The 121,896-nt window shown below is 40.5% G+C and overlaps 2 protein-coding genes across 5 annotated transcripts; one reads left to right on the top strand and one right to left on the bottom strand.

Annotated features, from left to right (window-relative positions):
- Nucleotides 1-1,560: 1,560 nt before the first annotated feature.
- On the top strand, nt 1,561-74,324 carry PRKAR2A (protein kinase cAMP-dependent type II regulatory subunit alpha). 4 transcript variants are annotated; one of them, XR_014025175.1, is made up of 12 exons: nt 1,561-1,986; nt 14,823-14,858; nt 51,617-51,669; nt 52,059-52,142; nt 59,641-59,747; nt 62,470-62,623; nt 66,007-66,108; nt 66,886-66,960; nt 68,238-68,303; nt 69,375-69,513; nt 71,032-71,895; nt 71,953-74,324. XR_014025175.1 is itself a non-coding variant. In XM_081318105.1 (11 exons), the coding sequence occupies exons 1-11, from the start codon at nt 1,704-1,706 to the stop codon at nt 71,163-71,165; spliced, it is 1,233 nt and encodes a 410-aa protein (XP_081174231.1). In that variant the 5' UTR covers nt 1,561-1,703; the 3' UTR covers nt 71,166-74,324. The 4 variants fall into 4 exon arrangements, 2 of the variants coding, with proteins under 2 accessions (XP_081174231.1, XP_081174232.1); XR_014025176.1 differs by having other exon boundaries at nt 71,032-72,523; nt 72,562-74,324; XM_081318105.1 differs by having other exon boundaries at nt 71,032-74,324.
- A 2,499-nt stretch (nt 74,325-76,823) lies between these two features.
- On the bottom strand, nt 76,824-95,093 carry LOC308662936 (monoacylglycerol lipase ABHD6-like; the record flags this gene model as incomplete). Its single annotated transcript, XM_081319082.1, has 7 exons — nt 76,824-77,000; nt 77,995-78,099; nt 86,857-87,014; nt 88,199-88,331; nt 89,703-89,816; nt 90,509-90,665; nt 94,981-95,093. 7 exons carry the CDS (start codon nt 95,091-95,093, stop codon nt 76,824-76,826), a joined length of 957 nt encoding a protein of 318 aa, XP_081175208.1.
- Between the last annotated feature and the right edge of the window lie 26,803 nt (nt 95,094-121,896).

Here is a 121,896-nt window from a genome sequence, read left to right as displayed (position 1 = left end):
GTTATGAACAGTTCATTGTTTAATATATCACAAATGAATAAGGTATGCACAATCAAGTGATTAAATATAAATGCTTGTGGGCCCATAAGACTCATGACCTTACAGTCCAAATCCTAGTGACTACTATATTTAAGTCACTGAGGCCAATTCCAAACTCAGTACAGGAATTCAGATTAAAGCAGCCTGCCTGATAGTGAATAGAACAGAACAGAGTTGGAAGGGACCTTGGAGGTCTTCTAGTCCAACCCCCTGCTCAGGCAGGAAACCATATACCATTTCAGATAAATGGTTGTCCAATTTCTTCTTAAAAATTTCCAGTTGTGAAGCCTTGACTTGTATACACTCAATGGAGCCCCCCACTTCTCTGGATATTTGGTGCTTGCTTCCTGTCTGTTTAAGAAAAAAGCTGAAGGCATCTAGTCCACATTCAGAGCAGCATCTATTCTATACCTTTTGTAAGAAACATGGTGGTAGGCACTTGGTTTAAATCTTTTCTCCACCAGTAAAGAAGTGATAATGAAGAACTAACACAAAACCGCCAATTATTTCACTATAACACTGATGAAATAGCAAGATAAATCATCTTTCCTCCTTTTACTAAATATAATACGCGCTTCTCTCGCCCATAAATAAAAAAAACGGCTAATAATGTAATGCCGGCACAACCAAAACATGATTTTGAAAAAAAAAATCCAGACGTTTTCTCCAGGTTTGAAAATCAGGAAAGAAAACCATAAAAAAAAGGGAAAAAAGAGATCCTCTCTGGAAAAATGTTGACATTTGCACGCTGACAAGCTTAATAATTCACATTTTCAAATTTCTGAGCAATTCTTTGGGAGTAATTTACGGATTGAGAAAGTTACTAAAGAAGAGTTGTCGCGTATTTTCCAACAGTCGCCAGGAAGACAACGAACCGATGGCAACACGAAGCACCACGTCCCTTTTTAACCACCGCAGCCAACCCTTCCCTTCCCACAGCCCAGGGGTAGGCAACCTCGGCTCTTTTATGACTCATGGACTTCAACTCCCAGAATTCCTGAGCCAGCATAGCTGGCTCAGGAATTCTGGGAGTTGAAGTCCATGAGTCATAAAAGAGCCGAGGTTGCCTACCCCGGGCCACAGCCGGTTAGAACCCGCGAAGGAATTACAGCACCAACTCCCGGCTCCCACCTGAAAACCCCGCCTTCCTCTGCGCACGCGCGGCATCCCATCGCCCACCCTTCCAATATTACTCGTACTCCCTTTTAACCCGTTCCCTTCGCGCGCCCCTTCTTCGGTATTGTGACGCAAATGATTCCACCCATTTTTCTAATTCACGCCTCCTCGGGCGGCAGACGCCGCCGCCGCCGCCCCCCTCTTTTCTCCCACCCCCGCCTTCGCTCGCTCGCTCGCGCTCTTGGCCGTTTCCTGCTTTGGAGCGCGTAGAGCCTTGTGCGCTTCCGTCCCAGTCCCTCCCCCCCCTCCTCCTCCTCCTCCTCCTGCTGCTCCTCCTCCCCTCAGTCCCTTTCTTTCTCGCGTGTCAGGCGGCGGCGGCGGCGCGAGCGCGGCTCCCTTGGCGGCGCGAGCGCGGCTCGGAGGGGGAGTGAGCCGCAGGTGGGAGGCCCCGTTTCGGAAGCCGTTTCGGGGGCGGCGGCGGCGGCGGTGGTTTGTCAGTTAGGCGAGTTCGGCGTTCCGTCCCCCTCGAATTCGTGAGCGGCGGCAAGATGAGTATCGAGATCCCGCCGGGTTTGTCGGAGCTGCTGCAGGGCTACACCGTGGAGGTGTTGCGGCGTCGGCCGCCGAATCTCCTGGACTTCGCCGCCGAATACTTCAGTCGCCTGCGGGAATCCCGCGACCAGCAGCTGCGCGAGGCTGAGGCGGCGGCGGCGGCGGCGGCGGCCAGGGGCAAAGGAGTCAACTTCGACGGGGAGCCTATGCAGACGGAGTCCAACGGCGAAGAGGCGCGGAGGGAAGCGGCCGAGGAGGACTCCGATTCCGACTTCGAGCGTGAGTTGCGGCCAGGAGGGGGCTGGGTGGACCCGGCCGAGGGCGGCCGGAGAGGAGGAGGAGGGGGGGGGTCTCTCCACGCGCTCCCCGCTCGGCTGCGCAACCTTTTCTCCCTTTCTTCCTGGCCGAGAGGATCTGAAGATCCTCACGTGCGGAGGACTTTCTGTCTTTCTCTTTCTTCTTCTTTTTTTTTTGCACGCGGGTTTCTCGCGCTCTCCACCGGCCCCGGCGGGCTCTAGGTTAGTTAGGATGGAGAAGCCCCGGCGGGTCGTCGAGGCCGCCGGTTTTCCTTCCAAGACGTCGTGCGAACGTGGCAGAGCGGAGAAAAGAGAGAGCCGAGAAGCTCTCTCCGCTCTGCAAAATCCTCCCTGCCGTCCTCAAGGAACGGTGGGAGGCAAGGTAGAAATTGACCAGGTTAAGGTAGCAATGGTGGTTAATGCCAAAACATTGTTTGCGGGTATGGGTTATTTTTGTGTGTGTGTGTGTGATTTGAATGCGGGGAAAGTAGGTGTGACCTTGCGAATGGGGATCCTTAGCGGGTTTGCTTCTTGGCCTCCCCTCTTTCGTTTTGACATGCAGATGGCTTTGGGAGGGGAAAAAAGAATAGCTGGATAATTTCGCATTTTACTTACTCTCCCGTCTCACTTCAGGAATGTCCGAGCGACTGTTGCTTTGGGTGTGTAGATGACTTTTGAATGAAAATCTTTTTTCTCGTTTTTTTTCTCCTCCATTTTTTTAAAAAAGAGGCCCAGCTGAAAAAAAAAGGTTTTAAGGAATTTCTTGTTTCGTGATTAAACATGAAGGTAGGGGAGGCCTGAAGGGGCATTAAATTTACTGTTCTTTGTGATTTGAAGAGTAGGGCAGCCTTTTCAGTGTCCAGGTTTTTTTGGGTTGGGTGGGTGGGTGTAATGAGCTTCATAGAGAAGAGAATAGAGAGAGCCTGTAAGGTTAGAACACAACAATTTATGCCTAGTAGTTTGTTTTAAAATAGTATATAGGAAGGAGGGAGGAAAAATTGGAAAATATCTTAACTTGGATGATAACCCCCCCCTTTTCGTAAAGGAATCTCTTGAAGATTCTTCTCTCTAGTTTTTGTTCTAAATCTGTCCATATTCTAAGATTTTTTTTCTTTCACATAGCAGCTTTTTACATGTTAGCCAATCTTTTTAGTCCTCTATTTAAAAGAATATTTAGAGAAGGTTTCCTGTATTCTCATTATTTTATTTACCACATATTTTATGCTTAATGGTAAGCAATGAAAAATATTTTTAAAACTCAATAGCTATTTGCACATTCTAGGTTTAGAGGAAAAATTGGATTAGTTCATGTTCAAAATTGTCCAAAGGATCTTGCCAAAATGTGGATTAATTATCTCATCATTGGAACATGGTATAAGTAGCTACCGTAATCCACAAAGCAAGTGTTTAAAAATATTCTGAGTACAGGGACCAGAGAATATACCATAATGTAAAAGCATTCCATTACCCAGTTCAGCTCCTGCTGGGGAATATTTAGGAAAGCTTAGAATTAAGTGATAACAATGTTGACAGACAACATTCTATTTTTGTAAGTGTCAAAATAGAATAGTTATCATCTAACCTTGTACATGTTAATTGAGAGGTAAGGCCGGCTAAGTTCAGTCAGTGCTTTACAGCTTTCTGATCCCTTTTCCCTGGTTGTTAAATTATGGGCTATGTACTTTATATAAATGAGTTAACAAGTTCCTAAGTTTAGCATATGATAACAATTAGGGAAGAGGAAGTTTTCAGAGAAATGGATATTCTGAATTGTATTTTTGTAACTGAAATGGTGATGATGCTTAATGAGAAACTTGCTGAGATGGGAAGCAGGAAAGAGCCAGTTAAAAAGCTGTTTTTATATAGTGTGTGAGAGGCTATTGCAAGGGAGAGCAAAAGTGAATAGAAATGGAATGCTGTGCATTATGGGAAAATTCTTCACTTTCTAACATAAAATATTGGTAGGACTTTTTGTAGAAAAGTTTCATTTCTGAAGACCAGAAATTAATGGAACATGTAATATGTAATATGATTTGCACAAATTTTAAAAATGCAAATTAGTGTCAAGGTCTTATTAGGCATGGCAAATATTAAACAAAACTAAAATATTTCTGTTAAATATGGAAAAGCCATGATACACTTTTTCAAATCTGTATCTATTTAGTGGATCTGGATTGTGCTTTTACCTCCAAAGCAGACTTATAATAAAGTTAATGAATTAATGTATTCTCTGAATTCAGAAATAGTTACATTTATCACTATGAATGAGAGTGACTAATTGAAATAATTAAGATATAGAGAAAAAATTAGATCAGTTATTAACAATGATAACTTAGAACCTTAGTAGTTAAATAGCTTTAAATGCTATTTAGATGATTGAGGATATAATCGGAATGTTTTCCTAGATAATTTGTAAAATATTTATGGTAAAATAAAACTTTGCTATGAGCCTTTAAAGAGTTTTATCCATTAAATTAAACATTGCCTAGAAAAGCAAATGCATTTATAGAGCATGCCTCAGTTTTAATTTGTTTAGGAAAGACCAATTTGGAAAAGGAAAGAAAAATACAGAGCTTCCTAGTAACTGTTAAAATAACAACATAGAGTGATTGGAGTAGAATGGTAAATCTCTTTGATGCCTCAGTGTACTGACTGATAGTGTAAACAGCAGCAGTTGGTGTACAGTAATTAAAATTCTGTCTGTTAACCATGTTAAGGCAGTGATTCAGAACATACTTGTTGGGAAGGAAGATTCATTGAAATAGAACAATTTTGACAAAAAAATTGTTGGAGTAAGCTGCTGAAACACTTAATGGTGATTATACAGAGTCTCTTGAGTGTTAAGACATTTAACATAATTCAGTGTTCTCTTTTAATTTGACATAGCTTTTTGTGAAAACTCATTGAAATAGCCAGAAAAACCACGATGTTGCTATATAAAGAGTAAAGAGTACAAGAGTAAAATGGTTAATATATCTTATTATGTTTGGTATATTGTTATAAAGGTAAGTCTCTATTGAATTGAGCACAAGTCTTAGAGATTACATGGATTATTGAAAAAAAGGATTAAAATATGGGGAAAGAGTGGTAACTGGCCAGACTGGATTATAACTCCTTTATGATATAAAGTTGAGTCAGGTGGGATACAGATATTGATGAAGTACAGTAATCAACCATTTTTATGCTGGACATTGGAGATAAGCAACATTTAAAGGGGCACAAATGTGCATTAGGGGTAAAAGATGTAATTCTGAAGGATATTTGATTAGAAAGAAGTAGTACAGTCCTTGGGCTCAAAAGATATGATAGTCCTATTACTGACAAAATAATATAATCTTGGTTATCTTTGGCACATGATAAATTCTGAGCAGTGTTTAGTCTACTTTTACTTTTTTGGAATTTGATATATTTTGTCAAGCATGATTAGGAGGTAGTCCAAAAGCCAGAGAACATTACTTTTTTAAAGGGGTCCTTGGAAATCTTTCTAAAATCTCTTGGTAGATGCTATCCTTCAGAGTTTTTAAAGCAACCATTTCATCAAGGACAAAATAAGGCTGCCTGCATGAGATTTCACAGTTGAAAATAAAATTATTTGCCACATTCTACTGTTTTTGGGGGGTATATAGAATGTACGTAATTGAGTTATGAAATAGGATATTGTCACACTATGGCTCTATGGTATAAGAGTTTTTAATACCATAATTTTTAAATATAGTTTGAAATATATTTTAATCAAAAGCTCTATATTAATATAGATGTGTTGCTCTCTGGGTACCGTACTCTTCTTTTTCACTTGTGTTCCTTTGGTTGCAATATGCCCCTCTTTATCCTTCAAGTAATAGCATTCTAAGCAGATACATTTTAATTTTTTCATTGTAGTCACATATCATTTCTAGAGTGGCAGTTATATTTCTTCTCCCAGAACCCCAGAAGTAGGATGAAATGTTATTAACTTTGCTGGAGCTCCCTACGGTAATTATGTTATGATTTTATCCTTGTTATTGTGTGTTAAAAGTAAATGTTCATATCATGTAGTTTGTAACTGTTGAACATTGTAACTGGACTCGCAGCTGTATATTTTATAGCTGATTAGTTTATTTAGAAATAGTGTTTGCTTTAGGTATTCATTTTACAAAATGGATGCTTTGAGTATTTTCTGTTCCCTGATTTATTCATCTATTCCTATGCTAAATGTGATAAAGTCTTATATCAACAGATATAAGGTATATTTAATACCAGCAGACTTCAAGATTTCCTGATGAAGTAGAAAATCAGCATTGCTCATTTTTTGTCTAAAACTCAAGTGATATTATACAATACTGAAATGTAGCAGTATATGTAGGCATATAGTAAAGCTTTCAAATGTTACTATGTGCATAATGCAGTGTCAGCAAAAAAGAAAGAGAGAAGGAAAAGAATCTTTCCCTACTAAAATAAAGTTTTGCTTACAGTGATTGTGGGTTGCCAGTCAAATAAACCAAAGACTTCAGTGAATGTTATCAAATTTGATGTCACTAGTTTATCGGACACCAGTTAGAGAAATGGTCCTTAGTTAATGTGATAAATTACAAGGATATCCAGAGTATCATCTCTTAAATCAGGTTTAGAATATTTCCAATTAGCCGAAGTTCCTCAGTTTTTCTTGAGTACTGTAATTGTTTCCTTGCTTTTTCATATATTAAGAAATTTGAAGAAACATTAAAATTCTAGAATGCAGTGGAGTTTATACTCAAAACAGGATTTGCTTTCCTCTTCTAATGGGAACATTGACTACAATACTGAAGGAAGCAAATGGAGGAAATAATAGAAATGCATTCCTGCTTTTTAATATCTGAATGCAGTTGCTGGATATGCTTGGTGGTGGTTGTGGTTTGGAGGAGAGAGACAAACTTACAGAAAATCAACCTTAGCATGATTGAGTGGTTGTGATTATAGACGTTCTCTGACTCAAGATAAGTATAATATTAAGTACAATATACCGGTAAGTACAATAAGTACAACTGGCTTACAACTTGGGTGTCTCCTGGACTTGCAGCTTTTATTTGAGCTGCAGATGGAAGCTATGGCAAGGAGAAGCTTCTGTTTGAGCTGCAGATGGAAACTGTGGCAAGGAGTTACCTTTTTTTTTGCATCAGGAGGTTTTAGAAATCTAAAAAGGGTTCCATTTACAGGGACACCATAGCAAGAAATAAAAATATTAGCTATCACAATTCATCTGTTCCTCCTCTTGATGCTTTATCTTAGCTTATCCAGTTTGGACTGCAGATCTTATGACATGCAGAGTGGCAAAAAAATTCTTTCACTTGAGAGATTTTAGCTTAGGGGAAATTTAGCACAGTAATTGATCTGTTTGACAGATAGCAGCCTAGTATAGTGTGATCAGCTAGCTAGCTGCTAGCCTATATAATTGAACTTTTTAACTACAGTCTTTGACCGGCTTTTAAAAAGTATCCGTATGACTGTCCTGTTTGGAAATAATTGGGGAAAGCAATTATTATATTATATAAGAGACATCAGCCTTCAGAATTAGGGCAGAGTTAAATATTAGTTAAGGCAAAGTTTCTAAGGAAAAGGGAGTCCCACTGACACTTCAGAAGGAAGAGCACTAAAACATGGCATGGAAAAAGCCCATCTATATTTACCTTGAATAAATATAGATGATCTTTTTCCATAGTCCATTTTGATTTATCCTGATTGTATAAATATCCTGCAATAGAGGGTTTGCAATAGTTAATATTTGGTAATAAAACTCAGGAACACTGGTGTGATCACTTTAACAATGTCTCTGATTTGTTCCTTAGCCATTGATTTAGCTTCTACAAGTTTGGGGCTTTTTCCAGACTAAATAGAATTATGGGTATATTCATGCCCATGTCTTTGGGTCTTTTTTGTTGCTTCCATTCTATTAAAGTTTCACTTGCTAACATGTTTGCTTAACTAGACTTTACTTGTGGCAATAATATGTTAGGCCTAGTGTAGATACATTCAGTCTTCATATATTTGTTTTGTGATTTACTTTTAATTCTTGTTCACATCCTGGAAATGATCAAATTGCCTCAGTGTAGTCCTTCATGCTATTCCACATTCACTAAAAATTCACTCTTACCCCATTCTCTTTTACTACACACTTAAGTACTTCATCACTTTTACATTCAGCTTAGTTTTATGTTTTCCTGACATCCAACTTAATTGACAAATCCAACTTAATGAAGTGGATAGAAGCCTGCTTTTCTATATATCTGTTTTTGCTTCTTTAAGCCAGGAAATGTTTACTTTCGGGCAGGGTGGATTTGATTTAAATCAAGTCAATTTAAATCACGATTTAAATCATTTAAATCACTAGTAATAAGGCTTGATGTAAATCAACTTGATTTAAATTATAATTTTTAAAGAGCAACTGTCATCTCTGTCCTGCAGCAGCTCCTCCTCTGACCCGCTGTTGACTCACAGACAGTCCCACTCACTTTAATGGGATGGCTGGGGATGCGGCAGTGACACAATAAAGTGAGGGATGTGGTGGGCAGCAGGTGAGTGGATGCCCACTAACAGGCACTGCCATGATGGATCTGAAATGACATGTGCTCCTTAAATGTAAGGACTCATTCTTGCTGGTAGTTAGAATCTTTAATATTGTTATTTGCAAACAAAATGAAGGTTTCCTATTTAGAATAATAAGCTGTCAGGTTAGTAAAACAGCGATATCAGAACCAATTTTAGGTTAATAGGTTAATCACACATAGTTGGAGAACTCAAATTCTTTTATTTAATTAAAACACTTAGAGCCTGGTGCAGATGCATTTCTCTTCAAACAATCATACAGTTTGTAGTGTACATAGATTTGCAAAACAATGGGATAAAGGAATATTCCAGAACTTTGTTTTATGATTTATCTTGTGGTTACTGTGAAATTGTGTGAATGCATCAATGTAGTGCATGTTATCTCAGCTAGCAGAGCTTGGATTCATTGAGTTTACCAAAAATGTAAATATTGCAGAATATACAGCCTCATGCTACATAACTAAGCTCCATTTCATGCTGAATAAACTAAATTATTAAATAGAAACCTATATTTAGATAGATTTTTATTCCAAAACCATTTTATTAAAATAAATTTGATAAAAATAAAAAAATCCAATTTAATTTTTTTAAAAATCCATTTTTTTAAAAATCCACCCTGCTTTTGGGCAAGTTTGGCAGTTTCAGGGTCATATAATGGTTTATTGTTTATTGTTTCCAAGGTCTAGCTTCTTTGATTATACTGTAGAGGCCTCATAAAATAGGGTGAATTTTCCTTCAACAAATGTTTACTCCTCACACCAGATGTCATACTCTTCATCACATTTCTATCAGGTTTTACACATCTTAAAATTTCTTCATCTGTTTTTCCACCTTTGATAAACATTCTGTCAAGGTATTTAAATTCATTTACTTGTCTTCCATTTTTCCTGTCAAAGACAACTACAGTAAACCCTTAGATTAGCAGACCTTGGTTTAACAGATTCAGTGGATAAAATCCATTTGCCATTTTGAACATGCATTGTACAGTATGGATTTTATGCATTATGCAAATACATAAAATGTGTATGCATATCATACACATTATACACGTTTGTAAAATCTATAACATAGAATAGGCAAAAATCTTATCTCATCCATTGTTTTGTGAACGTATAAACCCCCCTTGGGTTTAATGGGCCTATTTCCATATATTACTTAAACTGGTGTTTCAACTTTGATCCATTGATTTTTATATCCGTACTTTTCATTATTATTTAATTATTTTTCTTTTTAACATTTGCTACAAAATGTTTGGGTTCCCAGCCAGCACAGTTTCATTTTCATACAGAAGACGTGCATTCATGTCCCCATAAATAACACAAATTTATCATCACTACAATCATTCCTTATATATTTATCCATAAATAGATTAAGCAACAAAGGCAACATCACATATATATTTTTATTTCCAACAGTTCAAGGACTTATAGCAGGGGTGTCAAACTCAATTTCATTGAGGGCCGCATCAGCATTGCAGTTACCCTCAGGGGGCCAGGTGGGTATGGCCAGGGTGGGCGTAGCCTACTGGATGGGCATGGCTAGAGTGCATATGGCCTACTGGGTGGGCGTGGCCAGCTCTACATGGTTCGCATCAAGGGTCCTATGGGGGCCTGGGCAGGACTGGGACAGATCTGAGGGTCTCTGGCAGAAGGAGGGTCTCTGGGCCAGGGCCAAGGCAGTGGGTGCCGTTCCCTCACTGTTTCCAGGATGGCTTCGCGGGCCACCCGGGCCTTGTGTTTGACATGTCTGACTTATAGCATCTTCCCTGCTATATCTCATTAGAATGACAGATTCTTCCCAGAGAGGGCAGTCCCAAAGTTACCCAGGTCATAAAGGGATTTTGACTTGAAATCAGCATCTTGAATTGCAACCAGGACCCCACTGGCAATCATTGCAGCTCCTGAAAGAATGATATTACATGGGAGAGACAAGTTGTACCCATTATTTCTCAGTCCATTGCATTCTGGATCAGCAGAAACTTCCAAATCATCTTTGAAGGCAGCCCCATAAAGAGGAAATTGCAATATAAGCAGATCTCAACTTGCAATCATTTAATGACCATTTGAAGTTACAACTCCACTGAAAAAAGTGTGACCGTTTTTCACATGACTGTTGCACCATCCTTATTGGTCATGTGATCAAAATTCAGATTCCAAGTTTCTGGGAAAGCTGGCAGGAACAATTGTAAATGGGGGTCATCTGATTATGGAGTGCTGCAACTGGTTGTAAGTGTGATTTGGTTGCCAACTGCCCAGATTCTAGACATATGATCATGAGTGTGCTGGGACAGTTGGAACTCTGAGGACCAGTCATAAACGCCATTCAGGGCCATTGTAACTTTGGATGGTCACTGAACAAATATTTGTAAGTCAAGGACTACCTGTAATATCTGGCTAATACATAAAACTTAATTATCTAATACCAGCAATATCTGGCTACAGATTTCTTTGATTTTTGTTGAGTCCAGAGTCAGGTGGCATATAAGTTTAATAAAATATGATTACACGTTCAAATTATCTGCCAAGATCTCCTTTTGCTCAACTGATCCCAAGTACCAAGAATGATATTGATAGGTGAAAGAAATAAGGGAAGTGTATAGAGAAGTTGGAAGGGAGACTTCAGATATTCTTATGTATACTGAGTATTCATGTTCATGTGATGACAAAAGCCATTTCTAAATGTTGCATCCATAGAAGAGATGGTCTTGGAACCAACTAGACAGGAATCAACTCTAAAGTTAATCCTAAGTGATATTCATCTTCCAATGCAATATGTTGTGTTACTGATAGGAAACAGCAACCACAATGCTCTGTCATTATACATGCAAGTGGAAATTGAGAACAGACTAAAATATAGTCACATTTGACTACAAAAGGGGAAAATTCTAAAAAATGGGCTAGTGAAAAGAGGCTTGACACTCAGATCTCTTGAAATGCCAGAGAACTATCAGGGAGACAGTATAACACAATTTTTAAAAAGGAACCCAAGGAGATTTGAAAAATTATAGCTTGGCCATTATTTGTTTCAGCAAAATCATCATTCATATTCAGTCATGCTGAAAGAAAATCAGCATGGATTGTACAAAGTTAAATCCTGCCTCACTAAGCTTCTGGAGTTTTTTTTTTTTTTTAAGAAATCAATTAGCACTCAAATGAAGGTGACCTTGTCATTGTTGGATCTTTGAATTTACACAAACATCCTCATCAAACACTCTTGAGTAAACCTTATTATCCTAGTATAAGAGGACCTCTGTCCTTTTAAGTACAGATTTAAAAAAAGAAAGGAAAAAGGCGGGAATTGAGATTTTTTTTCCTTTGTAGAGGGAAGTTTGTAAAGAATTTCTTAAGAATTTGTGCTGTTGCTTTTTTTTTGCAAACTTGATCATAAGCTGCTTGAGTTAATGGTTAGGTAATGAGGTAGCCAAGTTTGGAGGGTTTAAAAGTTTTTTTTAACAAAAAAAATGCTAGAGTTAGAATGGAACAGTGGCAGGAAAGGGTATGTCTTGCTCTTCTGTTGGAAGCACACCAGAGGCACTTAGGTAGCCACCACAGTATGAGAAACAATGTCCTGTGCTAAGTTGTTCTTTTTAGCTCCTTATGTTGCTGTGTCCTTTTGTGGTTCTCAAAGGCAGACTGTAACAGCTGGGTAGACCTAGTTCTTATGGAAATCTTTAGGCTTATTTTGTCTGAGCAGGCAGAAGAACCAGTTTCTTTTCCCTAATCTATAGGATAAGAATACATAGCTGACCATGCCACTGCTCTTGTGGGTCTTCAGGATCTTACCATACCGACAGGAACAGATTTGCCCACCTCTATCAAAGTGAGCAGTAAAACCCATAAAGATCATAAACCTTCTTTCTTCTCTTAATGTATAAAAATGGCAATGCCAGTGGAAGCAGAGTAGTACTGTTTTGTCTTCACCATTGGGAAAGTAACGATTCTAGGCAGAAAAATGTTTAGAATTAATTTGGAGGGAGTGAAAGATTTCAGCACACAAATATTTTGCCCCAAGTTATTTTGAAGGAAACTGGGTTGTTTTTTTTAAAAAAAATTGTTGCAGTTCTTCAGGGAAAAATAAAGTAAAGGATGCCGGGGGAAGGGATTACGCTAAGGAACAGTGAGTGCACTTTCCCCCTAGATTTTTCATGTTTCCCTAGCAATGAAATTTTGCTCGCTAGTAGCAGATTATGGGTGGAAATAAGGCACTTTTCATCTGTGAAAACCAACTTCAGAGGAAGGAAAGGTTCTTTGGAGTAATATGTAGGAGAAGAGATGCCATTAGAACTTCTTTTTGCCTTCCAGAAGTGGGAACTTCTGATTCTGTGTAGAAGGAAAACTGAAATCCAAATGATGGAGAGAAAGAAAATGCCCATGGGTTTCTTGGAAGGAAGTCACCTTACGTGGAGATTCTGTTAAGCAGAAAGATACAAGCAAAGGAATAACATTACTTTCATGTTCCATTTTTCCCCTTGATTCACAGGAACTGTTTTTCTTGCTTGTGTTTTATTCCTCTTAATTTCATTTTTAGTCGAATGAATTTTCTGTTGACATAGGTGCTATTTCTGTTGACATACTGTTGCTATGTCTTAGCCTGGTTGCTGTTGTGATACCAGCTTTGGATCATTTATTATTTTTTTTAAAACATATAACTGCTTGTACAAGGCAGTCACATGTCTGTTTAGATTAAGCCTTCAAACTTGGCAACTTTAAGACTTGTGGATTTCAGCTTCCAGAATTCCCCAGCTAGTGATATTAAAGTTGCCAAGGTTGCACACCCTTAATATATCTTTACCTGAGGCAAAGGGAAATGATTAGGTTTGATATTAACATAAATGTGCATAACATGGATTAGGCTTTAGGCTTTAAATGAGTAGAAATTGTTTCATGCAGATTTATAATCTTGTACAAATTCATATCAGAATATTTGATAGTGGCTAGTATCCGATAGCATGGGCAACTCAAAAACAAGTAAATTAGTAAGTCATTGCAGACTTTAAAAAATATATATCACCCTCTACCCTTCCTTAAGCGAAGCTAAAAGTTTTTCCTTGTTTTATTGGTAATACAAGATACCAGTGATGAAATAGATTAATCCACATATAAACTTGAACATTCATCTTCACGTCCCAGTTACTTATAGATAAATGTATTGCCTGTCCAATTGCTATTCCTTGACAAGATTTAGATTCTGGTAGTTTTCAAAAGAGAAGTGACTATACACAAAGGGTGATTCCTGGAAAACAAATTTACAGCAAGACTGATTATGGCAGATAGCATAAAAGTGAAAAGATTCTTTCAATAAGCAGTTTAATCTAGAACTACAAATACTCCTTGAGTTACAACCATAATGGAGTCTTCTCATCACAGCAGTAACTATTTGCAGCAGTCATTAAGCAAATGACTTCAATTGTTGAGCAAACCAATTGTTCATCATGGGTGCAGTTTTACTGAAAATAAAAATTACTAAAGTAAATGCCAGTTTTTGGCATAACTGCTGGGAGTGGGGGAGAGAACTGTCAGAAGTTTAAATCTGGGTCATAAGTACCGCACAGGTAGATCAGCTAAGTAACCATTTGTAAGTCAAGGACTACTTATATTTAATTTTTTACTGTGCACTATTAACAGTTAATTAAGTGTGAGTGTAAGGGCTGGTAAGGACTCTGACAGTGAGCATCTGTTTTATGAAAATTAAATCCTATGAAATACTGTAAAAGCAGAGCAAATTGCTTTGGGCAGTTCTTACCTACAAAGATCTTTGTCTAACAAATTACTGAGCTTTGCATTTTTTTGTATTTTAGATATATTGGCCAACCTGACATTTAAGCAGTAGTTTACTTACTATAGTCGATCAAGAATTGCACACTTGTTCATGGACTGCATATGTCTGTTATATTTCTGCTCTGTGCTTATGAGAGAATTAAAGAAAAAAAACTGTTATAAGAATGAAAGCTTTTCTTCTGTGCCCAGTTCATAAATGCAGTTTTCTATTCTTTCTCTTTCAGCAGCATAGAATTTGTTTTAAGCTTAATGTTCTTAGAGACATCTTTTTGTCAGGGCTTCAAGCTTATATTCAAGAAAATCTTAACATTAAATATGCAGTTAAAATAAAGGAAGGTTAATTAAAATCAATATTAATGAAAGAGCCAACCTGTTATAGAACAAGAAGTTGATAAATCTGTTGTTAGATAATTATAATTCTTTTTAATAATTTTATCCACCAGTTATTTCCTAACTTACTGGACATTTTTTGTTTCTGTTGTAGCTCCTGTTATTAACAAGTTTAACAGAAGAGTATCAGGTCAGTATTCTTTTATCATATAATTTAAACAGTTTTTCAGTGATGACCTTAATGTGTGTGTATTTTTTCAGTGTTGCCAAATAATAAAGAAAAGATTTTGCTACACTTTGTGTAGCTGCAATTGTTGAAAAAACCAAATATTAACTTCAGGAAAATAAAGAAAAAAGAAAAATTGCAGCCCTAGATTGTTTTAGTATGGCTGCTGCTTAACTACTGTAAAGGTTAAAACTTAAGTTTTTTGGATAAAAAGCCAAAAAGTCATAATATTGACTAAAATATTCAGGCCTTTCCTTGAGCAAACACGTGAGAGGATAGACTATTTTTAAATTTCCTTCACAGCAAACATGACAGACTGCCTTTGTTCCAAATTTCTGGTTTTATTTATTTCTATTGTATTTACCAAGGGTTATATACTGCTCCAATTAAAACAGTGATTGAGTAACTTATATTCCTCAGAACAATATAGGACTAAATTACATCAAACAGAGAACTACAAATAGCACAGCAATAAAATCATAATACTATTACATTGAACAATATAGTACATTTGTAGTAATACAATAAACTTCACAAAACATATGTTTGAACCGAAAAATATTTGCAATTCATAGGCTTGTGCCTTTCTGAAACTCTAATAATGTTATGCAAAGATTTGGTTCAAAGCTTTGTGTAAAAGTGAATCAGTTGAATCACCCCATCAAATTTTGTAACTTTTTAGTACGCTGTTTCATTAAGAACTAATTGAAATAACCCTAAATTATTACCTTTTTCTAAGGCAAAGTACAGTATAAATTTATATTGAAATTATAGTTAAGTTTTAATAGGGATTTATTCTTAATATGGCAGAAATAAAGTAATCTATTGTTAATGCTTTTACTATTTATATGCTGAATTTTAATCATTAACTTTCAATAATAATAAACTTGAAGAATGTTAAACTCTCCTTGGAGTTGAATTTGATGCCTGGTGATTACAGGAAATTGTCAACAATCTAGAAGTAGTTTGCCATTGCTGCCTTTTGGGATGTTTTTTTTTTGTTTGACATTCCAGTCTAGCCTTTACCCAATGACTTGGATCCAAGTCTCTTTATTGACTTTATTCAATGTTATCTATTGATATTAATTGTCAAGTTTCCGACTATGGGCTTTTCAAGTGACTCTGAGGCATTGTTTACCTTAAAAGTCCTTTATTAGCCTAATACACCGGCAAATGCTTGCTTGAAGGAAGCTGGAATCTGAAATCTCCGCCCCTTGCACAATATATTAAAACACAATTCTCCACCTTTCTAATTTTGTCATAATCATATTCTCCAATTAATTTAAAGAATCAGTTTCCCTTCCGTTAGAAAACCAGCCAAGGCCTTATCTTCTTTGGTTAGAGAGATGGCCTTGAAGGTGCAATCCTATTCATTCCCCCTCCCAACCTTAAACTAAATCTTTTAAAGCAATACACAAGTTTAACATATGAAATGGCTGCTACTTCATCTCTTGCCAAGCAATAACATTCGATGTTAGCAGCATTGACATTAATATTATGAAATTATTAATTTTTAACAGACTATATAATGCGAATTCCTCAAATCTAGGCACTTTGCATTGTGATTTCAGTGTTTTCTAATCCTAGAAAAGCAATATTTTGAAGAAAAGGATACTCATTTTTTAAAAAAACTACCTGAAAGTGATTTTTACTGTGCATCACTACAACTGGGTATCTTAAAACTATCTTAGTTAAATTCCCGCATGTATTAAAACTGAGAAGACATGCAAATAGAGGGCTTAGGGAATTGCTTTGAAGGTGTTCTGTACCAGCCTGCTACCGGCCCTGCAGAAAAGGCAGGGACAACCCATTTACAAGAAGGCAAGAGGCTGGAACTAAGCCTGCCAAATTTATTAACATAAAACAGCAAACAGAGCAAAGAGAGCAAACACGAACCATGAAACAGGAGCTATTCAAACGGTTGCCTTCAGCAAACCAGCCCTCCCACGCATTCCCCTTTTAAACAGTTCAGGGTGTGGCTTCTCTCTGCCTCCTTCCGAGGTGCCCCATTGCCTTCCTCTGTTTACTCCTGATTGACTGCCTCCTGCGTCGGGCGTCCTTGAACAGGGCCAGCTGTGGGTCATCTTCATCCACACTGTCAGGCTCACACAGCTGGGTCTGCGTTGTGACCAGATGGGAGGGGCCTGGCTGAGGGCTCTGTGGAGCCTCAATATTATTCTCAGCAAGCTCTCCAACACCCCCCTCCTCCTCCTCTGAATCGTCCGACCCAACTGCCGAACCCACAGGCTGACCCTGAATCACAACAGAAGGATAGAAGGAAGAGCCACCACAAGGCAGTGGTCAGATAAGAAAATCTTGAGCCTGGCCAAGTACATAACTCTCAGACAAGTTCCCCCCTCCCCCCAGTTCCCAAGTAGATGCAATGAGGGAGGGGGAAGCCCATTCAGATTTATAAGATACCGTTACTATAGTGCAGGGGTCAGCAACCTGAAACAGTGAAAGAGCCACTCGGAACCGGTTCCCTCGCAAAAGGAAAAACTGGGAGCCACAAAAAATGTGTGCACATGCGCATACATGTGCGCATGCGCAGAACAGGGTTTGACTGAAGAGTGGAGCCAAGGCGAGATATGCACCTACCCTGCATATTTGAATTGATTGGTTGAACTTTTTTAGTCCCACTTTTTTTTTTTTGGACTGCACATGGCAAAGGATTGGGAGCCGCAGGAGACGGCTGAAAGAGCCGCATGCGGCTCTGGAGCCACGGGTTGCAGACCTGTGCTATAGTGGTTACAATAAAAGTAGTTCTGGACTATATGGCATTGGTCTACCTTGTTGGGCTGGCATATAATTATTGAAAGGGTAGCTTAAGTAGAATTCCAGATGTTACTAGAACTGGTCGATTAGCCAGAGGCACACAAACTAGGGTAATAACACTATGGGGGAGTGTGTGCAAGCAAATCAGGGTTAAGGGTGGGCTTGTACAAGGAAAAGATAGATCATAATCATAATCATAATCATAATAGTAAAGTTGGAAGGGACCTTGGAGGTCATCTAGTCCAACCCCCTGCTCAGGCAGGAAACCCTATATCATTTCAGACAAATGGCTGTTCAGTCTCTTCTTAAAAACTTCCAGTGTTGGAGCATTCACTGCTTCTGGAGGCAGGTTGTTCCATTGGTTAATTGTTCTAACTGTCAGGAAGTTTCTCCTTAGTTCTAGATTGATTCTCTCCTTGACTAGTTTCCATCCGTTGCTTCTTGTCCTGCCTTTGGGTGCTTTGGAGAATAGCTTGACTCCCTCTTCTTTGTGGCAGCCCCTGAGATATTGGAATACTGCTATCATGTCACTCCCTAGTCCTTCTCTTCATTAAACTAGACATTCCCAATTCCTTCCTTCCGAATGGGTGTGTGTGTGCAAGCAAATCAGGGTTAAGGGTGGAGTTGTACAAGGAATGGATAGATGACAGAACTTGCTGAAGGGAGTGCGCTTGAGGAGCCTAAGCTAGGCAAGTCCCGAGCACAACATCATGTTGCAAGTTAAGAAGATCAAAGATCAAATCCAGCCATTTACTTGACAGGAAGAAGCACGGTTCAGCCAATTATATAAAAGAGATGACTTGTGCTAATTGGCTCTTTGTGGCAAACAGCCTTTAAATTTCCTATCTGTGACTCTGTCTATACACAGTTGTTGAGTTACCTGGAACCTTAAACTGGAAAGATTGTTCTTGGATCTTCTTGAACCTGATATTTGTCTCTCTGGACACTTTTGTGAAAGTTAGTTTTTGTACCTCTTTGCTGTGCAGAAAGCCTTGAATTTGTGGTATGTTCTGTGGTGGTGATCATGAATTAATATTTGAATTCACTGTCAAAGGCATGGCAAACTCGCAATGTCATGTGACATCGCCCAACGTATCGCGACTTTTCCCCCCATTGCCAGCAATGGGGTGGACGTGGTTTTGACGTGACGCTACCGGCCCGTGGGCTGGCAGCTTGACATGTCTGCACCATCAGAAGCTGGCTGTGGATATTTAACTGGTAGTGCAAAACAATGTGATTGGAGGAGTTCCAGGCATGCAAGTGCCCTGTAAAGAGCTGGTTTTTTCTGTAGTATTATGTGAAGAGCACGGCCTAATCCATCACCCATATCATGATCCGTCTCCACCGTAGTGGCAAGAAAGAGAGGCTAAGCACAAGAGAGGCTAAACACAGGTAGGCAAGGCTGGCCAGTGGTGGAGATTTGGAGCCTGGTGTGCTTCTCTTCAAGTATTGATTTGGGGACTTCAAAGTGAGGGTGTAGTTGGCAGCATTCTAGTCCTCACTTCTGTTTTATTTACAGGCTAAGATAAATGTCCAGTTACCCTTTTCCTTCTGCTCTGTCTGGACAAGCCAGCTATCCAAAAAAAAAAACAAAAAAACACCTGCTAAGAAGAAGAACGGGTTTTGACAAAGCCCTGAAGATCTGGATCCCTGTTAAATTGCATTCTGGGCTCCACTTTGCTTTAGGCAAGCCGACACTGGTTCTGTTTTATGCATGCAAGTCATCAGCTTATTCTAATCCATTCACAGTGTGAGGAATACATTCTTAAAGTGCTAGATCGCCCTATTTCATAGTCTCTGCTGCTTTTCACTAATTAACCTACAGAAAATTGGTAAAAGGAAACCGCTTTTACATTTTTTAAAGGATCTTTAAAAGAATCGCCTAGCAGCAGCATGTTTTTCACAGTGCACAACTAGGCACAGAACTGAACCTATTGGAAGAAAGTGCATTGTAGATTCATTTCAACACAAGTCATGATTAAGAACAAAAAAATACTTTTTGGCAATTGTTTCTAGGCTTTCTAATGTTTGTGCGGAGTACAGACTTTTTGCATTTGGCAATGCATCTGCAAAAGGAGTTCAGAAATATGAGAATAAAAATAGTCTATTAACACACACGTTGTTGCACTTGGCAACCTCAAGCTAAACAGCATAGCACCCCTATCACTAACAGCATAGCACCCCTATCACTAAAGTGTTGTATATTTTTTTACATATAATATACTGTATACAATTTTAAAAAATCTTGTTATGAACCTGTTCTCGGTAGTCTGTTGCCTTTCTGCATTGTTTCAGGCACTTATATTTCTTTGTGTTTGGAAAATCTGTTTGCGAATCTTTTAATTGGGAATTGATCAAACTACTGATTTATTGTTAATTTTAATGTGTTTTATATTTTAGGTCTTTTTTAATGTATGCTACATATATATATACAACAAGACCGAGTGGCTTTGCATACCTTCATCCCGGGTCTATTCGGATATTCCATCTCTTTCTATGGGGGGTGAATTATTACCCCCCGTAGATAGGGCTCGCAATTTGGGAGTACTCCTAGATTCGCGGCTCACCTTGGAAGATCACATGGTGGCTGTGACTAGGGGGGCTTTCGCCCAGGTTCGCCTGGTGCGCCAGTTGCGGCCCTATCTAAGCCGGGATGATTTATGCACGGTCACTCACGCGCTCGTGACCTCTCGTCTAGACTACTGCAACGCTCTCTACATGGGGCTTCCCTTGAGGACCACCCGGAGGCTCCAGCTGGTACAGAATGCAGCCGCGAGAGTTGTGTTGGGAGTCTCCCGATACTCCCATGTCACACCTCTGCTCCGTGAGCTGAATTGGTTACCAGTTGTCTTCCGGGTGAGATTCAAGGTGCTAGTAATGGTGTTTAAAGCCCTCCATGGCATGGGGCCGGAGTACCTCAGGGAACATCTGCTGCCGGTATCAAGCTCCCTGCGCCCTGTGCGTTCCCACAGAGAGGGCCTCCTCAGGGTGCCACCGGTCAGAGAATGCCGACTGGTGGCCCCCAGGGGGAGATCCTTCTCTGTGGGCGCCCCGGAGCTATGGAACCAGTTACCGGTTGAGCTCCGGACGGCGCCCGATCTGCGCTCCTTTCGCCGCGATCTGAAAACATACTTGTTCGAGCAAGCCGGCCTGGCCTGAGGGGGGATTGGTGGGGTTTTTTATTATTTTTATTGGGGCTTTTTACTATGTACCAATTGTATTTTAATCGGGCATGCATTTAATTATCTTTTAGTTTTTGTAAATTTCTGTGTTTTATTCTTGCCCTGTACACCGCCCTGAGTCCTCAGGGAGAAGGGCGGTATAGAAATATTATTAAATTAAATTAAATTAAATTAAATTATATATATATATATATATATATATATATATATATATGTATGTATGTATGTATGTATGTATGTATGTATGTATGTATGTATGTATGTTGATGAATGAAGAAGCATAAATGAGTTGTAATTCCCCAGGGTGACGTCATCACACTCCACTGCATGAATTACTGTCCCTAGATTAAGTGGTAAATTAAAAGTATATAGGATTACTGTTTGTGGGGAAAAGAATGAGAGAGCAGGAAGCTTTTACATGAATGAATCCCTCTCTTGGAGCTCCAGAGTGTCACAATTTATGATCTCCAGCTGTCACAAAGCACCAGTCCAATATGATGCTTAATCTCTCAATGTGAACAGCTTCTGTCACCCACACACTTCCTCATTCTTTAACTCCTAGTCAGTAGCAGCAGAGATTGAATGTGTGCTCACTGTTTTGTTGGCTGATGCCTTCTCAAACTACGGTTTGGAGAAATGACAAAAACAAATAAGCCAACCGAGAAACATAGAAACACTTGGAATGATATGTTCCAGACTACGGATAAAATTCTGGAGCATGTGATTTAAGCTATATACAATACCTGAAATCTCTTTTATCCTCTCTTTTATCCTATAACAGAAAAACTTCATATCTGTGGGACAGTTAATGCTGTATGAGTAGAAATTAAATTGTTCGCCAGAGTTTAATTAATTCTGTTTCTTTCTTGGTAACAATGGAAAGCTTTGTCTTACATTGTAGCAAAGGGTAGTAGAGTTCTGCGGAGGCAGGTGAAATGTCTTTCATGGCAGGTAGGGAAAAATAAGTTTTTAATATTTGCATATTCAGAATATATCAGTATAAAGATAATACCCTATGTATTATGGGTAAGCTAGAAATGTATTTGTCTAATATAGTGTTTTAAAAAACACAAACAGTGAATGTACTTTATATATGGTTGCATTTAATAGGGTCATTCCCCGGCTGCAAGATGATTATTTTGTGCAACTTCACACTGCTCTGTGGGTAAACCAGACCTTATTAGCATTTATATTGAGGAAAGCTCAGCTGGCTTTCTGCAAGAGGAGAGATTGACTTTCTAGATACAAAGCATTAAGCATGTGTACACAGGCCTGTTCTTGGAGTGCATAGGCACACATACATGTGACTGGTTACCGTATGTCTTTTGCAAGCATTTCCAGTTGGAGTTTGGATACTTGGAAAAAATAGCAGCTTGGTCAAACAGATCAGAACCGTCACAAGGCTTTCATGCTTCAAGCAGCCTTTCATCCTTTAAATGCCTGCCTGTGGATGATTTGTTGTGCAGAGAAGACAGATTTATTACTGTTTTCATATGTGTTCATCATGGCAGTGATTTAAGCAGAGTTGTTTTTGCTTTATAATGAATTTTGCCCCAGTGTGTGCTTGTATCTTGATCTGTTTGACAAACAAACTGTACATGTCTTGCTCGTAACACGATCAGATAAGTTTTTAGGATAAAGGTAGTGTCATGGCAGTAAGAACAATGCAGTATTATTTCTTCTTCTTTCTGCTATACTTTGAAATATCAGGATTTTTTCCTCTGTCTCTTTACTCCCTGGTATGTAGTAAGCTTTTGGCTCCCAAACAAATGATATTCAGTGATTTAAATATTGTTTGCCTTATTCTTGGTAGATTTCAGATTTTATGATTATTTCCTAGAGAGATAGATTCACATTAAAAAGATGTTGTCTTTTTCAACTGACCTTTTAAAAATGTAAATGTCTTTTTCACTGTTGGTTTAAAATGCAAAGCAGCTAAAATATTTTTTCTTGATTGTAATGTGGGCTTGCTTTTAAGAATATATTTCTACTTCAGCCATCTATTTCGAATACATATTGTGGCTTTGTTATCTCAGGTATATGCAATTTATAAAGCCAGTTACCATTTAATCCTGATTTTTGTTATAGGAATCTTGTAGGCAAGTTTGGGGAAGATTTCACCTTGTGCACAGCTCATGTGTACACCCCCCCCCCCCGCGCCCTTGTGTATGCATAAGGATAATGGCCATATTTTAGCACCCTGCCTGTAAAGTCAGGTTTATGTAAGTCAGGACTTATATAACACAGAAAATGCCTGTAAAAAGAGGTAGAAAACAACTGTAAAGTGACATTTTCTTGAAAAAAAACTTCAGATGTTACTAACTTAAGAAAACTTTCTAGCTTAGGTAAATTTTTGTTTTCAAGGGATGACTGGGAAAAGTAGTGAGGTAATGGCTGAATATCCAGAGTCAAACCTGGGTTAAGAAATTCTCTCCTTGTGTCAAGATTCTTTTTTTGGTAGAATGCTTGCTCCATTAAAAAATATATGTTCATCTTAAGTTCCAGGAAACATAAATAAGGAAAGAAATGGAACAATAAGAAAAAAATGAATAAGTGTAAGGCATTACAAATGTCGCAGAAGTAATTTTTCAGGATATCATTATTTCTGAATTATAGTTAATATATTTATTAAATTTATATAGCTACCCATCTCACCTAAAGCAACTCAGGGTGGCGCACAATAATAAAAAAGCCAATATAAAAATTCTGTTTCAGGCCTAGGAAGGAGGCAATAGCAAACACTTTAAAATTGAGAAAAACAATTGACAAAAATTGTCAACAATTAACGCAAAGACCACTTTCTAAGACATTCTGGTTAAATCTTTCATTCTTGTAATGAATAAGAATTAGGAACACGAAAAACTTCATCATGGAAAGAAGCCTTTATTCTCTTTTATAAAGAAGAAAAAGATTTGCCCCAAATCATAGAGATTATTTCTTTACTAAACATAGATGTAAGCTTTTCCCGGTAGTACTCGGAAGAAAAGAAACAGGTTTTTTTACTGTAATAGTATACCCGGATGAGGCTGAATTTGTTCTGAAAAGATATATGAAAGTTGGATATAGTTTGGAAGTTACTAACAAAGTGGCCATGATCTTTATTTGATGGAGATTTTTTTCCCAATTTAGCATGATCATTCATGCTTGTTATTGTAACTAAAAGATGAACTGTGGCTTTTAATTTTTTCATATGAATGTAGAATATTCATAAACAAGAAACCATGATAATAGTAAATGATTTTATATCATAACAATGAACTATATTGAAGGGCACAAAACAACTACTACTACTAACTACTACTACTCCCTGTTTTTGGCTTTTTATTGGCTTTTCATTTGGCAATGAAACTGTTTCAAGAAAATAAACTTGAAATTATACGAGCAACTCAAGGCATACAAAAGTGATGAGACCACATATGGTCCAATAAAGAACCAAGAATTAAATTCAAGATTTTACAAGATTTAAAAATTTATCACAGAGTGGGTTATATCTTTTTTGTAATCTTTGAACTCGTACAAATAGAAGCAGTTGATAAGAGATTATATATATAAAAAAACCAATGTATTGAATGCGTGGGATAAATATAGAAAAGAATAATTACAAATGTTTAATTTCTTGCTTTGTTTTAAAAGACCGGTGTTTATAAAGAGAAAAGCACAAAGAAATATACTCCGTACCTTGGGCCTTACTTATAAACTGCTGCTAAAGTATAAGTCAGAAACTGAACTAGTCAAACATTATATGATTAAATTTATTTATTATTTTATTTTAATTCCATTTATATCCCGCCCTTCTCCGAAGACTCAGGGCGGCTTACAAGCTTAGCAAATGGATGCAGAATTTAGATGCAGTTAAAAAAAAGGCATCTGCCCCCTCATTCCCAGGTCCAGCTGGGCGTGTCTCAATATGGTGGACAGAGTGGGGATGGGATGGAGTATTGCAGAACACTAGGAGTATACTGTATGTCAAGAGTATATATTCCCAGCAGGGTCACTCAAGGCCTGAAGGTCATCCCAACTGCCCAGATAACATAGACATGTACTTATATTGGGCAGCAGCAATATAGGAAGATGCTGGAGGCAGATGATCATTTGAGGGACAATGGCAAAGGCATCAATTCATACTGTGCGGGAGAAGGCCATGATAAGCCACTCCTGTATTGTTTCCAAGCAAACTCCACACTGATAGGAAACGATAGCTATCGGTATGCCACTGAGGATTGTTTTGGAGTTGTAATAGTATTAATGATATGGCTAGATTAAAGCCTTCAGAATATCCAGTTGACAGTGTTGACAGTTAGAGAGACAGAATTACAGTGGGAATGTGGAGCATAAGAAACATGAACACAGGAAAAGCTCAACCCAGTGAAAGATGAAATGAAATGACTATACATTGATATCTTAGGCATCACCAACTTGAGATAGACTGGATTTGAACACTTTTAGTTGGTAGATCACGCTGTTTGTTGCTTAGGACACGCTGTGGCTGGTAAAAGAACACAAACAGATGTTATATTGTAATTTCTGTTGCAACATTTCCAAAGAGCTCCTAATGCCTCTTCTAACTCCATTTCTTGGAGAGAGACAGATGAATTTTATGAGGCGTTTTTACTAGCAGATAAGGACCAAAGGTAACTCTTGCAGTTTCAAGGTTTGTTTTTGCTGCTTGTAAAACTTGTATATTGCTTTTACCAAAATAGCGCAAGCATGATTGCATATTTCATCTTGTATATCTTACTTTATTTTATTGTGTATGTTTTATTTTAACCTCTAAATTGTAGATATTATTTAGTAAGTTTTATTTAGTCTGGGTTATTGACTTAGTGAAGTATTTAAGCAAATATTTGAACTCAGGACATGAAAAACAAAGAATAGGATTGCTTTTGTGAAGGGTATAGCAAGAACAGTATTTGGCTACAGTGCAATCAATTGCCCAATAATATTAGTTAGACCTTGTAGATAACACTTTAATATGGCAGTCATCCAAGTTTCCACTTCAGACACTTGATTCAGAAGAAGTTGATGAGTTTTATGATCAAATTCGATTTGTAATTGACAGAACATGAAGCAAAACATGTTGCTTCTGATTGGAAACTGGAATATTCAAGTTGGAAATATTGAGGAAAATGTCGTTGTGTCATATGACTTAGGAAACAGAAATGAAGCAGGAGACCAACCTGTCAATTTCTGCCAATCAAATGATTCCATTGCGAACACTATATTTAAACAATCACAACAGTAGTATACCTAGACATTACTAGATAGAGTACACAGAAATGTAGTACATAATTTCTAAAAGAAGTGGAAGACCTTAATTACAGCATCAAACACATAGGTGCATCCTGTGAAACAGATAATGAACTCTTTATGTGCAAGAAGAATCACTAAAGGTTCTAACCAAGTTACGCTAACAAATCCACACTGGGCAACAGACTGGAAAAGGTCATTCTATATAACAGTACCAAATATAAGAAACTGAACAGAGTGTGCAAAGGAACACATAATATCTTAAATTCACACATTAGCAAAATAAGGGCTAGGATTATTCGAGACAGATTAAAGAGATCTACCGGTACATGGAAAAAGAGATGCCAGAACTTTAGATAAGGCCACAGAACATGAACTTTTATTGTTAATGCGCAGGAAGCCAGTGCATACCAAAAAGAAGTCAATATGTGCTTCATTAATGATAGAAAGATCTTTGATTGTGTCAGTCACCACAAGCTGCAGAAGGTGTTTAAAAATGGGAATCCCAGAAAATACCATTGTTCTCATGTGAAATCTATACACAAGTCAGGAAAGCACAATATGGTCAGAACATGGCAAAATAGATTGGCTTAAGTTTGGTAAAGAAGTGAGACAGCCTAGATATATAAAAGGAAACTGGCTTGGAAAAAGATGAGCATAATTTTAGAATTGGAGGAGAGAAGCATGAATAATTTGCACTAAGATGATGACTCTCCTCTGATAGCCAAAAATGCAAAGGGTTTGCAAGCTCTTGTAATAAGCTCCATTAGTTGAAGTCAAGGAGCACAGTGAAAAATTGTGACTAAAATTAAATAAGATCAGACTAATCACAGGTACAACAACCAGCTCTGAAAACAGTTTGGGTTTACTTTCTCTTTCCTGCTGTCATAAGGTAATGAGAATGGAGAATAGGGAAAAATTATCAGTTCCCTAAATTCTCCTAGTTTCTTTAATAAACCAGCACCCAAATCTTGCTTCTCAGCTTCATAATAGCTCCGAAGCTGTCTTCCTAATGTGGTTCTTTCCCTCAGTGCCATTCACTTCCTTTACTAGCCAGTTCACATAAATGACTCATTCTCAGACAATCCTTTTTAGCGGTCTGTTGTCTTTCTTTTCTTTTCTTTGATGTTATTAATCACCCTGCTTAATCCATGGATCTCCAATAGACCAGGAGAAAGCAAAAAGACCCTTTTTCTTGCCCAATCAATCTTCCATTAGAAGCAGATGTGTTTGCCTGCAGATATTCCCGGTAATTAGGAAGCTTCTGGCTGCCTATTGGCATCTGGCAAGGAGAATTAAAAATGCAACCCTGAGAGGTAAGGAAATAACACAACCCCAGCACTTATAGCTATGTCACATTGTGGTAAGGTCTTTTAGAAAATCATTTGAGCACAGCAACTTTGTTTGGAGTTCATATAATAGTTCACCAGCCCTGTCATGTTTTGAGTTCAAATAACTCCAAAGCTCCAGGTAATGTGGGGTTGTCCAGTGGGAAAAAACAGACCCAACACATTCCACTGAATGCGAAGGGCCAAAATGCCATGTGGAACATGGTTGCTGTGGAGATAATGAATTCAAATTACTGTGTGTACAGAAAGATCTTGGCATGGATGGTGAAGTCCCTAGAATACTTGTCAAATTATTTAAACCAGCCGAGACAACCCCTTCGTGTGTGCAGTTTATTCTCAACCACAGAGTCTCTTCCAATTGTAACTGCAATCATTTCAAACACTTTTGCTGGGCGTCGTGAGATTCATAAGCTTGCATTTACCTTTTATCAAAATAACTTTTTTTCTTCTTGCTGAAAGCTATGTTTCTGCGTCTTCCGCCTTTACTGCTTTGTTTCTCCTCCCCTCTTGCTGTATCCTCCTCCCTTCATCTCCCACTGCAGTTTTACTTCTATCACTTTCAGGTGAAGTTTACTTTTCTGTCTTAGCAATATTGAAATCAATCAGTTCCTGTCCTTGCTAGAGATTGCTTGTAGGGATGTAATTACTAGTAAAATTTAAAATGGTATATAAACACCTTTGATGCTCTGTAAACTGAGATTTTTGAAGGTGCACTAAAGGAATAATATAGATACAGCAACATTCACAGGTATTGTCAACCCCAGTATTATACTAATCACAGTATTGAAAAGGGAATATGGACAATATTCCTAAGGATATACTTGTTACTAGGGTTCTTTCTGTTCATAGTTAGCATTTCAGATAAACAGTTGAACTTACAATGTTTGCTTCTTTTTATCACAAATGTTTAATATCTCAATCAGTTTTAACTTAATAATAATAATAATAAAGTTGGAAGCGACCTTGGAGGTCATCTAGTCCAACCCCCTGCTCAGGCAGGAAACCTTATACCATTTCAGGCAACTGGCTGTCCAGTCTCTTCTTAAAAACCTCCAGTGTTGGAGCATTCACCACCTCTGGAGGCAGGTTGTTCCACTGGTTAATTGTTCTAGCTGTCAGGAAGTTTCTCCTTAGTTCTAGGTTGCTTCTCTCCTTGACTAGTTTCCATCTGTTGCTTTTTGTCCTGCCTTCAGGTGCTTTGGAGAACAGCCTGGCTCCCTCTTCTTTGTGGCAGCCCCTGAGATATTGGAACACTGCTATCATGTCACCCCTCACCCTTCTCTTCGTTAAACTACACATACCCAATTCCAGCAACCGTTCCTTGTATGTTTTAGCCTCCAGCCCCCTAATCATCTTTGTTGCTCTTCTCTGTACCCTTTCTAGAGTCTCGACTTATTTTGCTCACCTTAGGGACTGACCACATTTTCTCATTTATTCCTATCTGCCACCATTTTCTGTCTCATAATGACTTTATTTGGGTAATTCATATATTCAGGTTTAAAAATAGTCAAGAGGAACAGAGTATTCTTCAGGCAGCATACATCTGAAAATAGATTTAATTGTGGCAGTGCGTGTTTTAACTTCCTGGAGGTGAAAGAAACTAGTTTTGAATAGTGAATTAATAACGGTTTCTGACAGAAAATGGAAAAGGTAACTAGAGTATAGATTTAATAAGTAACTTTAAGTGTTTTATTCAATTCAACAGGATTCATTCAAATCTGTGGTGCAATTAACATTATGAAATACTGTTTACTGTTCGGGCTTCTTTCCCTGAAAATAATGCTTTAAAAAATCCTGAAAAGAATAAATAAGATGAGCAGGGAAATCATTTTATGAGGAAAGATTGAATTTACAAAAAGAAGCATGAATGATATGGCTTCGTTGAAGTTTAGACAACATGGAAAATGTGAATAGAGTTCTTTTCTCCATTTTTCATGCTGGAATTATCTTATTAAATGGCGACAGACTCATTTAGTGTGTGACTGAGATATGGAACAGCAGTATTGCAAAGAAGAGGTACCACTACACTAAGAACATGACCGTGAATTGCTGTCTTTATTTGGTTACCACTTTCTGCACTAGTTAACTCTCTTTCTTTTGGGAGCTTGTTTCAGTTCTAGGCGGTATCCTCCATTAATTTCAGGAAACTGAAATTAAAATAGGTTTAAAATAGTCCCTTAGCAATCATCACCCTTCAGGTGGCTTCTTAAGATTGTATTGATGGTCTCTTGTCCGTTGTTACAAAGATACAACCCAGTCTCTTTTTCATAGGTGGTGTTTGAAGCTAGAGTCATTAAATCTTCTTGTTGTTGTTGTTAGTTGCGAAGTCGTGTCCGACCCATCGCGACCCCATGGACAACATTCCTCCAGACCCCATGGACAACATTCCTCCAGGCCTTCCTGTCCTCCACCATCTTCTGGAGTCCATTTAAGCTCACGCCTACTGCTTCAGTGACTCCATCCAGCCACCTCATTCTCTGTCGTCCCCTTCTTCTCTTGCCCTCAATCTTTCCCAGCATTAGGCTCTTCTCCAGTGAGTCCTTCTTTCTCATTAGGTGGCCAAAGTATTTGAGTTTTAGCTTCAGGATCTGGCCTTCCAAAGAGCAGTCAGGGTTGATCTCCTCTAGGACTGACCGGTTTGATCGCCTTGCAGTCCAAGGGACTCGCAGGAGTCTTCTCCAGCACCATAGTTCAAAGGCCTCAATTCTTTGGCGCTCAGCCTTTCTTATGGTCCAGCTTTCACTGCCATACATCTTACTCCATCCCATACTGTGACAACTGCTGTTTTAAAACAATAGACCTGGCCTTTGCACTCTGGTTATATGTCCTAAACTGAATACGTAAGAATAGTTATTTAAAAGAGTCAAAGTGTTTTAAATTAGAATAATTTCAGTTTTGTACAATAGTGCTATAACCAAAATCATTTTTATTATGAAGGCCAAGAAGGTTACGTCTGTGAATATATTTACCACATTGTATGCAGTTCTGTAGCAATGATAAGATGACCTTGCATTTCAGAAAGGTAGGTGAGGAGTCAGCTGGCTTTCAAATACGTAGGACTGAATTGAGTTTATATTTTGACTAGCAATAGGTATTATTATATTAGCTTGCCAGGTTCTAAATGTCATGGTAACCTAAGGAAAGACTTTTTATTGTGGAGGAACAAACAACCACTTGTGTTGTTTTATGTAGTTCACAGGATTAGATCCATGGATTATTTATTTTTATACTGTGAGTTTTTATATCCTGCCTTTTTTTTTCCAGGAGCTCAAAGTGGTACACATAGTGCTCCTACCTTTCAAATATGGTGCTTAAACGAACTCTTAAGATATTTAGATTTTCAGTTTTGGGTTGTACAGGTAGTCCTCGCTTAATGACTGTCACTTAGCGGCCATTTGAAGATACCTGTGGTGTGTGTGTGGGGGGGGAGGCCTGCGGGGCCCTGGTGTGGGGGAAACAGGCCCAAGGCTATGGGGATCCCCAAGGAGTGGGAAGTGGAGCAGGGTGCTCAGTGGGTAGGAGAATCCTTGGAAGCCTGGGGCATGCAGGCCTGGGCCTAGGCTAGGCCTCCCAGAATCTCCGCTTCCCACACAGCACCCTGTGCTCTGCTTAATGACCTGCACATTTGTTTAATGACTGTTATCAGGGACAGCAGTAGCTTGGGGTTGTTATGTGAGGCTATCTTGTTTAATAGCCATCACCATTTGTGACCATAATGGGTAGGCTCCATTATGGTCGTAGGTCGAGGACTAGCTGAATGTTTCATAGTATTCACAGTTGAGTATCTTAATGAAACTTCAGAAACTCAACTGTAACATTTTTATGTTTATATTTCATTTTTAATAGCTGACAGAACTGCAAAATCAAAGTGGAAAATATTTGTCCAGCGTTGTTAACTCTAGATACTTTTTTTTAACAAGCCCGAGATTAGTTGTACGGTTAAAGCCAGTGTGGTTTTTCTGGTTAAGGCACCACCAGGCTAGAAATAAGGAGATTGACATCCTTGTTGTTGTTAGCTGCGAAGTCGTGTCCGACCCATCGCGACCCTATGGACAACGTTCCTCCAGGCCTTCCTGTCCTCTACCATCTTCTGGAGTCCATTTAAGCTCATGCCTACTGCTTCAGTGACTCCATCCAGCCACCTCATTCTCTGTCGTCCCTTTCTTCTATTGCCCTCAATCTTTCCCAGCATTAGGCTCTTCTCCAGTGAGTCCTTCCTTCTCATTAGGTGGCCAAAGTATTTGAGTTTTAGCTTCAGGATCTGGCCTTCTAAAGAGCAGTCAGGGTTGATCTCCTCCAGGACTGACCGGTTTGATCACCTTGCAGTCCAAGGGACTCGCAGGAGTCTTCTCCAGCACCATAGTTCAAAGGCCTCAATTCTTTGGCGCTCAGCCTTTCTTAGGTCCAAGTTTCACTGCCATACATTGCAACTGGGAAGACCATAGCCTTGACTATACGCACTTTTGTTGACAGGGTGATGTCTCTGCTTTTTAGTGTGCTGTCTAGATTTGCCATGGCTTTCCTCCCCAGGAGCAAGCGTCTTTTAATTTCTTGGCTACAGTCCCCATCTGCAGTGATCTTGGAGCCCAGGAAAATAAAATCTGTCACTACCTCCATTTCTTCCCCATCTATTTGCCAGGAATTGAGAGGGCTGGATGCCATGATCTTGGTTTTCTTAATGTTAAGTTTCAACCCAAGTTTTGCACTCTCCTTCTTCACCTGCAACACGAGGCTCTTTAATTCTTCTTCACATTGACATCCTAGTCCCACTTTAAGCATAAAAGCCATTGGATGACTTTGGGCCAGGCACTCACTTTCTCTTAGCCTACAATGTCAGGGTTGGGCAACAAACCAGTGGGTCAATTCTTGTCATAACCAATGTATCAACACTTGGTTGATCTGAAAAATAACCAGACCTGCATGTATGGGAAAACAGTAGGCAGGAGAAAAAAAACTATATAGCAATAGCACTTAGACTTACATACCGCTTCATAGTGCTTTACAGCCCTCTTGAAGTGCTTTACAGAGTTAGCATATTGCTCCCAACAATCTGGGTCTTCATTTTATTATCCTCGGAAGGATGGAACCTTGAGCTGCTGAGAATCGAACTCCTGGAGTGAGCAGTGAGTTACCCTGCAATACTACATTTTAACCATTGTGCCACCATCGCTTTTTGTATATAATGATACAAGCACTCTTCATAAGAACTCCACTGTAAACATCTCAGAGCGTTTTGACTTTGCATTACCCTTCATCTAGACCAGGGGTCAGCAACCTGAAACAGTGAAAGAGCCACTCAGAACCGGTTCCCTCCCAAAAGGAAAAACTGGGAGCCGCAAAAAATATGTGCGCATGCGCAGAACAGGGTTTGACTGAAGAGTGGAGCCAAGGCGAGATATGCACTTACCCTGCATATTTGAATTGATTGGTTGAACTTTTTTAGTCCCACCTTTTTTTTTGGACTGCACATGGCAGAGGACTGGGAGCCGCAGGAGACGGCTGAAAGAGCCGCATGCGGCTCCAGAGCCGCGGGTTGCAGACCTGTGATCTAGGTCTGCAACCCACGGCTCCGGAGCCGCATGCGGCTCTTTCAGCCGTCTCCTGCGGCTCCCAGTCCTCTGCCATGTGCAGTCCAAAAAAAAAAAAGTGGGACTAAAAAAGTTCAATCAATTCAAATATGCAGGGTAGGTGCATATCTCGCCTTGGCTCCACTCTTCAGTCACACCCTATTCTGCGCATGCGCGCATGTACGCACATGCGCACACATTTTTTGCGGCTCCCAGTTTTTCCTTTTGTGAGGGAACCGGTTCCGAGTGGCTCTTTCACTGTTTCAGGTTGCTGACCTCTGATCTAGACCAGGGGTTTTCAAACTCGACCCTTTTATGTCTTATGGACTTCAACTCCCAGAATTCCTCAGCCAGCGTGTCTGTTTCATCTTGGATAGCAGTCCCCAACCTTTCCTGCTCCGTGGAACGGGGACGGCGGGGGGAGGGGATGGTTTTGTGCTCCTGTTGCTTGCGCAGATGGAGCTTCACTTACTCACCCACTAATCTATGGCACTTTGTAGTTGGTCCCTCATCATTGCCATTATAATAGGATAGTGCATAAGGGGGAGTGTTTTTTGTCCCTCCAGGAGTAATTGCAGTTTCCAGCATTCATTTGTTTCTTCATATTGTTCTTAGGAAGTCATTTAACATGCTAATTTTAGCACAAATGCTTAAAGCATTTTTATTACATATGCATGCTTCTGAGGGATAGTCATCTGAAGAAAAAACTTTAAGGAAGTTAAAGCTAGTAAGGAATTACTAACTTATTATAATGGCCATCGCTTACTTGCACATAGATAAACTTTGGGAATTGATATTTCATGAAAGATTGAATTCAAAAATGGGGAGTTTGGCTATTAATATATGAGGACAACAAATGCTAAACCAGTATTCTCCATTTGTTTGGCAATCTTTTTAAGTCCCTTCTTAGACTCCTAGACCTCAGAGTGGCTTTCGATACACACTTCAGCAACAAAGAGCAAATCAAAGTAATTGTCTGAGATTTCAGTAAGACAGGTTCCTTTCAAATCCTTTCTAACATTTCTTAACAATTTTTAATAATTTGCACTTGATCTGGTATACTGATTTTACTTTTAGGTGTGGAAGTCATAAATGTACTTAATTTTTCCACATGTAAAATTTGCATTTATGTTTATTTAAATTACACAATGCATTACAAAATGGTGCATGATATTTATAATATTTGCTTTATTAATGTTATTGACGTGGATCTAATATCTGTATTGAAATATGTTGAAAAAACCAAACATTTCAGTGATGTATATTTATGTTTTCATATGTCTGTAGAATAATTGCTGTTAAAGTTACTAATACAAAAATCCCCCATGTGGAACACTTTCTACTGTATACATTCATAAATTATCATGCAGCTTGATTCATTCTTGAAAAACTGGCTGAGTTTTAGAGAAGCCAGCTGCATCCTGCTAATGAATCCATAACATTTATGTATAGTATTCTTAAATACTAAATTTATAGTATTTTAGTGTAGCAAAATCCTGTGTTTTGAAAGTGGAATTAAACAAGAGTACTAACATCTTAAATTGGTTAGTACCAAGGGATGCACTTATTTGTGGTAAAGGGCTATATTTAACATTTTAGAAATGGGCAATACTTTACACATTTGCAAATAGTGATGTCAGTAGCAGATTTTCAGATTCTAATAATAGACAAATCTTAACAGCAGATTATTGTGTGTGTTCTAATGCTGTATTTTTAATGCCAGCTTCTTCATTGAGAACAGTCCAGTTCTAAAGAAAGTCCAGTTGCCTTTTTTAAAAAAGCACCTTTGGGACATAGTATGACTAGTTACAACTTAGCTTTCCAAAAGTACACAATGGTCTATAACTCTGTTACCCTTAATTGGTCACTTTCTCAAGCAATTTAGCTCATGTGTATCTCTTTTTTTAGAAGTCCTTTGCCAATACCTAGGATGATTTAGTTTAGGCAAAAGTATAGACAACAAATATATGTAATTAGGATGAGTGATTGCAATAGAATTTAAGTTTTCAGAAGCCTGACAACTTCATATCAATAAAGATGATATTTATCTTAACACACATGCTTCCTTGTTCTGCATGGATTATATCTTTCTTAATTGTCCTTGGCAATTATTAAAATGTTTGGGTTATATCCAAGATAAAGTAAACCACCAAACCATATCCTGGTGGTGTTTTTTTTTACATTTGTGATATTTTACTAAAGATGGCAGACAAGTATTTTGAACCTTAGTATATAACCTACCCAGAAAAAGTGCTTTATCCAGTCAGTCCTTATTATTCATAGATTCTGTATTTGTGAATTTGCCTATTTGCTAAAAGTTATTTGTAACCCCCAACTCAATATTTATGACTTTTTCATGGACATGCACAGAACCATGAAAATTGTGAATCACTGAAACAACACATTTCCAGCTGAGGTTGACCAAGGTGATACTCTGCCTTTTCCCATACTGGTGACCTTGTTGGTTAAAGTGGCCCCTAAGCACAAGAAGGCTATGCTGTGTCTTATGGAGAATAAGAAAATAAATTCTTCCTCCTCTGCTGAACAAGTTCTACCAATCTCTCCCTTGGCTTTTGTGGGGCAAGCCAAGCCTGGATCCCACCAGCTGGAATTTCTTGACCAACTGGGTCCACAGCACACCCCTTCTGTGAACACAAATGGGGCAGGCCGGTCCCTTTGGTGTGAGATGATTCCTCAAGTAACCTGGACTCATGCCATGGAGGAAGTTGTGCAAAGGCTCTCCTTTTTATGCAGCACTCCACCCCACAGGCCAGTGTTAAAAGTCCTTTTCGGCCTTACTTCCTTTCAGATATGCCCATGCAAGTCCAGCTGGTTGTTTTTCCCTTTGGTACTTCTCCTTTTCTATGCTACAGCAGTACTTCCCTTTTGTGGTTACTTCTTCCCTCAGGCTGATTGCCTTGGATAACTTATTAGCATCTTTTCAGCACCCTGATCTATGTGCTATAATTAGCAGAGGTCAGCATAGATTTGTTGCAAACAATTTGTGCCGTACTAACTTTCCTTAATAGCATTACAACCTTAGGAGCTCAATACTTCTCGATTTAAAGTGTCTGAACCCTAGCAAAAGTTTGCGTCTCAGTATAAAAAAAATATAAGGCCAGTTGTAGAATGAAACATAGCCTGGTAGTGGTGAATGCAGAAAGAACTGAATATCTTTGCAAGCACTAATTTAACATCAGCCAACAGTATGATGCAGTTATTAAAAAGGCAGGTGTAATCTTTGGATATATTAATAAGTACATAGAGGTTACTCTGGTCAGTCTGTATTTGGAATCTTTAGGCCCGAGTGTTCGTCAAGAGTACTGACAATTTGGAGCAATTTGGAGCCTTCACAAAAAGGCTACCGAAATGGTGAAGAGTCTGAAAACCAGAACTATAAAGATCAATTAAGAGATTATGGATGTTGTTCCCGAAAGAGATGACTGACTGAGAGGCAATATAATAAGGTAAAGGTAAGGTAAAGGTTTCCCCGCACATGCGTGCTAGTCGTTTCCGACTCTAGGGGCCGGTGCTCATCTCCGTTTCAAAGCCAAAGAGCCAGCGCTTGTCCGAGGACGTCTCCGTGGTCATGTGGCCGGCATGACTAGACGCCATAGGCGCACGGAACGCTGTTACCTTCCCACCGTAGTGGTCCCTATTTTTCTACTTGCATTTTTACGTGCTTTCGAACTGCTAGGTTGGCAGAAGCTGGGACGACTAACAGGCACTCATTCTGCTACGTGGCACTCGGGATTCGACCCGCCAAACTGCCGACCATCTGATCGACAAGCTCAGCGTCCTAACCCACTGAGCCACCGCGTCCCGGCAATATAATAGCGGTCTTCAAAAATCTGAAGAGTTGTCATCTAGAAGAGGAAGTAGCCTTGTTCTCCATTGCCTTAGAAAGAAGGACTGAAGCCAGTGGATTAAAAGTATTAAAAAAGAAGTTTGGGGAACATATTCAAATGGAATTTCCTGTGTGAATGTGTAGAACAGCCAGCGGGACAAGGTGGTTGGTTTGTATGCTGCCTATCTTCTTTCTGAACCTTACATAATCTTTCAAACTAAAGTACAATTTTTTGTTTATACAACAATACTATCTCATTGTGTTTCTCAGATTATCAAAAATCTTTGCAAAGTTATAATTTGCCTATTGATTCCAGTGCAGCACATGATAAAATTAGAATATTAATGTGTTGTGTCAAAAAGCTTTTAACATTCACACATTTTTTTCTTCACTCTTGTTAAAGTGATGACACAAGCATAATTCTGATTATTTTTGAGACATGATGGCATTTGGCACACTGCTGTACTAAATTTGCTTTAGTTACATGGATCTGATATTTTTAACCATTCTTGAAATAAATAAAGAGGAATTGTAGATCATATTTTCTCATGGGAGAGAGAAATATCTATGTGAAAGCATGTTCAGAAATGATCCTTCTGTGAAAAGCTTTGGAATAATGTAAAAAAAAAAGGTTACTTTCTGCTGCTCTTTAATTGTACTGGAAACAGGGATGTTCAAAAGACCAGTTCTTACTTTCAGCTATGTTTTAACATTTTAAACTACAGTATACGTTAAATGTAAGCAGTTCAGCTATATAAGGAATGAATAAATAAATAAATAAGCAGTTTATGGATTTTATGTAAAGAATATTCTAAAGGAGCAAGGGAAGAAGATAGCATGTTTCTTGATAAAATGGCCATGTTTTAAAAATTATTTTCCTGAATATACAAACATGAAGAGTACCTAACATTACTTCCTTGCCTAAAAAGACATTGCAGCTTGGCAAAAGGTTTTCCTGTCCATCCTTACCAAAAAAGGAAAAGGCTATCCTAAATGGTGCTGCTAGATGACAACTTACTGAGGCAACATTTGAGGAGATGAACAAACATGAACTAGGCTTAAACATGAACGTTTACCTGTGCTCCATAATATTCACTTGCTCTGCTTGAGGTTTAGGACAACTCGCCGTGGCCAACTCACGTTAATCTCACCATGGCAATCTTGCTGTGGCCATCTTGTCATGGTCATCTCACCACGAGACAATTCACTGTGGGACAACTCACGCAAAATAACTGTCAGTGGAAATAATTTCAAAGAAACAGTGGCAGGTAATGTTTATCACGGTGAGTAATCCTGCATGGAATTGTCCTGCGGCAAGTTGGCTGCAGCATTTTGGCCATAGCGAGACAGCTGTGGCGAGTTGTCCCATTCCAACCTGGCTTGTGCTCCAAGCATTTCTTTTCCAGTATGTCTTCTGGAGCTTCCTTGCTAAACCATGGTGCTTGTTGGGATTGGGTGATAGAGGCTGTTCAATCATATTAAGCATCTGAGTCAACTTCTACTGCCAAAGGCCCACTAAGTGCTTGCCTAAATTGCCCAACAAATCATCTAGATCAGGGGTGTCAAACTGCCGGCCCAAGGGCCGGATGCATCACGCCAAAACCGCGCCTACCCCATTGCCGGCAATGGGAAAAAAGTCATGATATGTCACGACATGTCACGTGACATTACAAGTTTGACACCCATGATCTAGATTCTAGAAAATCCCTAAGTGTCCTGTAATTCATCTGAATCCCTAAAATGCTATGAATAGACCATTTTAACTGACATCCCCCCCTCCCCCACCACCACCATTCTCCAAAGGTCATAAAAGATGATGAATTTCACCTGGACCAAGAAATGATCTAACACTGGCAACAGGCTCAAGTCAGCATTTTTCAGTATGTTGTGATCAGCTGTTAATCGTATGCCACCCATTTGAAATAAAAACATTCTGTCTGTCTCTGTGCCTTGGGCCAAAGAGTACCTGAATAAATCAATAAACTCCTGAACCTTTCCAGACCAGAGCGTGTAATTTAAAATCCCTCAGCACTAAATAACCAGTAACAGTCCAGGGATCTCAGAAAGAAGTCCTGTCACTCAGCATGACAGATTGTATGTGAGGAAGCTCACCTGCTCTAGCCCTGGCCTGAAACACAAAAGCAGGCCATAGATATCAGAGTTTTTTTTTTAAAAAAAAACAGGCAAGTCAAATTTGAAGTTATGGCTGCCAAGTGATCCAAAACTCCAGAGAAGATTAAACTAAAAAAAATTAAACAGAACTTTTCATAGCTTAATCTCTCGTACTTTAAGAACCTATTGAGCAAATGCATTTTCAATTTATTTCAAAAGTAGCTGCAAACTATACTTAATCCTTTAAGCAATGGCTGACAATTCCAACTCTTTCTATTTCTGAAACTTGGTGACAATCATTAATGATTTTTCACTGAGAAACTAAAGAAACTTCATGTGCTATCCCTTGAATAAGCACAGGAAACTTAAAAAGAAAAAAAAAACACGTCACCTCAAAGAAGAAAGGACTAAAAATTCCAATCCTTTCCAGGTCAGTGACATTTTATCACTCTTTTGCTTGCTATAGCTATTGGTCATCTAATTTAAAGCGACTGTGGATGTATATCCTGCCTTTATTTTGTACAGTTGACATATATAACGCTCCTGCCTCTCTATTTTATCCACAATAACTCTTTGTGGTGGATTGGGCTGAAAGAAAATGATTGGCCCAAAGTCATCAGTTTTCATGCCTAAAGAAAGATCATGTGCTTCCACTTTCTAATCCAGGCACTTTAATCACTCCATCAAAGTGGCTCTCATTTATTTAAATACCATATTAAGGGTTTTTCTAGATGACAAAAATAAAAGCATCCTTTTCTTCTTAATGATAGGTTTATTTTAAGAATCCATTTTCAGTAGTGAAACTCCTTGACACTATATAATGTTTTTTCTTCTTTGCTTTTTAACTAAATCACGGGTGTCAAACTGCCGCCCCCCCCCCCCGTGCCGGATGTGTCACGCAGAGGTCATGCCTACCCCATTGCACGACATCACATGACGCCGCGAGTTTGACATGTCTGAACTAAATGATGTTGATACTTGTTTATTGCTTAAGAAAATTAATGTTTAAATGCATTTCAATTGTAGAACGTTCACTTTAAAATTCTTAAAAAGAGTAGAGATGCAAATATTAATGCAGTTTTCAAAAAATGAATACATGATATATATATTATGGGTGGTAGTCTTTTTTTACTATCTTTTACAAAATTGCTGAATACGTTATGCTTGGTAGACTGACTAAACAAATTTTCTAGCCATATTCCATGTAGTACTTGAAACAGAGATGGGCGTAATAGATGGAAGCAACAGTTAACAAATGTTCACTCTTAGCTTTTAGGTAGCCTTTCGAGCTCAAAAAAATATGGGTTGTATTCAAAAGACTTTCAAAATTATGCATTTTCACATGCAGGATAGTTGCTTGCATCCCAGACAGCTATTTCAAGCTCCAAACGGAGGGTTGCAAATTTAAAGTGATCCAAATTTGATACACTCTGCATAAATGGTTTTCTGTCCCAAAACGTGTACAGTGTAAGGTAATACAGGCATTATTACCTTTATTTCCGCAATCAGGTAAATAGTATTTCTGTAACTTCTCTGACTGCATCCTTTCTTAGGCTGTTTTAATATGAAATATTTAAACAACATTTTAGAATATCTTCCTAGAAACATATTGATGAATCTCCTAGCCCTGTAATTTACCAATTTGAATTAAATATTCAGTCCCCCCCCCATCATTAGCTGTTTGTCTTGCTTCACTGCCTGAAGCATAAAGCTGTTGTGTTTTGCTTCTCAGATTTAGTTTCACAGGGAGGATAGAGAGAGGGTATTGAAGGAAAAACTAGCTGAAAAGGCTGGAATGTATTTGTTTCATTGGGAGTTTGGCTTAGGTTATTAACCAAAATTTTAAAATGAAAATGAAATTGAATTATGTAATTATGGATGGATAGATAGATACATAGATATCCCCTATTAAAATTAAAAATATATATATTTTTAAAAGCTTTATTTCAAAATAGTTGGCAGCTATTTTAATGTTCTTGTTTCTCTAGACTTTTATTAATATATAACCTTTTGATTGTTGCTGTAGATGTTCTCAATCTTCTGAAAATATTTTTATGATCCACTCTATCATCTATTAATATGATTCCTAAAATATGTTCCCCTTCATGGATTACTGCCTTGTCGTGGCGAAGGGGCTTGCGTAATTCAATGAAGCTATGAGCTATGCCGTGCAGGGCCACCCAAGACGGACAGGTCATAGCAGAGAGTTCTGACAAAACGTGATCCACTGGAGAAGGAAATGGCAACCCACTCCAGTATCTTTGCCATGAAAACCCTATGGACAGTACCAAAAGGCAAAACGATATGACGCTGGAAGATGAGCCCCTCAGGTCGGAAGGCGTCCAATATGCTACTGGGGAAGAGCAGAGGGCTAGTAGTAGTAGCGCCAGAAAGAATGAAGCGACTGGGCCAAAGCCGAAAGGACGCTCAGCTGTGGATATGTCTGGTGGTGAAAGGAAAGTCCGATGCTGTAAAGATTTTTTCTCCATAGGAACCTGGAATGTAAGATCCATGAATCAAGGAAAGCTGGACGTAGTCAAACAAGAGATGACAAGACTAAACATTGACATCTTAGGTATCAGCGAACTAAAATGGACAGGAATGGGTGAATTTAATTCAGATGACCATCAGGTATACTACTGCGGGCAAGAATCCCTCAGAAGAAATGGAGTAGCCTTCATAGTCAATAAAAAAATAGGAAAAGCAATACTGGGATACAATCCTCAAAATGACAGAATGATCTCAGTTCGAATCCAAGGCAAACCATTCAATATCACAGTAGTCCAAGTCTATGCCCCAACCACCGGTGCTGAAGAGGATGAAATTGAACGGTTCTATGAAGCCCTACAGCACCTTATAGAACTAACACCCAGAAATGATGTCCTTATCATCATGGGGGATTGGAATGCTAAAGTAGGAAGCCAAAAGATAACTGGAATAACAGGCAAGTTTGGCCTTGGAGTACAAAATGAAGCAGGACACAGGCTGATAGAATTTTGTCAAGAGAATACGATGGTCATAGCAAACACTCTTTTCCAACAACCCAAGAGACGGCTTTACACATGGACATCACCAGACGGTCAACACAGAAATCAGATTGACTATATGCTCTGCAGCCAAAGATGGAGAAGCTCTATACAGTCAGTAAAAACAAGACCAGGAGCTGACTGTGGCTCAGACCATGAGCTTCTTGTTGCAAAGTTTAGGCTTAAATTAAAGAAAGTAGGGAAAAGCGCTAGGCCAGTCAGGTATGAATTAAATCATATCCCTGTTGAATATACAGTAGAGGTGACAAATAGATTTAAGGAATTAGATCTGATAGACAGAGTGCCTGAAGAACTATGGACAGAGGTTCACAACATTGTACAACAGGTAGCAACCAAAACCATCCCAAAGAAAAAGAAATGCAAGAAAGCAAAATGGCTGTCTGAGGAAGCTTTGCAAATAGCTGAGGAAAGGAGGGAAGCAAAAGGCAAGGGAGAAAAAGAAAGATATGCCCAATTAAATGCAGAATTCCAAAGAATAGCTAGAAGAGATAAGAATGCCTTCTTAAATGAACAATGCAAAGAAATAGAAGAAAACAATAGACTAGGGAGGACCAGAGATCTTTTCAAGAAAATTGGAGAGATGAAAGGAACGTTTAATGCAAAAATGGGCATGATAAAGGACCAAAATGGCAGGGACCTAACAGAGGCAGAAGAGATTAAGAAGAGGTGGCAAAATTACACAGAAGAACTATACAAGAATGAGCTTAACGTCCCTGATAATCACAATGAGGTGGTCACTGACCTCGAGCCAGACATCCTAGAATGTGAAGTGAAGTGGGCCTTAGAAAAGCTGAGCAACAACAAAGCTAGTGGAGGTGACAGTATTCCAGCTGAGCTATTCAAAATCTTAAAAGACGATGCAGTAAAAGTGCTACACTCAATTTGCCAGCAAATTTGGAAAACTCAACAGTGGCCACAGGATTGGAAAAGATCAGTTTACATTCCAATTCCAAAGAAAGGCAGTGCCAAAGAATGTTCAAACTATCGCACCATTGCACTCATTTCTCATGCTAGTAAAGTTATGCTTAAAATTCTACAAACTAGACTCCAGCAGTATGTGGATCGAGAACTACCAGAAGTACAGGCAGGATTTCGAAGAGGCAGAGGAACTAGAGATCAAATTGCTAACATACGCTGGATCATGGAGAAAGCTAGAGAGTTCCAGAAAAACATCTACTTCTGCTTCATTGACTATGCTAAAGCCTTTGATTGTGTGGATCATAACAAACTCTGGCAAGTCCTTAAAGAGATGGGCATACCAGACCATCTTATTTGTCTCTTGAGAAATCTATATGCGGGCCAAGAAGCAACAGTGAGAACTGGACACGGAACCACTGATTGGTTCAAAATTGGGAAAGGAGTCCGGCAAGGCTGTATACTGTCGCCTTGCCTATTTAACTTATATGCAGAGCACATCATGAGAAAGGCAGGGCTAGATGAATCAAAAGTTGGAATTAAGATTGCCGGAAGAAACATCAACAACCTAAGATATGCAGATGATACCACTCTAATGGCAGAAAGTGAAGAAGAACTAAAGAGCCTCTTGTTGCGGGTGAAGAAGGAGAGTGCAAAACTTGGGTTGAAACTAAACATTAAGAAAACCAAGATCATGGCATCCGGCCCTCTCAATTCCTGGCAAATAGATGGGGAAGAAATGGAGGTAGTGACAGATTTTATTTTCCTGGGCTCCAAGATCACTGCAGATGGGGACTGTAGCCAAGAAATTAAAAGACGCTTGCTCCTTGGGAGGAAAGCCATGGCAAATCTAGACAGCACACTAAAAAGCAGAGACACCACCCTGTCAACAAAAGTGCGTATAGTCAAGGCTATGGTCTTCCCAGTTGCAATGTATGGCAGTGAAAGCTGGACCATAAGAAAGGCTGAGCGCCAAAGAATTGAAGCCTTTGAACTATGGTGCTGGAGAAGACTCCTGCGAGTTCCTTGGACTGCAAGGCGATCAAACCGGTCAGTCCTAGAGGAGATCAACCCTGACTGCTCTTTAGAAGGCCAGATCCTGAAGCTAAAACTCAAATACTTTGGCCACCTAATGAGAAGGAAGGACTCACTGGAGAAGAGCCTAATGCTGGGAAAGATTGAGGGCAAGAGAAGAAGGGGACGACAGAGAATGAGGTGGCTGGATGGAGTCATTGAAGCAGTAGGCGTGAGCTTAGATGGACTCCAGAAGATGGTAGAGGACAGGAAGGCCTGGAGGAACATTGTCCATAGGGTCGCGATGGGTCGGACACGACTTCGCAACTAACAACAACAACAACAACAACAAAATATGTTGTCTGCTGTTATACTTCACTTCATACTTGCCAGATAATTCCCCATCTTATATAACTTTTTTTTTAAAATGAGAAGTTGCTATCATTTAGCATCATCTTTTTCCCAAGAATATGTTTGGGTCTATTTAAACCTTATTGGCATTTTTAAAAATTAAAATCTTCTGTGACTGCCATACTGTTTGAAAGTATGGTCTCCTACTCAGAGAAAATGTGAAGCTAAGCTGGAATGGAAAAGTCATACTGGGAGGGATTAGAGGAAGCAGCCAAAAAAGTGCCTGCTGTGATTTAATTGATGTGTTGAGAATTCTAGTTTACATAAAAGAATAAAATACAACCTCTTAATAAAAGTGAGTCCCCATGTCATGGCAGCTCAGATATTTTGGAAGGGGATTATGTTTGCCTTGGCTAAATCTATAATGTAGGGAGTAGTTCATAAAAATAGCTTAATATGTGGTGTTTTACCCAGGAAAATGACTTGAGCAATGCTCTTTCATTAATAAAATATCAAAAACCTGGATAATTTCAGTTTCAGCTAGCATCATGTTGTCTTGTGATTATTTCAGCAGTATATACCATTAGCTCAGGGCAGTCACCATATATCATATAAAGATGTAAGAAGATACACACCTGTGAGCTTTTAATGGGTGCACTTTCATTTGATTTAGCATGCTGTAATTGTTAGGAGAAATCTAAATCCTAGTGCCACTTTTTAATGAAGCCTATCACTTTTAATTTTTTCTTTATTTATTTTATTTTTATTTTAATCCCATTTATATCCCGCCCTTCTCCGAAGACTCAGGGCGGCTTACAATCTAAGCACAAATCAAATGTGCTTAGCAATAGCCTTCATTCTATGTATATGCCTGCTTATTAGGGCTTTCGCCCTCCCCCAAGCGGCATTATTACAAAGTCAGCTTATTGCCCCCAACAATCTGGGTCCTCATTTTACCTACCTCGGAAGGATGGAAGGCTGAGTCAACCTTGAGCCTGGTTTTCCTACTAAACGAGTAGTCCTCAATGGTACTACATCCACATGGAGAGAAGTAAGCAGTGGGGTACCACAAAGCTTCGTCTTAGGCCCAGTACTCTTCAATATCTTCATAAATGACTTTGATAAGGGGAACTCATCAAATTTGCAGATGACACCAAACTGGCAGGAATAGACAATACCCCAGATGACAAGCTCAAGATCCAAAAAGATCTTGACAGACTTGAACAACTGGCCCTATCCAACAAAATGAACTTTAATGTGGAGAAAGCACATTTACATTTAGGCAGAAAAAAACCAAAGGTATAAGTACAGATTAGGTGAGACCTGGCTCAAAAAATGTAACTGTGAGAGGGACCTTGGAGTCCTAGTGTCATGGTTCCGATAAATGAAACTCTTGAAAAGAACTTCAAGACATTGTTTACCTTAAAGGATCTTTTATTCAAGTAGCATAATATTGACACTAACATAATCAAAGCCTAAAACTGAATTCCCCTCCCCTTGGTACATAGTATCAAAGCACAATTCCCTCCTCCAATTAACAGTCATAAATCACATTCCCCAATTAGCTTGAAGCACGGGCTTCCTCTCCAGCTCACCAATTCTTTATCAACTCTGGGCTCAATAACCTTGATTCTCATGCTAGGTTTAGTGTTTTTATGTCTAGCTGGACTCTCATTCACATCCCCCCCCAGCATCATCTAACTCTAAAAGTGAAAGGGAAAAGATGGCTACATTTCCGTCTGTTCTCAATGCAAAAACATCCTATGTTAGCAGCATTGACATCTAGTGGACGATCACTTGTCTATGAGCCAGCAGTATGCAGCAGCAACCAAAAAAGCTAATACAATCCTGGATTGTATAAACAGAGGCATAGAATCAAGATCACGTGAAGTATTAATACCACTTTATAAAACCCTACTGAGACCACACCTAGAATGCTGCAACCAATGTTGGTCACCATACTACAAAAAAGATGTTGAGACTTTGGAAAAAGTTCAGAGAAGAGCAAATAAAATGATCAAAGGCCTGAAGACTAAAACATGAAGATCGGCTGCAGGATTTGGGTTTGGCTAGTCTAAAGAAAAGAAGAAACAGGGGAGACGTGAAAGCAGTATTCCAGTATTTGAGGGGCTGCCACAAAGAAGAGGGGATCAAATTATTCTTTGAAGCACCAGAGGGGAGGACAAGAAACAATGGTTGGAAACTGATGAAAGACAGAAGCAACTTGGAATTAAGGAGAAACTTCCTAACAGTGAGGACAATTAACCAGTGGGACAGCTTGCCTTCAGAAATTGTGGGTGCTCCATCACTGGAGATTCTTAAGAAGAGACTAGTCACTAGACAGTCACTTGTCTGAAATGGTATAGGTCCCGCGGCTCCGGAGCCGCATGCGGCTCTTTCAGCCATCTCCTGCGGCTCCCAGTCCTCTGCCATGTGCAGTCAAAAAAAAAAAAGTGGGACTAAAAAAGTTCAACCAATCAATTCAAATATGCAGGGTAGGTACATATCTCGCCTTGGCTCCACTCTTCAGTCAAACCCTGTTCTGCGTATGCTTGCATGTATGCGCATGCACACATATTTTTTGCGGCTCCCAGTTCTTCATTTTGTGAGGGAACCGGTTCCGAGTGGCTCTTTCACTGTTTCAGGTTGCTGACCCCTGGTATAGGTTCTCCTGCGTGAGCAGGGGGCTGGACTAGAAGACCTCCAAGGTCCCTTCCAGCTCTATTCTATTCTACTCAAAGGAACATGTATAAACTTATTTATACATGGAGAAGTTTTGTGGATGCTTTTCATGAATGTAGTTTATTTTAGAATCTTCAAATTTCTGTAAATGTCTCTCTTTTTCTTAAGTGTTGTTGCATAATCTCATTATGTTTCTGTTATTTGCATTTTAGCTTTAGAACAATAGTTTATGTTAATCTGCATTAACTGCTGAACCTATGACTAGCTAAAAAAATAGTAATACTTCCCTTGTATTAAATCCAAAATCACCTGAAGCGGATTCCTCATCCCTTTCTTAGAAGTGATTCTGTCTAGTTTTGTCATTGGAAAACCAGCATCCTCATAGCAGAACAACAGTTTTAATATTTACAGTCTTGCTGAATTTGCCAGTGAGCTATGGCTATATAGTTACCTCTCAAATTATTTACACATTTGTGGAATTGTCAGATCTATTACAGATTTTTAGAAATTGACTTCCTTTTCTTATTCTTCCCAAGCTTATCTAGTTGTGGGCAACCTGTCAAGACTTTCATACAGTTAGACTATAGAATAAAATACTGTTGTTGTAAAATTGTGGGTGCTCCATCATTGGAAGCTTTCAAGAACAGACTGGACAACAACTTGTCTGAAACTGTAGACTCTCCTGTTTGTACAGGGAGTGGGACTAGATGACCTTCCAACTCTGATATTCTGTGTTCTATGTTCTAATTCTTAATAGTCCATGGTTGTCAGAAAGGATGTACAGAATTGGAAGAGAATAAGGTCGAAACAATAATATTTTTTATTTGTTTATTTAACAAATTTAATCCTGGTTATTCTTAGAACATCTTTAGATTTATGAAGTCCAAAAGAGAACCACATTCTTTCTTGGTCAGAAAAAGGGTCCTGTATGTCAGGAGTATTTTGTCCAGGACAGATAATTATCTTCAAATACTGTACTAATTTTATTCATATATTGTGTTGAGTGTGTCTGTTCATAGCATGTGATGTGCTTCATTTCTCTTTTTTTCTGGGTCAAAAAAGGCTTCTTTTTGCAAAATCATTGAATATAAACCTTGGAAAGGATCTGATTCTAACCCAAATCACTGCAGCTTTCTGATAGATGGCCCAGACAGTTTCTTTTTAAATATCTGCAGTAAAGGATTCTGCCAACCTTCTGAGGCAGTCTGTTTCATTGCTGAAGAGCTGCATTAGGTATTGTTCCTGATATCAGTCAAAATTTGTGTAATTTAAACTCACCTCTTTTTTCCCCCCCTTGAAACAACTCTGAACAATTCTGCCCTATTTTATACCCATTTTTCCCCCAAAACTGTGTCTTGTGAGTGTTGATGGAGCAACAGAAAGGGCAAGGCTTGTTTTCTCCGCAAAAACACCACACCTACTATTTTACAGATCAGGGATTCCAAGGTTTATTTTTTGTTTTAAACTAGCAGGTTCTGCAACCTGAGAAATAAAATAAAATAAAACTCTTCTTCTACACAATAGACCTTCAGTTTCTTGAAGACAGCTATCATGTCTCCCTGCAGTCTTCTCTTCTCCAAGGCTAAAAGTACTTGGTGACAGCAATTATTTCTCATCCAGTTTTCCTAGGCTCATCATCTTGATGGTTCTCGTTTGGTCATGCTGCATACTAGTGTCCTTCCTAAAATGCAAGGCCCAGAATTGCATCCACCCAAACCGTGTAATACCTCTTTTTGCTTTTGACAGTCTTGACATGGACACATTGTCAAACATTCATATAGCTATAATTCAGGGTCCCTAACCCCTGGGCTGCAATCCACTACTGGGCTGTGGCCTATTCAAACCAGGTAGCGTGAGAGGCTGGCCAGTGCGCACACGCATGTGCAGTTGAGCTGCATTTGCATGCACATGTGCACTGACCCCGTTGCTTGCACGGTCCAGTTCCCGTCTCTTACCCCCCTCCAGCCTGGCCGCTAAGCTGCAAAGGTTAGGGACCACTGCTTTAATTGATATCATAGTTCAGCCTACATTTTACCATATTTTCTACCCAAACCTTATGGGAAACTTTGCCAAATGTTTTGTTTAATTGAAGTGGTGGTTAATAATGTTACATATTTTCAAAAACAAGTTAAGTGAATTATTACCAACTTGTTACATGGCAGGAATGGAACTTAACTTGTGGGACTAGTTTGGCCCATTAGGATGATCCACTCAAGCTCAAAGTGGTTATTTTTCTTATTGCTAGTTGCTCTTTTGCTACCTTGTTAAGCAAACAGACCATTTTAGAGGCATTTTACACTTTCCCCAATCAAGGATTTTTAGGGTGTATTTTGCTTATTTGTCTCCTGAACATCTTCTCTCCATAGGGAAAGTCTACAATGAATTTTGTATAACTACAAATATAGGGTGAAGCAGAAATTGTTGACTCCTGGTTTGCCCTAAAGCAGGGGTGTCAAACTCAATTTCATTGAGGGCCACATCAGCATTGCAGTTGCCCTCAGGGGGCCGGGTGGGTGTGGCCTGGGTGGGTGTGGCCTACTGGGTGGGCATGGCTAGAGTGCGTATGGCCTACTGGGTGGGCATGGCCAAGCTCTACGTCGTTCGCATCAAGGGTGCCTATGGAGGCCTGGGCAGGAGTGGGACAGATATGAGGGTCTCTGGGCCAGGGCCAAGGCAGTGGGGGCCGTTCCCTCACTGTTTCCAGGATGGCTTTGCAGGCCGCATGAAACCACTTCGCGGGCCGGATCTGGCCCCCGGGCCTTGTGTTTGACATGTCTGCCCTAAAGTATTTTCTCCATGATAGGCAGTATGAAGAACAGAGGGTACCTGTCCACTCAAAGAGAAGTGGATCGTAAGAGAGGGCCTTGCTGTAATCCTTTGGCTAAATCCCAACATTACCTGCCCTGCTAGAATAGATCAAAAGCTGGATTTTGCTCTCATACGATATGTGGTTCTCCACTTTTGTGTAATTGTGATGCATTTCATATTAATCTGTAATAAGTATTTTTTATCTAGAATCTAGTTATAATCAGCTACAATGTATGAATTGATTATCTTAATATTTTAACATGGTTTCCTAATTATATTTTGTCTTTAGTTTGTTTTTACAAAGTTATAATCACATTTTTTTTGAAGTACACAAAGTGGTTTTAAGATTTTCTCTCTCTTTTTTTTTTAAATCGGACTGCGGGAAGCTGAAATCTAGATATTACTAGACTGTTACTCTGGAGGTCCATTAGACTGAAATATACAAGAGAATAAATTTCGTTGAATTCAATAGGGTTTAATTCTGGTTGAACATATATATATCTGGATTCTATTATCTACCTTTCTATTATCTACCTTTCTACCTTTATTATTATCATTATTGTCATTATTGTTATAAAACTTATTCATAAAACATGAAACTCAGTCAACTGAACACTCAAATTGACTGGCACTAATGGCTGACATGGGTTGCTTCCAGCATCCTAGGTATCAACCAGGTATCTCCTTAAAATGTAAGATGTTCCGAGTAGCGCAGTTTTTTGTAGCTTTGCTGAAGTTATTGCAGGAAGCTGCAATTTCTTGATGTATTTTGCAAAGTTTTTGGACATAGTTCCCAGTGCCCCGATGACAATGGGTATCACTGTTACGCGTTTCATCCATAATTGCGCAGTTTTGATGGCCAAGTCGCGGTATTTCGTAATTTTCCCCAGTTCTTTTTCTTTGACTCTGGCATCTCCTGGTACAGTGATATCAATCAGCTGTACGCTTCGGTTCTCTACAACTGTGATATCTGGCGTGTTGTGTTCCAAATGGCTGCTGCTGCTGCTGCTGCTGCTGCTGCTGCTGCTGCTGTTGTTGTTGTTGTTGTTGTTGTTGTTGTTGTTGTTGTTGTTGTTGTTGTTGTTGTTGTTGTTATTATTATTATTATTATTATTATTATTATTATTATTATTTAGCAAAAAACACTTTAAAGCCAACAGTAATTGATGACATTCACCATGGCAATCATTTTATGAAGCTGTTCATAACATACTTTCAGAATTCCAGATGAGTTTGCTGATCAAGCTTACAGGCTTCTGTGCTACCTATTGAGGAAGCAAATTGAATAGTTTTATCCACGTATTTCCCCCTTTTTTTGCATTCGGTTATTGTACAATAACCAAATGCAAAAAAAGGGGAAATACGTGGATCTTGGACACTGTACACTGTACATCAATGTCAATTTTATACATTTGTCCAAAGTCCAAGATGTTATTTATTGATGTATGTAAAATATTCCTCTGCTTTTCTTTGGGAAGTTCCTAGATTAGATTACATTGTAGCAAATAATTATTAACTTGTATTCTGTTCAGATAATCTTTTAGCATAATCTTGGTATAGAACTTCTTTGCCTTTTTAAATATATGTTAAGCTCCTGAAATTTTGAGCGCAAATGTTTCACTTCATTATAGATTATACTGAACTATTTTTCTTCCTGAATGAATGGTTAAAGTGTCTGAACCATCAGAGTTAAAGTATTAAATCTTTTACACTGTTTATATTATTTGGGAACTTAAAGATGGCACTAATTAATATATCCGTGCAGAGTTCTTGCCTCTCTATGTATGTCAACCCTGTTAAAGAATAACAAATATTTCTTTTTCAAGTCTGTGCGGAAGCCTTCAACCCAGATGAAGAGGACGAAGATACAGAGCCAAGGGTAAGCAAGATTGAACACACTATATTTTGTGTTACATGCAAAGAGCAATTTATTTTATCCTGTTCCTTGTGTGAAGTTACAAACTAAAGTGATGGATGAAGTAGCAGCACTTGTTCTTTGTTATGATGTTTGAGTGAACATAAAAGTATTCTCAAAATTGTTCCTGAAGGCTTTCCAACTGGATATTATTAATTAGTAAAATATTGGAGCCAGATCTTTCCTTTCTTACTTCTTTACTGAAGTAATGTGAAAACTCTTCCCTGTTACAGTTAAAACATTTTCAAAATGTTATCCCTAACTATTTTCAGAATTATAACCCCAAGCACGTTTATCCTAAAATGTATTGATGTTTAGATGTTTAAACCACTTTGTGGTTTTTCTTTTTTTAGGTAGTTCATCCAAAAACAGATGAGCAGAGATGCAGATTGCAGGAAGCCTGTAAAGATATTCTCTTCTTCAAAAACCTAGATCAGGTAATTAGCTTGACCTATATTTACTGTTTTATTTTGGCCTTTCATCTTGAAGATTCAAAGCATAAAATATATAAATACAGGCTCATGTTGATTTATTACATGTGTGGCTATAGCATGTGGGTGAAATTGAGTTACTTAGTTATTTCAAAATATTCCTATTTTAGAATATTTAATTTGTAACAATCAGTACAAAAGGAAGAGAATTTAACATTTAACTTTAATACATTAGTCAGAGGTTTATGAAATACCAGATTTTTAAAGAATTTTAGCTTATTTAGAAAGGAGTTACTGTTTTGACTAATCTTTCTTGTTCACTGTTGCCTAGATCCAGGAATCTGGCTTGTTCCTCTTCAGCAAGGCAGAATTATTAATTAGTTTATTCTTAGTTTCTATAATTATATAATTAGGGTGCTCAGATTATTTAATTTTAAGAATTGTGATGCAAGGCATTTATTTATTAATATGATTATCCTGCTTCCTAGAGAGACTCTAGGACAGATGTGTCAAACTTGCGACGTCACATGACATCGCGTGACATATTGGAGCTTTTTCTCCATTGCCGGCAATGGGGTGGGTGCGGCTTCTGGATGACGCATCCCGCCCGCGGGCCGGCTGTTTGACACCCCTGCTCTAGGACATGCAGCTATTTCATGGGCTTAGCAATTATTTTGGGGGCTGTGGTTGATACTGTATCCACTCTGTATATCTTGATTTAGACTAGGAAATTTTTAGCTGAAGTGTTTTTTTAACCTATCCATATTGTAATATTGAGCATTGGTTGCAGCTGTTGCCACCTTTTCCTTTCACAAATTAAATAAAGTATAAATAAGCTTTAGAGTAAATAGCTTTATTACCTTATACTAAATTCCCTTCAATCCAGTCATTTTTAAAGGCATGGATAATATAAGGAAAATAAATAGAATAGAAATTAAGAAATATTGAAATTATCATCCAGTCATGAAAATGTTGCCCATCACTTTACCAAAAATGTTCTTTTTAAAAAACCTGAAGTGTCATCTGCCAGGGATATTGCTAATGAAGATTATGTATTTGGCTTTGCTATAAAATGATCTGAACATTTTTATTCTCTTCTGTTGCCATGTTCTACTACTTGACAGTAATTAGCAAATATGAATACAAATTTTCTAAAACTATTACTCCTTTAGTTCTTGAGGTTTATTAACAGTGATTTGCTACAGGTTGCCTAGTTACAATTTGCATTCTTTTAGTAAAGATTCAGAAGGACTGCATGAACACTGGTAAATCTATTGTGATAAAGCTCCGTTGATGGGATTTGAATAAGGAAGAGCTGTTTTCCCTCTGAAGTACTATAGTCTTTAACCTTTCCAACCTCCACCTGCTTCTCTTAGAACAGGGCTTTTCAACCTTTTCACCCATTGTACCACTTTTAGGGTATGGCAACATCTGAGTACCACCAGTCGCCTAGCAAGGTGTCAAAAACCCAAAAGGGGAAAAAGTGATGAAGTACAGGTAGTCCTTGACTTACAACAGTTTGCTTAGTGACTATTCAAAGTTACAATGGCACCGAAAAAGTGCCCCCCAAGCCACACCCGACCAAGACACCTGCCTGCCCGCCCAACAGCGCTCTTCCTCCTGTCTGAGGTTTTCATTGTTGTGAGCATTTCTGTTGAGGCTTGGCAGCGGGGGTGGGGTGGGGGGTGTTTGGTTTTTATTCCCCCCCCTCTCTGCTGGGTGGTTGCAGCAGGCTTTGCTCACTTCACATGACCCTGGGACACTGTGACAGTACATTCCAGCTGATTGGTGCTTCTGGGCTCAGCAGAAGCGCCAGGATCAGCACCCTGCAGCTCCAGCCATCTCTCGCTCAGGCTTATGCGGTGCTGCCACCGGTTCAGCTCATTCCCCTCCCCCGCTAGTTTTCTAGGATGGTTGCGTACCACCTGGCAGGTGACAATGTACCACAGGTGGTACCCGTACCACTGGTTGAAAAGCCCTGTCTTAGAAGATGCTGGCAAATTTATTTCATGGTTCTTAGACATTTCTCACTTAATCGCTTCTGTTTTTAGCATGTTCTGCAGCATTTTAGGTTTTAGTAATTGAAAAGGTAATAATGGTAAAATCTGGTGACATTCAGGACAATGAATGTAAAGATCAGTATGAATGAAAAGTGTAATTTACTTGGATTTTTTTGGAAATATCTTTGTTGCTAGTAGGGTAATGTAATAGTCTTGAAAACCAAAGTACTCCCCAAGAATTAAGGCAAAATTATTCTGAGTTTCTTATTCTAACTGTCTTACCTGAACTCAAGAACTCCATCACAGTTGGACTTCCGGTGGCTGTGCGGCGCCGGAGACAGCCTTCCCGGGCTGCCCGCGGCTCAGCTGAGTGATTTTCGCCCGAAACAGCGCCGATCAGCTGTTCGGGCGAATTTGAAGCCCCCTCCTCGGGAGAAGAGGAGGGGGTGAGGCCCCAGGTAGGGGTCGAGTTCTCCGGGGCCGCCTGAGCTTGCAGCTTGGGCGGCTGAAGGATCGAACTCCCCCGTAGCCTGGGTCGCTCCCAGCTGGCCAGCGCCTCTGCTCCTGATTTCATGGAGCAGAGCCAGGCGTCTGCGACCACCCCTGCCTGAAGGAAGGACTATGGAATAAAAAGAGCAGGCAGAGCGGTACAAGAGGAAAAGGTGAAGAGGATTATTTTATTTTACTCTCGAGCTTGATGGACTTTTTAAACTTAAAGTGAAAGTGCGTCACAATTGAAAGTAAAAGATGGCGGCTAAACCTCCCCCTAAAACTCTTCGGAGTGCTGGAACTTCTCCGGTGCAACAATCATCATTGCAGGCATTGCATCCTCCGGATGTATTGACATCGAAGGATTTACAAGATGCTCTTGAAAAACATACCCAGGTAATTTTGGAATCAATGGGTGATAAATTTGCACAGATGGAGGAGAAATTGGAGAAGTTGGAGGAGAGAATGGAGGAGAGGATGGAACAGAAGTTCAGTGTGATGAAGGCAGACATTTTGGCTTCAGTGTATAAAGTGGCTGAATGTGTGGAAGATTTGGATGAAAAAGTGGAAGATTTGACTCAAAAGAATGCCATATTAGAAGCAAAAGTATTGGAGAATGAAGATTTAAGAGACAAAATGGATAGAGAATTGAGTCTTGCTCAATATTTCCAGATGCAGTTTGCTATTAGAATCAGAGGTTTAAAGGAGAATATTAAGGAAGATCTAAAGCAGCTGGTTTCTGAGGCTCTCGAAGTGGTATTGAAACAGCCAGCATCTGAAATAAAAGGAGGCATGGATAAAGTGTTTCGTGTGAACTCATGGATTGCTAGACAGAGAAAGTTGCCTAGAGATGTGGTGGTTTATTTTGCAAAAAGGGAAATTAGAGATGAAGTTATACAAGCTGCCTATGATACTAAAGTTGTGATTGCTGATCAAGAAGTTCTGGTTTTAAAAGAAATTCCTCCAAAGATTTTAAGGAGAAGGAAGGATTTTACATTTCTTGTGCAAGTGCTCAAGCAACGAGATATAAGGTTCAGATGGGAGATCCCAGCTGGGTTGATGGTGATGCATGAAGGTAAAAGGTACCGTCTGGTTACTGTGATGCAAGCGCGTGATTTTTACAATAATGTTTTAAAAGCAACCCCATTAACACTTTTGGAAGCTGCAAAGGGATCTGGAGAAGGAGAACATCAAGAGGCTGAAGATGGACAGACAGAGGAGAATGGTGCTGGAGGAGATCAAGTTATAACATCTTTGGATGATCCCAGAGAACAGAGGGTGACGCGTGCTGCTTTAAAACGATCAAAAAAGATAAAAGAACAAGATCAGCAGAAGTCTATGGAACTTTCACAACGTACTTACAGCCAAGTAGTGGGAGGTGGGAAAAGATTTGGGTGAGGAATGTAAAATTTACACAAGCTTGAAATCTAGGAGAGAATTTTTACAAAATGTTTTATAGATGGTATTTAGATCTTAAAACGCTAAGTATGTATCTGAATTATTAGCCTAAATGTTGGAGGTGCGGTGATGAAGACGCAATATATTTTCATATATGGTGGACTTGTAAAAAGGTTAAGGCTTTTCGGATAAAAGTCTGGTGGAACATACAGAAGATTTTTAAACGGAGGGATGTTTGTTGGGAATAATTACAGATGTTACAGTTGTGGACACTAAGTTGATGTTGAATTTAATTACGGCAGCAAGACTTTTGATAGGTTAGTACTGGAAGAAAGAGGAACTGCCGACTATAGAAGAGTGGACTTCAAAGGTTTCCGATCTGGTTGAAATGGCGAAGATTTCGGCCTATTTGAAAGATTACTTGCAAGAACGCTATATTATGGAAGGGAGAAAATGGCTTGAGTTTATCCAGAATAAGTATAGGGTTAAGAAGTTTTATATTTGAATAAGTCTTCTTTCTTTTTTTCTTTTTCTATCTTAGTTTTTTTTATATATATTTAATATTACTAAGGTTTGTTTTATCCTATATAAGCTAGAGAGTGATAGATTTTAGAGTTTATGGTTGCTAGTATATGGTTGTTTATGATTGTTTTTTTTATATATACCTTGTATTTAGCTCTGGGAAGTCGGGGGGGGAGGGGGGAGAGGAAGGGGGGGAGGGGGAAGGGAGGGGGAGGGGGGATTTTTAAGGGAAAAATTGTATGTTAAAACTTTTCAATTAAAAAAAAAAAGAACTCCATCACAGTTTTCTAATCCACAATATTGTGAAATGTTTCCAGGTAATCACCACTAAATAAAAGTCTTTTAATAAAACTAGCCATTTGGAATATTTTTTATTACTGTGTTACTGCAAAAATGAGACCTATCCCAAAAATAAGACCTGGCTTGATTTTTACACTTGCACCCAGTATACTCCATCCTTCCATCCATCCATCCTTCCTTCCATCCATCCATCCATCCATCCATCCATCCATCCATCCATCCATCCATCCATCCATCCATCCCTGTCATCTATCTATCTATCTATCTATCTATCTATCTATCTATCTATCTATCTATCTATCTATCTATCTATCTATCTATCTATCTATCAAATTTATTTACCATCTATCTTATATGTCCATCTCTTATTCAACAACTCTGGGTGGCAACAGTCATAGAACACAGCAGATAAAATTATTAACACATACAAAATTTACCTTGTAAACAGTGATAGGTATTGCATATTTGATATGCAAATTATACATAATGCCTTTTTGGAATAAAATTTAAAAAATAAAATATGTGCTTTTTGTTGACAAATATTCAGTGCTTACACTGAGATATTTTCCTCTTGAACTTACATTATGATGATTTCTTCAGTATCCTCTGAAGACGTTACATGGGTATATTTTAATTTTAACACTGATAGAATAAATATCTGTTCATATATCTTATGGATGTATCTAAACAATAAAGTTTTCAGTTACTCAAGCAGTAAATTGGCTTTCTTGAAGCAATGTTTTACTTTAAATATATTCAATGGACATTTATACATCCCAAAACTCAGAGATTTAAACAGTAATTTATTTTGATGGTTGTTTTTTTTTAAAAAAATCACCTGACTACTTCAGTTAATTGGAAAAAAACCCCTTCCCTCTTAGTAAGGGAATCATTTTGTTGCAATAGGACATTGACATTCCTATAATCCTTAATATAGAGGCTGAATTTTTTCTCTTATTTTAAGGAATAGGATAAGAAGCTTTCTCTTGGGCTTTGATTCTATTAAATTATTTTCAAAATCTTCAAAGGGAGTATCTGCCAAAGAAAGTAGTTTTAAAAAAACACCAATCAGCCTATTTTAAAGTCTACATTTAGACTGATAATATCTGCTGCCAGAAAATATTAATTCATTATCCTTTAGACTATCATCATTCTTTCATTTCACGTAAAAACCTTATAGAGAATTAAATACATTCATATTCTTCTAAGCTGCCTCTTCTATTAGCAAGCCACTCACTGAAGGATTTCACTTATTAAAAGGCTGCAAAGGAGATCCGTAGAATGTTACCTTCATTTAATGCTAAAAGACATAGACCCTAATACTTTGGCACAAGTGGTGAGATTTTACATTGAAGCCATAGAAAAATATAAGTGCCTTACAGATAAAATATATCAGCAGGCTATAGTAAGGCAAAATTTTATGTTTCATCTATTTCTGTGATGTATGCCGTAAAGTTATTTCCTTCCCCAATTTTCTCTTAACTGATTTTTATATGAACTAACCAAGGATTATAAAGTAGCAAATGAAGTAGATAGGTTTTATAGATGACATTTTTACAGGGTGAGTTAACTAGATTAGCTCCACAGGTTTTATGGATGATATGTCTGTAATATTTATGTTATCTTAAATTTAACTGTTTGTTTATCTATAGGTACACGGGTATTTTATTGTAATTATCTCTTTTTTCTTTGCATTGGCTGCTGACCGTAATAAAGATTTTTGCTAGAGAACTAAATGCTGCTGATGTGCAAATTTAAAGATTTGTAGATTGAGATCTTGAAATCCTGGTAGAAGTAAAAACAAATCATACATCCTATTGGTTCCTTCCAAGCTTGCTGCCACATGCATTCCTGAGAAGTAACAAGTCTGGCTTTGATGCAGACTTTGATGCACCAAGATATAATCTTCTTAGGTTTTATTGTAGTGACATTTGAACTGATTAGGAAGTTTTGAGAGAAGATTAGGAAGTTCTGCCCTCAAAGGGCAGAATTGATGTATCATTAGGTCTTTTTCTGTTTCTTTGCAGAGACTATCTTGTAATATCTCAGTCTCTCTGGATTGTTAAAATAGATTTGGGGAAGACCTGAGGGAAATATCCCCCACCTTTTCTCTTGTGGAATTTGGATAATTTGTCATGAACCTTTCCCTTGCCCTCTCCCTCCTTCAAGAGATGGTGCTTCCTGCCTTTTCATGGTGTAATGGCACTTTCTCAGGCTGGGACTTTCTTTGGTGTATAGAATAGTGCTTCCTACTCATTTTGATCAACTAGAATTCAATTCCATAAGCATATCTCTTATGAATTGTGAAAATCACCAGACAGATGGCTAAATATGATATAACCAAAACTTATTCATCTTTTGGAGACCATCCCTCTGTTTATCAATTGCCTTGCACTTTCCTGAAACACTTTCAAAATATTTCAAAAGAGCAAAGCACACTCAAAGCTGACCACGAGAACGGTAGCATTGTAGCTGCCGTTTTCACGATCAGCTTTGAGATTCCCCAGCTTTTTTTTTTCTTTTTTAACATGGCAGACTTCTATTTGTTCTTTGGGGTTAGAAGATCTTAAAAGCAGAAGGTAGCTTTCTCTGACATAGAAAAGCTTAAAAAGTCTATTTTTAGTTTGATTTGTATGTTTCTTGCCTTTATGAACAAGTGAGATGGCACTCCATTCAAAAACGCTCTTCTCTGTAGTTAAAAAAGCTCATGACATAGACGAGTATTTGGGGCAATATAAATGAACATGACTTAGTCATTATAACAGATGTTAATTGAAATGCTTTTATCCTTTCAGGAACAATTGTCACAAGTTTTGGATGCCATGTTTGAAAGAAAAGTACAACCTCAGGAACACGTAATTGACCAAGGAGATGATGGAGACAACTTTTATGTCATTGAAGAGTAAGGAGCGAAAGTATTGCTCTGTGACAAGTTTTTTAAATGTTTCTGACATAAATGTTGAATTAAATTGAACCAACTAGAAATGAGGAAACTGAACTTTCTAAGTTTCAGATAAAAAGGACAGACTTTGGAGAGCATGTTAGGATTGTAAAGTTTATTAAAGGAACAAAATTTTAATTATCTTTTAATGCAGAAATCAATTGAAAATTATATACGAGAAGCCCATATTGATATATAGAAGTTATTTATTGATGTTAATGGTTAAAAAACACTTTAGTCCATTTCACACATAGCCATTTTATCTCTGTAAAGCAGTATTTCAAGTAGAAAGATTTTTTGTTTTACAAAAATGTGGTTATTTTTAAGGGTTAAAAATAGCTATGCTAGTTCATTCTCAAGTATTACTGTCCTGATTGCTTTTCACAATGAACACCTTCTTAAGCTTGTTTGTAGCTTTCTGTGAAACTGAAATGGTCATGAATGTGAGTTTGAGGATTATAGTAAAAATGACCACTGTAATTATACATAAAGTGACATTTGGAAGAATTCAGCTCAACTCAGTTGTCTAAGTTTGGGCAGGTTATTAGGACCCATGACTCCTTTTATTTGTTGCTGCAACGGTTTATACCCCTTCTTTAAAATATATGATGTGGTTTATAATACTTCCAATTTTTTTAAAAAAAATATAAACTTGAAGATCCAAAATCGAAAAGCACCTTTGATGATCTTACACAGATAAAACAAATTTTAGGATCTGGGCTGAATTTACAAGATTCCTGCTTATGTTAAAACTTATTCTTTCACCAAGTCCTTGTGATTGTTTACAGAATTTATTCCATAAGAATTTGCTTCTTGCTACTTAAGCATACATTTAAGGCATTTTCAGTAAGAATCAGCTTTTTTTTCTAGTCTTGGGTTCATTCAGTTGTTTCCCATTTCTGATATTGTTGAGATTGTGTATCTGTTTTAACATAGAACTTTATTGTGAAGGAAAACTGAATTAGAGAGTGAAAGAGCTGTGGTGGTGCAGTGGTTAGAATGCAGTACTACAGGCTAACTCACTGCTCACTCCAGGAGTTCGATTCTGAACAGCTCAAGGTTGACTCAGCCTTCCATCCTTCCAAGATCTGTAAAATGACTCTGTAAACTTCTTATATAGAGCTGTAAAGCAGTATTAAGTGCTATTGCTATCAGACCCATATTTACATAATTAGTTTGCTAATAGTTGTGATATAATAAGTACTGTTTTATTTAGCTGTGTGATCTCTCAACAGCATAAGCATTAAAATGTATTCATTTATTTTGCTCTGAAACTATTTCAGTCATAATAAAATACAAGATAAATATCCAAATTTGTACAGAAAACTCTTATTAGACTGTGTATTCCAGCAGCTACTCATTTATGCTAGACCAGCTCTGGAAATTATCTAGGCATCTTTAAAAGTTATTTCTTGAAAGCCTCCAAAAATTGTTTCCTCATTCCCCTTTTTAAAAAGCACATGGAAAATACTTATTTTTATAATGATCGGTATTAATCCTTTCTTGGAGGCGCATTTTAGAATACTACCAGTATTGTCCTCATGCTATCTTGGGAAGTATAACACCATATAAAACTGTCAAGATTAGAAAATGTGATCTGACATTTTTCTAAACATGTACAAGCCAAGGAATCTTATGAAAGCAGAAGAAAAACCCAACAAGTGTTTCTTGTCTTAGAGAAAAACAGAATAATGCTGTAGACTGGTCCCCTTTTTCTCTCCAAATAATCAGTGCTAAGTTTCTGAATGAAGATAAATAGCTGGAGAGGAAAACATTAAGTTTTGCAGACACTGATAATTAAAATATCTTTCTGCATCTCTTTCTGTGAAAACATAATGCTGAAGTTCAAATAATTAAAATATGGGCAGGGTAGGTCCTTTGGTTTTTACAAAGGATTCTGAGATTGTAGCCTGTGAGGCATTTAGAGCAACAGGGAGATAAGTGAAAAATAATATTTCACTATTCTCAGATTCCGCCCCCCCCCCAGCAGTTTGATGCACTTGCCCCTGTTTGCAAAAACAGTGGAAGGGAATTAACCCCAGCTCAGTTGTATAGATTAGAACAGGGGTGTCAAACTCAATTTCATTGAGGGCCGCATCAGCATTGCAGTTGCTCTCAGGGGGCCGGGTGGGTATGGCCAGGGTGGGCGTGGCCTACTGCGTGGGCGTGGCTAGAGTGTGAATGGCCTACTGGGTGGGCGTGGCCAGCTCTACATAGTTCGCATTAAGGGTGCCTATGGGGGCCTGGGCAGGAGTGGGACAGATCTGAGGGTCTCTGGCAGAAGGAGGGTCACTGGGCCAGGGCCAAGGCAGTGGGGGCCGTTCCCTCACTGTTTCTAGGATGGCTTCGCGGGCCACATGAAACCACTTTGCGGGCTGGATCCGGCCCCCTGGCCTTGTGTTTGACATGTCTGGATGAGAAGCTTATTTTGTGGTCATTTCTGACAGCCAAGAACTCTTTTTCTCAGCTAGGTGTGCCCATAGTGATCAATACAGTGAAAAGATGGGAGCTGTGAGTGGGCACTGTTTGGTGGCAAATAGGGCATGTTCTGTTCCAACCAGATGGAAATGTTTTATTTTTTTCTTTAGAGAATAAATACTTCTATTTTTATTAAACTGAGCTTTTATTAGCAGTGCTTTGCATTTGAACTAATGCTTGGGGTTTTGTTTTCCCATCTTTCTAGGGGATCATATGATATTTTTGTAGCACGAGAAAACCTTACTCGCTGTGTTGGTCGCTACGATAATCATGGCAGTTTTGGGGAACTCGCCTTGATGTATAACACTCCTAGAGCTGCAACTATTGTTGCCACCACAGAAGGATCCCTTTGGGGACTGGTAAGTTTTGTTTGAGGGAAATCTTTTAATATGTTTTGAATTAGGTAAAGGTAAAGGTTCCCCCGCACATGCGTCCTAGTCGTTTCCAACTCTAGGGGCCGGTGCTCATCTCCGTTTCAAAGCCGAGGAGCCAGCGCTTGTCCGAGGACGTCTCCGTGGTCATGTGGCCGGCATGACTAGACGCCAAAGGCGCACGGAACGCTGTTACCTTCCCACCATAGTGGTCCCTATTTTTCTACTTGCATTTTTATGTGCTTTCGAACTGCTAGGTTGGCAGAAGCTGGGACAAGTCTGTTACGCGGCACTTGGGATTCGACCCGCCAAACTGCCGACCTTCTGATTGACAAGCTCAGCGTCCTAACCCACTGAGCCACCGCATCCCTATGTTTTGAATTACACAAACACAGTTTCTTTCATCCTTGTTTATGTCAGTATATTGAATCATGCTGATTTCTCTCAGCTTCCTGACTGTTATTACTAGCAAAGTTTAAATTTGTTTTTAGCCAAAGGTAAAAAAGCAAGGATAGTTCGCAACATGTAAAAAGCAAGGATAGTTTGCAAGCATAGCTATGGAGAGGTGTAGGGAATGGTGTTGATGTAAATAGATTTAGTTGTATATTTTATTTTATTTTTCTTTACTCCCCCTTTAAACTTTTAGTTCAGTGTTTCTTACTCCATTTCTGCAATTTGCATATAACATTGCTCACCTCAGAAGAGAACAGCATGATGGGTATGTATGGATGTTATGAGCACACAAAGGACAATGCAATTTGCATGGCTTCCTATTTGATAAGTACTTCTAATTACATGGGAAGCATAGCATCTTACAAACATTACAAAGGCTGACTAAATTTACAGTTTCTGTTGAACCAGGAAATATAAGTATTTTTCCTGATCAAACTGGCAAGCATACAAAGAGAACATTGAAAGTGTGAGGGAGGCTTTCAGTGTTATGTTTGACATCATTACCATTTCAGTGGAGAATCACTTTTCAGAGGATATTCTATTTAAAGATAAGCAGTCAATAAAATAAAAATATTCCAGAGTAGTGGGGACTTCGTCCAAGTCTACATCAGGAGCACATTATGGACAGATTTTCTTACATAACTATAAACTTTTATAAATGGAATCTTCTTTTGGGGCCATAGGAAAATGTTTGTAGCATTTATCTGGTTGCAGTGCACACATGATATGTACTTTAGTACAAAAATAATATTGCTATGGTATTTGAAATGTTACAAGTAACACTGTCAGTTGTACGCATATAAAACTGATCTTGAAGCTTGTGCAAGATCTGAAGAATCTCAAAAACAACTTAATCATTTGCTGCCATCTAATGGAATATTCTTGAAAAAAAAACATTGGAGTGAATTACTATGCAGAATCAGCACTGTGTCAGTTCAGATTATTCCTCCTTCTCAAGTTGCCAGAAGCTTTTGATGCAAACAGCGTTAAATTTATTTGGCTCTGCGTTTTTTGAAACTGATTTCTTGGAAGTGTCCTACGGCTGAGTAATTGCAGAATGGGGAATGCATAATCCCCAGAAATCACTAGATTCCTCATCTCAGTTTATTGAATTTGTCTGGTTTGAAATCCAGCAGTCTCTGGCAGCCTACAAACTTCCATTCTCCAAGTTAATCAGTACTAACTGTAGTAGTCACTGTCATGTTTAATAATGCACTTAAATGAGCAAGATTTCTTCGTTAGTTTAGGGCAGGGTTTTCAAACTTGCCAAGTCACGTGACGTGTCATGATGTATCGCAGCTTTTTCCCCCTTGCTGAAGCTGGGGTGGGCATGGCTTCCACGTGACACATCTGGCCCATGGGCCTGCAGTTTGACACTCCTGGTTTAGAGCAAACGCTCATTGGGGCTTCCAAGGAGTCAAGTGAAGCAAATGACACATGTTGATGTGATTATGCAAATGCCTTGACTTAGTTATTTTAATCAAATATCCTAGTGCCATGGAGCCCCCTCTGTGGGCATGCGTGCCGTCGCCCCAGTCCTAGGCCTTCAGCTGTGTTTTATAAAACCTTCCGCCACCGTGTGCAAAAAAAAAAAAGATCAATCAATTTCAACTTCTCACAGGAAAAAAGATCTCGCAAAGTTGGAATTGATTGATTGAACTTTTTAGTCCCACCCAGTCTGCCGTTACCACCGCAGCCACGTCCACCCAATGGGCCACACCCACCCAGCATCCGACGATACGTAAGTGGGTTTTGGGTTGCAGTTTGGGCACTCGAAAAGGGACGCGGTGGCTCAGTGGGTTAGGACGCTGAGCTTGTCGATCAGAAGGTCGGCAGTTTGGCGGGTCGAATCCCGAGTGCCGCGTAGCAGAGTGAGCGCCTGTTACTCGTCCCAGCTTCTGCCAACCTAGCAGTTCGAAAGCACGTAAAAATGCAAGTAGAAAAATAGGGACCACTACGGTGGGAAGGTAACAGCGTTCCGTGCGCCTTTGGCATCTAGTCATGCCGGCCACATGACCACAGAGACGTCCTCGGACAAGCGCTGGCTCTTCGGCTTTGAAACGGAGATGAGCACCGGCCCCTAGAGTTGGAAACGACTAGCACGCATGTGCGGGGGAACCTTTACCTTTTACCTTTGGGCACTCGATCTCTAATAGGTTTGCCATCACTGTCCTAGTGCAAGTACATAATTGTAGCATTTGCATAATTACCTCATTGCCTGCTTTGTGAATCTTTAGATAATGTGTGAGGCACTTTGGTTTATTTTCTTTAGTTAAATGATCAAATCCTATTCCTCAATCTTTGGGGGGAAAAAACCAGTTAAAAGATAGGTTCTTGAGAAACAGCCTGTACTGATACATACAGAGATCATTAAGTCATGTTATTTTCCTGATATGTAAGTACTTTTTAAAAATGTTTTTATTCCACCTTTATTATTTTTTATAAATAAATCATGATGGCAAACATACTTAATACTCCTTCCACTCTACATGTACGTATCGAAGAGAAGGCAAGAAGAAAAAGATTCTTAGTTGCCTATCTTTTGAACTTATTATTTTTGCCAAAGGAAATATTAGAAGATATTGACCGAAAGGTACTGAATCTTTCAACATCATGTAAATAGTAGGCATGCATTTAAATTTACAGAAAGATGTTGTATTTAACGTTGTTCCATGTAGAGGTTATCTCAGCTACTGTTCACTTAGAGAGTCATTGAAATATAGAATTAAATCAGGGTGTATTAATGTAGGCTGTTTAAAAATTAGTAATATTACTAACAGTGGATTATACCACTTATTCATCCCAAAAAGGCCAGTATTATATATGAGTATGTTTTCCGTTTGTGTTGATAATATTCTAACTTGATTAGCTGAGAAATAACCAAAGAAAATTTTTTTTTCATTCTCTTTTTTTTGAAGGACCGTGTAACATTCAGAAGAATTATATTGAAAAATAATGCAAAGAAAAGGAAAACGTATGAATTATTTATTGAATCAGTGCCTCTTCTTAAGTCACTGGAGGTAAAGTACTTTGTGGGAAATGAACTGGAAAGCATGTCTAATTAGATTTTCCTCAGCATTGTAAATGTTTAAGAGGAGGTTAGGAGTTAAGGAAAGCATCTATGACAGCAATTACTTTATAGTCTTGATAGGTTTTCCAGTAAGCTCTTCAGACAGATTTGGCTGGTTCTCTATGTATATCATTCTCTTGAGTCTGCCAAGGAATTTATGACAGAGTCTTGCAATATGACAGTTGGCCTTTATAATTTAAAATGGGAACCTGCACAGTGGTGGCCTATATGGAACATATAGCAATAACAAATTGTCAGATAGTCAGGAAAATTATCCTAGTCTACCTGCTGGGCTGTGATCATCCTTCTGCTAATTAATTTATTAACGAAAGCAAAGAAATGCATTAGCTTCTAGACCTAATGGTGGTGGAACTGCCAGTGCTGTTTCTCTTCAGTAGTTATCCAAACACACACACAACCCCTACACACACACCTACAACTGGAAAGGACCAGAGTGATAATGTGTCCATTTTCTTGGGTTGAGATGTATGCAATAAGTGAGGGAGACACAGGGATAGGCATGGATGGAAAAAAACAGGTATATGACATCCACAGAATGTAGGTGTTCAGGGTAAAATTATGCATGATCTATTGGACTACTTGATATGGTATATAAAAGTATGGAACATGTATTGATGGAAACACCATTAACTCCACTGCCTTGTGGAAATGGATTATGCTAAAGAAAGGAACAGGGCATATTAAATTCTTTTTGTTGTTGTTGCAGCCATCTGAGCGAATGAAGATTGTTGATGTAATAGGAGAAAAGACATATAAAGATGGAGAACGCATCATTGCTCAGGTACATGAGTGCAATTCTTTTACTTTGGTAAATATTGTATTTCCACATAAATAAGACCTATCCTGAAAATAAGCCCTAGCTTGATTTTTAGGTATGCACCTAATATAAGCCCTACCTACAAAATAAGCCCTAGTTAAGACCCCACCCACTCTGTTCCACTGTCTGGTTGCTCATGGCTGCAATGGGTCAGGAGAGCGCACTGCGCTCTGGTGCTGCCACCAGAAGGTCAGGCAAGGCAGGTGAATGGGAGGTGGAGCTGCCCTGCACCCATGCACCTTAGGGCCCCCGTAGCCAGGCCACACACCTTGTGGTGGGACAGAGTGGGTGGCTGGCCGTGCGGGCTCCTACCTCACCTCATGGCGGTGTCACCGGCTCCCCTGTGCACTGCTTTGAAGTTTCCTCCTGGCTGCCCCAAGCAGACCCATCACCAAGAGTGGCCTGGATAAGAAAGGTCTCCCCAAACACCCCCAGCATCCTAACGTGCAAGGCAGCTCCGAGGCAGCAACCATCTCCTGTAAGCCTGCCAAGGTTCTGGTCTATGTGCTTAAGGTTAAATATCACGCAGCTGGCCCAACGTGGCCATCCCGGAGGGGAGTCTGCTGTTGCTTGTGGCAGTGGCACTAGCGCACCGTGTGGCCTGCCCCCTTGCGGCCACGAGTAACCAGATGGTGGGAGGGAGTGGGCGGGTGGTCACAAAATAGAACATTCCCTAAGTCCTAATGGGTCTTTTAGTCAAAAAAAAAAAAAAGTCCGGGTCTTATTTTCGGGGAAACATGGTATATTGGATTTGGAGGATAGTTAAGAATTCAGTCATATACAGAATTAGAAAAGGACTTCTAAAAATGAATAGCATGCATGTGTTTTGTAAAACGTAAAAAAATGTAAAAAAAATCTTAATTATTGATCTACATTTTGTACCTTTGTACAGATTTGCTAATTTACATTCTGTATTATGATTTGGATTCTAAAATACAGAATAGAGTACTTACTTTTCAAAATCAAAAGGATTGCTCAAACAGTATTTGGAAAGAATGTCTTAATTTTCTGAAGCAGCAGTAACCTTTATGTCAGGATCTCCTTTCTCATTGAAATATTCCAATATTGCCCCATTTTTCATTTATATTTTCACATCTTAGATTAGGTGGTATAGATTCTTTTCTCTGTGCTGCTGTGTGCTTTTCTTAGGCTCAATCTCAGAAATTACATTACTTTATTTGAAACTGATTTTGATCAACACTTCAGAATATCCAAAGACATCTGTAATCTTGTTATCACAGGGTGATAAGGCGGAGAGTTTTTTCATTGTAGAATCTGGTGAAGTAAAGATCATGATTAAAAGCAAGGTGAGTCCAGTTATTTCTGGTATGATGGTTAAAATTTAGAGTAATTTAATGTTTTTAAATATGTCCCATTTAGTTGACAAAGTTCAGGAATCTTTCCTGAAAATAGTCCTTACTGTGTCACATTCCACTTACCTTGGAAGAAAGATGGAGGATGCCCAATGAAGAAACTATATATCAATCACCAATTATGGAAGCCTAAGATAGGATTTGGGAACAGAATTGCAGTGGGATGGGAAATTAATCCTATTAAGTGGAAAAATCAAGCTGTTTATGTAAAGCCCCTTTGTGAAGTTTTAAATGCACCGTTAACATAGCCTGGAGAAGAGTGTGTGTTAATTTAGTAATGAGTTTCATTCTGCGTATGTTCTTAATTTATTGTAGATCCATTTATATTTTATACAATCTGGTTTCCTTGAGCTATTTTGGTACTGTAATTCCTACACTTTCCTAGCTAGTTATAGTGAGTGACTACATTTATTGTGAATTTTTGGTTAGCATTCCTAACACATCTAATGAGTACTAAGTTTAGAAAGGTCACTTATATTTTTCACTAATAGAATTGCCTTTCTGGATTAATTTTTACTGGTAAATGTTTGTCTTAAGAAGTCCTTAATATATGTATGCACTGTTAGGGCTAATTTCTTGGCTTGACAAAAGAAATATCCTATGAGCAGGTTACATGTGAAGAAATCAGGATTAGATCATATTAATTTGCTAATATGGGCATACATTCCTGGATAACCTTATTTGCAGAGAGTGTTTTGCAATAAAGGGACCCCAAAGAATTTAATTCACACAAGCTTTAATGCACGGGTCTTCAAACATGGCGCTTTTATGACTTGTGGACTTCAACCCCCAGAATTCCTCAGCCAGCGTGCCCGGCTGAAGAATTCTGGGAGTTGAAGTCCACAAGTTATAAAAGGGCCAGGTTTGAAGATCCCTGCTTTAATGTGACATCTGGCAGATATGAAACTGAGAACAGGACAATCTCAAGATTTTGCAGAAGGTGAAATATTTTTGACAAAGTTTGTCAGCAAATAATCACTTCTGTGTTTTGAATTTCTGTTGTAGACTGTAACAGTAAAAGATGCAAACCAAGAGGTAGAGATTGCTCGATGTCAAAAAGGACAGTATTTTGGAGAACTTGCACTTGTTACTAACAAACCAAGAGCAGCTTCTGCCTATGCTGTTGGGGAAGTCAAATGTTTAGGTAAGAACTCTGTTTTCCTTTGTGATAATTACTATTAGAGTTGGATTCAATTGGTTCTATCATCCATACTGTTTTGTTTGGATCCATCATTTGTTTAAAATGGCTTCTTCACTTGTGATACAAATCAGTCACAGTTCCAGGAATCCTTTGAATATATACTGTATATTTTATTTATTTATTTATTTTAATTCCATTTATATCCCGCCCTTCTCCGAAGACTCAGGGCGGCTTACAAGCTTAGCAGTAGCCTTCATTCTATGTATATGCCTGCTTATTAGGGCTTTCACACACACCCCAAGTGGCATTATTACAAAGTCAGCTTAATTGCTCCCAACAATCTGGGTCCTCATTTACCTACCTCGGAAGGATGGAAGGCTGAGTCAACCTTGAGCCTGGTGGGATGCGAACCTGCACTAATTGCAGGCAGCTGGTGTTACTTAAGGAGGCATTAGTGTGAAGTTTCAAGAGATCTTTTCTCCCACTATTAGCACATCATATTTCAGAGCATATTAGCATTTTATGGATCTCTTGATTAATAAGATACTGTATGGAGTTCCAGTATTACTTACGTTTCTAGGAATGTTAAAAGGAAGCGAGAAGTTGCAACTACTCCCTGACTGAGCTAAATTTAAAGTATCCAGTGTTGTAATTAAATAGCCCCAAACTACAGATTTTATAAGTTTGGACTTTGCAGATCTTGTAATACTGTCTACTTCAAAGATAGCGAAGGGAAGCACTTAATGTAATATTTCCAAGATCTTTTTGTCAATCCTTGGGAATTCTTACTTCTGGGACTGCTTTGTGATGGCTCTGATTTAAAGGTAATAACTGAATTACTGATTCTGTAATAATGGCAAAATCAGGTGTTTAAAAATTCTCTTTGGTCACATTAAGGCATATGCATATGCAAACAAAAAAAGGCAGTTTTTATTCTTGTCCCGTCACTTGTAATTCCATTTAATTAAATATCCCCTAAATTTGCATGATTCCCATCCTACGAGCTTCCAAAAATCCTTAAAAATCTGGCTGTTCTCATAGGCCAGGGGTAGGCAACCTTGGCTCTTTGATGACTCGTGGACTTCAACTCCCAGAATTCCTGAGCCAGCATGGCTCAGCTTGGAAACCTTTCTCTTTCCCCTCAGCATGGCTGGCTCAGGAATTCTGGGAGTTGAAGTCCACGAGTCATAAAAGAGCCAAGGTTGCCTACCCCTGGCCTAGGCCTTGGGGTGCTGAGCCCCTATAGGTTGGGATTTTTTTCTGCTTTGTTTGGTCTTGCTCTGTTTTGAATATCTACAATTGGTTTTCAGCTTTTTTTCCTTGCTTTTCAATTGTCAGTTGCTCAGAGTCGATTGGAGTTAGGGATCTTTAAATAAAATCACTTATTCTCCCAAGAATTTTTTTTTTCTGTTTTCCTGGGTAATTTCATTTCATTGCTTTTTTTAAGAAGAGCTGGGTTGGCATCCTCCTTGGAACTAATGTAAAAAATTTCTGTTCTCATTTCTCTGTATTTCTGTGCAGTTATGGATGTGCAAGCATTTGAGCGGTTACTCGGGCCCTGCATGGACATTATGAAGAGGAATATAACACATTATGAAGAGCAGCTGGTGGCCTTGTTTGGTTCAAGCATGGACCTGATCAATCCAGGCAATTAAGAAGAGAGTGCATCAGTATTGCCTTCTCAGTTCAAGACTTAGAAAAGTCTCCTATTAGTAACAGCGCAGCACCACACAAATGAAAAAAGGACACTACGGGACAGTGGCTGTCGGTGTCTTCTTGGGCATTTTTTTTAGAAACCTACGCAGGTCTCAGCATAGCTGGAGGGTTCAGGGCTCACTCCAGGCCTCCGCTTTGCTGCTGAAATTTTGTTATTAGACCTAGCCTACTGCTGAGTCTCTTAATCCTCTTTTCACATTGCTTGGTTCAGAATGGCATGTTTCTCCCAACAATTCAAGTGCCTGATACTAAAGAAATGGAGCAGTCTATTTGTTGCTCTTGTTAAAAAAAAAAGGAAGAACAAACTTTGAAATCAGAGATCTGGATGGTTGGTGGCTGTTCCTACACTTGGAAACAGCTTCCTTCTTAACATTACCTTCTTGTTGACAGCTTTTTTTTTCTCTCACATGATCAGAATCTGATTTTAATAATGATACATTTGGATTTGAATGTTAAAAAGGAGGGGACATTTGTAGAAACAGTAGGTTAACCAGTTCTGGTTTTTTCTTGTTCTTTTCTGGAAATGGGAGTGTGCTTGTTTAAAGCTGAAGGGTTCCAAAGGAACCTAATTGATAAATAACGGGCAGTGAAGTAAAATGCTGAATTAAGCAGAGTTTTAAGGTTCCAGTGAATTTGAATCATAGGTCATGACATTCAGGGGCCGCAAAGGTTGCACAGAAGATTTGCTGCTGTTTTCTAAATTGGACTGATTTGTGGCCTGCTGAGAAACAGCAGAAATTTCTTTTAAATTTTTGTTTATGGAGATTCTTGGAACTTCTAGATTTTGCATGGCATTGCCATTGGCAAAATCTGTTTTAATGCTTTTTTTAAAAAAAAGAAAAAAAAGGTTTTTTTTTGTAATTTAAGAAATATTTATATACTAATGGGGTCCATTATACTGTAATATTTTACAATATTATGTAACAATTGGGTATAGACTTTCCAACTACAATACCTATTTGCTAAGTCCTTTTTGAAAATTAACAGCATTTTACTTCAAAAATGATTTTTTAAAAGCTGCAATAGAAAATAACCTCATTTCTATTGTATTGGAGGCACTTTTTTGAATGCAGATTCATTTAGCTGCATATCTCTAAAATCTTGCTTGAATCAGCATATACTGTCAGTTTATATGTAATTACTGAAGAGAAGTAACATCTTAATTTTTACCCAAGTATTAACCGTGTAAGAAATTACCATAAAAATAATCTAAATGTAGCATCAGAAATTATTAGAAGAAGGTATTGATCCTGTATGAAATTACAATTCCATTCTCAGTGTTTCTCAACTTAAATGTGTGTTAGGAATAAATTTTCATTAATTGTGGGGTTTCAGCCAATAGAACAAATCAAAATTTAGTCATTGTGCCATCAAAATTTGATATATAATTCAGCCATTCTGAATTCCCATTGGCAATGCTATAAATCCAATTCATAGGTTGCCTTTTAGTCTGGAGCTTGTTACCCCTTTTTTACAATTTCTAGTCTGCGTTATTAATTTAAGGTTTAAATGTTTTATATGTTGTTGAATCAGGAAATAGCACTTGAAAGTATTTTTTGTTTTGTTTTTATAATCATTGCCATTGAAAAAGGTACTGAAGCCCCGGCCATCATATTTTACATTTCTGGTTCCTCCCCCCCCCCCCCCAATATATCAATTTAAACTTAGCTACAATTTGAACATCCGAGGAAAAAAATGCTTTATTTATGTAAAGATTTTACACCAAAGATTTTAAATGCATGATTCTCAATTTGGGCAAACTATTACTTGGTTATGAATCTCATAAAAGGGATTGGTGAGAAAAGTAAGTGGTGCAGCCTTTATGATATAAGTAGCAAGTCATTTTTTAAAATTTTCTCTTCAGGCTTGGCCAAGTTACAGCTGAACCCAACAAGTGTGTTCTAGAACCACCATTTTGGCTACGAAGGCATTCCTTTCCATTTCTTGCTCGAGTTCCTTTGTGTCTTTTACCATGTGATGTAATTTAATAGGTTATACAGTTGGGGTATCTATCCCACTTAGTTAACCTTCAGCAACATTTGCTGGGGTTGGGGTATTTTGAAGAGGATTTTACATTGGTAAGAAATGATCTAGGAAAAGTGAACTGAGGATATATTCAAGGCCATTTTCAAAACGAAATCAGTAGGATGAATTAATACTAATTATATATGTTCTGCTTTAAAGAAAAACCCTCTATTATTTTGAAAGCAAACAATTTGAAGGGCTGATTTGCAGAATCCCAAAAATCTTTTCAATTGGTGCAAAATCTTTTTATCTATGTGTGTTTGTGGCTGAACAACTGGTTATACAAATCACTTCCTTATGATAGTAGGTCACTGACATTACTGTGAGTATGAGAATTCTACCTTTCGGTCTAGTTAGAATAGATACTTTTGTCATTGGCTGATTTTAATACAAGTTCAAGTCTTGGTCACATAGATTGATTATCACATTAAAGAAATTATTTTTAAAAAGAGCCATTGGGATCTGTCAGAGTAGAAATTATTTATAATGTATAACTTAAAATGACTTGTGCAGTATTTGGAATGAAAGCTTGAGCAATCATGTAAACATCTGTTCCTTCCTTTGTGGATTTCCCTTTCATTTTGCAAATCCAGCTGGATTTCAGCCAGATCGGTTATGAATAATTCATCTCCGTCCTTGTATCCCTCCTTTAACTTGGCTTCATTAACTTCTCCTGTTGCACATCATTTGAAAATGATGTGTAACCTTCTTTCCTAAGGGCAAATCTACTCTTCATTCACATAAGGTAATTGGTGATGTCTAGCTTTAATAAGAGAACTCAGCAGCAAAGTGGCTAACTAGAGTGGTGTCTTCTGAGATTGTCTTTTTTAACTTACATATCTTTTTTGAGGTTTCTAGGAAGAGCTTATACTGTCCTATTCTTAAGATACGTCTGTTGATGTCACAGCACAAATTTTCACAATGTATTAAAATGAAATCTAAAACAAATTGACAAGAAAGCGCAGCTTTTGGGGGAGGGGGGGAACCTGTCATCCATTTTGTCATCTTTTTTTTCTTGAAATGTCTTTGTAGAATTAGTTTGACAAAAAATACAACTTTTCTGGTCTTTTCCACTCCGGTTATTTTTTTTTTGTGTGTGAATACTCTCTCTCTCTCTCTCTGTGTGTAAGGCGAATGTTTCTGTTTGTTCTAAGCACATGTTTCCTTTGAGGAGGCCTTTTATCTGGGTTCTCCTTAAGCAGGCTGTAGGGCTGTGCTGGACTTTGATCTTCCAGGAAAAAGAGAATATAGTCCCTGAACTGGCAGGAGCGTGACACATCTTTTCTGAACCTAGCTAAAGCTTAAAACCACGTGGATTGCTGTGGATGCTTTCCAGCCTGGTCCAAAAGGTAATTTTAATTTTGCATAAAGATGCTACCTCAAGGCTCTTAAGAGCTTTAAAATGTGTCTTGCCTGTGAGAAGGACACACATTGATTCTGATAAGCTGTTCTGTTGCATTAGGTAGGAAGCATATTTTTTGTCTTTTTTTTGCGGGGGGGGGGGAGGGAATGTATTTTAAATCATTTTTACATCTGCCACATGATTGTTTTCAAAGTGTGAGCAGTTTTGCAGAGAGATCTGTTCTTGCACTGTAGTGTTGCCCAAGATGGGAAGAAAGTATCCTCCACCTAAGACACTGGTCTCATTCTGATCTGAAGTTTGATTTTACTTTCAACTAATAAAAGCTGACATGCCATATCCATCCTTCCCGACTGCAGTTTTGCATGTGTGAGTGTGCTTTCTTTAATCCAACAAATGCGGTCCTTTTACCGTTTTTTTCAAAAGAGCAGTTATTCAGGTTTTGCTGATCAGTTAAAAGCAGCAAAGCAGCACTGAAAAGATAATGCATAGTGCAAGGACTAGGAATAATTCCAACCCTGCCTTTTTCTTAAGAACAGTGTTATTCTGAGATGGAAAGAAAAAATGCTGATTTAAATGCTTTCATCATAGACACTTTTATCAACTAAGAAGCTTGCCATCTACAGGAACTCTCTGCTTTAACCTTCCTAGAGATGGCCACTTTTCCTGGAACAACCTATCCCTAAATAGACATACTGCATTTTCAAAGACACCACACGCAAGCAAGACTCTTCAAGAAGGCGTTAGGAGCTGCTTGAAGATCTTGCTGCCTGCATCATGTTACATCAGTACCTCCTCCTTGTTACATTATTTCATGTTACTCAAGTGACATGCAAAGTGAAATAATAAGCATGACCAAGTCAAGCAGCAATGGTTCTGCCAGTACCTGGTCAGCTTGGGCTCTTCACTTTTGCATTGCCGTGATATCACGGGAAGCAGGAAATAAAATTTCAGTGAACTGGGAGAAAAAGAGAAAAAGGTGAGATTTGTTAATCTAACTCAATCCAAAGTAGCTAATTTGGTGTGTAAATTAAGCCACAAGGTTAGAAACTGGGACACTGAGTTCTAGTCTCACTTTAGGAATGGGGCCAGCTGGGTAACCTTCGGCTGTTGAGTCCTTTTCAGCCCTAGGAAGAAGGCAATGGCAAAGTACTGAAAATTTTGCGAAGAAAAATTTGGGGGGCTAATCCAGAGAGTCAACAGGAGTAAAGACTGACTTGAAGGTACCAAACAACATCCCATCACCTCCAAGAGAAGTGAAGTAGATGCAATTAACAGTGGACTGAGGATCACTGATTTTCAAGCCTTAGTCTCCAATCACATGACATTCTTTCTCACCATATTAGGGAAGTGGGTCTTTAACGCACATATTCGTACAAAATGTTGCCACAAAGTCCTCAGCTATGTTGCAGGCTCAGCATGCCCTCCAGGGAGGAATTTTTAAAACTTATTAATCCTATATAAAATTGGAAAGATACAATTGAAATAATTAAATCCAGCACCCTGCTGGGATAGATTGATAATGCAGAGATGTAGCCCTTTGCTCCCTGCTAATCTAAAATTTCCTTTTGTCAGAGCAGGCTAAGAGCTTTGGTTGTTGCCGACTCATAAACTGCCAAGCAGCTTTGTTCTATCTCTTGTCATCCTTGGAAGCCTTTTGATATCGGGGTTCCCAAAGTAAGTTGTTTTCAGAGGAAATAGGTTGGAGTGCCTGTCAGCTGACTTATTTTCCTATTTGGAGCTCTGCCTCTGATATTGGAGAAAATTGAGGAATTTGTGGTTCTGGGTCACTGTGCCAGGAACCATACAACTTCACAATGCAGAAAACTATTAGGAAGTAGTCTTTGCTCAGGCCTCAATTCCAACAATAGAGGAAAGACGATTTGAGTGAAGAGGTAAATAAACAACTACACGGAATAACACCAATGCTACACAGAGAAGTTCCATTAGAAAGTTGGATCAATTCTTTATGGAATGGTGGTGCAAAGCTTTATTCTCTCTTGGCTTGCCTGGCTCAGGAATTCTGGGAGTTGAAGTCCACGAGTCATAAAAGAGCCAAGGTTGTCTACCCTTGCTTTAGGTCCTCACCTCCTCTGCTGCCTACTAAGTATCTTGAGTTGTAGCTCCCATTGTACCAGCCAGAGAAGTCAACATGGGGCTGGTGGTGGGGCAGACCTTGCCTGTCTCCAGCCATCTGGCACTTCCTGAGACCTCAGGCCACCTTCTTCTGCTTGGCTGAGTCACAGACTGAGTTGTAGAATTCCAGGAGGAGCCTTGCAGAGGTCCTGGGCCTCTCCAGAGTTATGAAGTGTCCACATTTCTCCAGCCAATGCGCTTGGGAATTAGGAATGGCAGCCGCCAAAATTTCTGCACCCGAAGAATCGAAGACCTACACAAAAGGAAACAAGGAATTTCTTCCCATCACAACCGAAATATTTATGTTGAGAAAAAAAAACCTTGTCTTGGGTGTGCCACCTTACATTTACTCTTGGAACAACATTCAGTATACAAGCCTTTAATAGTAACTGATGTTTTACATAGCATCTCTGCCATTCTCAGATACTCAGGTTGTAATGGCTTGAATTGTATAGCCAGGTTACATGTGAGTTCCGTTAAGATATAAAGAAGGGTCCTTGGTGCTTTCTGAGCTTGGTTGTTTTCTTGCAGACATTTCATTATCTAAACATCAGTGCTAGCACTATCACTTTTTATTTACTGTTAATAGTTCGGCCTCTTGACCAATAAGATTCATCAGGATATTCTCATTATTTCTGTGATTTCATTTCTTTTGTTTGGATTTGCTTTATTGATTTTATTGGATTTGCTTTTATGATAATGAAATTGATTAATTGATTCTTTCATTCAGTTTCTATGCCGCCCAACTAAACCAAGTGACTTTGGGCGGCTTATAAGAAGTTTAAGAAAACTTTTATTAAAAAGTGTAAGTGAGGATATAGCAAAGTGGAAGGAGAAATGTCTGTGTCACATTTTTCCCAAATCTGCATTTAAAATAAAGTAGCATTGCCTTTCAACCTGTCTGCAGGTGCTGCTTAACACTTCAGAATAAACCTTTGCTCTGCCCTCTTTCAAAGGGCCTTGCTCAACGTGCTAGGCAAAGTCCCCAGGCTGGTAAACGTGGTTCAACCTTCCTCCTCAAAGAAATGTAGGCAAAAAGTTCAAGCTGTTCCTTGAACTGCGGGATGTCGCCTTCAGAATAAGAACTGAGACTTATTTTCAAGTGAAGCATTTCCATCAGGAACAACGAAACTCAGCAAATGAAAAACCACAGCAGTGCAATTTCCATTGCAGGGATGGTTCTCCTGTCTGATTATAAAATTACACACAGTGTGCCAAAAAATCCCAGATACACACAAATCCCTTACCTTGTCCTCCTTTCCCCAAATGATCTGGGTGGGAGCTTTGATTTTCCACATGTTCTCATGGAGGCTGTACTTTGATTCAGTGCTGGTGAGGTCCAGAAAACCTTTCTCAATAAAAGGAAGCAGAATTGGTTTGGGTTTTTCCCCTCCATTTTTAATGAGCAGTGACACCTGTCATGAGCTTCCCTTTTTTCTGATCTTCAGTTTTCTTATTCTTATGAATAATGGGGTTTTATTTATTTATTTAGTGTATGGTGATGTTACATTAGCCAGGAGACTAGAATGCTAATGCAGAGTAGTACAGATAGTCCTCAATGTATGACTACAATTAAGCCTAAAATTTCTGTTACTAAGTGAGTTTTGCCCCATTTTACAACTTTTCTTGCCATAGTTGTTAAGTGAGTCACTGAGGTCTTAAGTTAGTAACATGGTTGTTAAGTGAATTTGGCTTCCCCATTGACCTTGCTTGCCGGAAGATCTCAAAAGATGATCACATGACCCGAGGACACTGCAACCGTCGTAAATATGATTAATTGCCAAGCATCTTGAGTCTTGATCACATGATCACGGGGATGCTACATGTTGGTAAGCATGAAAAACGGTCACTATCATTTTTTCCAGGGCCATTGTAACTTTGAAGGGTCATTAAATGAGCTGTTGTAAGTCAAGGACTACCTGTAGTTTGGCTGCCTGTTTACTATCATAGCTCTGTTTGGTACATGCTCATTCACTTCCAAAGGTGCACCACAGGAGGGCGAGCTAGCTCTCTGCACCGGAAAGAAAGATGAACGGCAGTATCTGAGGTCCTTTCCCTCCACCCAAGCTGCCTCACAACCAGCATCACAACTGGGATAATTCAGTGCTGGCAGGATTCTAATTGTCCACATAAAGCACCAGCTCAGCTCCCCAGCAAAATAGTACCTACTTACCTACTTGCACAGAACATGGTTCTGAACTGCTAGGCGGGCAGAAGCTGAGATGAGTGACAGAAGCTCACCCCACTACACAGTGCTAGGACTCAAACCGCTAGATCAATCTCCAGCATCATTAATGAGGAGATCTGATTAAGGAACCCTTTAGCCCTTTTCTCCCTTATTTGCCTGATGCCAGTCCTGCAGCTTCACTAATTTGTATCACTCTACGTAGCTGGACAGCAACCTGTGGACTCTTCACCCAATGGGGGTTGCGTTGACTGGGAATTGTGGGGGTTATCTTCCTAACACCTTTGGAGGGCTTGTAAAAAAGGAAAGGCTGTCTCCTTGTGATTATGATCCTGAAATGTGTGGCCAAGAGCATTGGCTCAGAATATTAGTGTCTCTTCCATTGTAAGCTGCCTTCTTTCCTGTGAAGTGGTAAGAATTTCAGAAGCCTTGCTTAGCCGGCTTTCCCTGCCTCATTACTGTAAAGAAATGTATAGTAAAATAGGCCAACATTTTGCTGATATATCGGTCCTTTTCAGGATTATTTTCTCATTTTGGAAAACAGAAATGTCCATATCTGAAACACAGTGAAAATCCACTGATTGAAGGGCTGATTTTGGCTGTAGCTCCCTGGACGGATTCCCTTGATATTAAATGTATGCTTGCCCCTCTAAAACGGGTCCCCACCCTGGGGTTGTGGCCTACTACTGGGTTGCAAGCTGTTCGGAATCGGACCATGGAAGCAGCGGGTGAGCGCACCACATGTGTGCACATCCCCACATGTGCAAGCAGAGGGTAAGTACATGCACATGAGCTCCACTTGTGCAAGTAGCGGGTGCACATTCCCACCGCTCCCCCAAATAGAGCCGCTCACGTATGCTTGCCAGCCATTCATGTGGAACCATCCCCCATCCCCCCGCCAGTCTGCAAAGCCAGAAAGTTTGGGGAACTCTGCTCTAGAATATGGATGAGTAGCCCATCGCAGTCCATGCCGTGTCTTGTACCTACACAATGCAAAAAACATCTTATGTGGTCTCCGATCCTCAAGGTATCCCTTTAGGAGCTAAAGTTGAAAGGAGAAAAGTATAAATTAAAAGTATAAATATAAGTTGTAGATGTGAAAAACCTAAGTCACTTTTTTTAATGCCCTCACAACTTTGAATGATCAATAAACGAATGGTTGTAACTCAAGGGCTACGTGTATTGCTGGGGCTGTTATGTCCTATGTTTTTCTATTATTTGCAGGTACTTTCCCCACTGCAAAGTCTCCATGAGATGAGTATGGTACAGTATCTTCCGTGGAGAGTGAATTGAAATGTGAAGTGTTAAGGATCTAGAGCAGGGTGTCAAACTGCCGGCCTGTGGGCTGGATGCATCATAAGAAAACCGCGCCCACCTCATTGCCGGCAATGGCAAAAAAGTCACGGTATGTCATGGCACATCACATGACATTCCGAGTTTGACACCCGTGATTTAGAGTAATGTTTGTCAAACATGGCAAACTGAAGGTGAGTGGACTTCACCTCCCAGAATTCTCAGCAATCGCTATGCTGATTGAAGTTCTGGGAGTTGGAGTCCACGTACCTGGAAATTGTCAAGGTTGACAAATCCTGATCTAGGGCCTACTTCCAACTATACTGATGCCAAAGTGGTGAAAGGTGTGTGCAACATCACAATGCAAGGATGCTTTCATCCTAGGCTTGTGACATCACATGCAAGTACATAAGGAGTAGAATTTGCATCACAACACCACGATTCATGTTCTCACTTGCCCTCCCTCTGTAGATGCTTATGGCCAGGGTCATTGGTCATTCACATTCATTTCCTTAGTCCGCTCAGAACAAAACAAGCCAAGAATATTTAACTGTATCTGTGAATGTAGCTCCCTTCATTTGAATTCTTGTCTTTTGAAAGAAAATTTGAAAGCAAATTCTCCATCAGACTGAATGAGAACTGGTAGAAAAAATACTTTGTGATTCCTTTTTTAAGACAAAAAATAGATGATAGATAGATAGATAGATAGATAGATAGATAGATAGATAGATAGATGATAGATAGATAGATGATAGATAGATAGATAGATAGATAGATAGATAGATAGATAGATAGATAGATAGATGATAGATGATAGATAGATAGATAGATAGATAGATAGATAGATAGATAGATAGATAGATAGATAGATAGATGATAGATAGATAGATATATTATTTTTATTACAGCCACAGACCAGAGTTCAAAATAAAACATGTTAAAATGTGAGTAAAGAAACAAAATAGGATAAGAAGGTTACAATTTGTATCTGTTGGTAGTCAGAGTGTGTCTAATTTTATAGGCAGAATTTGGCTACATTCAAATTTGAGAACATTAAACATACATAAAAATGATCAGAATTTACCAGATGAGGAATTATAAAGTGGGTCCCAGGATCCACACAGAGGATGCAGCATAACAAGACATGAGCTGCAGTTTCAATTCAGGGACTGCAAGAATTTTACCTAATGAGGATTTTTTTTGTATCCCAAACTGCTGCAGGAAGTGTGCTAAAATTAGTGCTCTTTGAATTTGGAGATAGTTATGTGATGTAGATATTTTTCTGGTTTGAAAAAGAATGCTTGCTATTTTGGATATATTTATTTATGTATTTCATGGAAACTCCCAACAATAATCTGTATATATTAGTCAAAGACAGTTTGGGCGATGGAGTTAAGCCTGTTCATGATAACTAGACAAAAAATGGGCAAAAACTGGGATCCAAATTGTATCAGTTGATGATGAAGATGAAAGAGGGGGAAAGGGCCTAGAAAAAAATATGGTTAAGTTTTATGATGCATCCACTGTCATTTTGAATCAATCAGGGCCCTGGAATTTTTTTTTAATTTTAAAAAAATAAAAATTTAATTTTGTGCCACCTCACTGAATGATGTCAATGAAAAGCTTGGCCCTGAGAAAAATTGGAAACAGCAAATATGAAATGGAAAGAGCCTCCACGCTATCTGCCCCCTCTACCACAAAGATCCTGCAGGAGAAGGGCAGTGTGGGATCTGGCAGGGTGAGAGCTGTGAACCATAAACACAAAAGCTTTCGCTGTGTCCCTGCACAACAGATACAGTGCCCTTGCTGACCTTAATAGGGACATTAAGGAGACAGGTAAAGGTATCTGTGATAATAACTCAAATAAGCAGGGGATTTTGTCCAAGGTGAAGAACTTGTTTTTGACAGGGAGAAGTGCAAATCAGGTATTACACATTAGTCCTGCAAGAACAGAAAGGCATCCAAAAAGAGAAGCCACCTTCTGGTTGGTGATTCAATTATAAGGAATGTTAGTTTAGGAAAGGCCACAGAGGTTTCAAAAAAGGTCAGGTGTCTTCCAGGTGCTACTGCCAGTAGGGACAAGAAGTGTATTTCTAAAATAATCAAGAAAGCCAGCAAGGATTGTGATGTGGAGGATATTGTACATCTTGGCACTAATGATCTGTCCTAAAAAGATGTACTCTCTGTGCAGAATGATTTCCAGAGCTTGGGGCAGGAACTTGGCAGAACAGGCTGTAGGCTTACTTTTTCAGAGGTTTTACCAGTGTATAAGGAGCAAAATGGAAAAGGACAGCGTATAGCACAATTCAATATGTGGCTAAAGGAGTGGTGTAAAAGGGAAGGCTTTGGATATATAAGTCACAATGTCTGTAGCTGGTCCAATGAAAAAACGTACAAAAGAAATGGTTTGCATCCATCAAAGAAAGGGACTGAGTTGCTCAGCTATAATTTCACAGAGTTTCTGGAGGAATATTTAAACTAAACAGCCGGGACAGTGAGTTAATTGATATAGAAATCCCTGTCCCCGCCAATCTAAAAATTATAGGGCTATCAATGCATGTAACATAGATGTGTGTGTGGACAAGAATATCAACCTTGCTGTCAAGCAAAATCAAGGTTCTATTAGCGAGTGCCACACAAAGTGCACTAACCAAATAGGTGGTAAGACAATAGGGGAACTCAGGCACCACACAGGTTATGTAGAAAGTAAACACAGGGTCAGACATAAAGGACTCAAATGTCTGTACACCAATGCACAGAGTATGAACAGCAAACAGGGTAAACTAGAAATTCAGATTAATGAGGGCAGATATGATATTGTCGCCATTACGGAAACATGGTGGGATGAAACCCACAAATGGAACACACAGCTAGAGGGATTTAAATTATTCAAAAGAAACAGACCAAATAAAAGAGGAGGTGGAGTTGCTCTCTATATAAGAAATAACTACATCTCTACAGAAATAGAGCACAACAATGATGAAAACTGTAAACTTGAATGCATTTGGGTCAATATAAAAGGGAGAAAAAATGACATTGCCATAGGTGTATGCTATAGGCCACCCAACCAAACAGAGGAAATAGATGAACTTTTTGCTTGTCAGCTAACTAAGGTATGTAGGAAGCACATCACAATAGTAATGGGGGACTTTAACTACCCTGACATCAACTGGGAGACAAACTCTGCACCAAGTGGAAGATCAAACAGATTCCTGACAAACCTAGCAGACAACTTTGTCACCCAAAAAGTAGAGAAGGGAACTAGGGGATTAGCCATTTTGGATCTAATTCTCACTAACAGATATGAAATGATAGAAGGTGTTGAAGCCACAGGAACCTGAAGGGGAGTGATCATGCAATATTGGAATTTAACATTATGGAAGCACAAGCAATAGAACACAGTCAAACTAGAGTCTTGGACTTTAAGAGAGCCAATTTCAATGAACTTAGAGAGGGCTTGGGAAGGATTCCATGGATGAGAATCCTCAAGGGGAAAACAACTCAAGAAGCTTGGGAAATTTTGAAAAGTGAGATAATAAAAGCCCAGTCTAGCACAATACCATGAAAGAGGAAAAATAACAGCTCTCAAAAGAAACCAGCATGGCTGCATAAAGAACTCTCTGATAAATTGAAAGATAAAAAGGACAACTATAGAAAGTGGAAAGAGGGGCACATAACAAAGTCAAAATATCAGCAAATAGCCAGAGCCTGCAAAGACGAAGTGAGGAAAGCTAAGGCTCAAAATGAACTAAGGCTTGCGACCAAAGTCAAAAATAACAAAAAAAGTTTCTTTCAACATGTAAAAAACAAAAAAAAGTGAAGGAAATGATTGGTCCATTAGTGGGTGAAAGTGGTAAGAAGGTGACAAGCAACAGGGAGAAAGCAGAACTATTTAACTTGTTTTTTGCATCTGTCTTTACACAAAGGGGAAAAACAGACCAACCTATCAAAAATAGTGCCGTAAAAAAACAGAATAGAAATACAAGTTAATATAGGCAAGAAAATAGTAAGTGAGCACCTGTCCAGCCTAGACGAGTTCAAATCACCAGGACCAGATGGATTACACCCCAAGGTTCTCAAGGAACTGGTAGATGTGATCTCAGAACCACTGAACTATATTTTTCAAAGATCCTGGAGAACTGGGGAACTACTAGAGGACTGGAAAAGAGCTGATGTAGTTCCCATCTTCAAAAAAGGGGAAAAATAGATCCAGGAAACTACAGACCTCTCAGCCTGACCTCAATACCTGGGAAGATTCTGGAAAAAATAATCAAAAAACAAATCAGCGAGCACCTAGAAGCAAACAAAATCATTACTAAAAGCCAACATGGGTTTGTCAAAAACAGATCATGCCAGACAAATCTTATTGCATTTTTTGACCAAGTGACAAAATTAGTGGATCAGAGGAATGCTGTGGATATAATTTACTTGGACTTCAGTAAGGCATTTGATAAAGTAGATCACAACCTACTACTTAATAAGATAGAAAAATGTGGATTAGACAGCATCACCACCAAATGGATTCATAGCTGGCTGACCGGCCGTACTCAGCATGTGGTCCTCAATGGAACTGCATCTACATGGAAGGAAGTGTGTAGGTGGGTGCCCCCAGGACTCTATTCTGGGCCCAGTGCTCTTCAACATCTTCACCCACGATTTGGACAAGGGGAAAGATGGGGAACTCATCAAATTTGCAGACAACACCAAGCTGGCAGGAATAGCCAATACTCCAGAAGATAGGCTTAAGATACAGGAGGATCTGGACAGACTCGAACACTGGGCGCTATCTAACAAAATGAAATTCAATGGTGAAAAAAGTAAGGTTCTACATTTAGGCAAGAAAAACCAAATGTACATGTATAGTATATGTGGTACCTTGCTCAATAGTAGTAACTGTGAGAGGGATCTCGGAGTCCTAGTGGACAATCGCTTAAATATGAGCCAGCAGTGCGCTGCAGCTGCCAAAAAAAGCCAACACAGTGCTAGGCTGCATTAACAGAGGGATAAAATCAAGATCACGTGAAGTATTAATACCACTTTACAATGCATTGGTAAAGCCACACCAGTTTTGGTCACCATGATGTAAAAAAGATGTTGAGACTCTGGAAAGAGTACAGAGAAGAGCAACAAAGATGATTAGAGGTCTGGAGACCAAAATATATGAGGAACGGTTGCTGGAATTGGGTATGTCTAGTATAATGAAGAGAAGGACGAGGGGCGACATGATAGCAGTGTTCCAATATCTCAGGGGCTGCCACAAAGAAGAGGGAGTCAAGCTATTCTCCAAAGCACCTGAAAGCAGGACAAGAAGCAATGGATGGAAACTAGTCAAGGAGAGAAGCAACCTAGAACTAAGGAAAAACTTCCTGACAGTTAGAACAATTAACCAGTGGAACAACCTGCCTCCAGAAGCTGTGAATGCTCCGACACTGGAAGTTTTTAAGAAGAGACTGGACAGCCATTTGTCTGAATTGGTATAGGGTTTCCTGCCTGAGCAGGGGGTTGGACTAGATGACCTCCAAGATACCTTCCAACTTTACTATTATGATTATGATTATGATTCTCTACATTTATCTGGTGAATGGCTGCCAACTTGAGTAGACAGTATTGATCCAGATGAGCATCTAGCAGCAAAAGAGAAATGGGGCAATTGCCTCCATTTTGCTGAAGGACTATTTCCTTAAGGCTTCTCAGCACTGTATTGTTTTTATTCCTGTGATATTAATTCTAATATCTGATATTAATATCAGGTATGATTCTGATATCAATGTGCTTTTGCCCAGTTAATGTCTGCCCTCAGCTTCCAGAGCTCTCTGGAGGATTTTAAACCATCACTCTTCTCAACTCACATTGATTTGTGCTTCTTAGATTGTAAGCCGCCCTGAGTCTTCGGACAAGGGCGGGATATAAATGGGTTTTTAAAAAAAATCTAGTTCACAAGATTATTGCTGTGGTATAAATGGGAGGCAAGGCTTTTATATAGGCACTTTGAGTTTCTGGAAGAAAGGCAGGATATAAATCTAACTACGAAACAACCTATAAACAATAATGAATAAGGGCAGAATGTATTTTATTTTTGTGTTTGGCTATCCATTCCATTCTCTTTCTTGTATCTCTTAAGTTATCAGCCTACAGGCCGGCTATGACCCAGTATCTCTGGGATACCTTTCCTTGAAAAAGAGTAGAATAAATAGGAAGGAAGGAAGGAAGGAAGGAAGGAAGGAAGGAAGGAAGGAAGGAAGGAAGGAAGGAAGGAAGGAAGGAAGGAAGGAAATAAAGGAGGGAGGGAGGGAGGAAGGAAAGAATGAAGGAAAGAAGGGAGGGAGGGAGGAAAGAAGTAAGGGAGGGAGGAAGGGAGGGAGGGAGGGAGGAAGGAAGGAAGGAAGGAAGGAAGGAAGGAGGTAGGGAAGGAAGGAAGGAAGGAAGGAAGGAAGGAAGGAAGGAAGGAAGGAAGGAAGGAGCCATGCATCTCTTTTCTTATTTGGTAAATACTTATGCTGATCTCCCTTCCATCTTAAATTTCAGTCTTGTGCACTTTCTGACCATCTTGTAAAAGAACTTGAGGAGAAATGGGAGATGTTATTACAAGGGACTGAGGCAGCAGCAATCTAGGAAAATGTCAGATGTTCACCTGCATCTTCAAAAAGTTGGGCTGGTATAGGCAAAGTTTCATGAAGTTTTCTGTTTGCTCCTTAGTAACTGGAACAAGAGCATTCTTGGAAAGATCGTTCAATAAAACTAGCTTTTTTAACCACAGAAACAGTTCACTTTGTTTTGGAATCTTCAGGCCTAAAATTAGGGTGAGAATATGGAATATATATATATAAAATTACTACCATCTAGAACAAAGCTAGCAAGAATCTTAAAAAATATAAACAATACTAAAAGTGTGTTAAAATTAAGTAATTTGTTTTATCAATATCCTCAGCTGGTAAATAGCAATAGCACTTAGACTTATATACCGCTTCACAATGCTTTACAGTAGTGGTCCCCAACCCCTGGGCCACAGCTCATTACCAGTCCATGAGATGTTCAAAACTGGGCTGCCTGAAATGGCGGGCAAGTGTGTGCATGTGCGCACATCCCCCTTGCGCGAGTAATGGAGAGTATGTGCATGTGCGCTCCATTTGTGAGTTGAAGTCCACACATCACATTGCCATGGAAGAGAAGTCCTGATCTAATGGGTCAATTGGAGAAAGGACTGAGGCCACAACAGCAAGAACACTCTAGTGCAAGCATGTCAAACTGCCGGCCCGCACTGCCGTATGCATCACTCTGAAACCATGTCCACCCCATTGCTGGCAATGGGGAAAAAGTCATGATATGTTGTGCGACATCACGTGATGTCACGAGTTTGACATGCCTGCTCTAGTGTGTGATGGTTGGGTGGATGCAGAAGAACCAGCAAGTCATGATATGTTTTGCAAGACAACTTAGTTAAGGATCCCCATGAAAAGTGTGATTGTGTTGTGTATGTTGACATAGATAATATATATATTGCCTCTTTAAGGCAATGTCAGGTGGCAAGTGAAGCCTCTTGATGCCATGACCCCAACCCAGTGAGTTCAGTACTTTTTATGTATTGTTATGTTCAGGTTCTGGTATAAATAGGTCTGCTGATAGATCAGTTATTTTTAATGGGTTTTGTTGGATCTGGAGGTGCATTCCCCATTGCCCTATGCTGGCTGAAATTTCTGTCATAGGCTTGATAGAAACTTTTTGAAAAGGGATTAGAACAAAACCCTAATGGGAGGTTCTAACATTACAGTAACTGGTTACAGTTTTGAATTCAAATCTAGCTACTGTGTTACACATGGAGGTACCCAGAAGTGGCTGTGCAGAAATGTATGAAGTTTCTGATGAGAGACGTCATCTCCAAACAGCCCATCAACTTCTCATTTTATAATCTAGAGTTTGGGCCAAGCATTCTGGCCTTTTTCTTCAAACTTCACTCACTTGATATAGATACTTACCAGCTGGGCAGAGGAGGGCTAAAGAGGAGATGTGGGCTGGATAGAGAGCGGCATAAACCCCAGCAACCATGCCTCCCATGGACATGCCAACCAGGTGGAAAGGCTTGTGGTTCAGGCCAGCACACTGGACAAACTGAAACAAACATTGGGAACAAAGAGATTGTGGCTGTTCTTTCATGAGATGCTCACCCATCCTAATCCCTTCTTTCTGGAACTAACTGCATAATATAATGAACAATAAATTAATTACATGGGCTGGGTTCATACTGCCAGGTAGGGTGAAACATTGCTCAGGATTCAGTGATTCAAGCAGATCGCTGTTTATATGGCTGATACAGCAGCATCTAACATGACAAGTTAAGAATGTCATCCAGCCGTAAGAGCAAGATTGATTAAAGAGGGAACTTTATGGTAATAAAACACATTTCGTAAATAAATTTGGTTATGCAGTATAGGCCTATAGAACAATGCTGATGCTTCCAAAATATGGGAAATGTATCTCACAGGGATAATGATGAAACAAAAGTAATAATGACAAAGTTGAGAACATCTTTTACAGCCCTTTATTAAGATGCTCACAAGATAAGATTAATACTAAATACCTGAAAGCTTTCCCTCTACAGGAGAGTGCACAAGACTCTTGGACATGACAGTTGATGTCCCATTTGCAATTCCAGTCCAAAACATGACAATATTGAACAAATCAACAAGTGTTGGGGAAAACTTTAATCACTATGGGCCTGGGCATATTTTTCTAGGATTGTCATACCGTAATAATCACACAACATCAGATTGAAGCTATCCTAAGTAAACCCCAAGTAATTACGATTCATTGACATTAGTAAGGGGATAAGGAGCATGCAATTGCAATGTCTTCTATGTTGGACTTATCTGTGGAGATTTGGATTCACTTCTTTAACTCTCTGAAGTTCATTAAGTACCCATGGGCAAATCATAGCTAGAACTAGTTTTCCTTGAACCGTTTTGAGGTTAAAGCTGGACAACCTATATCTGAGAAAGAATTGATTTGGAATGAAAATAATAAAATACCATGCAATCCACAGCTACTTCACACATCTGTGAGACTTTTGAAGGGATTGATTATAAAGCACTGGGTTTCCTTTATGTGCACTTTTAGCAAAAAGATTCTTGCTAGATGGCAACATCTAGCCAACTTTGGTTCATCTTGGAAAACTTAAGCAGGGTTCAACCTGACTAACATTAGGAATATCTGATCCAGAGTGAAAAAGTAAAAACAAAAAGATGGAGTCAGTGGCAAAGCTCTTTTGTCTCCAAGAAATTAAATGGACAAACCCATGACTCAAAGGAGATTCTTCATTTTTAATGCAAAGGATAGATATTTTATATATTTTTTTGCTGCACAGTCACTTCTGGAGTTTATATCTAATTTCTCACACATACCCCCACTCACTTTCCCCATTTGCTGCCACTCACCAGCCTCCAAAGAACAATGTATCACATCACTGCTCAAGAAAAGTCCTACCTGGTGTATCCTTTTAGCTTGAGCAACTGCTGTGTAACTTTCTCCAAGCAAGCGAGTGGTTCCGCCATGACCTGGCAGATCAAGGCAGATCAAGTGGAGGCCCTTAGGAAAGACCTATAGGGAAACAGTTGTGCGTGTGAAGCCAAGGAATCAAAACAAAAATAGCTGGCTTTGTTCACTGCCAAATGCAGGACTAGAGAAGAAATGTGATTCTTAGTCCCAGACCTGATCCAGTTTTCTCCCCCAACATCCACACCCACCCTACCCCATCTTTTCCTTTCTCCCCCCCACTGCTCTCATCAACTTAAGCATTTGGAAAGCAGTGAGCATGCTCAGACTTAATTGATTTATTTGGGGAGATGGTTATCCTCCTTTAGGTTTCACTCCCTTGCTAGCTGCTAGCTGCTCCACCAACGACATGTTATTGATAGCCCAAAGCTCATAAGGTCAACAATTTGCACAGGATCTGAGTTTCCCAGCCTGCTTTATCATAGTGGCAGATGGCTGGTTCTCAGCTAACCCCAAGAAGATAAAGAAGCAGAAAAAATGGCTAGAGCCTTAGATATAGACATGAGCCATTCTAGCCAGGAACTCTGGAGATGGTTCTCCTACTTGGAGGATTACCAGAGTCAGGCAGGCTGTACCTCAGAGACACCCACAGCATTATCTTTGATCTTCCACCCATCCCACTCTGCTCAATGGCAAGAAGGCTTAGGGGCAGATGGGACACAGGAAGTTTTGTCTATGACTTCTATTACCCAAGGCCAGACTAGCACCATCCAAGCTAGAATAAAGGGAAGACCTACTTCAATGATGTTTAACCACATGTCTTTGTTGAGTGAGAATCCATGAAGCATCAGCACAGATGGTCGGGATCCAGGCTTCCCTCGCATGAAGTATCTGAACCGGTAGCCCTCACTATTGAGATACTTCACCTTCACACCCACGCTCTGACGCTTAGTCCTGAAAGAATGGAGAACAAGTATAGGAGGCTGGTGGGGATTTGTGGAGGAGGCGTATTGTGGAATGACTTCCATTCCAAGCTTGGTTTGTGGTAGGTGGAAGAGGCTATGAAAGCTGTCGTATATTACAGGCCACCCAACCAATCAGAAAAAATAGATGAACTCTTTGCCAATCAGTTAACAAACATATGTAGGAAGCATACCTTAGTAGCAATGAAAGACTTCAACTATCCAGATATCAACTGGGAAACAAACTCTACAGTGAGAGGGAGATCAAACAGATTCCTAACAAACCTTGCCGACAACTTTATCACCCAAAAGGTGGAGGAAGGAACAAGACATAAAGCTGTACTGGACTTAATCCTTACAAATAGAGAAGAATTGAAATTGCCAGAATCTTGGGTGAAAGTGACCATGTCATACTGGAATTTAATATAATGCAAACACTAGCAATAGAAAACAATCCAACCAGTGTCATAAACTTCAAAAGAGCTGACTTTAACAAACTCAGAGAGAACCTAGGAAATATCCCATGGATGAAAATCCTAAAAGGGAAAACAACCCAAGAAGCGTGGAAAACCCTGAAAAATGTGATCATAAAAGCCCAGACCAGCACAATACCACTGAGAAACAAAAACAAGAATTTCAAGAAGAAACCAGCATGGCTGCACAAAGATCTCTCTGACAAAGTAAAAGACAAAAAGGACAAATACAAACAATGGAAAGAGGGGCACATAAGGCTGATTGTCAGCAGACAGCTAGAACATACAAAGACAAAGTCAGGAAAGCAAAGGCTCAGAACAAACAAAGACTTGCAACAGAAATCAAGGATAATAAAAAAAAGTTTCTTCCAACATATTAACAACACGAAAAAAGTCAAGGAAACTGTAGGCCCACTAAAGAGAGACGATGGCAAGGAAATAACAGACAACATCGAGAAAGCAGAGCTACTTAACTTATTTTTTGTATCAGTCTTCTCACAAAAAAACTATAGCCCAACGTACCCCCCCCCAAAAAAAAACCCTGCAAAAGACATACCAGAAACAAAAATTAAAATAAGCAAGAAAATGGTAAGAGAACACCTATCTGACCTTGGCAAATATAAATCACTGGGACTCGACAGATTACCTCCCACAGTTCTGAAAGAGCTGGCAGATGTTATCTCAGAACCATTACACCACATCTTTCACAAATCCTGGAGCACTGGGGAAGTACCTGAGGATTGGAAAAGGGCTGATGTGGTTCCCATCTTCAAGAAAGGAAAAAAAAACGGACCTAGGTAACTACAGACCAATCACTTTAACATCAATACCTGGGAAGATCCTAGAAAAGATAATCAAAAAACAGATCTGTGAACAACTAGAAACAAACAAAGTCATAACCAGTAGCCAGCACGGGTTTGTTAAAACAGATTGTGCCAATCCAATCTTATTTCTCTCTTTGATAAAGTGACTAACCTAGAAGACCAACGAAATGCTGTGGACGTGGTATACTTAGATTTCAGTAAGGCATTTGATAAAGTATAGGAGAGAGTTGAAGCTTTGTGTCTTTCCCTCCTGCTAAGGTGAAGTGCTCTCCACCCATCCTTGAATCTGCTAAAAGACTTTTTCCCCCTCTTTTCGTGACCGTTTTATCAATATGGAGTCAGAGCGGTTGAATGGAACTGAGCGTTTACTGGCTGGATGCTCTTCCCGAAACCTATGTGGCGTTTCCAGCAGGTATTTCCACTTTGCACCCTGATAGAGAAACATCTGCCACTGCCTAGGATTGAACTCTCAACCTCCTGAATGTGAGGACAGAATCTTCACCCCTAGGCCACCGCACAGCTCAAACAGCTAAAAGCAATACTAGCATGATATTGGCAATTTCTGTTGCCAGCCATTATTGTGTCTCTATTGCTTTGGTCCAAAGTTCCCTCACTTTCCTCCAAGGTAATGGGTGATGTAGCCTATCACATTTTACACACCTTGAAGCTGCCTTTGGACTGTGTTCAAATAAGGGAAAATATTGTTTGAATAACTGTTACAGCCAACAATAACCAAAGACCATCTCATCCATGGGGCTGGGGTTGAAGTGAAGACATTAGGACAACACAGTAAAATCAAAGTGAAAAAAAAAACACAACAAGTTGGCAAAGATGTTTGTGCAAGTGAGGAGAAGGCTCTGAAAGTAGGTACCATTCCCAAATGAAACAACAAGCAAAATTCTAAGATTATTTACTAAAAGCTTCATAGTCCCAAGATATAAAGAGTAAGGAAGCTGGTCTTGAATGAAAGATGCAAGACCATTACCTAGGCATGGGGTTTAAACATTTCTTAAAGCCTGAGAAACATTCAGAAATGGCTCCTTGATTCACAGGGAGGTACAGTCCAGTCAGTCTTATATGATTCTATTATTACAGGCATTCTCAGTAAAAGACTTCCAGAGGAGTTGATTTCTTTTCTATCTAATGGGGCTGACTCTTTCTCTGTGCCTGGCAATGTTGGGACTGTGACTATTCAAGATCAGACTTCCCAGTGCTCACCTTTCCTTTAAAAATCTTTGGCTGCTCTGGAGGATCTTTCTCCACATGAGCCTAATAACAAGCATACTTGATCTTGTCTTCAGTCCATAGTTTTCCTTCCTTCCTTCCTTCCTTCCTTCCTTCCTTCCTTCCTTCCTTCCTTCCTTCCTTCCTTCCTTCCTTCCTTCCTTAAATTTGTATGCCACCTGACCCTCGTGACTTTGGGTATGGGGCATAAGTGTGACAGATCTAAGTCACTAGTTCTTATTCTGGCAGTGTTTGAGGGAACCCAGAAGATACGTAAATCTCTTAGGCTTTGGGCTCTTCCTCACAAAACTGCATTGATGTTCTTTGTAAAGTCGCGTGCTTCACATAGAGACGGACACAGAGCTGGGGTGAAGATGAGTTTATTCTGAACAGAACGAACTGGGGAAACAGGGAAGCCTGGCGTCTATTTGTACCTGCCCAGGTGGATGGCATCCAATCAGTTCAAACCTGGGCTTCCTGCCAGTGCAGGTGACAATGGGTGTAGATCCTGGCTTCCCACCAGGCTGACCATGCCTGGGGCTGTCAACAGCTTAAGTCATTAGGCTTATCCTGAGTGAGCAGTCATTGCCCGGAGCTGTCCAGCCCCTCTGCTGATCTGCACCATCAGCCTCCTGCTGTGCTGTCCTTTGTGTATGCTGGGAGGCATACAGTGCATTCTTTTCTCCAGATCCTGAATTGTCAGAAAAATAATCCTGGCATAATTTACATGGCATTGCTCTAACCACTGAGCTTTAAACTCCATCACTAACATGGCTTGTGAGTGGTTTAGTTTGTACAACTTTACTGTGGAGCTTTTAAAGTTGTTAGTTGGTGAATTATCTGGCATTGCTTCCACCCTTCCATCCAGGATTTGCAAATGGCAGGAAAAACCACCCCCAGTCACTCTCCTTAGAAGCAGGGCAGGCTAGGGTGAGTGTGAACAGGTAGTTGGGATGGAGATTTCGCCTCCTTTCAAATTGCTCAAGTGACAGATGGCAGGTGTAGAGATGCTTTAGACCAGACTATTTCTGAAGACAGAGTCTGCTTCTGGAAGAGTGGTAGACCCATGTCCAAAAAATAGCCCAGCTAACAAGTGAAAGAGGGGTAGGGAGGAAGCTTTCATGTCATTTTAAAACTGCTCAGTACCACTTCATCTCACCCTGTCATTTATATCAGAGGTCCCCAACCTTTTGGGCACCAGGGACCGGTTCCATGGAGAGAGGTTTTTCTGCAGACCGGAGGGGGCATGGTTTTGTATGCTGCCTGCATCTTGTGGATGGGGCTTTGCTTGTTTGTGTGGACCAGTTGCTGGCATTTCGCTGCCTGGTAGTGGTCCATGGGCCAAGGGTTGTGAACCCCTGATTTATATCACCAACATGCAGTGGTGGGATTCAGCCAGCTCACACCAGTTCGGCAGAACCGGTAGCTATTTGTTTGTTGCCCAGGCCCAGAATGGACTTCTGGAAGTGGCATCCACACAGAGAACCGGTTGTTCACACATTTGAATCCCACCACTGCCAACATGTCATCTGAGCTATTTTTGGACAAGACTTCAGAAAACAAATACTGTAGCTCATGATACAATACCTGAACTATGGTCTAACTGACCAAATATGTCATGTATTTTCAGGGCTTTTTTTGTCATAGAACGCTCAGAACGGAGTTCCGGCACCTTTTTTGGATGGAACTTTGTAGGATAGGTAAGGCAGGTTGTATGACGTGTGAGTTACGGCACCTTTTTCTTTTACAAAAAAAGCACTGTGTATTTTATAAGAAATATACTTACCAGATCATGATCCTGAATATTAGTGAAGGCAGCTGATTGTACTTTGAGATAAAGAAGTTAATTAAGATGTCTAAAGCACCATATATGATAATTTTGACCTTGTTGCAATCCATGCCTGTAAATTAAAGTGGCTCTTTGTCTCCTTTGTTTCCTAAAAAAATACACGATATAAATATGCATGGCTTCATGATTTTAGATCCTGTTTAGCAATGACTCAGATAATAAAAGCAAGGATTTAATTATACTGTCTAATTAATTATACCATACTTAGGGTGCTGGCCAATAACATGGATAACCTCATTATAAGGTTTGCACACTCATGAAGGATTAAGCTATTGATCGTTAGTAACTTATACATGACCATTCATATAAGAAGCAATTTTATGAAGTATTACGGCCCCTTTAAATAACAGGAATGACTTCCCTGTAGAGTGAACAAATAATTTGCAACCACAAAATATACAATTTGGATAGTTTTCAAAAGAAATCAGATATATTTAGAGGTGGGGGGGGGTGTAAGACTTTAAAGGATTTCTGGCTGTAGAAGTTATGGATTATCTAAAATCCTAAAGCATATAGGTCTTGATAAGCATTTTTGGAAACAAGACCAATGTCTGGTCACCTCAGAAACAGAAAGCTGAACTAGACAAGTCTTTAGACAGATCCCACAAGGTTCTTCTTATGCTCTTATGACCAGAAGGTATATCATCCCCAAGTCACATGAACAGAAATGAATTATGTTAATTTTGGGTATATGAAAAGGAGGCAGGTAACAATATTCTAAAGTGAGGCCTACAGTCACTGTGTGATGTTTTTAAATGGGAAAGAACACACAAACATACACAGTCACATATGAAAATGATGGGTTAATTTATTCATTTTAGGGGAAATATAAATACAGTATATAATCCTGTAACAGCTTTCAACAATGTAAAATTGCATTCATGACTCAGAGGAGCTACACACCACACCCTATATGAGTTCCTTAGCAATCTGGATCATCCTCTGGATGAGCAGGATGAATCAGGATGGGGGAGCTTATCTTGCTGACTACTTACAATGTTGTTTACATTTTTCATTCTGAACAAATGCCCATGGAAGGGATCAGATACAAACTTATTCCAAAGAGAAAATTTTCTATAATGTAAAGATTACAAGCTGCAATCTAATGGTCCTTGGGATAAAAAAAAATGAGATTCTCTCCTCCAAAGTGATGTATTTCTAATGGAGGAGGAGCGGCTCAAGATTGACTCATTCTTCCATCTTTTGGAGGTCAGTAAAATGAGGACCCAGATTGTTGGGGGCAACATGCTGATTCTGTAAACCTCTTAGAGAGGGCTGTAAAGCACTGTGAAGCGGTATATAAGTCTAAATACTATTGCTATTGCTAAGTGCTAAGGAGAGGGAGTTTTGCAACTGTGGAATGATCAGGAGAAGCTTTGCAACCAATACTTTCTCAGATCCTCAGTCCCATCCCCCACCTCCAACTCTGAATCTGGGGAAGTTGGTAAATGACTCTATGTACTGGTCTCCAATAATTCACTCTACCATTTGTAACTGGGAGGGTTGTTTTTTAAATATCATTTAAAGGTGAGGAACAGAAGCAAGCGTTTCTCACCCTTACTTCCATCCTGCACTGGATTTCTTGCAACCTCTGACATCAGATGGCTCCAAGGACAGCATATATTTGCTGTCTAATGGTAGATATTTTGGAAGCATATTTATTATTTTCTGTTCCAAGTCAAGTTTATGGAACTTAAGGGAAAAGCACACTAGTTCTCTGTGCATAGTACAGTATACTCCATGTCTTTTCTATCACCAACCCAAATGCACATTTTACCTTCTAGCAATTTTGTGTGCTGCATTAATACACACACACACACACACACACACACACACACACACACACACACACACAAACCCTCTCAGCTTTAATGGTAGTTCCTTCCAGCAATAGGATTGTAAGCTATAGACAGAAACAGACATTTGGAAACTAACTGGAAAATTCTGTTAATTTCCATAGAGCCTTACCTGAGATGGGTAAGGATGATGACTGTCCACTGTTTGTGCCTCTTTGCAGTTGTTGGTGATCTGCATTTTGAAGCAGGATGGAAGAGGCTTTAAAAACTGCCTTGCTCATGTGGAGGTGTTAGGACAATCAATTCTTCCTCCCACATCTGGATTCTTTGTAAACTGCCTTTAGGAGCTTGGATAGTTTGCCTTTTCATCGCTCTGTCTGGCACCTTTAAAAATATATTTTTAATAACTTTATTAAAAGTTTTGAATTGTTGTTGTTGTTAGTTGCAAAGTCAGGTCTGACCCATCGCGACCCCATGGACAACGTTCCTCCAGGCCTTCCTTCTCCTTTACCATCTTCTGAAGTCCATTTAAGCTCACGCCTAAAGCTTCAGCGACTCCATCCAGCCACCTCATTCTCTGTCATCCCCTTCTATTGCCCTCAACCTTTCCCAGCATTAGGCTCTTCTCCAATGAGTCCTTCTTTCTCATTAGGTGGCCAAAGTATTTGAGTTTCAACTTCAGGATCTGGCCTTCTAAAGAGCAGTCAGGATTGATCTCCTCTAGGACTGACCTGTTTGATCGCCTTGCAGTCCAAGGGACTCGCAGGAGTCTTCTCCAGCACCAGAGTTCAAAGGCCTCAATTCTTTGGCGCTCAGCCTTTCTGATGGTCCAAATTTTACAGCCATACATTGCAACTGGGAAGGTCATGGCCTTGACTATACACACTTTTGTTGGCAGGGTGATGTCTCTGCTTTTTAGTGTGCTGTCATTTGCCATGGCTTTCCTCCCCAGGAGCAAGCATGTTTTAATTTCTTGGGTACAGTCCCCATCTGCAGTGATCTTGGAGCCCAGGAAAATAAAATCTGTCACTACCTCCATTTCTTCCCCATCTATTTGCCAGGAATTGAGAGGGCCGGATGCCATGATCTTGGTTTTCTTAACGTTAAGTTTCAACCCAAGTTTTGCACTCTCCTTCTTCACCTGCAACAAGAGGCTCTTTAATTCCTCTTCACTTTCTGCAATTAGAGTGGTATCATCTGCATATCTTAGGTTGTCGATATTTCTCCTGGCAATCTTAATTCCAACTTTTGATTCATCTAGCCCTGCCTTTCTCATGATGTGCTCTGCATATAAGTTAAACAGGCAGGGTGACAATATGCAGCCTTGCCGGACTCCTTTCCCAATTTTGAACCAATCAGTGGTTCCGTGTCCAGTTCTCACTGTTGCTTCTTGGCCCGCATATAGGTTTCTCAAGAGACAAATAAGATGGTTTGATACTCCCATCTCTTTAATAACTTGCCACAATTTGTTGTGATCCACACAATCAAATGCTTTAGCATAATCAATGAAGCAGAAGTAGATGTTTTTCTGGAACTCCCTAGCTTTCTCCAGGATCCAGCATATATTGGCAATTTGATCTCTAGTTCCTCTGCCTCTTCAAAATCCTGCTTGTACTTCTGGTAGTTCTCGATCCACATACTGCTAGAGTCTAGCTTGTAGGATTTTAAGCATAACTTCACTAGCATGTGAAATGAGTGCAATGGTGTGATAGTTTGAACATTCTTTGGCACTGTCTTTCTTTGGAATTGGAATGTAAACTGATCTTTTCCAATCCTTTGGCCACTGTTGAGTTTTCCAAATTTGCTGGCAAATTGAGTGTAGCACTTTTACCGTATCGTCTTTTAAGATTTTGAATAGCTCAACTGGAATACTGTCCCCTCCACTAGCTTTGTTGTTGCTCAGCTTTTCTAAGGCCCACTTCACTTCACATTCTAGAATGTCTGGCTCAAAGTCAGTGACCACCTCATTGTGGTTATCAGGGATGTTAAGCTTGTTCTTGTATAGTTCCTCTGTAGTTCCTCACCCATTCCTGTCCATTTTAGTTCGCTGATTCCTAAGATGTCAATGTTCAGTCTTGCCATCTCTGGTTTGACCACGTCCAGCTTTCCTTGATTCATGGATCTTACATTCCAGGTTCCTATGGAGAAAAAATCTTTGCAGCATCGTACTTTCCTTTCACCACCAAATACATCCACAGCTGAGTGTCCTTTCGGCTTTGGCCCAGTTGCTTCATTCTTTCTGGTGCTACTAGTACTAGCCCTCTGCTCTTCCCCAGTAGCATATTGGACGCCTTCCGACCTGAGGGGCTCATCTTCCAGTGTCATATCTTTTTGCCTTTTGGTACTGTCCATGGGGTTTTCATAGCAAAAATACTGGAGTGGGTTGCCATTTCCTTCTCCAGTGGATCACATTTTGTCAGAACTCTCTACTATGACCTGTCCATCTTGGGTGGCCCTGCATGGCATAGCTCATAGCTTCATTGAATTACACAAGCCCCTTCACTATGACAAGGCAGTAATCCATGAAGGGGAAGTTTTGAATAGAACAATAAAAATAGTACAAATGAAAAAAAGAGAAATAATGCAAGAAAGTAAAAAAGATATATACAAGCAATCCTTGACTGACAACCATTGTAGTGGTAAGTGACCATTCAGAGTTACAACGGCGCTGAAAAAAGTGACTTATGACCTGTTTTCATGCTTACGACCATCAAAGTATCTCCAGGATCATGTGGTCAAAATTTGGGCTCTTGGCAATTGCTATGTATTCATAGCAATAGCACTATGGCAGAAACAAGACTTATAGTACTGAAGTTCCAATGGCCGCCACCCCCTGTATTTATATAAGTTTTTCCCCAATATATTTCATAATTTTAATATTACTCTGCAATTGGCATTCCCACTGATCATATCAAGTTTCCTGTGTACATTCTGTATCCATGTAGTCTTTGATTTGCTCAATCTCACTATGTTATTTCGGTAACAATATGTAAATAAGCCTCAAGAACTATTCTGACTTCTGCACTGTAAACTTTCAAAATTTGAATATTTCACCTTGTTTTCATAATTCTTTGTGGAATATGCTACTTATTGAAACAAGTGAGATAGTTCTGATACTGCAGGGATAAAGTTTTGAAATGAGTTTATCTTTATTTTGTTAAAGATTAAACTTTGAAACCTATATGAATTATCTTCTACTGATTATTTTTTGTACATTTACCTTCAAGTAATGATACCCAACTTTTTCTTTCCACCCCGAACCAACCCAGCGATGCCCTCGCCATAATGTCCCGGTGCCTAGAGGCGGTCCAGGTCTGGATGGGGAGAAACAGGCTTCGTCTCAATCCCGCCAAGACTGAGTGGCTGTGCATATCGGCATCTCGGGTCAACCAGACTATTCCATCTCTAACGATGGGGGGGTGAGGTGTTACCCCCCGTTGATAGGGCTCGCAACTTGGGCATCCTCCTGGATTCACGACTCAATTTTGAAGACCATATAGGAGCCGTGACCAGGGGGGCTTTTGCCCAGGTTCACCTGGTGCACCAGTTGCGACCCTATCTGGACTGAGATGCCCTACGCACAGTCACTCATGCGCTCGTGACCTCCCGTTTAGACTACTGCAACGCTCTCTACATGGGGCTGCCCTTGAAGACCACTCGGAGGCTTCAGCTGGTGCAGAATGCGGCCGCGCGAGTTGTGATGGGGGTCTCCCGATACTCCCATGTAACACCTCTACTCCGCGAGCTGCATTGGCTTCCAGTTGCCCTCCGGGTGAGATTCAAGGTGCTGGTGATGACCTATAAAGCCCTAAATGGCGAGGGTCCGGGATATCTGAGGGAACACCTGCTGCCGGCATCAAGTTCCCTTCGTCCAGTGCGGTCCCACAGGGAGGGTCTTCTCAGGGTGCCACCGGTAAGAGATTCCCGGCGGGTAACACCCAGGGATAGGGCCTTCTCAGTGGGGGCGCCTGCCCTTTGGAACCAGCTGCCAGTGGAGCTGAGGACTGCCCCCGACCTCCGTTCATTCCGCCGGGGCCTGAAGACCTGGCTCTTCGAGCTCTCTGGCCCAGGCTGAGGATTAATCTTATTTTAACTGGGGTTTTATTTAGGCAGGGACACATATAATTTTTTTAAAATTTGTTTTTAACTTTTGTATTTTGGTTTTTTAATCACCCTGTAAACTGCCCTGAGTCCTTCGGGAAAGGGCGGTATATAAATGTAATAAAATAAATAAATAAATAAAGTAAAGTAAAAAATGTTAATATTGAAGCAAATACCTTTATGTTCAGATTTATTCTTCTTTTGTGTTTCCTTTTAGTATGTAGTTTATAATGAAATATTCTCTTATATATTTTACACTTCTATTATTTATATTATATAAAAACCTTCTGGGTATCCTGTTCCTTCATCTGATACAACCCAGACTATAATTTCTGTTAAATAACAGGTTTGATAATATCATTTGAAGTTTGGTATTGCCAGTCCACCTTGTTCTTTCATGTCTTGCAAAATCCTAAATTTATTTTTTCCCTTCTTAAAGTATTTTTCTAAACTAGTGAATAATTATTTTTGACTAAGTCTTTATTCTGCTTTGTTAAGAAGATTTCCTGACACTAAATTGGTGCATTAATTAATTGGTGACGTTAAACTTCATTCTTTGATGCAAATATTGCTTTTCTTCTTCAGATAAATGCCATACAATTGTATAGGTCTTAGAATTTTGTCTCGCTTTTGACTGTCTACTCAGAGCATCAGCAACTCACACAAACTCTTTGCTTCTCCCACAAACACATTGGAAGCTGTTAAATCTGGGTAAAACAGGAATGGAGAGGCATCTTCTTTTCATCCTCTTCCTCCCTGGCTCCCTTCAATTAAACAATGTCACTGATTGGGACCCATGAAGCACAACGCTGTTGAGATTCTTGCCCTCTGGAATGAGGGTTCCCCCTGAGATATATGTGGCTTGGAAATTCTTAAAAGCTGGCTGTTCTCCCAGGCATTGGGGTAGGGTGATCGGGGGCCCTGCAGGATTTTTAGGTTATGGGTATAGTTAGCCAGATTCACCATCTGTTCTTGTTTTTCTTATTTCATATAGAATTAATGTCCTGGTTAATTCTATATGAAATGCGTTGGAAGAGGGGTAGTCTTATACAGCGAGTATAGCCCAAACCCTATAATTTAACAGGAAATGTAGGGGGTCGTCTTATACGCCCAGTCGTCTTATACGCCAGAAAATACGGTACTTCCAAAATCTTTTCATAATATGGTGGACGAATTAAATATACTAGATGTTTGGAGAGGAAAATATCCGGAAAAGAAGCAATATACATTCTATTCTAACAGACACCTGTCCTGGTCAAGAATAGATATGATATGGGTATCAATACACTTATTTACAAGTACACAAAATATAAACATAGAAACAAACACATGGGCAGACCACAACCCAGTCACAATTACATGGAAAGGACAAAAAAAAAAGAACAAGATTGACATTAAATCAAACTGTATTGAATGAAAAATCTTCCAGCAATATATGGAAAAAGAAATGACTTTCTTCTTTAAGGAAAACAAAAAAGAAGATACCTCACTTCAAAATGTCTGGGATACGGCAAAAGCGTATATGAGAGGGCTCGCTATATCTTATATGGGGAAAAAGAATAAACAGAAAAGACAAATTAGGAAAAAACTGGAGGAAGAATATAAGACTCTTCAGAAAGAATTACAGAAAGATACACAAAACAAAAAGATAAAAAAATTAATGGAGTTGAACAAGCATAAAATGAACTTAACAGAAAATGAAGAGGTGGCAAGGAAAATAAAGGCAGCTAAACAAACCTTTTTTGAACATGCAAACAAACCAGGAACATGGTGGATATATAAAATTAAAAAGGAGAAAGAGAAGAGATGGATTAAACAACTGGAAGATGCCCAGGGGACTTTACAATACTGGAATGAAGAAAAGAAAAAAATAGCTTGGGAATATTATGAGAATTTATATAAGCAACAAGTAGTTTCAGATGATAGGATAAAACAATTCTTGGAAAAAACAGAGATACCTAAAGTACCAGAGAAATTTAAAAAGCTACTAGAAGAGAAAATAACAATGATGGAATTAACAGAAGCAATTAAAAAACAAAAGAACGGCAAAACACCAGGACCAGATGGGTTACCAGCGGAACCAGGGCTTTTTTTCCTCATACAACGCTCAGAACGGAGTTCCGGCACCTTTTTTGGATGGAACCTTGTAGGGTAGGCAAGGCAGGTTGTATGACATGTGTGAGTTCCGGCACCTTTTTCTTTTACAAAAAAAGCACTGAGCGGAACAATATAGAACATTGTAGGAACTGTTAGGCAATGTAATGCTGGAACTCTGTAATGAACTCCTCTCTGAAGCTAAGATACCAGATTCGTGGTCGGAAACACTTATTACCCTGATACCAAAGGAAGAAATGAAAATACAGAAAATAAAGAACTATATACCAATTTCCCTGCTGAATGTGGACTACAAAATATTCGCATCAATCATGGCCAAAAGACTTAAAATTTCCTAAACAAATTTATACATATGGATCAAAATGGGTTCCTGCCCAAAGGACAGATTAGAGACAATATGCGAATTATATTAAACACGTTAGAATATTATGAAACACATCCTGAAAAACAGATGGCATTGATGTTTTTGGATGCGCAGAAAGCATTCAACAATGTGAATTGGCAATTCATGATAAGACAACTACAGATTATGGATTTGGGGGAGAAATTTATAAATGTAATTAAAGCAATTTACAATAAGCAAATAGCCAAAATAATGATGAATGGAGATATGACTGAAAAGATTAACATTATGAAGGGAACAAGGCAGGGATGCCCTTTATCCCCAGTATTGTTTGTATTGACACTAGAGATACTAAATAGAACTATAAGACAGAATAAGAATATAAAAGGTATGAAAGTTAAGAGAGAAGAATATAAGCTACAAGCTTTCACAGATAATTTAGTATTTATCTTGGAGGAGCCACTAGAGACAGGACCTGTATTAATAAAACAAATAGAAAAATATGGTGAGGTAGCAGGTTTGAAGAGTAATAAAGATAAAACAAAAATGTTAGTGAAAAATATTACTGAAAAACAACAAAAAAAGAATTGATGGGAAAGTTAGAGATACAGATTGTAAAGAAGGTAAAATATCTGGGGATTCACCTGACAGCAAGATGTACAACAATTAAAGAAGATAATTATTACAAACTGAAAAGACAAATCGAAGTAGATTTGGATAAATGGAAAAAGGTACAATTATCATTGATGGGTAGGATTGCAATAATCAAAATGAATATATTACCACGATTGTTGTTTTTGTTTTCAACAATATCAATAAGATTGGAAAAGAAATATTTTGAGGGGCTAAATAAAATAATTTTGAAATATATTTGGCAGGGGAAAAAGGCAAGGATTAATTTAAAAATGTCACAGGATGCAAGACTCAGAGGTGGGTTTAGCTTACCTAATTGGGAATTATATTACCAGGCAGCAGTAATGTGATGGATGAGAGAATGGATTTTACTGAGGAATACTAGATTATTGACATTAGAGGGACATGATTTACAGTTGGGATGGCATGCGTTCAATATGGTATGGGAAAAATAGAATACACCGCTATTTCCAGAGACATCATATCAGGAATTCTTTATTGATGGTATGGGAGAAAATAAAGAGGAAGCATTACTTGAGGATTCCAGATTGGCTCTCAATGATGGAAGCGTTAATACACCACAATATGTTTAACATGAGAAACATTATAAGATATAAAGACCTACTAACAGACATGGGGAAGCTGAAAACCAAACAACAATTAGAGGAACAAGGAATAAAGATGGATTGGTACATGAGAATACAAATACAATCTAGATATGAAAAAGATGCTAAAATAGATGGTTTTAATTTGGGGAGAACAGACGAAATACAGGAAATAAAGAAAAATGGATTAAAAAATGTATAGCTACTTATTAATTAGGGAATTAGAGGAGGAGCAAGTTAAGGAGTCAATGATAAAATGGTCAAGAAATTTTGGATATACGATTGAATTAGATAGATGGCAGCAATTATGGAAAAGAAACTATAAACTGACAATGGCAACAGCGTATAAAGAAAATATGTACAAGATGTTCTACAGATGGCATATGTCTCCAGAAAGACTAACTAAAATGTTTAAGGACAGATCTATGAAATGTTGGAAATGCCATCAAATACCAGGCTCTTTCTATCATATGTGGTGGACGTGTGCAGAAGCTAAAACCTATTGGAACATAATCAAATCATGGATAGAAAAGATGATACAACAACGTATAGAATTAAGACCAGAAATATTCCTGTTGGGTATTTTACCAGGGAAATATAGTAAAGAGAACACATATTTGATTATTCATATAACCACTGCAGCTAGGATTGTGTTCGCACAAAACTGGAAGGCACTGAAAGCTCCTTCAGAAGAAGAGATGATCAGGAAAATAATGGAATCTGCGGAAATGAATAGATTAACAATGGTAATTAAAGATAAGACAGAGTCAGAGTATTATGAAATTTGGGGAAAATTTTATGAGTGGGTGAAAAAGAGAATATGCTTAAAAGACAGCAAACACTAATTTAGTTGGAAGAAAAATGAGGAGATAAGGATATCATCATACCTAATATGGACACTAAAAATCTAAGGAGAGGAGCTGCTCGGAGATTAACCCTGAATTGTATCGGAAGAGGAATGGGAGGGAAGAAAGGAGAGGAGAGAGGGAAGAGAGTAGAGGAGGGGGAAGGAAGTAGGAAAGTTGGAGGGAAAGAGGAGGAGAAGTGGGGAGAAACGGGAGGGGAGTGGTGAGGGAAAGAGGAGAGGAGAAGAGAGGAAGAAGAGGGAAGTAGGAAAGAAAGGAGAAAGGGAGAAAGAAAGTAGAGAAGAGGGAAGAGAGAGAAGGAGGGTGGATACGGTGAAAGGGAAAATGGATGAGCAGCACCCAAACCTACGTGTATGTATTTATGTATGGCGATATATTTGTTGACTTGTCTGTGGAAGAAATGGGAAAATAAAATTGTATATATATATATATATATAAAACAAAAAACTAATACATCACGACCTTGAGGCAGGCTGCAGGCCTATGCCGATTTTCATATGTTAAACAGCAACTTTGAGACCGGCTCGTCTGCGGTCTCTGTAATAAAGAGCTGCAGCAAAAACCTTTTGCCAGAGAGGTCCTGTCATTCAAAGATGCCCAGAACGTGCTCATGGCAGACAAAGCTGTTGGTGGAGCTGTCCGAACGATCTGGCCCACCAAAATGACGCAATGCAAAGAAGCCATCCACCATAAGGATGCCGAACTCACTGAGGAGTCAGAAGAAGACGCCGAAGTTGACAAGCTGCACAGATAGCCCGACCCACAGCACCACAGCAGCAAGCAGCAAGAGACTAATTACAAGGCAGATCCCTTGCCTAGATGTCCAGGTTGTGGCAGCCACCACCAATGCTCGGACTGTAGGTTCTGGACAGCCACATGCCGGGCCTGTGGGAAAACCGGCCACATCACAGCAGTTTGCAGAGGTCACCAGAGGGACCAGCCATCGCATCGCCAGTTGGACGATCTGACCAGGAGAGGTACCAGAGCCGCGGGGCCATTCAGTGTGGGTTTTTGCTCAAGCCGCAGAAGTGTATGTCGCACCGGGGCCTGACACCCCCTTAAACCCAAGTATAGACTCCAGGTGGAGCTGCAAGGGGTCCCCTGTAAGATGGAGCTGGACACAGGCTCTGCTGTTTCCATTATTTCTCTGGACACATTTAATTCTGTGTGTAGTCGCAGTAGGAGATGGGCCAAGCTGAGGCCCTCTGACATACCTTTAACAGATTTCCAGAACGCAAAAGTTGTAGTCATGGGTGAAGCCACCTTGGCCATTAAATTTAAAGGTTTTCAGGGCACCTGGATGTTGTTGTAGTAGGGGGCCAGAGAATGAGCCTAATTGGACTCAATTGCTTTGATGCACTAGGCATCTAAGTGTTGTTGTTAGCTGCGAAGTCGTGTCCGACCCATCGCGACCCTATGGACAACATTCCTCCAGGCCTTCCTGTCCTCTACCATCTTCTGGAGTCCATTTAAGCTCACGCCTACTGCTTCAGTGACTCCATCCAGCCACCTCATTCTCTGTCGTCCCCTTCTTCTATTGCCCTCGATCTTTCCCAGCATTAGGCTCTTCTCCAGTGAGTCCTTCCTTCTCATTAGGTGGCCAAAGTACTTGAGTTTTAGCTTCAGGATCTGGCCTTCTAAAGAGCAGTCAGGATTGATCTCCTCTAGGACTGACCGGTTTGATCGCCTTGCAGTCCAAGGGACTCGCAGGAGTCTTCTCCAGCACCACAGTTCAAAGGCCTCAATTCTTTGGCGCTCAGCCTTTCTTATGGTCCAACTTTCACTGCCATACGTTGCAACTGGGAAGACCATAGCCTTGACTATACGCACTTTTGTTGACAGGGTGATGTCTCTGCTTTTTAGTGTGCTGTCTAGATTTGCCATGGCTTTCCTCCCCAGGAGCAAGCGTCTTTTAATTTCTTGGCTACAGTCCCCATCTGCAGTGATCTTGGAGCCCAGGAAAATAAAATCTGTCACTACCTCCATTTCTTCCCCATCTATTTGCCAGGAATTGAGAGGGCCAGATGCCATGATCTTGGTTTTCTTAATGTTAAGTTTCAACCCAAGTTTTGCACTCTCCTTCTTCACCTGCAACAAGAGGCTCTTTAGTTCTTCTTCACTTTCTGCCATTAGAGTGGTATCATCTGCGTATCTTAGGTTGTTGATATTTCTTCCGGCAATCTTAATTCCAACTTTTGATTCATCTAGCCCTGCCTTTCTCATGATGTGCTCTGCATATAGGTTAAATAGGCAGGGCGACAGTATACAGCCTTGCCGGACTCCTTTCCCAATTTTGAACCAATCAGTGGTTCCGTGTCCCGTTCTCACTGTTGCTTCTTGACCCGCATATAGGTTTCTCAAGAGACAAATAAGATGGTCTGGTACTCCCATCTCTTTAAGAACTTGCCACAGTTTGTTATGATCCACACAATCAAAGGCTTTAGCATAGTCAATGAAGCAGAAGTAGATGTTTTTCTGGAACTCCCTAGCTTTCTCCATGATCCAGCGTATGTTGGCAATTTGATCTCTAGTTCCTCTGCCTCTTCGAAATCCTGCCTGCACTTCTGGTAGTTCTCGATCCACATACTGCTGAAGTCTAGCTTGTAGGATTTTAAGCATGACTTTACTAGCATGAGAAATGAGTGCAATGGTGCGATAGTTTGAACATTCTTTGGCACTGCCTTTCTTTGGAATTGGAATGTAAACTGATCTTTTCCAATCCTGTGGCCATTGTTGAGTTTTCCAAATTTGCTGGCAAATTGAGTGTAGCACTTTTACTGCATTGTCTTTTAAGATTTTGAATAGCTCAGCTGGAATACTGTCACTTCCACTAGCTTTGTTGTTGCTCAGCTTTTCTAAGGCCCACTTCACTTCACATTCTAGGATGTCTGGCTCGAGGTCAGTGACCACCTCATTGTGATTATCAGGGACGTTAAGCTCATTCTTGTATAGTTCTTCTGTGTAATTTTGCCACCTCTTCTTAATCTCTTCTGCCTCTGTTAGGTCCCTGCCATTTTGGTCCTTTATCATGCCCATTTTTGCATTAAACGTTCCCTTCATTTCTCCAATTTTCTTGAAAAGATCTCTGGTCCTCCCTATTCTATTATTTTCTTCTATTTCTTTGCACTGTTCATTTAAGAAGGCATTCTTATCTCTTCTAGCTATTCTCTGGAATTTTGCATTCAATTGGGTGTATCTTTCTTTTTCTCCCTTGCCTTTCGCTTCCCTCCTTTCCTCAGCTATTTGCAAAGCTTCCTCAGACAGCCATTTTGCTTTCTTGCATTTCTTTTTCTTTGGGATGGTTTTGGTTGCTACCTGTTGTACAATGTCGCGAACCTCTGTCCATAGTTCTTCAGGCACTCTGTCTATCAGATCTAATTCCTTAAATCTATTTGTCACCTCTACTGTATATTCAACAGGGATATGATTTAATTCATACCTGAGTGGCCTAGTGCTTTTCCCTACTTTCTTCAGTTTAAGCCTAAACTTTGCAAGGAGAAGCTCATGGTCTGAGCCACAGTCAGCTCCTGGTCTTGTTTTTACTGACTGTATAGAGCTTCTCCATCTTTGGCTGCAGAGCATATAGTCAATCTGATTTCTGTGTTGACCATCTGGTGATGTCCATGTGTAGAGCCGTCTCTTGGGTTGTTGGAAAAGAGTGTTTGCTATGACCATTGTATTCTCTTGACAGAATTCTATCAGCCTGTGCCCTGCTTCATTTTGCACTCCAAGGCCAAACTTGCCTGTTATTCCAGTTATCTTTTGGCTTCCTACTTTAGCATTCCAATCCCCCATGATGATAAGAACATCATTTTTTGGTGTTAGTTCTATAAGGTGCTGTAGTGCTTCATAGAACTGGTCAATTTCATCCTCTTCAGCACTGGTGGTTGGGGCATAGACCTGGACTACTGTGATATTGAATGGTTTGCCTTGGATTCGAACTGAGATCATTCTGTCATTTTGAGGATTGTATCCCAGTATTGCTTTTCCTACTCTTTTATTGACTATGAAGGCTACTCCATTTCTTCTGAAGGATTCTTGCCCACAGTAGTATACCTGATGGTCATCTGAATTAAATTCACCCATTCCTGTCCATTTTAGTTCGCTGATACCTAAGATGTCAATGTTCAGTCTTGTCATCTCTTGTTTGACCACGTCCAGTTTTCCTTGATTCATGGATCTTACATTCCAGGTTCCTATGGAGAAAAAATCTTTACAGCATCGGACTTTCCTTTCACCACCAGACATATCCACAGCTGAGCGTCCTTTCGGCTTTGGCCCAGTCGCTTCATTCTTTCTGGCGCTACTAGTACTAGCCCTCTGCTCTTCCCCAGTAGCATATTGGACGCCTTCCGACCTGAGGGGCTCATCTTCCAGCGTCATATCGTTTTGCCTTTTGGTACTGTCCATAGGGTTTTCATGGCAAAGATACTGGAGTGGTTTGCCATTTCCTTCTCCAGTGGATCACGTTTTGTCAGAACTCTCTGCTATGACCTGTCCGTCTTGGGTGGCCCTGCACGGCATAGCTCATAGCTTCATTGAATTACGCAAGCCCCTTCGCCACGACAAGGCAGTAATCCATGAAGGGGGGGCATCTAAGTAACTGGTATCAATCAGACACAAGTTGTGAGTCTAGTGTCAGTTTGCGAGGACTTCACAGACATATTTGATTCAGCCCTAGGAACTTACACAGGCCCGCCAATAGCATTTAAGTTAGACCCAAATGTGGTTCCCGTCAGGATTAAGCCTCTCAGGGTCTCCTTTGCCCTCAAGCACAAAATAGACACGGAACTAGACAAGCTTGTGGAACAAGGCATGTTGCAACCAGTAGATGGTGGGGAGTAGGAAACTCCTATTGTAACACCACTTAAATTTAATTTAATTTAATTTATTAATATTTCTATACCGCCCTTCTCCCGAAGGACTCAGGGCGGTGTACAGGGCAAGAATAAAACACAAAGCTACAAAAATTAAAAAGTAATTAAATACATGCCCATAAAAAACAATAAATACATTAATAAAACCCCAATAAAATGATAGTAAAAACCCCACCAATCCCCCCTCAGGCCAGGCCGGCTTGTTCGAACAGGTATGTTTTCAGATCGCGGCGAAAGGAGTGAAGATCGGGCGCCGTCCGGAGCTCAACCGGTAACTGGTTCCATAGCTCCGGGGCGCCCACAGAGAAAGACCTCCCCCTGGGGGCCACCAATCTACATTCTCTGACCGGTGGCACCCTGAGGAGGCCCTCTCTGTGGGAACGCACAGGGCGGAGGGAAGTTGACGCCGGCAGCAGGTGTTCCCTGAGGTACTCCGGACCCCTGCCATGTAGGGCTTTAAACACCATGACTAGTACCTTGAATCTCACCCGGAAGACAACTGGCAACCAATGCAGCTCACGTAGCAGAGGTGTGACATGGGAGTATCGGGAAACTCCCAACACAACTCTCGCGGCTGCATTCTGTGCCAGTTGGAGCCTCCGGGTGGTCCTCAAGGGCAGCCCCATGTAGAGAGCGTTGCAGTAGTCTAGTCGAGAGGTCACGAGCGCGTGAGTGACTGTGCATAGATCATCCCGGCTTAGATAGGGCCGCAACTGGCGCACCAGGCGAACCTGGGCGAAAGCCCCCCTAGTCACAGCTCCTATGTGGTCTTCCAGGGTGAGCCGTGAATCTAGGAGGACTCCCAAGTTGCGAGCCCTATCTACGGGGGGTAACAATTCTCCCCCCATAGTAAGAGGTGGAATGTCCGAATAAACCCGGGATGAAGGTATGCAAAGCCACTCGGTCTTGTCGGGGTTGAGTTGAAGTCTGTTCCTCCCCATCCAGACCCGAACCGCCTCCAGGCAACGGGACATCACGGTGAGGGCATCACTGGGGTGGTTTGGGGTCGAAAAGAAAAGCTGGGTATCATCAGCATACTGATGATACCCAACTCCAAAACCACGAATGATCTCACCCAGCGGTTTCATATAGATGTTGAACAGGAGAGGCGAGAGGACCGACCCCTGAGGAACTCCACAAATGAGAGACCTCGCGGTCGACCTCTGCCCTCCTGCCAACACCGACTGCGAGCGTCCCTGGAGATAGGAGGAGAACCACTGTAAAACCGTGCCTCCCACTCCCAATCCCCCAAGACGCCGCAGCAAGATACCATGGTCGATGGTATCGAAAGCCGCTGAGAGGTCTAATAGGACCAGAACAGAGGAATGCCCCCTGTCCCGGGCCCTCCAGAGATCATTCACCAGCGCGACCAATGCCGTCTCCGTGCTGTACCCGGGCCTGAAACCCGATTGGTACGGGTCTAGATAATCCGCTTCATCCAGGACCAGAGGGAGCTGATGTGCCACCACACTCTCAACAACCTTCGCAAGAAAGCGAAGGTTGGAGACAGGACGAAAGTTGTTCAATACAGCTGGGTCCAAGGCAGGCTTCTTGAGGAGAGGCCTCACCACCGCCTCTTTCAAGACGGCGGGGAAGCTACCCTCACTCAAAGAAGCCGATATAACTGCCTGGAACCAGCTGCGTGTCCTCTCCTGGGCTGCATAGACCAGCCAGGAAGGGCACGGGTCCAATAAACATGTGGTGGTGCTCAGCCTCCCCATGATCCTGTCCACTTCCTCCGGAGTCACAGAATCAAACTCCTCCCAGGTGATATCGACAAGACCACCTGTGTCCTGCTCGACAGACTCTGCCCAGTCAGAGTCCAGACCGGTCCGAATCCGAGCGATTTTGTCCGACAGATGCTGGTTAAACTCCTCGGCACGACCCTGCAAGGGATCCTCCCTCACCTCCTGATTCAGGAGGGAGCGAGTCACCCTAAACAGGGCGGCCGGGCGATTATCTGCGGACGCGATAAGGGTGGCGAAGTGGTTAGACCTCGCCTCCCTTATCGCAGCGAGATAAGACCTAGTGTAGGTTCTTAGTCGCAATCGATCGGATTCGGATCGGCTGGATCTCCAACCGCTCTCTAGGCCCCGTCTCCGACGCTTCATCTCCCGGAGCTCCATGGAGAACCATGGGGCTCGACGGGATCTGCACCGGGTCAGGGGCCGCAGGGGTACAACTCGGTCAAGAGCCTCAGTGGCCGCCCTTTCCCAGGCTTCCACTAAGGCGTCTGCCGAGCTGTGAGCAAGGGAGGCAGGTGGGGACCCCAGCGCCGCCTGGAACCTCTGGGGATCCATTAAGCGTCTGGGGCGGTACCATTTGATAGGTTCCACACACCCACGGCGTGGGGTGGCAAAACGGAAGACCAGCCGCAGGAGATGATGATCGGTCCATGACAGGGGCATAACAATTGGGGAGCCCCCACCAAGATCATCTAACCACCGTCCAGATAAGAAAACTAGGTCAAGGGTGTGGCCTCCCTCATGAGTCGGTCCCGAAATTACTTGTGTCAGGTCCATGGCCGTCATGGAAGCCATGAACTCCCGAGCCAACTCAGATGATCCTCCCAGAGATGGTAGATTGAAGTCCCCCAAAACTATAAGTTTCGGGAACTCAATCACCAGCCCAGAGAGGACATCGAGAAGCTCAGGCAGGGCTGCTGCTGCGTGACTAGGCGAAAGGTACACCAGCAGCAAGCCCAACTGCGCACCAGGGCCGCATCTCAAGAAGAGAGACTCACACCCGACTATCTGGGGAACGGTGGCCTCCCGTGGACACAAGGTCTCCCTCATAACAACAGCCACTCCCCCACCCCTACCCTGAGCCCGAGGCCGGTGTAGCACCCGGAAACCTGGTGGGCAAAGATCAACCAGAGGAATACCGCCCTCTGGGCCCAACCAAGTTTCCGTAATGCAAGCCAGGTCCGCCTGCTCACCCTCGACCAAGTCACGGACGAGAGGAGCTTTATTAACGACAGACCTGGCATTCAAGTACACCAGCCGGAGCTCAGGAGGCTGCACATCCTCACTCCCAGGACCTCGGGGCGGAGCCAGAGGGTCGGAGTGCCTCACCGCTTGTAAGCAGCGGAGAGACCTTCCCAGAGATCGATACGGCCCTCTGTTCCTACACCTGCTGCCATTCCCTAACGTCGTGGGAATAGGTAATCCCACGACTGGCCCTGGAGCCCCAGAAGCAACCGACCCCCGCTCCTCCCCCCCGCGATCCGCCTCAGCACTGGCCTGAACAGAGGTTGTTGGACTGCCCCCCTCGTCCAAACAACCAAAAGAAGTACCCTCCCTCCTCCCTAACCCCCGAAAAAAAATTGACAAAAAACAAACCAGGGGCCTCTTATTAGGTTTACGTCGGAGGCCCCTACCCGTGCCCAGCCATCTCTCAGGGTCCCAATAAATGGGCCCTTCCTCGAGATTGTACGCGGCTGGAAAGGCGGGTCGCCCCCAGGAAGGGGGAGCACCCCTGAGGGCGAGCAAGTCCGTAGAAGAATACCTAAGATAAGGCATAAGAGCAGTCCAGATGCAGGCAGTCCACAGTCAGTAAGGAGGGTCTAAGCAGAGGACAAATAGGTGTCCCGGCCCTCCACCCAGCCACTGCCACTAAGCTGGGTGCACCCCCAGGACAGGCCAACCACCGTCCTCTCACGACAGTCGCAAGGTCTATTCCTGGGGGGGGGGGTCTGAAACACCCATCCTGGGTATAGCATGTCCCCTAGAGCTCTCACCTCTAGGGGACAGCAGATGTAAATTCAAGCCACCCTCTCACGGTGGCTATTACCCAGGGAACTCTGAATCCTTAGGGGATGATATATGGGTGACAATAAGCAACAGTCCGAAGGCAAAAGTATGGTGGTATAATAATCCATCGTAGTACGCCATCAAAGTCTGCACTGCTAAACAGCCGAGTCCTCCGTTGCTCTGCCGTTCCAGGAGATTGTTCATGGCCACAACTCCATGGCCCTCAGTTCTGCAATCATTGGGGCCTTCCAGATTGTGGTCCACTGAGTCTAACTCCCTTAGGTCCAAAAATCCATTGGCACCGAACAGAATCACAACAGGTGCCACAGAGAGCATAGGTCTTTCAAGGGACCGCTGGGCTCCATTGGGATCCACCGGAGTTAACCGGCTAACCCAAGAACCTCCAGGGCCACCAGCAACAGTGAGGGTACCAGGCCATCTGGAACAAGCAAAGCAGACGGGGGAGAAGACAAGTTGAGTGCAACATCGCTGCTGAGCCACCAAGGCCGCTACCATCACCGGAGCGCCGCTGCAGACGCCGCCGCCATTGCTGCCGCCACCAGGACGCCGCCGGAACAAAAAACGATCCAGCCATTCCCGCCGCCGATGGAAAACGGGCCGAAAAGGCTCAGGCGGGAGCGGGCGGACGGTCGGGCAAGCGATCGAGCGAACAAACGGTCTAACAAGAGCGGGCCAAGAGGCAGCAATCAAAGACGGCCCAAGGCAGGTAGAGTGATACAAAATGTCGCCGCCGTCGCCGCCGCTGCTGCCGCCGCCAGAATAGTCCGCAGGCATCTCGTACAAGCTCTCCTCTCCTCTCCTGGCAGCGCCGATCAGCTGGAGCTCCGAGGAAGCGCCGATCAGCTGGAGCTCCGAGGACGCCGAGAACGCTGCCGAGAACGGCCGAAAATTGCTCAAGATAGCAACGTTAATCCAACGGCCCATGGCGGCCCAAAACAACGGGAAACACCTTCGCCGCCGACCACAGCTTCCCCGGGAGGCCCGGAGACGCTGGGGCAGCAGGAGCCGGCAGGCCGAAAAAGCCGAGCCCAGCGAACACCACGGAAGACGACAGCAGATGGAAAGAGGCAGCTCGCAGGTAGAACAAGCAAATAGTAAACTACCTCATTATTTGCCTCGTAACTTCATGGATTTAACAATCCAAATCCCCTACCCAGAGGGCCCAAAACGACCCCTGAGGGGCTCCTAAGGGACGCCCAACAGCTGGAGCTTACGGAGCTCCGCCCGACACGTCCGCCATCTTTTTAATGCTTTTTAAAGCCAACAGGGAAGTCAGAATATGTGCAGACTACAAATGTACAGTTAACTGGGCCCTTAAACAGCACACATACCCAGTCCCAGTGGTGAGCCACATCCTGGCATCTTTGCAGGGTGGCACCACTTTTGCAAAATTAGATTTGGTGCAGGCCTATTAGCAACTACCTGCTGATGAGGCCACGGCCGCAGCACAGACAATTGTGACCCACAGGGGGGCTTTCAGAGTAAAGTGCTTGCAATTTACTCTGAAAGTAAATTGCCTTGGTGGAGCAGTGGGCTAATGCCTTCTTAAGTAACAGCAGCTGCCTGCAATTAGTGCAGGTTCGCATCCCACCAGGCTCAAGGTTGACTCAGCCTTCCATCCTCCCGAGGTAGGTAAAATGAGGACCCAGATTGTTGGGGGCAATTAAGCTGACTTTGTAATAATGCCGCTTGGGGTGTGTGAGAAAGCCCTAATAAGCAGGCATATACATAGAATGAAGGCTACTGCTAAGCTTGTAAGCCGCCCTGAGTCTTCGGAGAAGGGCGGGATATAAATGGAATTAAAATAAAATAAAATAAATAAATTTGGGGTCAGTGTAGCCCTGGGCATTTTTCAGGGAATCATGGAACGCACACTCAAAGGCATCCCAGGGGTTTGCCCCTATTTTGACGACGTGCTTATTGCTGGAGAATCCACAGAAGTGCTAGCAAGGAGGCTCAGAGCCATCCTGCAGAGGCTGCGTGAAGCAGGCCTCAAACTAAAAAAGAGCAAATGCAGTATTGGGGTTCCCTTGACTGAATTTTTGGGGTTTCGCATTGATGCTAATGGCATCCACCCAGCTGAGTCCAAACTAAAGGCCATTCAGATGGCACCTAGCCCCAAAACAAATGGAGAGCTGCAAGCATTCTTGGACCTCCTCAACTTCTACCACGCATTCCTTCCTAACAAGGCTGCAGTGGCAGAGCCACTTCACAGGCTCTTAGATAAAAAAGCTTCTTGGAAGTGGACAAGCATTCACGAAAAATGTTTTCAGGACCTGAAGGCACTTCTGTTGGTCAGTTCCACTATCACTCATTTCAGGGAGTCTAAACCAGTCTGTTTAGCATGTGACGCATCCCCATATGGGATGGGGGCAGTTTTGAGTCACTTAGAGAAAGATGGAACCCAGGTTCCCATTGCATTGTATTCAAGGACACTGTCCTCTGCTGAGTGTAACTATGCTCAGATTGACAAAGAGGCATTGGCCATTGTAGCTGGAGTTAAAAAATTCCATGACAATTTATATGTCACAGACCACAAACCATTATTGGGGTTATTCACCACAGACAAACAGACACCCCACATATTATCCCCCAGAATGCTGAGATGGTCTATTTTTTTATCAGCTTACATGTTTAAGCTGATTCACAAACCCAGCAAAGAAATGGGCCATGCAGACGGCCTGAGCAGGCTTCCACTGCCACAAATCGAACCAGACCCGGCCCCAGTGGACTGCGTATTGTCCATCCAGGACTTGCCAGAATTTCCTCTCCATGCAGGGGACATAGCTGCACAAACAGCAGCTGATAAGACATTAAGTAGAGTACTTTCTTGGGTACACACAGGATGGCTGGATAAAAGCCCAGGCCCTGAATTCCAGAGTTATTTTACTAGAAGACACGAGCTATCAGCTCACAAGAGTTGTATCCTATGGGGGAACAGGGTCATAGTCCCCATGTCACTAAGAGACAGGGTCTTACAATCACTACATGAAGGTCATCTGGGTCGTCTGTATGAAAGCTTTAGCTAGAAGCTACTCATGGTGGCCAGGTTTAGACAAGGCCATTGAACCCCAGGTGCATGGATGTTACACATGCCAGCAATCAAGGCCTGAAATGCCGCTAGCTCCAATTCATAGGTGGGAGGAGACTCACACTCCCTGGTCTAGAATTCACATAGATTTCACTGGACCCTTTCAGGGACTGCTCTTCCTCATAGTGGTAGACAGCCACTCTAAATGGCTCGAAGTAATTCCAGTTGCTAACATGGCTACTGCTAGGACCATCCAGGTGCTTAGGAAACTCTTTGCCACACATGGGCTGCCAGACGTCATAGTATCTGACAATGGAGCCCAATTTACTGCGGCTGAATTTCAGGCTTTCCTGAGAGCAAGTCTCATCAGGCGCACAACGTCAGCCCCATTTCACCCGTCCACCAATGGTCAAGCTGAACATATGGTCTGGACCACAAAAGAGTCACTGAAGCATATAGTGATTGGGGACTGGCATCACAGATTGGCAGATTTTTTACTTTGCCAGCATTCCATGCCCTGCACGGCTACAGGGAAAAGCCCAGCAGAGCTGCGCTGGGGGAGGCAACTGATCATGAAATTGGACAGGTTGCATCCAGATAGGGTGGCAGCAGAAGCTTCACACCCAAAACCCCTGAAGGGGCTGCAAGTGGGCGACGGGGTGTGGGCCAGGAACTATGGGCATGGGAATTTGTGGGTGCCTGGAAAAATTACTAAAACATCAGGCCCCCTCTCTTATGAAGTAGGGCTGGAAGGTGGGCGAGTTGTACGGCGCCACATAGATCAGCTTAGGAAGCGTTTTCCTGAACGGCCACAAAACAAGGACTTTGTCATAAGTCCTTACTCAGGTCCACAAACCAGTAGCCAAGCCAGCCCATGCATAGACCCTGAAGGCTCACACAGCCCAAGCAACAAGGAGTTGGCCATAGAGGAGGGGAGCCCAGAAGTGCAACATGGGTCCCCTGACAGAGAAAGCCAACCTGATGGCTACAGCTGCTGTGCTAACTCTGCTGAACAAACTGACTCTGGGGTGGGCCAACCTGGAAAGGCCAGCCAGAGAGCACCAAGCCACTCAGAATCACTTGAACTAACAGACACTGGTCTACCCAGCCCGGCGGGCAAGCTGGTAGGCCAGGATGTGCCTGGGCCCCCAGGCGTTCCACAAGGCCACACAAACCTCCTGCTTATCTGAAAGATTTTGTTCGGTAATAATAAAGCTATAATGTTGTATGTACCTTGTATTTAATGCTGACTACAAGATTGTAATGGACAATGGAGCTATAATGTTGTAAGTACTTTATTGAGCTGCTAAGTGGAACCTATTCACACCAGTGTTAAGTCTTTGTAAGTGTATTGCTATTTTCTATTGTTGCTATAGTGTTGTTCGTTCTAAGGGGGGAGGGGTGTTATGTATTGGCCTTGCTTGTTAACACTACGTGGTAATGGCTGGTAGGTTGCGAGAGCAGGGAGCTAGCTAATGGCTCCCAGCATCTCAGACAACCCATCTCCAGCACTGCTATTGGCTGCCCCTAGGCGGCAATAGGTTGCTTCAAACCTATTGGCCACTGCTTAGGGGCCAAGGTATAAATTGCTGCAGCTGCAGCCCTGTTCTCTAGTTCAGATCCTGCAAGAAATAAACCATGCTGTTTGCTGAACTCACTCGCCTCATCTTCATTCCTGTGCAATGAACCTAGTACACAACACTGTCTATCAGATCTAAGATCAACACAGATGGGGACTGCAGCCAAGAAATTCAAAGACGCTTGCTCGTGTGGAGGAAAGCCATGGCAAATCTAGACAGCACACTAAAAAGCAGAGACATCACCCTGCAACAAAAGGGCGTATAGTCAAGGCCATGACCTTCCCAGTTGCAATGTATGGCTGTGAAATTTATACCATAAGAAAGGCTGAGCACCAAAGAATTGAGGCCTTTGAACTATGGTGCTGGAGGAGACTCCTGCAAGTCCCTTGGACTGCAAGATGATCAAACCGGTCAGTCCTCAAGATCATCCCTGACTGCTCTTTAGAAGGCCAGATCCTGAAGTTAAAACTCAAATACTTTGGCCACCTAATAAGAAGGAAGGACTCCCTGGAGAAGAGCCTAATGCTGGGAAAGCTTGAGGGGAATAGAAGAAGGGGACGACAGAGAATGAGGTGGCTGGATGGAGTCACTGAGGCAGTAGGCGTGAGTTTAAATGGACTCCAGAAGATGGTAGAGGATAGGAAGGCCTGGAGGAATGTTGTACATAGGATTGCAATTGGTCGGACACGACTTCGCAACTAACAACAACAATAATTTTTCTTTTATGACCTTTTAATTCCTCTATCTGGGGTGGAATCAGGGTGACTGAATGGAGCTGAACATTTACTGGCAAGATGCCCTCTTGATGCCTACATGGAGTTCACAGCAGATATTTTCTTTTTGGGCCCTGATAGAGAAACATCTGCCATTGCCTAGGATTGAACTCTCAACCTTCTGAGCATGAGGAGTCTTCAGCTCTAGGCCACCACATCTCTCTAAGTAATAACAGAATAACAGAGTGGGAAGGGACCTTGGAGGTCTTCTAATCCAACTCACTGCTCAGGCAGGAGACCCTATACCATTTCAGACAAATAGTTATCTAACTGGATTGAATAATCAAATAATTTATTTATTAAATTTACATACAATATATATTTATTTCAATTAAATTAAATAGAATAAATTTGTTTGTAGATTGCACTATGCAAACAGCCAGCACTGCCATATTCCTCTCAAAGTATATTCCCCATTGTGGACCTGTTCACTTTCTCAAGGGCTGGGGAACAGATGAGGGTAAAATTGTAGACTTAAGAGGGATAATGGGTTTTTCCAGAGCATCATTCAGCAAATTATTATTATTATTATTATTATTATTATTATTATTATTATTATTATTATTATTATTATTATTATTATTATTATTATTATTATTTGGATTTATATACCGCCCCTCTGCCAAGGGACTCGGGGCGGTGTACAGGGCAATTAAACACTATAAACAACACATAATGTACAAAAATTAAAATGAAATTAAACCAATAGCCCTAAACAATAAAACACATTCTAAAATTTAAATTTTTTAAAATTTAAGATCTAAAATCCCAGTCCCTCAGTCCAGGCCGGCAAGTTCAAATAGCCAACTCTTCAGGTTGTGGCGGAAGGAGCGAAGGTCGGGAGCCATCCGGAGCTCAACAGGGAGCTGATTCCAGAGGGTAGGCGCACCCACAAAGAATGCTCTCCCCCTGGGGGCCGCCAGTCGACATTCCCTGACCGACGGCACCCTGAGGAGGCCCTCTCTGTGGGAGTGCACAGGGCGATGGGAAGTTAACGCCGGCAAAAGGTACTCCTGTAAATAACCCGGACCCATGCCAAATGGAGTATAGGGCATTGGGATAATTACTAGATGAGACCAAAGTTTATATCTGCATGCATTTGATGAGAGCTCTCAGCCAATCACATGCATGCTTGAACTTGGTCTCATTCTCTTGCTCTGCTGAACCTGCCCTAGGAAGTTTTACATTTATATCTCCAAAAAATTAAAAGAAAAGATCTGGAGGAGACCAATCATTAATGCAAAGGAATCAATAGCCACCAGGTTTTCTCTTGAAATTTAGTTTTATTTTCCTTGGCAATGTTTCAGTGAATAAACCAGGCACAGCTTTCCAATTTCAGCTAACTTTGGGTGGGGACTACTAATAGAATGGCCTTACTTTTCTTGTTTTCCTTTCTCTGTTCATTCTGAGTCAAAAGAATACAAGCAAAGACCAGACTAGTAGTGAAATTCGCATTCTTTGCGTCTTTTCTGGGATCATTCTTATCCAAAGAATGAAGAGGAACAAACATGGGCACGGCCTCCTCATGATGCAACCGGTCTGTGGTCAGTGTTCCTTTCCTTCTCACCATTGTTATTTAGATGAGATCTCCAAACCACTCCTCAACTCCTCCTTACAGAAGAACATCTTCAACACCCCACTGACTCAACCCTTAGTTTCTCTGCCTCTCATTTTTCTTTATTAGTACTTGTCCATTAGTCTTTATCTTGGGAGGAGGGCAACTCTCAGATCATTCCAAACACTCTGGCTTTTCTTCTTTTTCTTACTGACTTTTCTCTCCTCTCTTCATTGCTCCTTTCTTTTTTTCTTCTGGTCACACCCAAGTGGGGTCATCTGAGCTTCCTATTTTCCCATCTCTTCCTAGGATCCACCCCTATCTACGGATGTTAGAAGATCCTCTTCCTACATACTGCAGTCTAGTTTCTTACTTTAACTCTTTCCCAACTTCCCTGGAAGCCACAGGGTGATATTTCTTTTTGCCCTGATATTTTGAGAGCAGGATGTTCCAAATTGTCTTCCATTTTCTCTCATCTGGGAATGGGGAATGATGAAAGAAGAAAGAAAGAAAGAAAGAAAGAAAGAAAGAAAGAAAGAAAGAAAGAAAGAGGAAGGAAGGAAGGAAGGAAGGAAGGAAGGAAGGAAGGAAGGAAGGAAGGCTAAAATGCTGCATAAGGTAAAGGTAAAGGTTCCCCCGCACATGCGTGCTAGTCGTTTCCAACTCTAGGGGCCGGTGCTCATCTCCGTTTCAAAGCCGAAGAGCCAGCGTTTGTCCGAGGATGTCTCCGTGGTCATGTGGCCGGCATGACTAGACGCCAAAGGCGCACGGAATGCTGTTACCTTCCCACCAGAGTGGTCCCTAT

The sequence above is a fragment of the Vipera berus genome (genome assembly GCF_964194415.1).
Source record: "Vipera berus genome assembly, chromosome: 2".
In the NCBI taxonomy this organism is placed as follows: Eukaryota; Metazoa; Chordata; class Lepidosauria; order Squamata; family Viperidae; genus Vipera; species Vipera berus.
Note: the sequence above shows the minus strand (reverse complement) of the source record. Positions and strands in the feature narration are given on the sequence as shown.

Coding starts and splice junctions, on each gene's coding strand:
- PRKAR2A (XM_081318105.1), top strand. CDS start 1,704: ATGAGTATCGAGATCCCGCCGGGTTTGTCGGAGCTGCTGCAGGGCTAC. Junction 14,859..51,616: donor GTTTAACAGAAGAGTATCAG/GTCAGTATTCTT, acceptor TTCTTTTTCAAG/TCTGTGCGGAAGCCTTCAAC. Junction 52,143..59,640: donor TCTTCAAAAACCTAGATCAG/GTAATTAGCTTG, acceptor TTATCCTTTCAG/GAACAATTGTCACAAGTTTT.